This window comes from Agelaius phoeniceus, chromosome 10, assembly GCF_051311805.1.
Source record: "Agelaius phoeniceus isolate bAgePho1 chromosome 10, bAgePho1.hap1, whole genome shotgun sequence".
Classification (NCBI taxonomy): Eukaryota; Metazoa; Chordata; class Aves; order Passeriformes; family Icteridae; genus Agelaius; species Agelaius phoeniceus.
In genome coordinates this window covers 12428814-12554229 of record NC_135274.1, presented here as the reverse complement: position 1 = coordinate 12554229, position 125416 = coordinate 12428814, and the positions used below count along the sequence as shown (strand labels likewise).

General features: G+C 38.9%; 4 protein-coding genes across 9 annotated transcripts; all 4 read right to left on the bottom strand.

Annotated features, from left to right (window-relative positions):
* Positions 1 to 4484: 4484 nt before the first annotated feature.
* On the bottom strand, positions 4485 to 28968 carry ATP1B3 (ATPase Na+/K+ transporting subunit beta 3). Its single transcript, XM_054639175.2, has 7 exons — positions 28664 to 28968; positions 21109 to 21237; positions 17462 to 17569; positions 15767 to 15954; positions 14984 to 15034; positions 9946 to 10032; positions 4485 to 6791 (listed from the first exon to the last, which is right to left on the bottom strand). Exons 1-7 carry the CDS (start codon positions 28770 to 28772, stop codon positions 6621 to 6623), a joined length of 843 nt encoding a protein of 280 aa, XP_054495150.1. The 5' UTR covers positions 28773 to 28968; the 3' UTR covers positions 4485 to 6620.
* A 17544-nt stretch (positions 28969 to 46512) lies between these two features.
* GRK7 (G protein-coupled receptor kinase 7) lies at positions 46513 to 68360 on the bottom strand. Its single transcript, XM_054639090.2, has 4 exons — positions 65669 to 68360; positions 64494 to 64931; positions 52486 to 52757; positions 46513 to 48390 (listed from the first exon to the last, which is right to left on the bottom strand). Exons 1-4 carry the CDS (start codon positions 66416 to 66418, stop codon positions 48048 to 48050), a joined length of 1803 nt encoding a protein of 600 aa, XP_054495065.1. The 5' UTR covers positions 66419 to 68360; the 3' UTR covers positions 46513 to 48047.
* Positions 68361 to 69041: 681 nt separating this feature from the next.
* RNF7 (ring finger protein 7) lies at positions 69042 to 75609 on the bottom strand. 2 transcript variants are annotated; one of them, XM_054639093.2, is made up of 3 exons: positions 75388 to 75609; positions 72247 to 72294; positions 69042 to 70793 (listed from the first exon to the last, which is right to left on the bottom strand). In XM_054639093.2, exons 1-3 carry the CDS (start codon positions 75556 to 75558, stop codon positions 70737 to 70739), a joined length of 276 nt encoding a protein of 91 aa, XP_054495068.1. In that variant the 5' UTR covers positions 75559 to 75609; the 3' UTR covers positions 69042 to 70736. The 2 variants fall into 2 exon arrangements, with proteins under 2 accessions (XP_054495068.1, XP_054495066.1); XM_054639091.2 differs by having other exon boundaries at positions 75381 to 75604.
* A 1667-nt stretch (positions 75610 to 77276) lies between these two features.
* On the bottom strand, positions 77277 to 122566 carry RASA2 (RAS p21 protein activator 2). Of its 5 annotated transcripts, none has more exons than XM_054639563.2 (24): positions 122430 to 122566; positions 116206 to 116311; positions 110854 to 110957; positions 109857 to 109951; positions 105825 to 105901; positions 99131 to 99214; positions 97249 to 97321; positions 95928 to 96004; positions 94465 to 94563; positions 92540 to 92696; positions 91234 to 91382; positions 89843 to 89957; positions 89320 to 89394; positions 88527 to 88650; positions 86639 to 86745; positions 85347 to 85433; positions 85176 to 85253; positions 84642 to 84715; positions 83358 to 83464; positions 82989 to 83071; positions 81934 to 82142; positions 81181 to 81284; positions 80328 to 80517; positions 77277 to 79659 (listed from the first exon to the last, which is right to left on the bottom strand). In XM_054639563.2, exons 1-24 carry the CDS (start codon positions 122488 to 122490, stop codon positions 79629 to 79631), a joined length of 2466 nt encoding a protein of 821 aa, XP_054495538.1. In that variant the 5' UTR covers positions 122491 to 122566; the 3' UTR covers positions 77277 to 79628. The 5 variants fall into 5 exon arrangements, with proteins under 5 accessions (XP_054495538.1, XP_077040029.1, XP_077040028.1 ...); XM_077183914.1 differs by having other exon boundaries at positions 122464 to 122482; XM_077183913.1 differs by lacking the exon at positions 122430 to 122566 and adding an exon at positions 121035 to 122103.
* Positions 122567 to 125416: the final 2850 nt, after the last annotated feature.

Here is a 125416-nt window from a genome sequence, read left to right as displayed (position 1 = left end):
CCACGGTACCTGGGCCGCCCGCCTGCGCTGCCCGCCCGCGGTTCCCGCATCCCGCCCGCCGCTCGGTGCCCTGAGGGGCCGCGCTCGCGCCCTGCCCTCACGGTAACGGCCCGCGCGCGCTCCGGCCACGCCGCGCCCCGCGCTCCTCCGCGGGCCTGGCGCGCTGGGAGCCTGGGGAACGCCGCTGCTAAAGCCACCACCTGTTTATAAATATTCCTGATTTCTGGAGAGTTGGGGGTTAGCATCTTAACGCGAAGATAACACTTCCACATGACCATAAACAAGCCATTAAGTATAGTTAATACTAAATTAACCAAGTTGTAGAAAAAGCTGTTGTAACTGTTGCTAATAAGATATGCAGGTTAACACAGCTGCCGGCTCTTTGCAATCGGGATGGCCAGGCTGATGTAAGCCCCGTGAAAGCCCAGGTTTTTATTGTTATTACTTTCAAACCTTCTCACCTTTTGATATTTTCTCATCATCTCATTAGCATGACTAAAGCCGAGTTCTAGACATTCTATCTAGGCTGAAAAACTTCTTAATGTTCTGCCAAGCTTCTACCTTGCTTTTCTGTCATCAGGCAATGCATTAATTCTATTAAATTAAGATTGGATGTGATAGGGCTACTCTGTCTAGAGGCCGTTGCCAAATGACTGAGTCAACTGTATCAGAGCATTTATCAGACAACTATTTGTTGGCCCTTGAGCAGCAAAAGGAGCTTTGGGACTGGCAGAGACGAGCTGAGGTTTCTACATTAACTGCAGACCTTCCAGAACATCTAACTGTACAACTGTGTGTGTGCTCCTGAGATGGCTGGTATTGACCCTCTGTTTATCTGTAAGAAATGCGTGATTGGCATGATGACAAATGGGCACATACACCCAGAGATGCAACAATTCCAGGAAATAAAGCAGTCCTGGATGGTGAAGATTTTTCAGAAATAACTGCAAATTCATTCATTTCATGGAGGAGTGCCCATATTTCAAATCTTTGTAAAATGTATCACCAAGCAGTATATTTTCTGAGTAATGATCCATTCAGAGTTTAAAAATACACTGAACTAAAGGATAATTTTAAAATATAATAATAATTTTAAAAGATAATTGCAGACAAATATACCCCAGTCTGATTATTAATAGATATAATCCCCACAACTGGGAGTTCTCTTGTTTCTATTCAACTGGTTAAACTTGTATTAGAAAAGTTTATATGAAAACATCAGAAGCAAAAAAAAAAAACAAACCAATTCACAAAAAACCTTTTCCAGTGTTCAAATTAATAAAAGATAAAAAACCTGAAAGTAACATGTAGTGAAGTCCAAGGGCATGGAAGAGAGTGGGCCATCAGACATTCCTAACCAAGTGGGTCTGGTTTCATGGCACAGGATGCACATACAGCAGAACAAGCAGGCACCCTGGGGAGGGACTAAGGTACTTCCAGAATTATTTTTTCCTTCTCCATTGGCATGTTTTTGTAACTATATATAGTGGGTAAAATACTGCATGAATTGGGCACCCAGGAATGTGCTAAAGCTCTGAGACAGTGCTATGGAAGAGAGAAAATGCACATGCTGTACCCTGCTCAGTGCTCCTCAGGCTTGGTGGTGTTAAACTGAACAGAGAAACTGCAGAGCCTTGTGCACTTAGCCCCACACTCCTCTGGCCCTTCCTAATCACCAGCAATCCCTCAGTCAGTGAAGAGCTGCTCCAGATCCTTGCCTTTACAGGACTGGCAGTGTGCTGTGTGCTGTTTGCTCTCAAGGAGCTTGGCCAGCAGGGGAACACAGAATGTATTTTGTATGGTGCAGAAGGAGTTAAGGAGCCATGTGCCTGAGTTCCCTGCAGATAAGAACAACGTGAGCCCCCCTGACAAGCCAGGCAAGCAGCTCTGGCTCAGCAGATAGCAGGAACATGAACTGAAGGGGCAAAGACATCTCACAATTCCAACAGCCATTCATATCCTAGGGAGATTTCAGAGAGCTCTCTTGTCATGTTTTAAGCCATGGCTGCATTTCTCTTTGTCAGAGTGCATTTGCCAGTTGCACTGCTGACTTTTCATATGCAAGTCAGCCTACAGCAGTTTCCAGTAATGGCATCTTATGCAATTTCTGACCTACTTTAACACATTGGGGCATTTGGAAACATGAGATCCACTGCAGCAGCTTTCTGCTTGACAGTGGGACACTGCAGCAGGAAGCCAAGTCTTTAGACTAACACATGGATCCACTAAAACACAGGTGACAGACTATAATTTTCAAGGTATTTGTCAAGCCATTAGCAGCATCCAGACCAATCATCATCTGTATCATTTTTACCTAGAGATCGTGCACATTATTTCAAAAAGATCAAATGGCCAAGTCAGTAAGCTGTTCATAGGCACTGACCTGCATTGCTCTCTCTCTTGGCCCTTCTAGGCTGCACTTCCTGAAGAACACCTCAAATGAGAGCAGTGGGTGTGACTGATGACAAACCATGACCTGGCTAGCAGTACAGGGATCCTCTCTCTTGGCCCACCAGCCAGCTGTGTTCAGAAGAAAGGTGTCCTCTTCTACACATCCTCCAAAACTCCAGCAACCTCAGAGAACTGAAAGTTTTATCAACGGAGATCTTTGACACACTTTCATTAATTCCACTACCAAATGTAACCTAACTACTAACAGGGACCTAACACTACTAAAGCTTTTTCACATTCACAAGAACACTTAAAATGTTAAGAGAACTTGGTACTAAATAAAAGCCATTAAAATATTTATGGTGTTAAGTGCATCTGTCCCATTTGTAATTAGGAGTGAAGTGGCAGTTTCTGAGGTTAGAATCTGCAGCCCAGCAGGTTTAAGAGAGACCTTGTTAGGGACAATAAACCCTGGAGGAGTTATCACTGTAGGGGCTCTCTTGTGTCAGAAGAATAGAAATAGCATAATACGCTCACAAGTCACATAACATTTGGGTACTGAAGGACACATTTCTGTTCTGTACATGTGTAAAGCAAATTCAAAAGAAGATAATCCTCTCTAATACACAATATACATGGCTAAGTAAACTTTCTATACTTGAATATGAAGATTTTTTGTTCCAAATACATTGATGACCATGAGCTTTTTAGACAAGAAGGGAAGTCAAAGCTCTGATTGCAAAAATTTTTAAGATTAAAGCTTTGAGCATTCTGTGGTTTTTAAATCCACACTCAGAGCTGCCCACATACTCTTCTCATTTAGGATTTTTCCAGAAACCCTTAAATTATGCAGTTTTCTCCATCACAGGCGACCTACCTCATTTTTTAAGAAGACCAAAGTGTACCTTCTGATGCAAAGTTCTTGTTCCACTTCAAGCTCTATTTAACTCAATCTCTCCAAAAATAATGATGAATAAACTTCACAGAGAGGTAAACTTAAATAGGGCAAATCCAGGTTCAGCACCAGGCTCCTGAGAACACTGCATTTAAAGAACTGTATGAAATCATTCAGCAGGACTTGGTGCTGAGAAATATATTTTTCCTTTCCAAATCTCCTACTGAGAAAGAGGCAGGGTGCAGGGGATTAAAAACACAGAAAACAATACCCACCCTCCCCACTCTTGTTTTTGTTTCCATACTGATTCACAACTCCTTTAGTCTACAACTCTTCCTTCTACTCTTCATTTCCATCCAGATTTTCTCTCCAGTGCTGCAGAACTTCTACAGCAGACATTTCAGTACAAAAGGAAGGAGTTTTCTTTACTACTGTTCTACAAGCAGCATCATCCCCAGCTGAAAGTAATTAATTACTAGTCAGTGCTAAATGGCATCTGTCCCCAAGGGATCACCTTACCTACTGCAGGCTGGATAAAGAAAGTAATAAGTAATAAATAAAGTAATAATAAGTAAATAAAGCCTTACAGCTCATTTTGTCTTTGACAAGCTTCTCCTCAGCCTCCCCTGTAACCCTGTGTGTGCTCACCTGGGGGGAGGCAGGGGGAGTGGGGCATGGCAAGGAGAAGGAACCTCAGCTGATTTGGACACACACTGGCCATTTTAAGCTTTGAAATTAAACAGCCTTGTTCCAGATTTGAAGGCACTAAAAATTACCCAGTAAGAATTTACCAGTACAAAAGTTAAACATTTCAGATTTCTGGTAACATGGTAGCTAATTTAAATCTTTATTCATAATTTACAATGAAGGCTAAGAAACCTTTACTCTGAAGTTCATATGAAGGAAAACAGTAATTTTATCCTGTCCTAATAGCCTGTACACCTCTTTACAGATAATTGCTGTATCCTTTACCTACTCAAGACAAAGAAATAAAAATTAGAAATAGTTCAGTTTAATTAAATAGCTTAACAACAGACTTACTACCCACATACTATTTACATGCTTATTTTGATAGCTGAACCCTTCCAAAAGTTGTGGTTTTTTCTTCCTCCCCTCCTCCCCCCAAGTGATAATCTTTACATGTTTAAATTAAAAAAAAAAAAACAACTCAAAAAACAAAAAACACTTGTACAGAATCTAGGGAGAACAGGAGTTTATTGAGTTTTACCTGTCTGAAAAGTGCTGGTGAAAAGTTGCCATTTCATGCTTTGTCTATAGACAAGTCAAAAGAGAAATTGTTGCAAAAAACAAGCTCATTTGAAAACTGAGTGTTTCTCCAGAACTTCTTACCATTCCTAAGTGAACACAAGTGAGAAGTTTTTACATGAAGCTAGTCCTTTTCATTGTCAGATGCAACATCTACACTTAAGGTCCCTCACAACTATTAAAATACTTTCAGGCAGTATTAATACACGGAGAAGCAATTAGTCATATCTTCAAGAAGCCAGGTATCCCAGCTCTAAAAGTGCATCATTTAAAACATTAGTAATGGAATATTTTGAAAGAACATCTCATTCAGTATTAATGCATGCCATTATTACAAAAATATTCATTGCCTATTGTAGGAACAACAACTTTTTCTTTGTAGACAACAAAAAGCATGCTGAATGGTATCAGATCAATATAAATCTATTTTTAATGAGGTTTAAGACACTGTTCAAGTCCCATTAAGAGCAGCTTCCTCCAACTGTGCATCAGTGTAGGCTTGCACAGCTGTTAAGTTTTTCACTAATGTGGCTTAGACTGGCCCCAAACAAAGCAGGGCATTAAGACTGGATCTTGAATTTTAGAAATCCTTCATTTAATTTGTTTAAATAAAATATTAAAAACCACTGTAATAATTAGGTATAAAAGTTGTTAAGTAACAAATTTGGGCCTAACTAGTACAACATACAGGTATTTACACAAATGCAGATTTGCTGTGGTCTTTAATATTGGGAAGACATCAAAATGTGAACCATAAGCTCAAGCCCACCCCCCCAAGACAGAAAGACACAAAAACCTTGGGGAAGAGTAATATAAATTGCATGTCAGCTCAACTGCCCAAGTCAGCCCAACAGCATGGCTCAGCCTGGTTCAAAGTGAGCAGCAGTCACAAGTAAACCAGACTGGCTGGAGTCATTTTAGCAGCTGCACTTTAGGTTACATTGCAAGTAACAAGCCCCAAGTCAACAAGGTATTTCTACAAAGCAGTTGATAACACCAATTTTCTAAATGGATGATGATGAAACACATGGAAAGTTCAAGATGAAAGAGCAGATGAAGACGTGAGATGTTAAAATGATGCGACAAAACAGATATATAAATTAAACAAGAATGTTTAATCAAGACAATCCTTTCTTTTTCCTTTTTTTTTCCTTAAACAGAGGTTCTTCCAAAATTTTTTTCATTGGAAAATCAAAGCCTATTCCCACAATAGTGAGGCCACTTCTTTCAAGCAGCTCTGTTGTACAACTGTTACCAGGATCCTAAACTATTTAAATTGTTTTCTATTGATATTTCTGAACTAAAAAGTTTCAAAATATTGTAGATTTTATTTGTGCTCCACATATTACAAGCAATTAACAACACAAAGAAAGGTTCAATTCCTCAGCTAGAACACCAAACTCTATACCAAGTATTACATGTACACAATACTTGCACAGTGACAAGCACAAGAAAGTACTAGTTGAGCACTTACTTTCAGATATTCATACCAACTCTTAAAATCCACTTCAGTTCTCCCACGCCACCCAGTCTACAATTTAAGGCATCTCCACACAGCCATCCATCCACTGACCCACCCATTCCCATACACACGATTTATGGTGGAGGTGTTTACTCTTACAAAGAAATCACTATGTCAATCAGGTACCATTTATTATTTATCCCTCTAACTGTGTCAGCATTGAGATATGACAGTTAAACCAGTGTTAAATCAATACAATATTTACAGAGCACAGCACATTAAGCTTGAGACACTCACTTGGAGGATAAAACCACATTTTAGAGCAGGACAAAGGTCACCATTATTATGTGTTTGAAAACAGCTATTTACAGGTCCCTATGACATAACTATAGTCTGTACACTGTTCCAACAGGGCAGGCAAAAAGCAGGATAGGCATTTATTTTAAGGGAATTTAAACATACAATTTGGAAGCATATTATTATGCTACCCTGAACGCCATGAACCACCTTAACATTCTTCAAGGTGGTCTCATATCCTAGGATGGCATGTCCAGCTGATACAAACAGACAACACAACATTTACTTGGTGGAGAGGGCTTACTCCAGCTATTCAGACATCATGACTTTGAAGGCAATTCGTCCCAGGAACTTGTCACGGTCATCTTGATTTTTTAAATTAGGTGAGCCGTGGATCTTACACTCAATTGCTATTTCTTCTTTGGTACCATTGGGGGTAATGGCTAGCTGAACAGCCACTAGAGGCTGCAAATAGTGAGCCTAGGAAACAGAAAGAGGGGGAAAATATTTGAGAGACCAGAGTAAGTTGGCATTAAATTAACATTTAATCTATCAGAACAGTTAAGAAAAAGCTAATTAGGAACCCAACTTTTCAAAGTCCAATCTGATTCGGGTAAGAAACTTCATTTTCCCAGGTTAGAAATACATTCTTCATAGTATTTCTTAACTAATATATTCAACATAATTTGAGTCACAGACAGTATCTTCAAGATGCATATGAATTTCTCCTTTTTTAGTTCCAATTCTTCTAGAAACCTTCAATGACAGAACCTCAGAAATCAGTGTCTTCCACTCTTCTGCTTGTTTTGGCTTTGTTTGGCAGGGTGCATGTAATCTGCTACAGAACCCAACTTTTCTAGCAGGGTTTAAAGTGTGGGTTCTTTTCCAAAAGCCTGGCTCAACAAATACTAATAAACCAGCTTCCCTTCTGCCCTATCCCATTTTCCTTTTCAGCAACAAACCATTCTGAAAGGCGTTATCTGTTTAACAGCTTTATACAGAAACCTCTCCTTGAACATCCTGACAGTATCCTTCCTGGGCAGTTATATTTGGTGGAACAATTACAACTTGTGACTACTGTAAAAATTAAAATTTAAGAATGAGAGCAGAATCAATTCCATTCTTTTGTCAACCCAATATTGTACCTCGCATCCAATTCAATAAGAACTTTCATTCTCTTGTAAAGTGCCTATGAATTAAATAAGAGCTTATTATACAATGTTAAGGCAGCATTGTATCCAATGTTCATAAAGCATTTCCATAATTTATTAATATTTTTAGGTCAGTACTGCTGACTGATGATTATGCAAAATTCTTTTCCAGGTAAAAATTCATGTAAGTCAGTGGATTAAATACAACACTACGGTATTGTGTAAGTATAATCCTTGAACTTTAATTGAACAAAATTTTGTGTTAAGACTTTGTCTGTCCTCATTTAACTTAAGACTCTTTAACTCATTTCTGGTTTTAGGCTATCTTCTCTATCAAAAAGCACAGGAGAGAATGCTCAAAGTCTCATTTATAAAGGATGAGGTCATGAAAGTAGATGTGCTAAAATCTTTAATATGAAGTACTAGTAAGAAAAAGACTGAAGTAGCTGCTTTCATTGGATAACAGTTTTACTACATCAGAAATTTTTCTATGCTCCCATTAACTTCAGACTGGGAGGGAGGAAATGCAGCTAAGGAAGACTCCCTCAAAACTTCCCAGTTGTAAGGGTGATGCCACACTTTGAGTTTTCTAAAAATCAGAACTAAAATTCCGATGTTTCCTCAGGGAGAGAAGTCTTCTCACCATCAAGGTTTTTCCAAAGGAGCACACAAATTTCTATGATGTTTTGAAAAGAGATGATACCAGAATGGACTTTTACTCAGTATAAAATTTGGAGGATGAGGGAAGAGAGGCAGCATCCTCACTGACTACGTCAGATCATCTAAAAAAGGGAGTATTCCCCAAGGTCAGAGTTGGGCTCGTTGTACTAAGCAGCAAAAGACAAGAACCATCCTGGACCACAAAACTGTAGATATTAATATTAGTATTTTTCTGGTTCCTACATGAACAAGAGCAGCAAGTTCATTCAAATCTTAACTCCTTTACAGAACAAAGTAATTTAACAGTTCCACATTGATAAAATATAAAAATTCTGTTGCAGAGCCAAGGAATGAATCCAGACCCTTGAGACGCAGTCAAATACTCAAACTTCCCACAACTCTCCTTACTGCCTCTTCTTTGTCTCACTGTTCTAATGTTAGGAGAATTAGGCCTTACATAAGCAAGAATCCCTAAAACCATAGCCCCTATTCCATATGACAAAGAACATTAAAAATAATAACAAAAGTTTTTTCTAAATCACCTAATTCAAGCAAGGAATAGCACTGTGTTTTGCCTATCTTCATTAGTGTCTTTTCATAATCTTCCATTTTCCATCAGTATAGCAGCAAGATGGGAATTTTGTTAGTAAAGTTCTTCATCCCATCCTTGGTACAAACTGGGTCTTGACATGTCAAGATGCACAGATGCTGTATTTTGCATTTCTTAGGGAAGCACTACTCTCTTTCATTCCCTATTCTTTCATTCCAAGAACAGGATAGAGTCTGTACTGACTCCAGCTGCTAGAAGCACAGATCATCTCTCTTTAATTTGCATGCCTAAATGGTGTACCAATTCATAACATGGCAACAAAATGGAAAATCCAGAATTACCAGAAGTAACGTGAAAGGAAATGTTGAAGGAAAACAAGCTCCTTCCATATTACTAAAAGCTATGGGAGGTTAAAAAAGGTTATGGAACTGCTGCAAGTATAGAGTACACTGGAAAAATAACTGATAAAGGAGTAATTTAATACAAAAATCACTTTGGTGTAATTACAACCACCCACCATGGTACACTATGGATCTCATAGATTTATGTTTGAAAAAGTACCTTTATCTTCCATGGTGAACAGTGTTTATTAGACTAAATAACTTGGTCAGTAAGAGGCAATATAATTTTCTGTTTTGAAAAGTACAGATTTTCTGCATACAGTGATCACAAATTGATGCAAGAAAATAAAAAGATTAAATTCAAGTTTCAAAAGAAACTGGAGTTTTAATTCTGTGTATACTGTGTTCATAAAGTAGTGAGTTTAGGGTTTTTACAACAATAATTTTAGAAAACCCCAAACCTATCTGCTGCATTGAAGTCCTTCATAAAACAGGGCAAATAGAAAGCATGGCATGCAGAGCCACAAAGAAATATAATCAAAAACACTGTAAGGACTTATGAGCTTAACATCCTATATGGAAACACCAAGAATTAACTACTAGAAAGTGTACTGTAACATGAAGACAGTTTACTTCTCCTGCCTTTCCCTGCACTCAAAAAGACTCCAAAAGATTTCAATGAGCAAAAAAGAGCAGTGGCTCTCCAGACTGCTGGTGTACAGCCTCTCCTCCATGAGGACAATGCCCAGTTTGTTCATGGCTGCCAAAGCACGTCTCAGCCTCACTGAGTGCTGTGCAACGTCTGCATCTGCAATATTCCTTAGCAGCACCTCATTACAAAGTTCAAACTTCAGAATGAATCTGCTACTAGCAACTGGAAATGCACACAGAAACAAAACACAAAGTGAAGACCATCATTAAGGGACACTTACATGCAAGCTTTTCCCATAGTACGGGAAGTACATCAAGTCCATTGCGCCATTAGGAGGAAAATAATTTATGTTAACCACGCCTTCTTCCTGTAATTGCAGACAGCAAGGAAAGCAGAAATTAACATTTGCTTGCATAAAAGTGAACACAAAATTAAAATGATAACCCAGTGATGAACTGTAAGATACCTAAAAAAAGGCAACTGACTTACAAACTCAAAGTAATTCAAACCAGATTTCTTTTGGCAAACAGTCACATGCTGCACACATCTGCTGCAGTAAGGATGAGCAGTACTTAAATTAGCAGTCGAGTCAAAGGCAGCCTGCCTTCATACTTGTGAGTCAAAGAAATGGGGAAGGGGGCATGTTCATTGTAATGAGTAATTTAACAACACAACCCCCCAGATATTATTTAAATCCCAAGTATCTCCAAGCAAGCCTGTGTATTTTTGGTGAATCATGTGCTGTGTAAAGCCAGGTTTTTACACCTCTCAAGCTTGTAATGATACAAGGTTTCACAGAGAACCACAGACACCTCTCTGCAACATTGTCATTGGTAACATAGGTGCCCTCTATCCTTCAAACACAGGCCAGATATGAAGAAACCCAAATGGTTAAAATGGTGATGTCGCTGGAGTTGTATCACCACCTCAGAGGAACAAAATACACAGATGCAGGCCTTATTACTCCACTGGCCCCTGCAACCTCAAATCCTGGATTAAGAAAGAATAAATTAAGAAAGAATAAACCTACAAACCTGCTGCCTAATTTCTGACTAAGGAGTCACTCAACCCATAAAATATACAAAATATGTATGTATGATTGAGCTGTCCAGACACAGGTTATCAGTATAGCAATACATAAACCCCTCTCCCTATACCCAACATTCTTCACGACTGTATATCCTGGCAGAATAACAAGCTGCTCCAAGTTTATACCACTAGGAAATGCCCACATCTGCAACCTTCTGCAATAAATTAATTTATTAGCATAACCAAGAGAAATGTCATTAAAACAACCACCCCAAAATGCTAAATGCAAGTTCAGAACATCACTGTTTGTTCCATGTAATTCACAAGTTCAAAGTTAATTAACAAGTTTCATTGTTGTTTCTCTATTACCATAGACAACAGCTGTAATTTTGAACAGATCCCTACAAAATTCAGAAGACAACTGCAGTAAGATCAAAATATATTTAAGAACAAGCCACAGCTCAAGGTTACCTTCTTTTCACCTCCTCAAAAGAACATACAATAGTTTTTTAGGATATGGCCACATTCTCATTCCTTTGCAGTCTAAATTACTGCAATCATTGATATAAGTTTATTAAGTATTTCGGACCTTGAGCTTGCATATAACTATTAAGCAGGAATATGTTGATTTTCACCATTATTCTTTATTTTATTTAAAGCTCATGCAGCTGAAAATACTTACTTTTCAAATATATTGCTGAAATAATGGTTAAATAATCAGCATATGGAACAGCAAATAGGCAAAGTAAACAGGAGTAGTGCTTTCTGGAGCAGCTAAATACAAGGCATGCATGCAGTCATCACTATACACTAAATATATGCATTAGGCTCTCAGTGCAATAGCAGGGAGGTTCTGGGACATGCAGCTGCCTATCTAATGACACTGCTGGGGGGGGTCCAGATCTTCCTGAATAAGCAATCCTAATTAATATCCCTACACAATTAAATAAAAGCAAACTAAAAAACACCTAAACAAGCTGCATTTGCTGAAGAACTTCAAGAATCTGTCCATTAGTGAGTGTCACTTTTTCTGCTTATCATGTAGTTTCCACAAAGAGCTGCTGACAGTCAGCAAATCTAAAAATTGGAGAATGTAGCTGGACAGACAGGCTTCCACCTCTAACTGGGTCTTAATTAAGACTGCAGTTTAGAAAGAAGAATTTACCAGATGTTGAAATAATATGCTAAAGAAATAATATAAGAAAGACCCAAGGAAATAATTTAGGAAGGAATGATCTATAATCACTTGAGAAGAAGAAATGGAGAAGATAAAGAGCAATATTCCTTAGAAGAAACTGTAAAACAACAGATTTCTATGACAAAAAGCAAGTTAAGTCAGATCCTGAATAGGCTGACAAAAGCAAGGCACACAGAATGTCATTCATACAGCCATTCTTCATTCTTGTCAACTACAAAGTGATACCTAACACGAAGTCAAGATGGTCAATAAACAGCAGAAAAAGATGTATTTTGGAATTAAGGCTTTTCTTTTCTCTAGTTAAAAACGAAAAAAACTCATCAAATTTACCAGTTTTCAGTAGATGTTGTTTTAAATTGAAATAAATACTGCTGCAAGATGTTCTAGCACATGTGAAACTGCACAACTCTGGCCCCAAACTAAAGACCTAAAATGTTGATCTTCAAACTTCTTGGAGGCAGAATCTTTTTGTTGATTTGTATCTCCTTCTGGAGATTCTCAACACTGCAGCAGATTAGCTCCTGCAGGGTCTAGGAGGAAGAACCAGCTGCAATGAGTGTCTGACACTGCAAACACTCACATCCCTCATCTACAGAAGTTACAGTGATGACAGCTTCAACTACATGAGGGCACAGGGGGAAGCATCCCCAGCTATAAGTGTGCTGACTCTGAAATTTTTCCATTAAAAAAACCCCACCATATAAAAAGTGCAGGGAGAATAAAGAAGATTCACCTCACAGGAGAATACCTGAAGAACATAAATTCCACACTGAAAAACTTAAAATGATGTTTCAAGTGGCCAAAACTGGCAGGATGTTCAGACAGAAGCTATTGAACTAATTTTGTATTTGAGAGACTTGTAAAAGCAAAAATACCATTGAAAAGTCAGATGGTGTATTATGTCCAGGCAGACACTTCTCCAGGTGGCTCTCAGCATATGTGGGATTGAAGCATAGAAGTTCCATCTGAGCATGAGGAAGAACCTTTTTCCTGGGCAGTAACTGGGCACTGGAATAGACTGCCCAGAGAGTGTGTGGAGTCTCCCTCACTGGAGATATTCCAGAACTGTCTGGACACGACTCTGTGCCATGGGCTCTAGCATGTTCTTTGAGCAGGGAGGTGGGACCAGATGACCACTGTGGTCCCATCCAACCTTATCCACTCTGTGACTCTTAATTGTAAGAAATATTTAAAAACAGAGATGAAAGGGAAATAAAAAATCAATGAACAGTAAATCTACAGGATCAATTCTAACTGGTACCTAAGCTTTCCTAAGCAAGTAAATTATTATGAGCTAGGATGAGAATAGGCTAATAAAGATAAAATAGATGCATTCAAAGCAGCAAAACCTGACAAATACTTCCCTGGAAGTCACTAAAGAACTACTAAGATGACTCATTTTTAAAATCATAACCATCACACTTGTGTAGATCACAAAAATTTTAAGAGGATACGGTAGCAGAACTTCATACTTATAGAAAGGAGATGCAAGAAAACACACACAAATCACTTCTGTGTGTCCCAAAGGGTAAAAAAATAGCAAAAAATGCCACCATGATCAACCAAGTTGTTATCACGCTCACTGTTTTGCTAGTGAGACCAGTTAAGAAGGTAAGAAGGAGCATCATCTGCTTAGTATAGTTTTTACTACTGTCTCTTAGAGCATCCATAGACAAAAGTTAAAGAATTACATCATAAAATAGGACTGCCATCAATATTTTGTAAATCACTTAAACATTAGTTCTCAACACCTCACAAGGCATTTCTGGTGGAAATTAAGATGACTGCTCTGGATCCTATTCCATGTTTCAATATGGACTTGAGAGGCAAACCCAAGTTCATTCATTGATGGCACCAAGCTAAGTAGTGCAAAACACTTCAAAGAACTTGATCCTGTTAAAATGATCACAAAAAATGACAGAGGAGGGCCAAAAATAGCCCTATGTTTTTCAAAGCTGTGAACTTTGAGAAATCACATCTACAAATACAGACTGGGAAATAACCAGAAGAATGATTTAAATAGTCAAACAATTAAGATACAGACTAGTGTATTACAAACAGCAAATTCACCTTGCTTTCAACGTGATCACAAAGGGAGAAATGCAGTCATTAACAATACCTCAGCTAGAGGCAAACTTCTATCTAGTTTGGAATATCACATTGCAAAAATTATAAATTAGACAAGTCAAAGAAAAAAGAGTACTAGTAGAAGTAGAAGGAGCTTAATTGCTTTATTCTGTTCAAGAGAATGTGGGGTTTGTAAATGGAAGCAAATAAATCAGTCTCAAGGAAGAGGAACAATCACCTTTGCTTGCTATGGACTGTCATGGAGAGATCAAGACCTGACAAAAATCAAGTATTAAAATCTGTGCCTACCACAGCTATCTAGGATCAAGGCAGAAACCCTTACAAGTGTTTGTCTCATTAACTGCTAACACTTTTATCAGTCACCAGAAGCTAAAAGCCAGGACTCTGCCCCTTGCTCAAGCTACAAACTTACCAACTGTTTCACTGCTCCCCAAGCAGTCTAGGGAAAACACCCATAAGTCAAAGTAATTATTATAATTGCAATAAAACATTGTGTAAATCCATTGGTACATAACAAATATGCAAAGATTAGCTGTTATTTTAAGTAGTTTATACTTGATTTGAAGGCAACTTTTACTTGAGTGGTAACATTAGTTTTCACACACAGTTGTCTTACCCATCATTTATAATATTGTATAAGGTGCACTTGCAGCATGGAGAAAAAATAAAAATAGAGGTTATGAAATGGGAAAACAAAATATAACTCACAATAAATAAATAAACAAGACCACAAATACACATGTATGCATTTTCCTCAAATCTAAACCAAATCAGGTAGTTCAAACATCTAAGAATGAAGGAACAACCAAAAAAATGTTTCTATAGGTACACTGAAGAAATTAAAGACACTAAAACTAAATGAGACATACAGTAAGATGAAAAACACAAACAAAAGTACAAAATCTCTAATAAGAAGGGAAGAGTGAAATAAATCATACTTCATTATTCATTGTAATCACAAGGAAAATCAATAACACGCTTATTTCTTACATTCTGAACTGACCTTAGGGGTGCACTGTATATGTGGCTCTCCTTCAGGCTTTAATCCAATTATCTAAAGGAGACAAAGGTAAAATATTTACAGACTGAAATTGAACTTTTCCCTCACTAAATATGAGTTCATACAGGGACTAAGTGTATCTAGTGTAATTTTCATCTGAACACAATTTTAAACTAGGACTAAGATTTAAAGCATTGTTAAATCAAATAGTTTACTCAGGTTAACTCAAAATAATTACAGTAGTAACAGAAAGTACTGTTTTCTTATTTTACATTTAGCATGTAATTTTAATGGCTCAAACCAGTTAGCAATTCAAGTAACAGGTACATCATTCATCAATGAGTAACAGGACATCACTGAAAAGTCAAATACATTGTAGTTTTCCTCACCTTTCATAGTTTAAGAGTTACAGAATGCATTAGATTGGAGTTATTACACTGGAGTTCTGAACACAAACAAAGTAGAATACTTTACTTTGCAGAGTGGTCTAGAATCTGTTTCACAGAACAGTAAGTAAAAGCAAAGAACAATATACTTCTGAAAACAAGATTCAGATACTTTGGTTCAAGTCATCAAAGCCAATACTGGTATTAGAATGCTTAAAAAGGTCACCTCATACTACTCTCTAGAATTGCTCAATGTTTCAGTAAATTACACTCCTCAAGAAATGCAAATACCTTGGGTAAAAAACTCAACATATATTTCAGTCCTTTCCACAGTCATCTTTTCATACAGCAGTAGTTGTGAGCACTTGTACTAAGAGCTAAAAGATAAGTAGGCACTTACCCTATTCATTTTCACAAGCACGCAGGGAGTTCCTTTAGAATAGCCAAAATTTGCATCCTCCTTGCCAGAGCACTGGCCAAGGTCAGAGAGGTTGAACCGACAAGCCTTTTTGACAGCAGCCTCGCTCTGATCAAAGATCTTCCCCCGGGTACAGTCTATGTTTTGTGACTGCTTTGAATCATTGTATGCTATGGAACAAAACCAGCTTGTAAATCAATGCTATAAAGCACATAACCAGCCAAAACCTGCAGATGCCTATAGAAATAATTATCATGTTACTTCCCTAAGAGTTTTCTCAAGGAAGTATTTTCAGAGCACTGTATCTTACATCCATCTTAACAAACACTTTTTCAAAGCCTACAGACAAGTAACAGTGTACTTGAATGAAAGAGTATTACAGAAGAATGAATGCTTTCCTGCTTTTAAAATTGTAACAATAATCACAACTTCATGAATTTCTGTACATAATCTAACTATATATGCTAAGCCAATAATGTATTAAAATACAAACAATCAAGTTTTTATCTGGAAACTCAACCAGTTTTCCCTTTGCACATGTTTCTTTTACAAATACACAGGAAACTTGAAAGTATTCCAATAATTAATATTAAATTGCCTCTACATTTACATCAGATAGCATAATTTACATTATACTAATATCTCAAGTTGTTTCTCACTTTCTTGTGCTTCTGAAGTGCACAGAGCACACTGTCACAAGTGTTAAATAAATCCCATTCAAGACACTTTGTGGTTTCTTCTCCTCCCTTACTCTGCAGCTCCCAGCTAATAAGGTAGCATGGAGCAAGGGAAAGTTCATCCTGATGCAAGAGCACAGAAGTGCAGGAGAGGCAGGTAGTCCTGAAATGCAGCATTGCTCTCAGGAACCCTTGGCAGAGCTCTGAAAGAAAAGCCTACTCAGAGAAGCTTTTAGTAGGCACCAAAACTGTGAATATGGAGAGATTCAAACACAGCTGGAGCTAACAAAGCAACTCTTGCACACAGGTGAGATTTCACAGCACCCTCCTCATTCTGACTTAGAACTTCTGAGGGGTTAAACTTATTAATATTTTCATTTGATTTCCATGTTATCAGAATAAGTGTACATATAGGCACATACGTGAAATAATGTATGACAAACCAGTGATTTTTCCACCCTTCAGATTTGTCCTGTATTAGCTTTTCTCCATGTTCTAAATTCAGTGTTTTAATATTTCTGTGTGTAGATACTGTGTATCAGAGTGAAAAATCAATAAATTGCAATTAATTTAATCTTTGTGTGCCTCATTTTTCAAAGAGACACCTAAGTTCTTCAGACTGAAGTACTCTCACTCAGTTACCAAATCATTTAGATTAAGATTAATCAGATAACATAGGTCTTGTATTTGGACCTATGTTATTTTAAATTAAATTCTTTTGGCATATGTAATTTCTACATCTTACAGTATTTTTAAATAACCACATCACCCAAAACTCTCCATTATGTACTGGACTATTCCTCATGCTCAGGCTCACTGTCCAGTACAGGCATTTTACTCACCATTTTCTGTAAAATAGAGACTTTTATAACACATATATCTACAGTAACCCTGAACTTGCATTAGTCTGCATTGGCAATTAGTAACTACAAGCAAGAAATGAAATAATGTACTCAAGATTAAGACTCCTAAATTACTTGGGCAATTGTAAGTAACTTACATTCAAGGAAGTTTTGAAGTGTAGTAACATATTCTGAATATGACTGGCTGTCACTCCTATTAAAGTAAAATTCCAATGCAGTGTCTGGCTTTGGTGAAATCATAAGTCCTTAAAAAGAAAAAGTTTAAGTTAGGAACTAAGCAACTTATACTTCCTTCAGCACTCTAACCCCTACTCAAACATCCATAAACTGGAAAATGTCTATTATCTGTAAAGAAACATTAATGTTACCCCTATACTCTACAGTACTGGAAGGTACTTTGTGTTTGAAGCCAATAATCAAAATCAGCATTACATTAATTAACATTTAAATCCAACCCAATGCATAACTGCAATTCACAAACCAAACCAAGTGATTAGGAAAAGCAAAATCAGCAGTTTAATCACTTTCAATCAAAGATTTTTATTGATCCACTTTCCACACTCAGCAAGTTAAGCTTTAAAAATAATTGAAAAAATACCCAAAAGCACACCCAGAAAACCTTCACTTCAAGCAAGAGTTCAAAGCTTTAAGCAATACAGAGTGAAGCTAGGATTGTATTACTGTACCAGAAACCCAGGGGAAAAAAATTAAAATTTGATTATACATAAAGGTGGCTTGAAAGTTACCCCAGTCAAAACAGACAAGTCAAGTTAGTATTCAGTCTCCATCTCCTCAAGCCAAGCTGAGGTGCCACCTGTCCCATGGAGAACAGGGACACTTTAGAGAGCCCAGGGCACGGCTCAGCCAAGCTCCAGAGCTGCCCCACAGTGTCCTGGGGGAGCTCCAGCTCCTTCTGCTGCCCCTGGGGGCTCTGGGCAGGAACCAGAGCTGCAGGAGGTACCGGCCCTGGACCACCAAAGGCTGGACTCAGCCCCAGCTGGAGGATGGGCAAGGCACACATGGAATAAAGTGAGCATGGCCTCTCAAGAGCTGAAGTGCCCCTGCTTCCCAGAAAGCTGCAGAGTTCAATCTCAGGGATTTCTCTGGAGCAGGTGAAAGCAAAAGGGGCACTGATACACCCAGCCTGGGCCACCAGGGACTGGCACTCACACAGGTACCTGATGGCAACAACCCCCCAGACACACACACAAAAAAAATAAAAACAGGCCATCTTTATAAAAAATAAACATTTAAGAAAGTAAGATAAAGTTAGGCTACTGTAGTTAACCATCACAGTAAGGTTCAGAAAAGTATATCAAGAGTGTTTTTCAGCAGCCCAGGTCTATTAAGGATTTACCTACAGAAATGGCCAAGCTTCTCATCCAAAGGCAGAAACTATTTACAAATACTTGCAACTTGCAAATAATAAACATCTATACTAGAAACTCATCACCAACAAATATTCTTCAGCTTTAAAAAACCCAGATACAAGTTAATGTCTTTTATTCTAGGTCTTTTATAGGATTCCAAAAAAACCCTCTTTTTTGCAATAACAGCAATTAAATTATTTCCATGGAAGCCACCAAGTAAAGGCCTTAATGACTAACAGTCCATATTTTGACTGCAGACTACTTTGTACCATTACAGTAATTTTCTGGCCTTCACAGTGAACTGGGATTCAACAAAATAAAAGGCAATTAGTAGCAGGGCTGAAAAATCACTGGAGGGGTTTTACACATTAGGAGCTTTCAGGGGATAAGAGATTATTATCTACACAACTATAATGTAAATGAAGGACTTAAATTGTATTTTTCAAAGGGTATATGACAAAATAACTAAACTAGTCGTCAATGAAGGAAAAAAATAATTTGAAGAGATTTACTGCTTCAGGGGAATGTCAGAAACATCCCAGGAAGAGGGGACTGCTCCACTTCCAGTGGATTACATTCTGCCTAAAAACTATGGTATAAATTCTACAGAAGAAGCTATTTTAAGGACTGATGCATAGATTGTGAGAAATGCAGGATTTGAGCACTTCTAGAGGAACAGAATTAACAGCCTCAGCATAGGATCACATCTAGGATTGTAAAAGAGATTACATTATTTTACAATTCCAGGAGGGATTTAACAAAAAAGGTTTTAAAATCATCTGGATTTGATTTATACTATTATATCCCAGTGTACAAAGCAATTCAGTATCAATTGTAAAATAAATCAATCGTGAGATTTCCAAGTACATTTAATGTAAGAGGAGAGAGAACCTTTGACCTACGGCATCCAGGTTTTGTGTGTAGATTTTAGTTTTTTTAAAGAATTTAAGTTTACAGCCAGGAACATTACATGTCTCACTGCAAATGAAAAACAACAGAGTTAAGGAGAAACATTAAAACAGAAACAAGCAACTTGATTAACTTTAACGTATGAGTTACTAAAGACATGGTTAATAAAGATATTCAATTCAGAAATGTTACAGGAATTCTTCAATTAAAAACTTATTGCAGCATATATACTTTTAAAAACAAACATCCCTTATGACTTATTTCAAAGCCAAGGAAAATTAATACCCTGAACTACATGAGAGAAGAAATGTCATTCAAGCCCAGCATTAAGCCACAGCTATGCACAGCTTCATCCACAATGATGCTTCTGACTTCCACAACAGACACAATGGGAATGGGGAGAAATGGTCAACTAAGCCACCTTTTTCTTCCCTCATTTATTTTTCTTCTCTTTTTTTTTAATTATTATTCTTTAGAGCACCTAGCCCCTTCTTAGCTTGAAAAAACAGCAGAAATACTCAAAATCCCTTACAATATGACACTTGTTAGAGAAGCCAGAACACTACACCAAAACAAATTCTGTTCACACTGGCCCAACTGCAACTTGCTCCACAAAGATCACTGCACCATCTTAAGTGTGGATACAGCTGCAAGATGATGTTCCATTTTAAGAGTTTTACATTCAACAAAAGGAAAAAAGTATTTTAAAAAATAACATCATCTCACTTCCCCCCATATATTATTATATTGGTGAAGACAAGCACCTTATTTCTCATTCTTATTTGTACAGGGTTGGTTTTTTTAATTTACAATTAGTTCCTTGGAGCAGCCAACAGTGAGGCAGGAGGGCAGCACACAAAGGAAGCAAGACAGCACTTTCAGTGGCAGCTCCGTGTTACAGGGACTTAGCTTCATCCTAAACAGGGCCCTTACTCCAGTGGATCCCTATCCCTATAATCCCTGAAATCCAGACTTTCCATGTCAGTTGGGAACTATCTAATACTGTAATAAAAACTCTGCAAAGGCCTCTATCCCACAGTCCTTACATGCTCTTGAGCAGATCACACCCACTGTAGAGTCTTCCTGTACCTTCTGCAAAGTATCAAACACTAATCAAGGGGGCCTTCCACCTGATCCAAGAGAACTGGTTTAAAGTAGATTTACAGCAATTGGATTAAATTATAAATTATAACTTCTACATCAGCATGCTGCGTGGATCTGCAGGCACAATTGTGGTCTACATGACAAATTCAACTGACAGGAGCCTAAAGAAAAAAACAGCAAAATTTAGCAAAAAAACCCACACAGAAAGCTACTGCCTGAATTTATGCTATAAACATATATAACTTGCCTTACACCAAGTTTTACCTTTGCAACCTGCAAGTAACTGAATAATGACAATTTCCCATAAGAGGTTCATACTTCCAAAGAGCTCTCAAATGAAACTCAGTTGTTAAACCAGACAGAGGTTAATGAAGAAATAAATAAAATAAATACAGCGTTACCTGGACTAGAAATGCGGTCCCGGTACTTGGGTATATCACTGCTCAGGGTCTGAAGCATAACCCACATTGTGAATGTGAAGAGTGCTGCTAGGAAGCCATAGAATACCAGATAGAATAGCAAGATTAATCCTGTAAAGAAAAAGATAAAATTACAATTTTTGTTTCATATAATTCCATTACATATTTTGAAAATCAGAAATGGGAAATTAGCAATACAATGTTTGTAGTCATAAATATGCCTCTAGCATACATATGTAATGCACAGTGAACAATAATGCATACAAAGAGGTTTTCTTAATACTTTCTGATTCTTAAAGCTTATAGACCATTTTGGCATCTCTATTTTTAAGAGAGAAGCATTAAAAACCACTCTTTGGGCTATATAGGAAAGCTAGCAAAAATTACTAAGCAGTGCATTGCAAAAAAAACCAAAAAACTGTCACTTGTTTACTAGAATTTGAGCTTTGTATCTGGTTGTTGGGAAGATGAAAGAACTGAGGGAAAAGATAAAATTATTACACTGGATCCAGACCAGGGAGGAAGCAATTGTTGCTTTAATAACATAGTTGATATTTGAGGGAACTCCACACAAGAGTAGTCCTCCACACACATCCAGTTACAAGATACTTCTCAGGGTGAAAATGCTTTCTGCCACGTGTTTGAAAACAAACCAAGCCTTCTCTCCAGATTTATCCAGCCTAACACACACACACCTGCTTTACCAATCTACCCGGGGACCCAGCAACCCCACCAAATACACAGATTATTACCAGCTTCAACTTGTTTCATTAACTGAGCACTCGATAGCAACCTAAATAAATGTGTGGGATTCTGTTCTAAGACTGAGACTTAAGGACACATGCAGAGAATTTGTCAAAAAGAATGGGAGCTATTAAAAGTACTGAGGGGACTGGATGATTGGACTGAGAGCCATCTGTAAAACCATTCTAATTCAAAACCATAACCAAATGTTGACACAAATTCCATTTTTATTGGATATTCTAGCCATAAGGGCACTATCAGAAGCCAGACATGCAACTTGGGTATGAAGAAATGCACCTCAAAACCATTATGCAACATCCTACCACTGACGCTTGACAGAAGCAAGTGCAGAACTTTCTAACCTTTAACAGAAAAGGAAAGAGCAAAAGCAAACACAAGTGTACCCCAGTGCTATGTACTGCCACTGGAATAAGACAGAAGGAAGCCTAAGCCCTGGCTCCTGTCCCAAAAGCCATGCTTGCATTTTGCAAGGAAATAGTCTCTAGTGTAATACGGTACCCAGAAACCCATGACTGCTAAAAATCCAAGTACCCGTTTTACTTCTCCCAAAAGAATTCTGTGTACATCTATTAAAATAATGACATGGTTTCCAAATTCTTTACTCTAAAGTTTTCAACAGCAATCAGCTGAATGTCAGTGGATTCTCCATTTGGTTTTAGTTTTCTATCTGACACATTGATGAAATTACCTACCAATCTGCAATAACCTGAAAATGATCAGCCATTTAAAATACACTTGAAACCACCACGATGCAAGATTCTATGCAGCAATTAGAAGTAGCAAAGTATGCAAACACAAAAACAAGATTACTCTATAATGAACAAGACAGCTGGACATCTATTGTGAATGATTGCTAAGGTTATTTAGAAGCTATTGAGCTGCTAAAATGAGAACATAAAAACAAATAGTAGAAATTCTAGTCAACAAAGCCATTTACAAGAGTTGCATTTGTATTTGGCACAGCAGCAATGTGTTTTACCTACAAGCTTGTAATTGCTTTAACTGGATTTAAAGCAGAATGAGGATCTTCTGATTAATATCCACTGTGTTCTTGGTATTATAAAACCAACCAAACAAAAAAGCTCCCTTACAAAACCTCTGGTCAGCTCTCATTTTGATCCATACAAGTTAATCAACTACTGGAGACTTCCCCCAAACTCCCTAGACAGTACACTTTCCATCAAGTGACCGAGATGTTCATCAAACAGTCCCAATGGAACAGAAGAATTTGACATTTAAGACAAGACAAGCAGCTGCTGTGGCAAGTAGAGCAAAAGCAAGACAACCAGGGGAGTTATTTCAGAATACACTCATATTTAATTTCTAAAACAATATGCCAAACTTCAGTGGAACAAGAAAAAACTGATGAGCATAACGTGGGCAATCAGAGCACCATGGAGTGCAGCTCTAAGCAGACAAGGCCCTAGGAAGAGCCCTGCTTTGGGCCAGCACCACCACATCCCCTGCATTCCCGACCCTGAAGGGCAGTGCCACAGGGGCAGCTCTCCCCGTGGGGTCCCAGGTGTCCCACCCACCTGCACAGCGCTGGGACCCCTCTCAGCCTGGAGGGAGCACCAGGACAGGGCTAACAGGGTCCCCACTCCGTGATGGAGACTGCAGTGACAGCAGCACCTTCCCCAGCCCCGCTGCTCCCAGCAGCAGCTCAAGCACCAGGGATGGGCAGCAGAACACGGCTGGAAAGGCTGCTTCTACTCAAGGCCCTGAAGCTCCACTAGCCTCCCCCAGCCCAACAAAGTTTAATATTTATTTTAATACAGCTTGTAAATGCACTGCAGAACGCTGACCACTCAACTGACCCATTTACGTTTCTTTGCCACATTAAAAAGAGGGAAAAAACAAACAACAAAAATCCCCTCTGCAACTTCCAACAGCTCCAAACTGAGTAAGCTGCTCTTTGTGAGCCTATTAGTACTAATTATCCTTAGCTAATCACAGTGAGCAAGCCATAACCTGTCAAGAAACTCTGCCAAAATAACTTCACATAACACTGGATTTCTTGTCAGGAAACAAGATGTACCCAAGCAACAGTGAAAAGCTATCTTCCATATTTCCTCCAAACAAAGTCCAGCTTCCACATCTAACATGCAACCCAATTCAACTGTTGTACGACATCTCGTAGACCAAAACGATAACACAAGAAAAACTCAAAACCAAAATTCTGCATTACAGTTTACCTAGTTGTTTTGGTTTGCTATTCCTTTTTGCAGGGCATCACAGCACAAAACCACTTCTTCATATCCTAACCACATCAACAGGCAAGTCAAATCTGAAAGACTTCAATTTCTGAACCAACATGTTGATACTGTCATTAGCTGGAATTCAATTGCAGGAATCAAAACACTTCTCCACTGTGAAAATTAGAATTTCTGACTCTGGTGAATGCAAGATATCACATACCTGGCCATCATTTCCATGGAATACAAGCTTTCCAAACTTTACATGGCAAAAGCAATGAAAAGCACATTACTCAGGCATAAACCAGACTGACAAATCTACCTGTACATAATGCTTAGTTAGATATATACAGGTATCAATATAAACACTCCCACAAACAGGGTAGCAACTATTCAACATTACCTGCAACAACAAAAATTAAATTGTTTTTATAGTTTGTTGGATTCCATGCTGCACGGATCCTATCACCTGCATGACTGTCCTTCAGAATCCTTAACAAGTGGGATTTAAACACTCAAGTGATCTTCCTACTGACTAATACCAGGAATATCAAGAGTTTTAATCCACCTGCAGAAGACTTCCTTACTTTAATCTAACTATACACATTAAATAATTATTATTCATGTTTCAATCTTCTTTCTTAGACACTCAAGAATTACTGTTTTCCAAATTTGGGTGACAGCAGAGGGAGGAAGAAAAAGACTAGTTAGAAATACAACCTCAGTGCCATGTTATATTTTATGTCACAATAAGCCAGGGCACCACACAGAACATAGCTACACCTAAGGAGACAATAAAAACTGTCAAGTGCAACACTTGCAAAGAATCCCAAAAGCCAGGGTCTAATGCCAGGATTAAGATTTTAGAACACCCCACCACCACCACAAAATACACTTACTGTACTACTAGAGCACACTGAGATCTGTTACAAGACAAAGCAAGATGCCTTTTTTCAGAGTGCTCCGAGCCAAGGAAAATAAAATACTCTACTGCAATGGCAGACAGTGATGCCAGAATGTTTAATATTACACTACTCATGAAGAAAGCTAAATGACAGTAAATCTCTGCTCAAAACACCAATAAAGAAGACAGAGTAACCATGTCAGAAAAGCAGTTAAAAGTCTGACAGCACTTTTTTTGTCTTCACTGAATTCCAACCAGGAATTTAGTGAAGACAAAAAAAAGAAGCAAAGTGAGATCCTTTGTCATGGTGGCCAACAAGAGTGTATTTCCATTGACATGGTGGAAAGCTTTCCCAGAAATAAGGTGCTGGGTTTTGCTGGCAGGGGTCTTTGTTTGTTTGTAATTACAACCACATATCTCAGCACCAAAAATTACAACTAAGAATTCAAAAGAAAATTCAGTAGGTCTGAATTTCTGTGCACTTCAAGGCAATGCCACCTCTACCTTGAACACCCTGACACAACCAGCTTTACAGAAAGGCTTAAATACACTTGACATGACATCTAGTGCGACCAGAGATGAAGTACTGCTACAGCCTATACTGCCCTTCTTTTTTGGCACAAATTCTTTTTTATTAACCTTATGTGAATAGAATTAACTCTCTTGTAAGACAATGCACACACCTGAGCATGCAGTGAGCATCTCAACACAAGCTGTTTATCCTTGCTCACTCCAGGCAGACCCAGCACCTGGCCAGTACAGGCAGACTGATGCTGATCCTCCTTTTACTGGCAGAAGGCCCCACTCAGCAGCCTGCCGAATCCTCCTTGCTCTGCTCTACCTGATTAAACGCTGGCTGCAGCCCAGACCCACCCTTGTTCTCATCACCTCTTCGAGGACTATCAGCACCCCTCAGCCTTGCTGCTGAGAACAGCACAGCCTCAAGTCAGCAGTTTTTCCCAGTATTTTCTGTCTCTTTTAATACAACAAATGATTATGCCAAGTAATTAAAAATAGAAGAGTTTGGGGGAGAGTGTGTGTAGGTTTGGATATCAACTTGTGAAAGATTCAAACTGAAGTATCCCTCAAGTCTGAAAAAAAAAAGGTGAAAATCCAATTTTCTTCTGCAGGAGACATATTATCCAGTTTTCACCAAGGTGTAAAAAGCAACTCTTTACCAAACTCTAAAATGCAACCTCTGTTACATGACAAATGAGTACAGAATCACTTGTGTCTGATCTTTTCACTAACCCTGAACTGGAAACGGCAGATAGAGGAGTACTCCAATGCCACAGCATTGGCATTCACAGAGAATCACTGCCCTGCAGTTACCATTTACATAAGCCCCTCAGACTGTGTCAGACTAGGGAAAACATGCACATACTGTGAATAATTACTTAAAGGCTTCTCTACTGCTCCTGTCTTATTTCTGTGAGGAAGCTGTCTTGAGACAAGAGAAATAGGCACAGAAGAACCAGAGCCAGCTGAATTCTCATCGTGCTGTCCCTGGAGACAGGACAACCCAGCAGGCTGGCAACCAGAGCTCCCCTCCCCTGTGTCCTCGCCTTTCAGCCCAGAAACCAGCAACAGAAAAGCAACTGTAGTTGGTGAGAGAGCTCTAAGCTCACACCTCGACTGCAGGAGCAGGAGAACTAACCCTGCATATTCTTCCGTGCCAACAGAACCACCCACTTAGTGTCCTGCCATCAAAAAGTTAAACTAAACAGAAAGCCACACACCACGCTCCAAAATAGTCAAGATTATAATTAAATTAAATAAGCACAGTATATTAATCGTGGAATGCCAAAACAAACAAAACACTGAAAATATGGTGTTACTGAACATCCACTTCCTGATGCCCAGACTGAAAAAATGGTATACAGTAGTAACCACATGCCAATCACCTAAACTACTAAGTAAGTAGTTATTATAACTATTATTAGTTATAATTTTTCTTCTTAAGGAAGTAAAATTATTCAAACTGTCTGTAGATACTTTCTCAAGCAACTGTGGAAACTCAGTTACCAACTAAGTCATCTCAACCTCAAATGTTATCTATTGGCCTTGGTCTAACATGAACTAGTAACATCCTAGGTGACTTATTCCACTAGATAGGTTTAAACAGAGAAGATGGTTTCATCTTCCACTTAAAAAAAAAAAAAAAAAACCAACCAAAAAACTTGCAAGCTATTTCTAACATATCTACAGTCTGTGCTGCTCAGACTCATGACACAGCCAGACTTCTGCAATCCACACACCCAGCCCACGCACTTGAGGAAACCTGCCTGTACAGAAAGATCACTAGACAACAGCATAGTGGAAATTTCCTATCCTTTGCTATTCAACTGGCAGAGTAGCTGCAAGCTCTTATTTCCATCTGAATGGAGGGGAACTCCTGTCAGAGCTCGGGCCCTCTCCTGACAGACAGGAGATACTGGCACGGCAGAGAAAGCACACCCCAAGCACTGTCCGCTTAAAGCTCCTCCTCGCTATTTCAACATCAGCGTTCATTGAGATCGTGTCAAGGCCAAGGATGTATTGGCCTGTTCCTTAACACCACGCTGAGAGCCTTGTTGGTTTTGTAAGCACAACTATTAAGTATCCCAACTACATCCAAGTTTTGGGAGGAGACGCAGCATTTTCTGAAGTCAGTAAATATGTCCCATGAGGACTGAAGAAACATCCTAATATTAAGCATTTGTACAACTGTTTAATATGAGAAAACACACTCGGAAAATCAAAATATTTTTATTGGAAGAAACCAGATTACGATAACATGCTTTCCAGCTCAGAAGAAAGCAATAGGATGACTACCTGAAAATAGGAAAATAAACACTGCCTTCACAGGCTTTATTGGAGAGCCTTCATTTAAAGCTTCCTTTAAGAAAATAAAAGGCCCAGAAGCCCTTCGCTGGAACAAATTTAGCACGATGACGCACAACCACACACAACGATCACTTTCTGGAATTGGGGCTCATGAACTTTTGGGGAGGGGGGTTGGGGATTTTCCTTTCCTCTCCCGAAATGCGGCTCCAAGTACACAGGCAATCCGCGCTCATTCATTCTGGATTCCGTGCGCCGCGGGAGCGCGGGGGGGCCTCGGGCACGGCCGGAGCGGGGGAGCTGCCCCGGCACGCGCAGGCTGCGGGCGGCGCGGGCGATGCCGCGGGCGGGGCCGCCCCGCACCTCGCGGCGGAAACCCGTCACGGCCGCACCGCGGCGGCCCCCGGGGCGCCCCCGGCAGAGCGGGCGGGAGAGGAGCCCACGGGCCCGCACCGGTTGCGGGGCGGGCGCTGAGTCACCTCGGGACGCGCCCCGGGAACTCCCCCTTCCCCCCGACCCCCACCCCCGCTGTCACGGACGGAGCTATTTTTAGACCAGCGGTTGTAACGGGCACCGGGGCGCGTGCGCCGCCGCGACCGCGCGGGCCGCCTCACCTGGTGCGCGCCGCCCCCGCATCCCCGCGGGGACCCTGCCGCATCCCGTCCCCTCATGCCGGCGGGGGCCCTCCGGCCCATCCCCGCGGGGGGCCCTCCCGTATCCCGTCCCCGCATCCCCGCGGGGGCCCTCCCGCATCCCGCCCCCGCACCCCCCACCTCCCGCGCTCGGCCCCGCTCCCCGCCGCCCCTCGGCTTCGCCTCACCCCGCCCTTGTCCCCCGCGGCAGCCCTTACCCCAGCTCTTCGCCGTGCGCCCCAGGAACTCGCCGCTGTTGGGGTTGTAGATGAACTGCCGCCACTCGGCCATGCTCTGGCGGAAGGGCTTCTTCGTTTCCTTAGCCATGGCGAGGCGAGGAGCGGCTGCGTCGCGCACTACGGCGGCAAACCCTCCCCGGCAAAGAAAGCCACAGCCAGCGCCCGCTCCCAACCGCTAAGTAACTGCGGCCGCGGCGCCCGGCGGGAGAGCGGGCGGGGGCCGGGCACGCCGGGACCTTCCCCAATCCCGCCCTCCTTCCCTCTTCGCGCCCCCGCGCCGGGCGGGCCCCGCCGCGCTCCGCCCACACGCGCTCCCCGCTGCCGCGCGCGCGCGCCCCCTGCCGGCCAGCGCCGCCCTACTGCGGGCACGCGGCCCGGCCTGGCGGAGCGGCAGCGCCGAGCGCCGGCAGAGCGCGGGGCCCGCCAGGCCCGGCCCGGCCCCGCTCCCCGGCACCTCCGGGCGCCTCCCAGCCCGGCTCCGGGCACCCGCGACTCCGCATGTGCCCGGCCGTGCAGCGCCGGAGATGTTGCGCGGCGGGGCGGGCCCTGATGCACAACCATCTTAGAGAAGTGCCGGGGGACGGAAAGGCTCGCAAGTGTAACCCGCATCTCGGCACTCCCCGCGATCCTGCACCGCCCTGAACACGAATGTGCCGAGATGCTACAGAAGGGCTGATGGAAAGGGACTCCTGGAGCATAAGGGCTCCAGAGCTCCCTTACTGTGGCGCTCCTGGAGGTCCGTGTGAGACAGCACGCACCCCCTTTCCCATCCCCCGGCTGGCAGCGCAGCACCAGCCTCCATTTACTCTGGCACGGAGCAGGAGCCGGAATTCTCTTTCCCCAGGAGGAAGCGGAGCAGCGGCAGCCCCCGCGCACCCCAGCCCCAGTGTGCTCTCCCTCAGAGCTCTCAGCCAGCGGCGATAATGGCATTAACTGGGGACTTCGCAAAACTCACGTGTGACAGGAGAGCTCCTACATCAAAGCATTTCTTAAAAATAGCAAGAGACCAAACCCGAGTGAAAAAGCTACACCAGACTACATCTTAAACATGTAACACACAATTTAAGAGATGTCTTATGAGCAATTACATATTTATCAGCATGGTTAGTTCAAATCATTACAATGACTGCAATATTGCCAGAAAGCAGTAAACATAAAGTATAAAATAGAATAAACCTATTTGCCTCCTGAAGGTCTGATTCCAGTAGTCTCTACTGTTATAGTACATCAACTAAAGCATTCTATTGGCTGTAGAACAACAGAAAATAACGTATCACTCACTAATTACCCCTTGTCACACTGCTCAGCTAATAGATTCCATTTCAGGCCAGAAATAAGCCATCTCCATTTTTATTCTTCTTCTAAATGTCACCAAGCAAAAGACTGACTGTCATGCCATTTTAACATCTGCTTTGCTGAATTATTTTCCCAGTTTATTCAAATAGGTATCCTACACTATTAGGGAATAACATGCCAGCAAAATGTACCTATATCAGTCTTTTTGGACTGGGCACCATATGGATTCAATAACATTAAAGTTTACTAGATGGAAAGAACTGTGGAAATTAATATAGATTAAAAAAACCAGATTGTCTCTAGGGAATGACCAATCCCTACATTATGCAATGACATATCAACAGCTAAATATATTAATTTTTTTAAATTAAAGAAATTGTAAACTAAAGTATTAGAAGAAGCAGTATTATCCGGCATCACCAAAACTCTTCAGTCTGCACAACCTAAAACATTGGAATCTTTTTGTACTCTGCTCCAGTGAGTTTCAGAGGCTCAGTTTTACTCTACTAACTATTATGCTCATTTTTAACATCAGCCATCTCCTGCAGCGCAGCCTACTTGGATGAGACAGTGGATCCTCACCCCCAGTGAAAATCAAACTGTGAGATGGAGGAGGGTCAGTGTCCTGACCCATGGACATATAAACCCATGAGATACACACTGCTGCCAGGTAAAATAATGGAAGGGTCCCTCCAGCCTCCAGTGAACACCAAGTGCTGAACGAGGACAGCCTGATCTGCCACATGGCTCCTGTGAGAGTCCAGGTCCAGCCATCAGCCCCAGAGTGGGGGCTGGGTGCGTAGGGCCCTGGCCTGGCACAGGGACCAGCACAGCCCTGGCAGTGCCACATCACAGCAACTGGAAAAGAGCTAATGCAATCTAATGGGCATAAAAACTTGTCTTCTAGAAAGCAGACATCTGCACACATTTGTGAAGAAATGGTACAAAAACACCTGCAGCCACTTCTGATATTTACAATAGCAGGGAAATATTAGTGATAGTTCAAAGAGTACTGAAAAATTATCCAGGGAGCAGACAACAAGCTAACATAGAATATGAAGCTTCCACAGTTCAGCTTATTTAGTTTCTGAAAGAAAAAACACCTCACAAAAGACTGGATTACTTTGAAAAGGTACTTAAATACAGCAAAGAGATCTCGATAGTATGACCTTTTCAACCTGGCTGACAAAGGCAGTGCTGTCCACTTGCTGGAAACTGAAGCAAGACAAACCTAATGTTGACATTTCTCAACTGTGAGGGCAATTAAACATTTAAATAGTTTATATCAGCAGAGATAGTGGGTATACATTTGCTTGGGTTTTAAACATGAGATTAGATATACTTTTTAAAGACAGGTTTTAACTCAGGTTTGGAAGAAATCCAGTCGTGTGTGTCAGGTGGTTACTGAAACACTTGAGCTGGTTCCACAGAGAGGAATGAGGGAATGGTACTGGTGGTTCTGAATCTGGGTGTCTGAACATTGTCAAGTTAGGCGCCTCTCACAGACCATTCAGCACTGAGTGCTCCTCAACTTACAATTTCTTGTTTCTCTGGAGAGGCAGCTTTATCTGATCTTTGTAATGGTGTCATCAGTACTTGTTTCCCAGAGTACAACAGGAAGAAAACCACCTTGAAAATAAGGTATGATGATGATGATGATAAAACTGTAAATCATATAACACAAAAAATTCCAAACTTTAAAAATATTGCCTAAACATACCTGCTAAGTTCTTTTTAAAAATTGTCATGTAGAACTCTGGGGAAAAAAATAAAATATGACAGGAGGCAAGATTGTAATTGTTAACAGTACAGAAACTCCACAGAGGGCAGTTCTTCAGCACAAGGGTTTTTTTTTTTTGTGTGTGTGTGTGTGTGTTGCTAAAGGGAATTTCACTTTGGCCCATTGGAGAATTCCTGAAAAGTAGAAAGCTATCCCCTTGTTTTCTAGTTTGGGTCTAGGGTGGACCACAGCCTGACACAACTTTGGCATGACTTGGATAGCTCCCTGGGGCTGCTGGAACTTCCAGAGGAGCCTGCCCAGTCTCGTTTGAAAGCAGCTTTTGAATTGCAGGAGACGTACACATCAGGCTCAAATCTGCTTCTTTACCTTCAGCTCAGTTTAAACTGGAATTAGAAGATACACAATAAACTCAGGAAGGAACGACTTCAAAACTATTGTGACTGAAAAATATTTTCTACTTCACTGTACAAAATACCAAGACACACGTTTTCATGAGAAAAATACGTACAAAAGACTTCCCACTAAAAATGAAAAAGAAAATGTCTGTCATTGTGAGAGTAGAAAGACTACAGAAACAGTTCTTATGTTTGGGAGTTTGCCAATGAATCAGAAAGGGCTGGTAAAAATGCATTCATTGTGCAGAGCCCCCTCACTCTGGAAAAAACTCCTTTATTCACAGAGACAGGATTCTGCTCTCATATATAGCACCATAACTCCTGTGAAGTCAATGGGAGTTGACTTGCATTACGCAGAGATTTTTGCCCAGATATTCAGCATTTGTTTACAGTAGGAACAAGAGACTCTAACTATTGTTGAAAACTATTTCACTGCTTATTTTTAATACAAAGGGTTCAAAGTGAGGAAAGCTCAATTTGTAGGAATTTCATAACTATCAGGGGTTTTATCCATTTTATAATATGTTGTCAGAGTTCAGATTTTTTTCATGGACAAGTAAAAGAGCTTCTTAATGAAAGCTGGTTTGAGAAGAGTTTAATTGGTGAAGCATTTTCTATCCTCTTGAGCTAACACTTTGTAAACAGCAATTGAGTGAGGGACCACAGGTATTTACTGGCAAAGTCTGGCTACAAGACATCAGTGAAGTACAGGTCTGACACAGAAAAAAAGGGAGCTGGGCAAGACAGCTGGCATTAGTTCATGGATATCTCTGGGATTGGAGCAGAAAGGGCAGGGACAAATGGGAAGGAAGAGGGGCTAAAGGGGGAAAATGAAGCACAAGAGAGGCAGGGTGAGGAGTTTGGAGCCGGAAATTCAGTTTAATGATGAAACTCACGTTAATTATCAAGTGCTGCTGAAAGAGGTGGTCCCTCCTCTCCCTATTTCACTGTCTCCAACCCTGGCTGTGATTTTTAGCATTGGTGCTCGTTTTACCCCATAATGACCTGATTCAGAGAGCTGAACTGAAAGAAAAGGAACTATACATGTTTAGTTCCCTGACTCAGCTCACAAGGGAGACCAGGACAGACAGTAGGAGGAACAGGACGGACTACCCCTTTCAGTAGCAGCCCACAATTAGATTGGCAGAACCACATCCTGAGTTCAGCAGGGGACTCAGGCAGCAAGCCAAGGAGAAAGCCAGCACTGGCTAAGTCAGGAGACTGAGGCTGAAATGAAGAGTCTATGAAGACAAAACACTGTTGAAAAATTGATGTTGGAGGGAATGAAAGGCCTGGAGAAGTGAGGTCAGGTTTGGAAGGAGGAAGAGGATAGAAAGAAATTGCAGGAGTTTGTCCTTGCTGCAGCATTATGTTCTGCCCTTGAAAATACATTAGAAAATACTAAATTTCACTATTCCTTTACCACCAAATTTTCTGATGCAAATTATGAGCCAATGTGTATATGTCATTGCCTTCTGTTGTCATGGACAATGACAACTCCTTACTCTTATCAGTAACCAATGCGGGCAGCAGGGAAGTCATTTGCAGTCATCTAATCTTACTGATAAAAGCAGTGGTATTATACCAGCATGACAGTACTGACATGTCTCTAGGTCATTAAAAAACAGGAAAAAAAAGATTAAACAAAGCAAAATACGACAAATGAACTTTGAACACCTGTAAGGCTACAAAATACAGTTTTTAAAAGTTGACTCATACATGGCTAAAGACAAGCAAGAAAGACTCATTTCTCCTCTAAAATGGATACCTACAAATTCAAAAATCTTTGGCAGACAAAACTTGACTTAAACTTTTCTGGTTTTAATCTGGTATGTCTATTAAGATGTCTGTAACATTAAAGTGTTAATCTTTTTCATTCAGTTTTCCTTCTGTATCTGCATTTTCCTACTGATGTAAATTTAGTCTATACAATGCAGCAGTTTGTACAGATGACTCTGAAATACAATAGCTGCCCCTCTAATTTACTTAAATGGTACTGAGAAATTGTCCCACCATGGGAACTAGTATTTTCAGTTTTCCCAGTCCAGCTTTCTTACCCCAGTTGAGTCACTGAATCCCTTAGTGATCTTGAACAAATCATTTGATTTAATTGCACCCGAATCAAGCCAGCGGGATAAGGAAAGTAAAGGGCAGCTTTTCCCTGCAAACCAAACCCCTGCCTGCACTGGGCCTTCCCCAGTAACCAGACACGAGTGAAAGTAACACATTTCCCCTTGGGACTGCTGTGAGGGACTCAAGCATTCCAAATGTGTTTCAAAACCAAGAAGATGGGTTCAAATTTGGTCTTGAAAGATACTCTTGCTAATCCACTAATTAACATGATGGTTTTGCATAGAATAAAGAATCTTAAATATTTAGAAGCATATGATTATAGTGTTTTTAAAAGAGTCACTATTACTTAAAACATATTAATTTTCTTGTTCACTTCAAACAGACTAGATCTCAAATGTTACATTTTTTAAACTCTGGTGGCTTAATGAATGCTTGTGACTCATAAGGCCTATTATTAGTCCTTCTGAGCATACATTAGCAAAAAAAAAATTAGAGCAAGCCAGCTTTTATGTACTGTTTAGCAGAATGTTCACAGTATTATACAGACCATTGCAATGTAGTTCCCCTTTAACTACTAAAATGTGTTGTAATCTACTCCTTTGGGTATGGTTCCATTTTACTTCCTAATCCAAATAATGTGTGTTACAGATATACACCTTAGTGATGGTGGCATCAAACTCAAGTTATAAAAATATTCAACCAGCTGCTACACAGGAACAGCTCCTGACTGATATTTTTATCTGGGGTTATTTACTAAGTCTTTGTGAGTATGTCTGCCCCTCAGTGAGAGCTAGATTTGTTAAAAAGCCAACCACCTTCCGCTCTCATTAACCACAAATGATACTGCAGATGCTTAGCATTTTTTCCATGAAGTCCTACATCCATCTGTTCCTGATAAATTCACTTGTAGGGAGTATCCCTATAGTAAGTACAATTGTGGAATGCCCACACAAAGTCACAAGGCTTACAAATTGAGATAATATCCCCTTTTCATGCTAGGAAGTTAATCTGTTTATTTATATGATTTTTTGAAAAGGAAAATGAAAAAAGAGAACTTTGAAAATGAAAAATGAAAGTCAGCATTTTCTTTCTAGTCTGAATTCCACCATTAGTCTATTTTTGGTCTGACTTTTTTACAGCATTTTTGGTAAGACTGTACTATCCTTACAGCAATTGATTTTTGTTGATTTTTAACTATCTGTGGCTATGAAAAGGCAGTAGATGCACCACAATCTATAGCATAATTTTATTAGAAAGTATTATAGGAATAATAGAAAATAATCAGACTTCCATAGGATCTGTGTGCCCATTTCTTTTAGGTTCTGCGGGCTCCTGCATATTTAATTCCCAGTAAATGCTAGCAGATTTTCCCAACAGGGCCACCAATAAAGGTTGTTAATTATTTTTAAATGTATTTTCCAAATTCTCTCACATTTGAACAAGCACATACAACCAGCCTCCCTTTCCATTGCTTCCTAATCATAATACAATCTAAAAATGTTTCTTCTACCTCCAGTTGCCAGATGCAATCCTTTGAAAGGAAGGAAATTATCCTTAAACAGAACTTTTAACTTATCTCTATCTACTTTAAGGGCAGCAGTGGTTACTACAAGAGGATGGGAAAATAGAAATTTTTTAAAACATGGCAGCTTGGGAATGTTTTTTTTAGATTCATACTGCAGACAAAACCCATACTTGAGTGCTCACATAATCAGCAAAGCTGCTGTATATCCCCCCATGCTGGGAGAGATACTTGCCATACATGAGTGGAAGGAAGTGTTTGAGCAGGAGGAGCAGGATCTAGTTCACTGAAAAATCAAAAGAAAACCCTATCAAAATGTGGTCTGTTATAATCTCAGAGCCTATGAGGAAATAAAATCTTAAACTACAAACAAACCCTGAGTATTAAAAAAGACTGAAATGTTCTACATCCTTGTTATTGCAGATCTCTGCTGCTGTAATTGTAATGGGCACTTTGTTCTAATACCATCAATCTTCATTTTTTATTTATTTGCTAAATTGTTTGCTAACATGAGAAAAAGAAGATCATTTATAATAAAAGCCCATCTGCTTAGATTTGTGCAAATATAATTGCACATTCTAATGCTCAGACAAGGACGTATTGATTACACCTGAGATGTATTTGTTAACAAATCTGGGGCCATATAAATATATTTTTAAAAGTAATTCCACAACAGATAAAATAAAGTACTTACAGCCATGCTAAGGAGTAAACCTGGTTGTGATTTCTGGCAGAAATCATAGTGCAGCTTCCAGGTGTGGAAGATAATTTTTGAGACAGGTGAAGGAACTGTGTTTCATAAGAGCTGTGAAGAGCAGAGCTGTGTTCTCAGCATTCAAACACAAACGAAGCACAGCTGGCCACTGCACTGAGCACATCTGTAATGCTGAGGCTGCTGCACAGCTGCTGGCCTTGCACTTCATGTCAACATGGACTGCTCAAGTTTGGCACATAGAAAAGGTCATTAGCAAGCTTATTAGAGCTTATTAACCAATACTTGAGAGGCATTACTTCCGTGTATAACAGAAAAATACAAAGTTACTCACATTGAAAACACTGAAGTGGCTGCAGAGAAAATGGTTGTCGAGATCACAGGCAATTAATTCATACTCAAATCCATTATATATTGCCCCAAACAGTGTTCAAATAAATACTACACCAGGAAATACTAAACAGCTACCTTAAATTTGACCATGAAATACAATTATAGCTGTCTCCCCCTCTTTGGTAATTGCCAAGTGGTTGGGATGAGCTCACGAAGAGCAGATTTTTTTGTTAGATCCTCAACCATTGTCAGGACCCACAGTGGAGTCCAGGTAGAGCAGCTGTAATATGAGTCTTGTAGGTATGTGTTCTGTATTTTAAAATATTCTTAGGAGACCCAATTTCAAAACTTGGTTTTAAATTAGGTCTCTTTATTTAATAATTAAGGATTCATACCACCAAGATCCAAACCCAGTTCATCTTATCTTTGTATACATACCCTTGAGTAAACTGGGAGGCACGTGAACTACTAACTGGAAACTGTATTTAGGTTGGAGGAGGAATTGTTTATACAGCATAAAGAACTGTCAGCAATTCTTGCTAAATAATGTTCATGAACACAGACCTAAGAAATTTTGGATTTGGGGGAAGCCAGTGAGGATTTAGGTTTTGCCATGAGTGCCTTTTCCATAGCAGAAAGACACAAACTCTCATTTGCAATCCTCAGCCATTGACTTTGAAAAAGCTTGTAACTCTATGCAAAAAACCCATAATTTAATTTTAATTTCCTGCATTGCATTAAATTACAAAGGTGTAAGTATTTTACTTTTATCATTGTTGTCTTTCCATTTTAATAAATTTGGGACAGACTTCTTTACCTGTGATTGATGCAGAGGTGGAAAATAACAAGTTAATGATTGGACAAAGACTATATTTCTTTTAGTAGCTTTTGCTTTGCTTCTGGCTTATGCAGAGATTTTGTGTGAATTTACAGAGATTTCCAGGGCTGGTTCTGAGTTTCTACCCTGTGAGATACATAACTCTGCTGTTTCCTAGACATAAGATTTTTACTTATTTTGGGTCAAATAATAGATAATAAATCAGTTTGTAGAGACAATGATCTGATTAAGATTCCTATTAAATAAAAAATCCCTTCTTCCATGGTACTTTTCTAAGTTTGTGTTCAGCTTGAGTCAAGTAGTGCAGGGTTCAGTACACTACTTGTTTTGCTTTTCAACAACTAATTTCAGAATAAATCCTTCTGGCACCTTGGAATCTGAATTATTCTTTTATTAGAACTCATGTCTGTTGCTCAAGTCAGTAAAGAAGGACAATGTTTTTTCATAAGGGTGTGTCCTACCATATAGTTAAAAATATTTCTTTTTCTAAGACTTTTCCCTGTTCTAAAAAGGGTTAATATAAACCATAAAGTAAATAAAAATGCTGCTGTCTGAACTTGAAGCAGCAGAATAGCCCAACAAATCCTTAGGGTGTCACTTAGTATTACACAGATAAGCATCTGTGACCAAAGAGACTCTAATAAAAAACAAGTATTTTTAATTGAGTTCTTCTGGGCACATATATATACTGTGCTCTCAAGCCGTTTCCTTGGCTCTCCTTGTGTCTTCCTCCCCATTGCTTTGCTTCTCCAGTGAAATAAAAGCCCTTTATGTTGACAAAACCATTTGTGTTGTCACTAGAAACACAAAACTATACAAATGACTGTGCAGTAATCTATAAATTGTAAGTTGAGCAACTGAGAAATTGGTAGGTAAACCATCCCTCTAGAGATGGATACACAAAAGTTCATTGCAGTTACTTTCATATGTACAATTCCTTTAGATGCCCTGGCCTTTGCCTGCTGGTTGTAGGCTTCAGGAGAGTTTTCACTTACTGTAAAAAATAAATACATTTCTTCTAAACAGTCCAAATATTTTCATCTAGGTGACCCATAGATGTGTGGCAAAGTCTGAAACATTTCTTCATTCTTATTTATCAGTTCTGCTGGTAGAAGCATTAATTGCAGTCTGCTAGCTATATAAAGGAAAAACAAATTAATATAGAGTGTTGTTCACTTGATTTACTATAAATCAGAAAGTATTTCCAAGGAGAAAAGAAAGATTCAGGCAGCATTTGCTCTCTTGCCATTGTAAAAAAAAAAAAAAAAAAAAAAAGGCATTGTTCATTTAAAATAATAGCTTTTACAGAATGAGTCTATTTTTCTCCTTACCGGAAGATTGCAGGAACAGAACACAATTAATGCATTTACTGCCACTCCTGATTAAAGTGAAGATTTAAGCTCCTACATATCCTGTCTTAAACTGATTTCAAAATGACTTTTTTTCAGATAATACCAATATGATGGTCATTTCAGAACAATACTTTACAGTCTGGAACATTGACCATTACATGGATCTCAGAATAACAAATTATCCTTGTGTCCATCCAGACAGAAAATGGAATATGTTTGTTAATACAGCTCATGAATTACAGCTTTCTCCCCTCAAAATTAGTATTTTTCATTACTGTTTTAATTTACAGTTCTCCAATTAAAAACTTTCCCTCTGTTTTACTCTCAGCTAAAGACTAAACAGATACCTCGACATGATTAAGTCCTCAATTAATTAACCCTGCATAATATGATTGGGACAACACGCTGGAGGGTGTGCAAAATTTGTACTCTATTACTACACAGAAGATAATTTCATCACACATATCTGGTCTTAGGTCTATTAGCATAATAAAACTAAAAACCTTGTCATGTGGTACCCATGGCCAGCCTTTGACTTCAGACTTTACCAAACATCTTCATCATCTTGTTCTTCTCACTGAAAAAGGAATAGTGAAATATCTAAGAACTTGTGCTGCATATCTGCTTAGAGAGTGCACTGAAATCACAACTACAACCACTGAGGATATGGTGTAACTACAATAACTAACTCAGCAGTTTTAAAGGAGATTAAGTTTCAGAGCTGATGCATTCACTTCAGAGGAGTTCAGTTTCTTAAATTCAGTAAATCTCAACTTTTTTTTTTAAATACAGAAGATATGGACTCCTGAAAATCAATAGCAAAAGCAATAAAGTAATTCCCTTGCAATGAGAGATCAACGTTCACAAAGCCAGTAACTTTGATGCACTTGGAGAAAAAAGTAAAATTTGCTTACAGATCATCTGAGGTGATTCATTGCTTAGAATTGTGTTTTCAGGTTCATATCAAAATTGGAAAGTGAATCTGTCCCTACATAAACTAGGGCAGATTCTTAGTGTTGCCATTCTGCAGAGCCTGTTTCTTTCACAGCCCTTGGCTTTACAGATGAAAAGGAGCTGTTTAAGGTGAGGAAACTGTTGGCAGCAAAATAAACTAGCTTGGCAAAAGATCAGGAGGTTTCAGTCTCTTGGCAAGAAATCAAAGTTTCCTTCCTTTCTTTGTTTCAAACACTTAATCTGCCATTCTCTGAACAAAGCATATGGAAAATTCTGAAGAGATTGTCCATTTCTTTATTCCTTTCCCTGCCTGGAACTGAAGTAACCTAAGAGCCTTTAAAAAGACCAAATATAAGAATACATACTCAGTTTTGGTTCTCATGGGTAGTAGATCCTGGATCAGAGTTATGAATTCATGAATTATAGGACTTTTCATCCAGGATCTCTTACCACATTTTCATTCACACCAAAAAGAATGTAACAGCTTGATTAAGTATTGACACAGAAAGATGGGGAGAGGAGGGTGGTGGAATTTAGGAAAGCCAGTATTTGAACATTTATTCATTTCTTGATTTAACAGAGTAGAACTCTCATTATAGGATGTCTTAAACTAAAATGAAATCCTGAAAATTCTTAGGTTGTATTGTCTTGCTGTCAGACAATATCATTATCAGCTTATTTTAAGCAGCATACAAATTATCCTTACAATTTAGTAAGAGCACATTTTCTGATTTCTTCCTCTGTACTTGATGAAAAGATGCAGTTGAGCATTACATCTACAGAACACAACTTCCCACATTTCTTCAAAAAGTACTGAGAATGTTGCTTTCACTATTTATTAAATAAAATCAGATGTGAGTATCAATAGATGCATAACTGTAGAATCATTACACCTTCTCACGACCTCTCAGAGAATTCATTCTCTTTAATGCAATACCTTAAACTTGAAATTTTTAGCTGTCCTAATCAAATATCCAGAATTAAGTCTTTGCCTTCACTCTATGCAGCAAGATATTTAAATAGGTCTCTTCAAACCTTACTTAATATTAGGATGAATGCTTCTATGTGGATGCTGATTAAAAAAGCCTGCAACAGTGATACAGTTTATTTACAGAAATGGACAATAGCTGGACTAAGGAACTGATGGATATCTCCTTTTTGCTTAAGAAAATATTCCTTAAACTACAGCCTAATTTTCAATATATATTAATGTCCTATTTCTCATCTTTTTGGACACCAGATAATTACTGATGTATCATTATCTTCTCAAGGTAGCTCTGTTTTTACCAACTTTGTCAGTTTTGGGGTCAAAAATGGCCTCTCACATGTGTTTGCAAAATTGCATTAATGTATCATTTCCTAGTAGGGAATAGGATAGAAGTTAGCCTGGAGGAAGGGATGAAACCTTGTAAAGAACAGAAAGAAAAAATTCCTCTATTCTTCAGAAAAAAACTTTGCCTAATGATTGTTGTCAAACCAGATTCACAGTTCTTGCATTAGTAGGATAGAATACAACAGATTTACAGGCCAGATGCCATATTTGAGATTACTATTCTGTCAACTCCTCCTGTACAAGCTGACCAGTTTCCTCCTCTTGTTCATGACATCCTGTTGTCATGAACAAGACATTGTTCATGGTGTTTAAGGTATTATGTTTGTTGTTGTTTAAGGTTGTTTAAGGTATTAAGTTTTGGAAACAGAATCAGAATTCTTTGCCTTGTTTGTAAATCAGGACTCTTTCAAGTTGCTGCAGAGTAACAGGCTGAATTGGTAATTGGTGCTAGCAATTCTTCCTTATGATCCTGGTCTTATTATTACTAGTAATTAAAATAATTATCCATACTTCTTACTATGAATTTAATTCCTTCCTACAAGGAAATGCACTAACAGGAATGCTTTATAGCCTTCCTGTTTGGTCCTGTTGTAGACATTCTCTCATTGGTTCCACTCCAAGCATCCATTTTTATCAAGGAATAGCTCTACTGTCAGTCTGGAGAAGCCATTCCTAACGGGGGACTGCAGTGACTCCATGCATTGTGAAACCTGATTTCCTTCTGCCCACTTTCATACTCCCAAAGCCACCTCTGCCTTCCATGCTGGTGATGGCAGCAGCAGGCTCAAGCCCTCGTAGCACTACAGTGCTGTGCTCTGCTCTGTGTCCTCTGAGAACTCCCAAGAGATAGGAATCATTTCCCTCTTTGTAGTTCCATCGATGTATTTGCACAGACTGAGCACTGCAGAGCAGCACTGGAGTTAAAAGACAGCTTCCAACGTGCCCAAAAGGTGTGCAGAGGGAACAGAATGTATTGCTGCAGGAATGTTTGCAGGGAGGAGTGATTCACAAATCTGCTCTTACTTGCAGTAGCCCTTTTACCCCAGCCATTCAAAGTCACGAGACATGTCCAGCAGATCCCATGTCATGCTTGCTTGAAGCCTTGCAAAGCAAACGTAACTGAACATTCCTGTACAATAGCTGTTTTTTTAAACTGTTACTTCACTATTGTTAACTGAACTACAAGTTATGACAAGTGATATATCCATAGTCATCCCTTTGGCATTCTTTATAAAAACATGAATCACGGAAACATTCATCATGAGGAACTCCCATCATAAGGACATGTACACAGTGTGTCGTTCAGCCTGGCTGTATCTTTCCACTCTGTAAAATGTAACTGTCAGAACAACTTCAATGAATTGTACAGGCCAACATGTAAGTTTGGTAAAGAGCAACTGATAAAACACATGTCAGAATTCATTAGTTATGTTTAACTTCGAGTAATGCTTGTGTACAGAAGAAAAATGAAAATTTTCTTTCTTTGTAAGTCATTCTACCAAACACTGTAATAGCACCATATCAGTGTACATTAACCAGAAAACAAAACACTTGGAAGAACTGGCCAACTAACAAAGCTCAGACATTGTAAAACATGGATAAAGAGCATCAACAGGATAAAAGAACTACTAAACCAGATTGTGCTTGAGGTCAACAGGAAAGGGAGGAATTAACCACTGCAGCTGCCCCAAAATTGTCAAAAGGAAAGGAATAGACCTAACATATCCAGAAGCACTTTCAAAAATACTTACAGGGTTTTTTTCCCCATGTTTTTCCCCACAAAAGCCTCTCACCACTTTGGTTCAATGCTAAATGGTGCTGACAGCTGTTTATGGTACCTTTAGCCTGTCCAAGATACAGAAGTAACAGTAAGTTTCCCTGAAAACTGAAATGGCTTCATTCACAATTGTGCCAGTTTCTGCAGGTGACAGGAGAGGATACACAATGTGGTAAATATAAGGACCATCTTTTGTGCCATATAAAAGGAAAGGAACTCAGGAGAAGGGTGCTACCTCCAGACATCAGCAGGCATGTTTTCCCATGGATAAAGGTACTTGCATTCCAAGAGACACAGTGACACCCTCTGTGCTCTTACTCTTCTGCTTTTCTAGGCAAGAAGTGCCAAAAAGATTTCCACTCCCTAAGGAAGAGTGCTAACTGGTAAGAATTTCATACTAGCTCTGCTCAGGTTCACACAGTTATATAAGTGAAACTCAAGAGAAATACCAAGCAATGATTTCCTAAGAAACATTATTCTTTTGGTCTATTTTTTAAAAATTAAATACTAGATTGAGTGTTCCTTGCTGTAATGAGGCAGTGCTGAATCATAAAATGTCCTGTGCTGAATTGAGCTGGTTTGCAGTGTCTGCCCATGCACTCCTCACTGTGCCCATGCAGCTCCCCAAGGCTGCTGAGACACAAAGCTCCAAATGCACTCCCTGAGCTGCCCTGACCACAGGGGACCTTTACCCAAACATTACACATCAGGTCTCAAACTGGAAAGCACCAGTACCTTCTTCCACCTTCAGGTTTCAAAATGGATGTGTCTGACACAGGAAAAATGTACACTTTGTTTTTAGCAGAAGTCCCAGAACTGGAAGGATTTTCAGTGCTTCTATAGTGCTGTGAGACACAGTTGCTAAGATCTTATTTAAAATCCTATTATGGGGGGAAAAACATTGTATATAATAAAAATACTTCTATAATTCATTACAGCATAAAGAGATTAAATGTTTTGGTATTAAAAACTAATCATAACAAGATAAAAATTATTGTCATGACATTAAACAAGCAATTTATACTTTTTAAGGTAAATAACGTCATCATACTTACTTATCCTCATCATAGATGTGGATATTCAGATCAGAAAAATGTTACAGATATATCATTAAAAGCTGTAAAAGTGACAATATTTTAAATACAGTATTATAAGCATTCTGTTTCTAAAAAAAATACTGATATTAAAAGTATATAAAACCATGCATCACTTTATAACTACAACTGTACAATTTCAGTATCTGCTCTAAGTACAGATCTCATCTTACTTCTGTATTGGCATTAGTTTATAGGTGAGGAAATAACTCTCTTAAGTATTATATTTGTAATGATGCTCTTAGCTTTATGTAAAGCTGCCTTCCCTAATAAAGATGCCACTTTGAAGATGTGCCAGGAATTTGCACACAGGTTCCTATTACTAAATCTATTTCATACTGGAATATAAAAGTGAACTACTTGCTGCAGCACAAGGTGTTTTTGACTAAATGAGCCTATGTGATGAAACAACTGAAGGTACTCAGTGCCACTGAGAAATAATCTCTTTGAATGATGATTTCATTAGGTTAATATTAATAACAAACATCATTTTGTCTCTGTGCTCAGTGAAATGAGGGGAGTAATGGTAAGGAGAACAGAGGTAGCATCAAAGAAAATCTGGACTTGAGATACAAGGGAAAGGTCTTTATCTTATACCATTCAGAGGCAGCAGGAGTGTTGTTGAACTTTAAATGATGTTCCTGTAAGAACACATCAACCACTATGAATCTCACATTTTAGCTTGCTACAGTCAGAGTTACCAAACAGTCCCAGCAGCTGGGCTGAGTAAAACATGGCAGCAAAGACAACACTGTTTGTACAATGCCTGCAGAGTGGCCAGGGCACCCTGTAACTTGTCACAAATGGCATTTAATGCAATAGAGTTCACCATTTTTTAGTTTTTTAGATTATATTAGCACTCAAATGCATCTTGTCTGCTGGAAAATGAGGCAGCCAAGTGGGACACCACAACATTGGCAAAGCAGGAAAAAGGGAGACAGCTAGGAAAAAAAAAAATGCAGTTTCAAATTACATAATTTCCCTTTGCCACAACAACTCAAGTAATCCACAACCACATGGCTATTTTCCTCCCCCAGTCATCCCTCATTTTCTATCATAAACATCCAGTGACCAGGTCACTACTTTTGACTTGGGCCCTGCTCTTGCAACACTTGCATATTCATTTAAATTTACTCACACAAGTAGCATCTTTGGTTGCAGTAAGACAATTCATGGAACATGTAAATCTTTTGGGATTGCTGGATTTTTGTCAAGGTGAAGCAGGCTGTTAAAAGAACTTTACTACTGGAAGTTTAACAAGAAACTTTATAGTATCAGGAAGAAGAAAAGAACAAAGTATTTCACAGATTCTTTAAAAAAAAGTGAAAATAATTTTTAAAAGACTCACTGAAAGTGCTAATGGGAATACAGAAATAATTGCCCTGCCTCCTTTCCAAGGTGCAAAAAGAAGTTGTCCATGTTGTGAAAAATGAATTTAGAAAATTAAAATGAATATTTCAAACTAACACATTCTTCTCTGTCATACACTGTGCCAAACTGTGCATTATCAGACTTCTGATGTGTTACTCTGAATGATTCATGAAACACTTAACATTATGGATCTCACTGATGCACATCCTGCTGGGATTAGTAACACCACAACATTTCTAAAACTAAATAACCCAATGTTATGCCCACATGGTGTCCCGAATTCACAGATCTCAGTATTGCAACACATTTTGAAAAATGCAGCCTTGCAGCACCCACTATCACTGGGAATATGTGATTCTAACAAGACATTAAATTCTGGTTCTGTCTGTACATAACCTCTTTCCAAATGGCAACTTAAATCTCAGGTATGCACTGGAAAACCTGTGGCCATTTCACAGGATGGTTCTGCTTTATGGTTCTGCTTTATGGTTCTGGAGGATTTTTGAAACAGCTTTTCTATGGGTTTGAGGTATATCAATTCAGGACAAAGGTTTGATGCCACTAGCACTAACATGCCTCTCCTAACTGTAATCAGGTGGTGGTTGTGGGTTTTGTGTCACTTTGTGTTTTGTGGGCTTTTTAAAATGCATGTAATAACAAAGTTTTCTGTCTTGGCTTCTTAAATATACTCCTCTAGTATATTTACCACCACTGTAAGAGCTTTCTACAGGTGGGAGCAATGAGAAATAAAATCAGTGGATGTCAATAGTGGAAGCACTCTTGTAAATCCATGCCAGGACGACATCACTCTTCTCTCAACCTCCTCTGCTTTTCACCATCTTTCAGGATCATCCTTCTCAATTAAAAAACCAGAATTCAGCTTATATTGTTTTAAATTATTTGACAGAAAGTCTCCATTCAAAAGGCAGACAATTTTGTACTCATAATTCATGAACAGAATTACCCACTAATCCTAAGTAAAACTGTTCTTGATTTTTCACTTCAATATTAAGTATATAAAGCACCGGAAAAGCAAATTTAAAAGGAAAAAAGAGCAATTCTTTTTCTATTCAGAATAACACAAAGTATTACTTAGCTGTGACTAAAACAGTTACAGTATTTAAAACTTAAGAGTTTGGGATGTGCTGTTAGGTTATAAATAAACACCAATGCTCTGTGCTCCACATGACAGACCTGAGTACAGAAGACATTGTATATACAGGTTTTCCTCCTCTGAAACAGACATGTGAGTCAATGCCAGTGTGTAGCCAAAAGAAGTCCTTGAGTTCAGTAGGAAGCTTGCTGTATGAAAAACAGAAAATGGGGCATTTGCAGCCTCCAGGACTCCAAGGAATGAAGTAGCTTCCACTTCCACTTTAGTCAATGGAAATTATGGTTGGATAGATGACAGTGACCAGCATGTGCAGGGTCAGTTTTAAAGCTGTGCAAAGAACAACTGCCTATTTTCTTATCACAGAAAATCAGCAGGAGGCATCTCATGAGTAATACACTTCACCAGTAGCAAGTATTCATAGCAATATTCCCAAGTAATTCAATTTAGGTTGACATAAAATTGAAAAATAAAAACACTTCAAAATTTGCATGAGAATCAATAAACATTTGAAGATAGTTTCAACTTGCATACATCACTTTTTCACCATTACATCACTTAACAGTATAATGTATTTTGTAACTTGAATTAAAATCTACATTACACTGAAATAAATGTATTGTAAAAATAAATTACAAATTGCTTTGCTCTATATGTAGCTTAATTTATCACCAAAATACAGAAAAAAGAAATCAGGAAATTTGATAAAAGTTTAAAATTGCCAAAACAAGGTGTATTTACTTGTAAATATATTTTCTTTGCATATAGTATTATCACTTATAAGAATACACTTAATAATAATAAATAAATGCTTTATTCCATTAAATTGGTGCAATCTTATCTTCACTCCATTAAAATCACTTTTGCAAAGAGTTTGATCCTGTTGTTCTTATTTCCCAGTGATATGTAGAGCTTTCTTTATATCTTATGACAATTTGAACACATTACAATAAACCACCCAAAAACTGACAGAATTTAACAGACAGACTGGCTAGCCAGTAAGATTCCAAGTTTGACAGGGTATATGAGCTCCACTGGCTGAGAGTACCTGAAAATTAAAAAATCCTTCCTGAAAACTGTGGAATAAAGAGGAAATGTTAGTAGAAATAACAAGAAAAAAGAAAGAAAACCAATGAAACATTGTATTCAAAGCAGTAACAGTCATTTTCAAAAGCTTTTGCCTCTTCACTCTATCACTGCTTTCTGTATTTCCGAATTTCTATTCTAAGTTTCTTGGAGAAATATGGTTCTTCGTTTGATTCATATCCAATAACACATAAATATCTCCTTTCTTAGAGCAAAGGAAAATAATACAGTCTATTCAGCTGGTGGTCCTACAGAGCCTGTCAATGTCACATTACACTGGCTGGCTCTTCTCAAACAGGTGAACTGAGTTTCTGAAACAGAGTCAGAATATGGAAAGTTCTGAGGTGGCTTCTACTCTTTTTGGTAATGATATAATTACAACAACAAACAAACTCCTGACTTAGCTTCCCCTCCATTTGCATAACCTCCAGAAACGACTCTGTTGGGGTCGTTCAGTTCGTCAAACAGTCCCGTCTCGATGATTTCCTCCTGCCAGGGTATGGGGACAGCACCCGTCGCAAACTTTTTGAAGAACTTCTTGTCTTTGTCATCAAACTCAATTCCTCGTATTTCAGAGAAGTCAGCAATGTCTGCAACATCTTTGGCATAGACAACTGATGGATCTGGCACAAATGGAGGGTCAACAAGGTTCGCCTCTAACCTGTGGAAATTTATCGTTTTGAAGAAGCTGTGTTTTCTTGGGTCATCGTCTTCATTCCTGCAATAAAGCAAAAGTTTGTCCATCAGGGTGTTTTGCTCTCAGAGAGAACAGGGGTATCTGTGTTTTGTACATGACAGTGCTTTAGATATACATATATCTAACATAAGCCAAGCAGCTAAAAACATTCTGATGCCATTACTGCACCTCTCAGGGTAAATCAGCCCAGGCAGGAGTTGCAGGGCTGCATCTGGGACACCCCACCCAAAGCTACACTTCCACCAGAACTGAACCTACAGCAGGGAGGGGAGGGGGAGTATTGGATCTGCTATTCCACAAGGGAAGTTCAATGACTGGCTCTGTATCTATGGGATAAGAGTATCTGTACTAGAGGGTAAGAATATGTATTAAACTCTAGAATGGGGTATATTGGGTTAATACATCTATAGACTGACTCTGAGCAGCAATAGTCTGAATAGGAAGCTGGTGACAAATGACAATTCTCATTTTATCTTAATTCAAAGCATCTACACATTTATATCCTAAAACTCAGTTATGTCACTCAAATAAACAATCCCACTTACAGTGACAATGCATTCAAAGTAACTACTCTTATAAATTAAGAAAGATTTTTTTAGGCAAGAGATTCACAGATGATGACATTAACAAAAGTATGTGTGCCACTGTCACAAACATAATCCTTTATTAATATAGTTAAAACCCAATAATAAAAACAAGAAAGGACTAAATAATTGTAAATGCTTAAGTTAAATAAATCTTACAAAAAACAACTGCAGACCTCAGGGAGAACTTCAGCTATGAAAGAACTAGTGAATTGTTTCACTGCAGACCTGTAGAGAGACTTGTAGGATATTTTCTGGTGATAAAAATCATCTGAGCCTCAAACGTGTGCTTGTTGAAACATGACCAAAGACCACAGCTTCTGAACCGTGCCTATAGTGTCAAGGCATGCAAAGTCTGAATTTGGAATTCTAGAGAAAGGAGGAGCAGAGAGGAGCCCTGTCTTTTGCCACCTATGCATTCTTTGTTTAACATATTTATGGATGCACTGCTCTTGAAAACAGTAATATAGGAAAATCAAATCTGTCTGCGTTTTGGGCTCAGAAAATGATAGTTCCTAACACAGCTTTTTTCTTTTCCAACCTCCTTACAAAATCAAACTTAGTAAAGTGCAAGACCTCTTGTATTTCTAGACAATATTCTACGAATAAAATGTAATGTAAACCTTTTGCAAGTGTTTTTATCTTTACAAATGTGCAGAAGCACCATACAGAAGCAGTAGATTTGTGTGATTATGGAAAAATCTTTATATTTTAAAATCTTAATTCCCATGCATGCAGAACAGCTCATCCACCTTGGCACCACTACCTGCTCCTCATGCTGTCTGCTGTGCTTCTGGCCTGCCTTGGTGCTCCCTGGGCACAGCAGAGATGAAACCACCAGCTGCTCTTTTCAGCCCTTTGCTAGAAAATTGTTCCTTTGCACCTCTGCTGCTCAGTTCTTCTGAGCAAGCCACCACCAGCCACTACCCACTGTACACCACCATGAATAAGCAGGATGCCACAACCTGAAGAATGGTAGATGCTGCCATCCAGGCATGCTGGGAATGAGAAATATTATGTTTTCAACCCCAAAGCACCATATGAACAAAATTATGAATGTACAGATTAAGGATCTTGATTTCTGCATATCCATAGGCTTGCAAAATCATCTCCTACCATACCTAGCCAGTGATAACCAAGTACTTGAGAAGCCTGAAATTATTTATTTATATCCACTGTTAGCCTGACATGCATTTCAGCTGCTGTTCAAATGAACTGGTGGCCTGGGACACTGGTAAGCCAGGAGTGCTGACTGGGCAGAGGCACTCACAAAAATCTCCCTTTATTTTGCTTTTCCTCTCTGTAACATAAACCAAAAAGCACTAGAAACTGGTGGAGGCTGCAAAATGGATTGCTGCAATGTTCCTTGTCCTGAAACCATAAAAAGTTAAAAAATGTAAAGCTACATGAATGCCATCTACTGGAACTGAGACATCTTCCAACTAGCTGGAGAGGAACTTGAGCTCATCCTCTGTGAACTGCATTTTGACATAACTTTAATAGAAGAGCAAATGAACTTGGTCAATTTTGTATTCTTCCATTAAAAAAAATTTAAAATCACTTTACAGGTTCAGGATTTAAGATATTAATCTCAAAAAGTTTGAGTGGAGGAAAGGGGTTACATCTTTCCTGAGTTAGCTAGTGAAATCACATCTTCAGTAGAAGAGCAGAGTGTTTTAAAAGGTCAGGTGTACAAAATAAAGCTGTCTTTGAGCAGCTTTAACTTATGCAACAGGCAGTGCTGTGGATAACCCAAGCTCTTGTTGTCCTTAGGAGAATTACAGTGCTAATCTTTACATAACACACAGCTGTCCTGAATAGTATCACTCTGTTTAAGAGGTTCATGCATGCTTTTATTCTGTATCATGCCCAGGGTATACATCCTATTTACTTCACCTTCTCCAAGTATGGCACATCAGAGGAAGGGTATCTTAAACAGCAGAAAATTAAAGATACTATGTGCATTAACCCTTCTGTGTGCATTTCTCATTTTGCTGAGAAGTTATGGAACAAAAAGCAGACAGAAAGACTGTAAATTATTTCCCTGGAAAAGGCAATGTGGTTGCAGTAAGTCAATAGTCTGTAACTGGTTTTGTTTCAGACTTGTTGAATGAACTCAACCAAAGTCACTCACAATTTCTAAGTTTCATTTTCCCCTACTCTGAAATTTGTTTACTTCACAAAGTGCTGTAAGTCCAAATGTCTGCAAAGTATGCTGACTTTAAGTTAGAGTGATCTGAATGTTTTTGTGTTAAATATACTTTTAAAGTAAGCTTTTAAAACATACTAAAACAATATAGATTTTGTATTAAACATACTCCATATGCTGAAAATAACTTTTTTCTGCTGCCTTGCACAGTTGCTGGGAAAATTCATCAGGCACAAGAGTAGCTGTCCTCATTTAGCAACAGAATATTAAGAATATGTGTAGTAATGATCTATTATCTTCTATTAGATTTAATTCTTTTAGAGAAATGTTTGCCTAACATTTTGAAAAACTGTTTCACGTTGCTATGAAATATAAATTTAGAAGACTATCTCTGCTTTCTCAGTGAGATACTTTGTCTATTCCACCTTTAGACTGGAAAAGCACCTGATACATACATCTCTATTTACAGATTATTCAAATCATAGTATATTCTAAAGATAGATATTATTGGTTTCCTATTAATTTTTCACATTTTTATTATATTTCTTTAATTTGTGTATATTGCAAATGTAGATCTGCAATCTGTCTAAATAGAAATGCACTAAATTATTTATACACACACACAAGCACATATCAGAGGGATCAGAGCTATTACAAGTTAAATGTTACAAGGTTTAGCTTTGCAATTCTCTTCTTATTGAACAGTTCCTTCAAACTGCTAAGTCATAGACAAATCCACTAGTATTCATCAACCCAGAGCCACCTCAGAAGTGCCCAGAAATGTTTTGCTTTATAGGAATTTGTGCCAAATATTCTTTTTCTCCCTGGGATGAGTCAGGATGACCAGAACTTCTACAGCATTTTTAAAAGCACTTGAGCAAAACAGAGGGGTTAAGGTCTCTTCAGTTAGAAGCCAATGATGCAGCCTTGCAAATTAGATATCTGCAGGGAAGAGAATCCACATTGCAGATCTGGATTTCTGCCCACATCATTCCAGTAAGCACTACAGCCTAATATCTGCATTCAGTCTGCACTAGCAGGGAGGCAGGTGTCCACTGGAATATCCTTTTATCTTTAGGAAAGAATGCATAAGAAAAACTCTTTTGACCCTTTCTCCCAAAACTATATAGAGTCTAACACAGAAAATAACAAGAAGGCAACTCCTATGAGTCATTTGGAGTGAGGATAGATGATCACACTATTGCAACAATATTCCTTTTTCCATATTATCTTCAATACTTTCCACCTCTTTCTTCCTAGAACTGAAAGGGAAAATTCATTACTCTGTAGCAAGTGAAGTTCTAAGCTATTTTGTGCAATGAGTGAAATAACTAGATTGTTTGCAGCTTTCATTTCCCTTGCACTGAGATTGAGAAGGCATACCTGCTTCCCAAACGCTCCTCTTTCTTCTTCGCCAAAAACAGCTTGCAAATATCCTTCGCTTCCTCTGTAAAGCTGGCATGTTCAAATTTCACCTCATCTTCCAGAGTTCTTCTTCTAACCTCATCCTTATTGACCTTTTCTTTGAAATCCTTGAATGGTGTTCTCCCAGCAACCATCTCATAAATAGTGCAGCCCATAGCAAACCAGTCCACGGGATAGCTGTAGTCCTCTTCCTTCAGGATTTCAGGAGCCATGTAGCCATTCGTCCCAGCCTATGGCAAACACACAAACAGATTCACTTTACAATGTCAGGAGTGAAATGCACACAGTTAAACAGACTAGTCTATAATTCCTCCAAAATATTAGTAATTCTACTGATATATTTTGTATCTAGAAACCCTGACCTTTTTTTTTAATCTAGAATTGGTAAGGTATAACTTTTTTAGGACATGGACCATATCTCTCTTTAAACACCTTGGCACATAAGATAACTGTCTTAAAGATGCTTTTCAAAGTTGAAATGTCAGTGCAATTTCTACCTAAAAGTGGTTTAATTTTAAATTCATGGCTAGCTTGCTTTCTTCCTCCATTTTATTTTTTTTCATTGAAGATATTCTTAGTTTTGTTGTGTAAACACAAGTAGCAATCCACTTGATAAGATTTTAATAAATACAAAACCCAGGCAAAACAGTCACTGATTGCCACTCTGTGCAATGGTTATGTAATTGGTCCAACACAGGGCTCTGCTGCCAGTGAGAAGATTCTCATCAAGCCAGTAGCTGAGTTGCAATGAGGAAGTTCTCAGCTTCCTCCCTCTTGGTTTCTGGATAAATGTTCTACCACCAAGGGCCAAGGAAAATTCTTAAAAACCACTCTAAGAGTAAGCGTAGGAAAATTATAATTAATAAATTACACACATTTAAGTGAAGGAACAAGTTCATACTTCCCAACTAAAAAAAGATGCCTGAATAAAGACTATTCATAGCACAAACAGCCCCTTCTCTGAGAGAAGAAATGGCCACTCTTTGAGAGGGACATGTGCCTGCTTTCTTCCCAGCCAGCCCTGCCACCTTCCTTGGGGGACAGGCTGCAGGGTCTGAAATAGCTCCTGCTGCCTCTGGCCCCAGGGAGCTGATTCACCTGGCAGGGAAGTGGGGGGGATCAGCTCTCTCTGCTCTCTGCTGCACTGTTACATGGCTGAGGATGTGCCATTTCAATCACAACATCAATCACAGCATTTCCTCAGCTGAACTCACCTTTAATGCTGTGTCTCATGCTCTATATGATGTATTTACCAGATGCAGCTAACAGTGATAATCACGCCAGAATTTGCTTGAACCTCTCATATAGTTTTTAAATACTGGGATTGATGTATTACCAGTATAACAATTTAAAATAAATAACTGTGTCTATGCAAAATCCCATTAAAGCTTACTCAAGATGGTCATTATTACTGCTATCAGAATACAATCAGTGACAGAGATTCACTCCAAAGCAAAACAGTTAGAAAAAGGTAAAGCTAAGCTCATTTGGACAAATTGTATTTATAAAAAGTACAGCTCAACAGATGAATTTTATTTTATGGGGTTGGATAACCCCTCTGATTTTTGCAAATTTAGGCACAGTACTTCCAAGTCAGGTCTCCCCATAAACTTCAGCTTGTGTCACTACACATTATGACATATAATGTCTCTACTGTAAACAATGTGTGCAAGAGGGAACATCTTAGAATCAATTAAAACATAAGCCTAAGAGACAGAAAATTAAATCCACTTTATTTTCTCTCCTTGTAGTTTGGGGTTTTGTTTTGCTTTTAAGGATATAGAGCAAAATCCTCCATATGACTGAAAAATAGAAATGAGATGAGAAGAACAAAAGTATCAGTCAGGTTGAAAGCAAAAGGAAAGGTTAAAAGTGAACATTTGCCTCTCTCACTAAAGCCACAGAAGTACAGAGGAGCAGCACAGCTGCTGGCATCATCCCACAGGCAATTTGCACTGCTTACAATGGGTTTCTCTAACTAAAATATTGAGAGATACCCTGACAGTACTACATTTTTAGGTATGATTGCTGCTCTGTTCAGAGGAGGAGACAAATGCTCAAACACAGACCACAGACCCCAGATCCATCTGGCCTCAGAAAACCTAGAAGGGAGAGGAGAGGTTGAAAGTAGTAGAGAAATTTTGATCCAAACGCTTGCACACAGAGCTCACTGTGGATTAGTAAACACAGCTCTAAATAGGTTTCTGGAACTCTTTTTTCTTTGTTTTTTTTTTTCTCCTTCTGGGAAGCAATAAACATTCTTATTTTTACTGAGATGAAGCTGGGGCACTAATGCCTTGAAGAACTATTGAGTCATATTATTATCAAAATGTGCCCTGACAGCACAATATGGTCATTTTGATAAGAGATTACTTTGCTGCAACTTAGCATCATCACTCAGAACCTGGATACATCTGACATGGAAAAGTCAGAAATCTACTGTCACAGATGTGTCTCAAGGCAGCTCCTTTCAGACTGTCTCTTTCCTTCCACTTGCATTTTCTCTTCCACAGCTGTTTTTTTCAAAAGAAGTAATTGCCAAGTAAGTTCAGTCTGTTCCATGGGCATTTTCAACAGAGCCTCCAGCAGGACACCCCATCTGGAAGAACACCCTGCTTTGACATGGTGCTTGTGTTTCTCAAGAACAGAGGAAGCAAGGCCATCACCACAGACCACAAAGACAGCACAACCACAACTTAACAGAAAACAAAATGGACCAACAAGAGCCTCCCTTCAGGCTAAAGTGACAGGCTGTGGGTGAGCTTAAATGTAAACAAGAACTAAACTTCCACACTCTAAATTAGTAGCTCTGGAATCTTGAGCTGTTACTGGGCTGATCCAGCTCCATCTGAGGAAGTCTAGAAACATATCATTCCTCTGATATGCCAAACCATTTCAATTCAGAGTTTAATGAGCTGGTTTTTTCATAGAATATCATCCAAACTCGAATCTAAAACCAACACTCTCCCAACCCTGAAGCTGTCCTTCTATTCACAATGAAGGAATGGGCTAAGAAGCAGGAATCCAAACCGGATCTTATAAGATTTGAGATTTTTAAACCACACTAAAACGTGACAATTTTATAGCAGAAGCAAACACATTTCACAAGTGAACAGGGATTTTTAAGGGGGAAGAAAAACAATAAGGAATGAGAAATACATAAAACTCTACTCTTAACGAAACAGGAATTTGAAGACAGGAAGAAAAGAGCTTAATTTTTAGTCTTTTCCACCTATTTCTCTAGATATGTAGTTTTGGCAAAATGATTTGCGAAGAAAGATGCTAAAGCCTTTAGCATTTGCCGTATTAGAGAACACAAAAAAGGAATTATTCAGCACCTGGAAGAACATAGATCCTTCAAATGAAGATTTATTTCTATCTTTGGAGAGTAGGCAGCATTAGAGGGAAGGTAATACCTAACATCCTTACACTAATCATTATGGAGAACAAGATGTAAAAATCAGATCATCTTTCCAGGAACAGAGATCCCAGGGCAACAGGAAAGGCAGCCTCAGTAACCTCAGGAGAGGTTTATCTGAGGAGGTAAAACTGAAGTTTTGTGAAGGGAGTAATTAAACTGTACAACTCTCACTAGCAGTGAAATCTGAGCAACAAAAACAATATATTAGGTGGAAAACTTATCCACTGATTCCAGAAGCAAAAGTGAATGGAAGTGAATTACTCTTGGCAGGTGTGGAGTAAATAAGTATACTGTAAACTATATTCTACTGCAAAAATGAAAAAAAAAAAAAAAACAGAAAGCAAAGAAATTAAAAACTACCACAAAAGAGAAATGCATTATTTTTTGAAGGGGTCTATTTCCCACGGGCTGGTATTGAGTATTTAATTCAGTTAGAATTATCTGGCCATGCCTCAGAACGGATCTCTCCAAGTATGGGATACTGGTATGTCTATCATACAAAAAGTCAGTAGGTTTGTATAATTTTGCAGATGTTTTCATTCTGTACAATTGATAAGCGAATTCAGAAGCTGTATATTAAACAAAACCCACTTTTTCTTACTAGATCTTACTTTATGTGCACAAATTTCACTCTTTTAATGGAAACAGAGGAAATTAAAAACCCATACTCAAAGTTAATTCCTTTATTGTCAACTCTACACTATTAGGATATTCACTGGGTTTTGACTGAGACCAAGCACATTATTCTCTTCCTAGTAACACAAGGAACCATTTGAATATATGTGTTAACTAATCAAGTGATCTTACAGAGACACAAACACATGATATTACACCTTCACTGACCTGGAAACATCTAATAAAAATATCACAAAGACAAAGACTGTTATCCCAACTTTTTACTGAAGACAGAATTCTTATGCCATTGTAGAGACACAGAACTTTTAAAAGCCTAGTCAATACAACACTAGCTATTTTTTGCTTGCACTCCATCTAATATTGCCTTTTGTGATAAGCAGGACAGTTTACTTGCATATGCTGCCTGAATTATAAAAAGAGTCAATAAATTTAAGTCAATTAAATTTTAATTGATTTGCTTTTGAAAAAGGTTCACAGATCTACTTTCCCTTTATTTCACTACCTTGAGAACAACCCAGACAATTTTTCAGTAATCCTTTAAAATGTAATGAGCAAATGCTGCCCTTGGCTACATTAGCAAAGAAGTTCCGTTGAGTGGAATTATTGCTTTGAGAGTGATTTGACAGGGCATAGTAGAAATGACTCATCTGAAAGTATACAAATGTTTCTTTTGTGAAATGCGATCCTGCATAAATTTTTCAAAGGTCACATAATTATAATCTTTTAGTCATTCAAGATGTGATGCTGAGAAGCACTAAGTGCACTCAGACCCCAGTGCAGTGCAGGGGCGCCTGGCACAGCAGAGCTCGGAGCAGAACCAGGCCCGCAGTGCAGCAGCTCCCACGCCCCTCTGACAGGGGACAGCCCCTTGCACAGTGCCCTGTGCCAGCTTCCAGCAGGTGCAGGCAGCAAACACACAACTCTGGAGCTTTCAGCAGCACAGAAACAGGCAAATGGGGAGAAATGGGATTTAGGATTTAGATCTTGCTACCTTTTCCCACAGATCTCTGCAAAACAAACTCAATTGATATAACAAACCAAACAGTAAAGCAAATCAGAATGTCTATCTTTTGTTTGCCATGGCACAAGAACTGTTGAACAGAGGAAAAAAAACAAGCTGAGTTTAGCTCTATCAGCTGTTTCCTGGGGCTCGGTCCTTCCTTCCTCCAAGGGGTGCCACTGCCGGCTTTGTTCTCTTGTCCAGCTGTTCCTCCACTCCTTCAGCAATGGCCTTAATAGACCCTGCAGGAATGCAGGAACAGACCACAGAAATCTCTTCCCTGCACACAAGCTAACAGGCCCTAGATTCACACTGATCTGCCTCTGTCACTCACTTCACCACGTTAATTCTTCTCCCAAGTCACTGTGAGGAGGAACAGAGCGTAATTTAAATGAGTTACACAGAACTGCAGTTCCTCCAGTTTCTCACCACATGTTCACACAATAACAAGAAACTAGCTGACCCAATTAATAGGCAACTATTTTTTTAAAAAGAAGATAAAATTAAATCTAAATAGGGCAAAAGGCACTTGGGAAAGTGACACAGAATAAAGATCCTTATGCAGATTGTTAATGCTTAGTAGAAGGAGGGATCTTTTGGTGGGATGGCCCATCATGAATTGTTGGGCTACTGATTTAAGATAACACAAGGAGGACTCTTCAGAGTAGCAGGAGAAGACAATGAGAAAGACAGCATTGGAGCTTAGGAGCTCCAATCCCATGTTTGATCTTGAATCTTACATAAGCATATGAATCCCACATGCTTATGTAAGATTCAAGATGAAACTTTTTTTGATTTTCACATAAGAAGATAATTTTCATAGGGAAAGTTGTGTGCTTTAAAAAAAGTCCCCACAGGCAAAAACACAAAAGGTACAAACCAGATTTTTGCTATATTAGAAAAAAAAAGAAAAAATGGCCCTGGGTTCAAAGTCACTAACTGGAATAGTAAAAGATCCAGTATTGGTTCTTAATCTTTTAAGTTTGGTCATCAGTAATCACTGAAATGAAGGAAGGTGCACCACAAAAGAGAAAGCCATTCTGTGCAGGAGGGACTCCTCCCTGTGTGCTCCTCCTTGGGAAGAGAAATAGACACAGGTACAACATGGTTTCAGCTTAGATTCATACTGTATGGAAGTCAAAGGGCTTGACAAAGGACAATCCAGTAACTTTGGATTCTAGAGCAGCTCCCCACCTTCTTCTTGCACGGTCACACGTAAAGCTTTGCTTTAGATCCCGACTGGAGAGAGAACCTGCTGACACTCCCGCCTCAGTGATGTGTCATCAGAAGACATGAGAAGGCATTCACAGACAGGGAAGCAGTCAGACATTATAGGATGGAGCATTTAGGACAAACAAAACACTTGGCCAATCCCCACTTTGCTACAACCTCCCATCAGGGAGTTGTAAAAAACAGTGAGGTCCCCCTGAGCCTCCTCTCTGCAGTTCCCTCAGCTGCTCCTCACCAGATTCGTGCTCCAGACCCTTGCCAGCTCCACTGCCTGTCTCTGGACACACTCCAGCACCTCAGTGTCTTTCAGGTAGTGAGAAGCCCAAAAGTGAATACAGGATTCAAGGTGCAGCCTCACCAGTGCCGAGCACGGGAACAGTCACTGCCCGGTCCCGCTGGCCACAGGCCAGGATGTCACTGACCACTGCCCACCTGGGCATACACTGGCTCATGTTTAGCCAGCTGTTCACCAACACCCCTCTCTTCCCACCGGGCAGCTTTCCAGCCACTCTTCCCCAAGCCTGTAGTCTGCAGGGGGTTGCTGTGACCCAGGTGCAGGACCTGCTGCTTTGCCTCACTGAACCTTGTGGAAGTGCCATCAGCCCATCACCCCAGCCTGTCCAGATCCCCCTGCAGAGCCTTCCTGCCCTCCAGCAGATCCACATTCCCACCCAACTTGGTGCTGTCTGCAAACTCCTGACAGTGCACTTGCTCTCCTTGTCCAGATCATCAGTGAAGACATAAAGCAGGGCTGGTGCCAGGACTGAGCACTGGGGAGCCCCACCAGTGACCAGGTGCCAGCTGGATGTAATTCCATTCCCCACCTGTCTCTGGGTCCGGCCATCCAGCCCATTTTCACCCAGCAAAGAGAGCACCTGTGCAAGCCAGGAGCAGCCACGCTCTGCAGGAGATGCTGGAGCAAACAGTGACACAGGCTTTACTACTCCAGACAAACACATCCACAGCCACCTCCTCATCCACAGAGCAGGTCACCCTGTCATGGCAGGAGATGAGGCTGCTCAAGCAGGACCTGCCTTTCCTAAACCTACGCTGGCTGGGTGTGATCCCCTGGCTGTCCTGTATGTGCTGCATGCCCACACTCAGGATGATTTACTCCAGGATCTTCTCTGGTACAAGGCCAGTCTGACAGGCTGGTAGTTTCCTGGATGCTCCTTCAGCCCTTTGTGTGGACAGGCATCACATTTGCTAAATCCAGCCAACTGGGACCTCCTTGGCTCTCTGGGACTGCTGGGGAAGTCATGATGGGAAGTGACTGGTGAGCACTTCTGCCTGCTCCCTCAGGACCCTGCGTGGATCCCAACTGGACCCACAGACTCTGGGGGTAAGGCTGAGTTCTGTAAAGTACATTTCAGGGATTAAAAAAATCTGAAACACCTGGCATGACAACACACCTCATAACAACTGTGACTATCAACATTTTTAAGAACAGAGTTCTGCTATTAAAAACATCATCAATTTTACATGTCACACTTCAAAATGTATAAGAAAAACAGCTGCAAGTTCCTCTAATTCTGAGCAAATGAAGAGCTGTCATTTTTCAAAGAGCAAAGGAAGAAGAAATTTTTACAGAATCTTATCCAATAAGAATGCCATGTGATAGTGAACAAAGGTCAACTGTAGAATATCTTGCTGAGTTATTTTTTATTTCACAAGTCTAAACCCTCCTCCTGCTTTTCAGCTGCCTGGAAATTAAACTGTTAGTTTCAGGAACATCTAAATAGATTTCCTTGTGTTTTCCTAAGAAATAGAATCTTATAATAAACAAACATACAGGAGGGCAAAAGGACATTTTGAGTAAGATTTTAACCAAAACAAGTTTTTCCTATAAAAATATTATGATGTCCTTCAAATTTATAAAACATAGCACAGGAAAACTGCGAAGAAGCCCGAAACCTCTGAAGATATGAATGCACTTTTATAAATACTACAAAAATATGTTTATGTTATTTTTCACAGTTATTATGTCAATATTTAAGCTCTCTGGCTCGCACATGCATCTGCACAAAAGTTCTTCACAATTTACATGCAACAGTTGCTTTTCACAAAAGCCATACCCAGTAAGGGCAGAAAATTCCTCCCTAAATAAACAGCAAATACACACTGACTTCTGGAAAAATGGAATTAACTGGGGATGGAAGCTCCTCATTTCATATGCAAAAAACCCCTAGTGCTAGAATCAATCTAGAACATGACAGACAGAACACTTTGCCTGTGTAAAACCCATCTTTGCAGGCTCTCAGTTTCTCCTTGTTGTCTCTTTCAATTATGTAAGACAGAGAAAATAACAATATTTAAAAAGCCATAATTTTAAGATACAAACTAGTTCCTGCAGGATCTGATCAACACATCAGATCAGATGCAACAGGCACATTTATAGGAAGTCATAATGACATTTAAAATCCTGAATAGTTTTATTACCACTGGAGTTTGTTTCTGTTTCCAGCAATGTCAGTAAGAGCTCTGCCTGACTAAATGTGCACAGCCACATTTCCTGGTAGATTGCACAGGTGCATGTAGCTATCATGAGAGGATCCCTTACAATCCGTGTATGTTTAAGGAAGGAAAATTACATTGTAAGTAGTTTTAAAATGTTTTCTACTTTTATTTTCAAGACTGTTATTATTCAAACTTGTGTATTTTAATTTTTTCCTGTGATTTCTTCTTTCTAGTGGCAACTGACACTTCACAAGTCAAATCAGCAACTTAGTAAAATTAAATTATTACTGTATCAATTACTTACAACTACAGTATAAGTTTGAAGTACATTCACACAGAAAGCTGGATGTTTCTCCTTGCTGCTTTAGCAATTGAAAAGAGAGGGAGGAAACTAAGGCTAGGTATCCAGCTCTTTCAAGATCTTTGTAAGGAGCACTGTTTCTGAAAGCAAGGTATTTTTGTTTTTAATAGTTATGACCAATTGGCATGGAGCACACAGGTGCCTTCAAAAGGAGTGTATGTAACAGCAGTACTTAAAGGATATCAAGGCTACTTCTCCAATTACATAAGTATGAATCATCAGTTGCACAATGCTTTTCTGAAGCATAAACACACTTTATTTTTTATTAAGACCATGTTGAAGTTATCCATCTAAAATTCAAAAACCTTTCTACCCACAAAGAACACTTTTTTGGCTGATGAACAGTACATAAACATTATAATTTTTTAGAAACCCTCAATGAAAACTTGGAAAATGTCTAAAACAGGAACTCATTAACAAGCTTATTACTTGTGCCATGTGATAACATAATCACCTAATAAGATTTACAAAAGGGATTAATGGATCCTCCAGCTGATGTATGGGTGATGTGCATTTATTCATACATGACAAGACAGGATTTTTTTTCTGCTTTGAAAGCAGAACAAATTTAATCTTTAACGGTTTATACAGCTATGAGAGTGCAGAAAACTTTCAGAATTCATCAAAATAGTGTATTTTTTGCAATCTTTAATGAAATGAATGCACAGATAAATCCATATATTATATACTATAGATCAGTAGCAATATCCCTTAATTAGTGACTGAAAATTGTAAACTTTAAATTGTCAGTTCAAACCATCATCCAAAATCTAGAAACAGCTTTATGATATTAGGCACTTAGATATCAGTACAATACAGATTTGGCCTGGAAGGAATATATATTCTGCTTTAGCTTATAAAAATGCCCTTACAAAACTGTGTCCACAAAATGGTGCAAGTGATTAAATTTCATTGGGTAAACCTGTCTTGGAGCCATACATTCTTTGGGTGAAAAATGAAAATGTGATATGTATAGGTTTGGTTAAGTGATAACAATTTGGCAGTCATACTCAAACAGCATGTTATGATATAATTTTTCAGATAATTTTAAGTCAGAATGTAACTACAATTAGTAAACAAAAATTAATTTAACAGTACCATTTTTCTTTTATTACAGGAGTACATGGTGAAGCTTAATGTAAGTTTTGTAAATGTGTTCTTTGGCCTTCCTGTGTATGACATGAGTATAAATAATAATAATATCCATCTCTCATACAGCAAAATGCAAAAAAAAAAAGGGAATTATTAATTTAACTCATTTACAGTTATGATGCACACACACACAAAAAATCTTCTTCCTTCTCCTATTTCAATATAATGTATGAATAAAACTGCCTTTAACTGAAATTCCCTACAAAACATTACAATCATGTAGCACATTATTAATTGCAGGTTTTGCTCTAATAAAAGCAACCATATAAAAGCTTCTAAAAACAACAAAAGAAAAGGCACTACAATTTGATGGCTGTCATAGAAGGAGGAACCACCACCTTGTCCAATATTGCTTTGAGATTCTACCCTAATACCAACAGAAGTGGTTACATATTGCTAAATACACTCTTTAATTTTGAGGTTTTTTCCTTCTGCCAAACCCCAGGTATTTACAAGTATGAAAAATTGCTCTTTGACAAAACAATTTGTTCTGATCCCAGTAACTGCATGCCTCTTGCAAAGCCCAATCACGTTTATACCTTTGGGTTCACTGATGCAAATGCCATCTTTACAAACAAAACAACATTCTCATTTCACATAAACTCTACTGAAAAACCTGCCTTAGCTTCCACAGAAGCTGTATTTTTGTATCCAAAACACCATGCAGTTTAATTTTAAAATTATTTACTATTTATACATACAGCAATTTCTACATTTTCTTTTGACCAGAACTGAAACCACTCACAGTACAAACTTCTTCAATTGCCAGGGAAAGAAAAGATCCTTCAAAATTACTGAATTTAACAACATCAAAAGATGTGTGCTCAAACATGATGTAGAAGGCCATCAGTGGGTCCTCTCTTCTACTGAATTTCTATTGTGAACTTGGGGAGTTTAACATAGACCAGTTTATAACATGGCTTCCATTTCTTAATTTTCCTTGTGTATTTCAAACACATTCTCTCATTATACACATCTTTAAGCTCCAGATACCTTGAGAGAAATATGTCTTTTTCACAATTAAGCTATCTGAATACATATTTCTTGTGTAAATCTCCTGACATTATTACATATCCAGGTTAGTTTGGGATGACCAGAGACACAGCTGAAGTGCTGCACAATCTAATTCACACAAAATCTATTTGGTCATCCATGTTTTTCTTCCTACACATGTAGACATGCACGGACATTTACAAACTGTCAAGTCTGCTAACTGTTTCAGGAATTAATTTGGGGGGGGGGAAGGAAGGCTGGAAATAACTTGCACTGCCACACATACCTGCAATAAAATCAGTAGCATCACTTAAGAGTAATGTGTAAGAAACTATATTCTCCTAGAAGCAAAAGCAGAATACAGAGGAGCCAGATCTTTGACTGCTGCTCATTAAACAATTGATTAAAGCCCTGACTATGCAGTATTCCATAAGGCACAAAGCATCTGCCTCTCTAAAGTCATTGGTTCAAGAACTTAAAGAGAAAAAGGTCAAATAGATTCTACTGTTTCTGTGCAAAAGAAATTATTTTACCACATGCAGCAGCTAAAGAGTTAATAAACCAAATCTTCTTAGGACCTGTCTCTCAGAATGAAATTACTACATTTGGTCTTCAGCATAGAATCAGTTCCGGGGAATTAAGTCTTGGTCTCATAAGGCATTAGAAATAGAATGGCTGCACTTCACACTGCCAATGTTTTAAGAATCTGTACTCACCCTCTGGGTGATGCTCTTTCCCTCTTTGACTTGCACTGCCAATCCAAGATCAGACAGTCTGCAATTCCCATTATCATCCAGGAGGACATTCTCTGGTTTCATATCCCGGTACACAATTTTGATGGAATGGAGATGCAGAATCCCACAGGTGATCTGAGCTGAGTAAAAGATGATCCTTTTCATTTCCAAACCCCTTTCTCCCACATTGTAGATGTGATACTTCAGATCCCCTCCATTCATGAGGCTCATAACAAGACACAGATGGGTTTTGGTCTCATAGGCATAAGCTAGTGTGACTATGAAAGGGCTGTTGACCTTCTCCAGGATCTCTTTCTCCAGCAGTGCCATCTTCTCTCCACTTTTCTTTTTCAACCTTTTTTTATCCAGTTTCTTGCAGGCATACATCTTGCCAGTATTTTTGACCTGGATGGCACAAACCTAGAGAAGATGCACATGGAAAGGTAATGAAGGAATTTTACACAGAGAGTGGAATATTAAGGGTAGTGACAGGCAGGAACTGGGGAATCACTGATGCCCATCAGTAGCTGCTGATGCTAACTTCTATGAAGAATATATTAGCACAGAAAACAAGAAAAAACAAGTGCACAATCAGTTCTGTTCTGGACCAGTAGTTTATCGTGGCCCTGAGGCAAAGTTCTTGAGGATGCCACTAGTAGGCATGTATTAGCAAATAAAAGGAACAAGAACAAAAATCTGTAACCATGAGAATAAGCAGCATATACAGATTGCATCTGTACAGTTAAACTCTCTTGACTCTCAAAAAACTTCCATACTGTAGTTTGGGAACAGATCCTGATGTGTGCTTTTCCCTAAACTGCAGCTAGGAATTATCTGGGAGTGTGTGAGATAGCACAGGCTAAGATGATGTCAAGGAGCAGACTTAGTTCACTACATGAACATTCATGCAAGTTTTTGTAAAGAAGCCTGCTTTTTTAACTAGCATAGATACAGAATATAAAAATGTTAAAGTAGCTTTTTACTAACAAGTGCCTCTATCACAAATATAAATAACCCAGCCTGATTTCTGGAAAAGGGGCGATCTGAAGGGGCACATTTTACAAATCTTCATAGAGTGGCTTAATCCACTGCTCTTTGCAAACCCACCTGCTAGTCTTGAAAGGGGAGAGATGACTCACATCCTTAAAAACTCTTACCTCTCCAAAGCCACCTTTGCCCAGCACTCGGAACTCAGAGAAGTATTTATCAGTGACTGGTTGCTTCTCAAACACTTTCCATTGGATGAATTTGTCATAGAAGGGGCTGTTCTGGAAGTCCTGGAAAGGCTTGTCTTTAAAGAAGACTTTGGTTTCCTCCTTGGCCAGCTGCACGATGTTCTCATAGTCTTTTGCAGTAGCTGCTTTGCATTTGCTGACCAAGTCAGAGCTCATGAAAGACAGATAGTTTTTGGCGCCTTCCTTAAGAAAATTGGTGACAATATTCTCCATGCTACTGCTCTTGAGATTGTCCTCTGCCAACTCCCAGCTTGACACCTCATCCAGGAAGTCCCTAGCTACCAAATATTCTGGCACTGTCTCTAAGAAGTCTCTGAAGAATTTCTTGCCAATGGGCTGCTGCTCACAGATGCTGTCATAATCACCAGCAACGGACTCTCTATGCTCTTTGCAGTCCTCAATCTTGGGCAATGAGAGGCTCTTACGCCTCTTTTGCATTTCCTTGGTGTCTCCTTCTCCACTCTTCCTTGCCTGGAGGTAGGCAGTGTTGGCAATCAGGTTGTCGAGCCCCCCCATGTCACACATCTTGGCAAGCCCTTGGGGTGGCAGAGCCTGGTTCAGACAAAATGAGTAACTGGCCCAAGAGCTGTGCTGTAGCTGCACTGCACTTCTCCCTGCTAGTGGTGTGTGAGGGCTTCTGAAAAACACCAGGGAAACTAACTGCTTTTGCATTAAATACCTCTCAAGGATTTTCACTAAGTACCTTTAGGTACAGGCACCATTTGTGGAAAGTGACTGGTAAGAGGTTTCTCTGTAAGAAGCTTTGAGTTTGCTATGAATAGCTGAGGGATGACACCCCAGGCAAACCTTCCCACTGGCAGTACCAAACGCACGTGGTTCAGCTGGTGTTTTTCAGAATGGGCCCTGATAACCTTTCAATGTGCCAAGACTTCCTCTGCATGCCCCGTCCCTGGCTGCTGGGAACATGCAGAGATTCATGGCTGCAATACATGCACTCTCTCCAACTCAGGGGCACTTTGGCCACAGGCAGCAGGACAGGCCTGGATCTCTCCCGGTCAACATCAACCACCAGCAGACTAACAACTGGTTTTATGAAAAGCTTTTATCACAAATCTGCCATGCCTAAAAGACCTTGACCTAAATGAACCACACAATTCAGTGCTTTGAGCATTCACACCTCCAAAGCTCAAGTTGTATTCAACATCAGTGACTGAGCCCCACAGACAGTTCATGCAAGCCCTGCTGCCTCGCGTGGCTCTGTCTGAGCAGATTACATGCAGAGGCTAAGAACTGCCACGGGTCTAAAAATAATGATCCTTATATATGAAACAACATGGCTCTGACTTCATCTCCTACCCACAGAAAAAAGAAAAACACTTCAAATGAACAGCCAAATCTTGCCAAGACACTCCCATATGTTGTTTTGGCCTCAGTTTATTTTCCCTGCTGAGCTTTATGACAGAAAGTGGTTGGATAAGAAGGTGGCAACAACATATAGCTGAGGTGACATCAACAAAGGGACAAAGCTGATTATAATCAAGTGAAGGCAAATTCCACCTGCACTTGCTGGCTGCCTACCAGGAGGCATTTTTTTCCCTTCAAAAGAATAAAAATTATGTGTGGCACTTACTAGGCTAAGCTTCCTTCTGCTGTGGGGTCAGGTGGTTTGGGTGTTAAAACTTTCCTTAAATATAAGGAAAGTATTATGAGAACAAGAAAAGAAGTAACACTGGGGTCAAGCTGTGCTCTTGAGGTCAAGGTCAAGTGTCTTTTTCCTTTTTTCACAATCTTAAAGCAAGCTGAAGAGCTGAATCACAAAAACCAAACATCAAGAGTAATAACAGGCACCTTTCAGACTCCCTATAATAAGTGTTAAGCCCTTCTTGGCTGCTTTTTGCCACTCTACAACCATGCAGTGTTTTGTTTTTACATGCTTAATCCTGTCCACACTGAATCCATTTGACATAAAACTCCTGCTTGCACTCTACAGAATTCCTGTGGAGGTGTGTTTTTCTAGGAGTGATGGAGAGGGCCATCCACTGCAAGCTGCTGTGTGTGCATGAGAACAGGGGGAATTGCAAGGAGACACCTGAAAGCCTGGCCAGTTCTGCCCAGGGTGGGAGGTTATGTAAAGGGCTCAACAGAGCAGCCACAGCGTGGGCAACACTGCAAGGAGCCAATGGGAGAAATGGGGAATTCTGCTGCTGGCTGTCCTGAAAATGGGGCCTGCAGCAACACATTCCTGTAATACCCTGGGTAGAGAAAGGCATGAAAGGAGGTAACAAAGCTTTAATTTCAGCTTTTTTTTTTTAAATAAAGCTTTTAATTTCCTAAAATTCAGTAGAGTCTTTTTTATGTTTGGCCAGAATATCCACCACAGCTCAAAGAGCAGCAGGACAAATAGCTGGTAGCTGGGGCCCTAAGGCTGAACTCAAGCTCACTTCAGCTATTGGTATACTCATGCCTAAGCAAATCAAGAAAATTCCTAATGTTTATGGCACCTGCATAAGACAGATACATTTACAGCTCCAAAGACCATTCTATTCAATTAATTAGAATCTTTCCCAGTTTCTATGGAACATAAATTTTCCCTAAAATAACATAACTTCATTAAAAGTAAAATCAAACAATATGATCATTCAACATATACTCCTTACTCCAGTCACTTTTGAGATTTGCTTGCTGACTTATCCAAATCTGCTCAGCGTTTATTAAACACTGGAGAAAAGCAGATCAGCATTAATCTATTAGTTGACAACGGCTATTTAAGGTAGTGTTACCCGCTCATAAAACAGCATGTTTGGGTGAGAAGCAAAAATGATTTATTTTTCATTACAAGAGGTGAACAATTGCAGAACTGAACACGGGGATGTACTGGGACGTACTAACAACCATGCTAATCAGCCATACCAGGGTGTGCTTTGGAGAAGTTCTCTGGTGGAGAGCTCATAGAAAGACTGGGACTTAGGCTAATCACTAAATCACAGAGAAAATATGCAGGACTTAAAATTCATTGCCTTATGTTCTGGATGAACCTCAATTACTGGTCAACAAGATACTTATAATATGCAAATAGATACACAAAAATATCAGTTGCTTTGATTTCAACATTAACTTTCCTACTACCTCATTTGTGTCAACAGCCCTTTGAGCTGACACTTAGAAAAACTCTTCCACAACTGTAATTCGCAGCTACTCTTGCCATGCACGTGACATCAGCTAAAAGCAGGGTTTGGTACTTTCCACATTCACCTATAAAGCAAAGAAAAATGAATCAAGTCCTCTGATGGGACTAGATGGCATTACCAGAGGTCAGGTGGTAGGTAAGATACAGTTTCACTGTGACAGCTAAAATTTATTTTTATGTCCACTCTGATTTCTTTTTTCAGCAAGAATTTTGGGAATACTTTTACACAAACAGAAATACTCCACAACAATGTAAATGCTAGAGGCACTTCATTACTACTGTTAATATATTTGACATTTGTTTTGAGTTTTAAGACAGACATCATCTGGCATAGTAACAACTGATGTGATACAGTGTAACAGTGACTCAGGATTTTTTTATCTCAGTGTGTAATTAAACAAAAGCTACATTTAAAAAAATCACAACATCTTAAAAACCAAGATTACAATATTAAACAAAACCACAGTAAACTCTGCAATATGCTTGATAACACAGATATTGGAACTAGTTTATATAGTGAAGATAAACCTCTTTAAATGTACTTAGAATTAGATAGAAACACATCTACTGAGAAACATATTAAACATTAAAGATGATAATTTTGAAGTAAACAATGCATAATATATTGCTTCAATTTCACCCATATTGATTGACCATTTTATTAAGCCTGAATTTGTTACAGATTGAAAGCAATAATTCTACCTCTGAGACATATATTTTAAAAATCCCACAGCATATATTCAGATTCATAATAATTTGGGTATTTAGGGAAAAGACAAAGTTAGAGGCAAGCACTTTAACAGCTGAAAGAAAAAATTCAAAGATGATGATATATTCAGGATTTCCGCAAAAATGAAAAACGCTTCCAAAACACTATGACCAATAAAAAGATAATAAAGAAATTTCTATTAACCAAATTCTCATGAAATCACAATTTACCATTTTTCCCTAGATTTAATTAATGCCTCTTTTTCCTGGGTTATTTAAATTATCACTTTTGTTTGTTTCCTGTATTAATCAGCTAACCAGCATGATTGTCTACACCTCTAGTTAACTGATATCAAATACATGGCTTTGTACAAAAAATCTTTGGATTGAAAATACATGTCTCCATGATCACTAACAGAAATACAAAAAAAAAAATTAATTAACATGTTTAAATTTTAATGTTATGGTTGTAGAAATCATGTATAGAATATAACAGAGCAACACATGTAGAGATACAAGAAAACGAAAGTCATAAAGAAACTCTAAATTAGAAATGTTTAATAGAGTGTCATGGAAAAAGCACATAGCAAATGTTTTACACACTGTCAATTTTAGATTAAAACTCAGAATAGTTTCTTAAAAAACACACTGACTGTGTTTTTGCATACAATAGTATTTAGGAAACATTTGCTTTATCCTGGCAGTAAACTATGCAGTGTATCAGACCAGGTAAGGTGACCCTTTCAATTTAATTAATTTATCAATGGAAAAAGATTAAATGTTTAGGGTATAATCTGCACCACTAAGTTTCTATGCTCTGATCTGAGAGAACACTCTAACCATAGCAGATACATTTGTTGAAGTAGCATCTCCTGTTTGAATTGTGAACCCCTGCAGTGAGCCTGCCCATGGACTGCACCTTGAGCAGCCAGAGGCCTGCACCAAACCCACCCTGCTCTTGGAGCAAGCAAACCCAGTCATGTCCTGATGGACACCTTCTGTTCTGCATCAGCATAGGGCATAACACACACACCATTCCAATAAGTGCAACAGAAAGAAATCCTTCCAGATTTTATTTGCCTATTCTCTGGACTACCCAGTCCTGCTGGCAGAGGGGACAGCGATTATTCTGTTTCACCCACAAGGACATGCAGCAATTGTGGAAGGAATGATTGCACTCTCCCCAAACCACTGAAAGAGAAGAAAGAACATATTCCAGTCACACTCAGCTGTTCAAGCAACTCCTACAGCAAGATTCAAACCACCACTCTCAAATTTATAACCACTGGAAGCTTCAGACAAAACAGGTCATCACTGATTTATCCACTGAGATTGGATTATTATGATCATTCTGATGATAGTGAGTTCCACCATTAAGCCTTTTACTTCCTTTCAAATATTAAAAAAAGAAATGCATATATTCTCACCTTCTTGTATAAAGTGACCAGGTTTTGTGCTGTTTAAGCACATTTAGGGATGTGTTCTGCCCAGGAAATAAGTGCAACTATTCAAGTTTTTCCCTTTATCTTCCCCAGTATCAACATAAAGGCCAATGCACCACTGACTCACTATCACACAAGAGCATATCACCAGATTCTCATATGAAAGGCACTGTTTGAACTGAAATTTATGATAGCAGGGAGGCACGTGTCACACAGTATATAGTCTGAAAATGGGACTTTACAACATGAGTTATTCGCAGGCTACAGTTGTTCCAACACTACAAAAATTGGTTTTTGTTATCCATTTACTCCTGAATAATGTTTTAGAACTTTGCTTTTTTTCCTTATTAGCTCACGTTTTCCTCACAAGAGCACAAGGGTACCAATCAAAGGAGTGCTGTAAATTATACTTTTTCCTGTCTATCTTAAATACTTAGCAAGCCAATTAAGATATCTTGAACAGGAATACCCTATTCACATTAAAACAATCATCAAAAAACCCCAGTGGTTCTTTTTAAGAGAATACACTTCAAAATACAAAGCTCAACAGCATGGAAAGGTTTACCACTGCTTTAAAAGTTGTCTTAAAGGTTTAAAGCAAATTCTTTGAGATAATTTTCACTATTTCCAATTTAAACACTCAGAATTAAGACCTTCTTTTGCATACATTGGCACTGAAAGTATGATTATGCTTAAACTGAAGTGATTCCACTTTTGAAAATGAAAAGTGAACGACCAAGTCATTGCCTCCATTATCTCTGAATTATGAGTGGGAAAAATACCACTTTCTATCTCAGACACACATTTATTTCAGAACAGAGGATTTTTATTTGTACTACCATTGTGCTTTCTGGCATGCACCTCTGAAGAAAAAGGCAGCTTTTTCCTACCCACTTCAAAAATGTACATTATGATCTCAAATATGCTCACAATGAAAGAAACCTAAACCTCTTAGTTGTGTATGTGTTGACAGGAAATTGGAAGCTGTTTTGTTTTACAGCACAGCTGATATGAAAACTGATTTTTTGTAATGCTCAAAAATAAGCATAAAGTATTACTAATGTAGAAAGATGATACAATGTAGAACAAAACACCAGTTTACTTTTGAGCATTAATAAAATCAGTATTCCCTTCAAACCTTAAAATGCACCATACTGAGAGAAGCTTCAATTGAAAAACAAGCGAATGAAGTCACTACATACCAACACAATCTTCTTGTTTGTTTTCAGCTTGACATCTAAGACAGGCATCTAAAAGTAAACAAGAACAAACTCAATTTGATTCTCAGGATTCCATCTTAAGAATAGGTTTGTCAGAGGAAAATATAAACTCTAATACAAATTTACAGAAGTAAAAATCTCAAGTTTTGATGTCTAGTTCAGCTCTTTAACATTAAATAGCCCCCTTCAATTCTAAAACTGTGCAAATGACAATGAAATATATATCTGAAAGAGATCAGAAGGACTCTGAACTCTCCAGCATGTTTTGTTTATTTTCCATTGCTTTGGTATTTTCATAACTTTTGCTGAAAAAAAGCCTTCTCCATTTTGTAGATATAAAAGCCCGCAGATTTGTGCCAAGGCACTCAGGCATATTAAGACCAGAGCAAGCACAAAGCCAAACCCTAATTACAGGACTTTGTTTTTCAGATGTCAGCATTTCCTTTTAAGGAAGTCATTCACAATTTTGATTTTTTAGGCTGTGCATCTCTCATCACACCTCCCACCACCTACTACTTTTTATAGTAGCTTCCCTTAACAAGTACCTGCATCTAATTTTCACAGGAGTCACAAACACACGAATATAGTAGTACATTTGATAATATATGTTAATAAATACAGAACGATATCTCTTTAAAAATATTTATCATCTTTATGCATTCCAGTCTGTGGCTTTAGGATTGGATGGCAGCTCCAGGACTTAGTAAGACACAAGAGTGACAACTTCCAGGCTTCCCACTGTGCCACACAATACAGTGGAAAAACACCTTTGCTTCTCCTTTGCCCCAACATGGGCTGCCACAGACACAAGTGCACGAATCCCCACAACAGAAAGTGTTCAACTGTTATGTGAGCAAACACATCTTCATCTCCTCCAAAGAAAAGGAACTAGTTTAAATAAGAGTCCTGCAGGTTGGATCTGACTTACATGTCACTGTTTGGACCATATTCTCCCAGAAGACAAAACTATAATATACTACAGAAATTAAGAATTGAGTATTTTTGTAGTCTCTGACAGATAGGGCCAGTATTTCTATTTTAGATTGATCTGCCCAGACATCACTCCTTTTCTCAGGTAACAGAGAACAAAGAGGACAGAACTCTAAAACAGCTGCCCTTTCTTCACTGAGATAAAAGCAAAACTTTCCTGTTGTCTGTCCCTATAATTTATATTTCAACAGCAGTTAAGGGCCAAGGTGCTGGGAAGATTCAGCTGAAGTGCTTCAGCTTGTACCATGCTGTGTGGGAGCCCAGTGATCTGGGGTCACAGCAGAAAGTCACAATAAATCAGCTGCCCTATGGAGTCCTAGAGCTGCAGTTTTCAGCACAGAGAGCCAAGGCCAGAAATCACTGCCACCACACCAAAGTAACCTGTCCCCACTCCTACATCATAACCCCACGGGGGTCAGACTGAAATAAGGACAGCAAGGCCAGTCCAGCTGCAATCCTGCGCTTCCCAGCTAACACCTGCATTTTTCTCTCTTTCCCTTGTGCATCTAAAGCCACATTGGTTCAAGGAGTTAAAGCAGAAATGGAGCCAGCTAAACACCTCCCTCCCTGCAAAAGTCAAACCAACCTTCAACAAGTGCCAGTCTCAGCCTGGCACTGCCTCCCACCTGAGGTTACTGCAGACGCAGTGGCTCTACAGGAGCCAGACCCGCTCTGGCAGGGTCAGTGCGAAATTGCTAAACTGAAGTCAGAAATGATCAAGTTTCACATTCTAACAATGTGGTTTGTTCCCAAAAAACGGTTACTAGATTTTTTCAGGTTTTTTTTCTAGTTTCAGATTAAAAGTACTCCCTTGGTCTAGCTATGAAAAAATACGACTTTTTTTTTTCTTTAACTTTTATAATAGCTCTGGGTAAGATTTTGTTAATTTACGATTTTTTTTTTAATAGTGTCCTGTAACAGCCTAGCTTACAATGGGGATAAATACGTTTTTTTAAATTATGGTTTACACGGAAAATGAAGCCAATTTCATATTTCCAGAGTGGTCTCTGTTTACCATAAAAAAGCAAAAAATCTTCAAAACACGCTTATGTAAAAGATCAATTTCCTACCACTTCAGCCTGCGCTTCCCCTTTTTTCCTCTTGTACACCCTTTTGCCTCCTCTGTTCCACAGAAGCTTCCCAGCAAAAACATTTATGAGAAGTGACAGAATTGCTTATTTTGCCTCATTTCTGTCAAATCAAATGCTGACTTCATTTCAGTATCATGGTTCCTGGCCCTACAAAAGCAAGGTGCTCTGGAGGGGATCTTGGGTCCTTTTTGGTGCCGAAGCGTTGCATACCCAGGTGAGAGGACACTTACACTGAGGATGACTCAGCCCAAGAGTAAAAATGGGATATGTACACACAGGAAAGGAAGAATTTAAACAGTTTTTGAAGAACCAAGATAAATACCATACTTAACAAAGATGTCAGAAAACAGTAATATGAGTCAACAATGAAGGTGCTTTCGATCAGTCTCTGGATTTCAAAACCAAGTAAATTAACCCCTTACTCAAAAGATTTTTCAGTACATTTTATTAAACTGCACCAGTTATCACGCTTGTAAAGACTGTGTAAAACACCTGGTTTAACATATTTGAAAAATGAATTTATATGTACATCCTTAACTGGTTCGTAAAAAAAACCTTAATAAAAACCCCTTAACAAAACCCATCCCATGAACAGCAGCCCCACGCATGCAGCAGCACTGGGTTCAGCCCGGCTGTGAATAGGCGCTTGCGGGATTTGCCCTCAGACGAGCACCAGCCCTCACGACGAGGGCGGCCCTGCACTGACGGGCCCGTCACGGAGCAGCCCAGCGGGGCCCAGGCCCAGCGTGAGGCGCGCAGGGAGCGCGGCCCGGCCGGCCAAGGGGGCACTCGCCGTCCGACGGGGCCGCGTGTGGCCCCTGGAGCGCGGCGGCCCGGCCCCCGCGGGGCCCTCCTCCTTCTCCTCCTCCTCCGGGAAGGCGCGGAGGAGGAAGCGGAGGCGGGAGGGATCAGCCCCCCCGTCTGCCGGAAACCGCGTCTCTGCCCTGCGCCCGCCGTGCCCGGGCCGGCGGGCACGGCCCCAGGCCCGGCCCAGGCCCCCCGCCCCGCGGCCATGGCGGCCCGGCCGGCGCTTACCCATGACCTGCACCCTGCAAATGGCGCAGGTGTCGCACTCCACGTCCCAGCTCCACATGGCCACCGCGTTCCACTTCTTCAGCGAGAACATCTTGTCGGGGGCGCCCGCCTTGGAGCCCGCGGAGCCCGAGAGCGAGTGGGGGGCGCCGGGCTCGTCCCCGTCCTCCACATCGGCCATGGCGGAGGGGCGGGGACCCGGCGGCCGCGCGGGCGGCAGCGCCACCCTCCGGCGGCAGCGGCAGCAGCGCAGCCCCGCCCGCGGCGCGGGCAGCGGCACCGGCCCGGAGGCGGCGCGGGAAGGGCCCGCGGGGCGAGGAGCCCCTGCCAGGACCCCGAACGCCTTCACAGAGCCTTCAAACACTTCTTATGTTTCAGCAGCACACCTGGGAGGTGCTAAGCTGGCGTTGCTCATGAAGGATGTTCTCGTATGCAGCGTGCACGTGAACCAATCGCAACTTCACCAATGGCCTGGGCTGCCTCGAGAATGGGGAGACACCCCAATCCTCCAAATCAACACATTTCCTAAGCAAAACAGTTCAGCAGTGGCGTGCTGTTTGGCCACCTTGGTAATAAAGTAAAAAATAAAATTTTATTAACGATTCTATGTACATTCCTCAACTATCAATTCAGAAGCACCTTGAACACTATTAAACAGCATGTGAATAAGATCTTTTTAGCTTGGCTGATTCACATTTCTCTCAATCCACACTCTTCAATTCCCTTTGCCAGCTCCACTTCTTTAACTTATCATTCTTTTCCGTCCATTTAAAAAATCATCATGGCACTTCCAAATTACTGGGGCTAGATGTAACCTAGAAAGTTAAAATATTTTCTAAAAAAATTAGGTACATTTATTTTCTGCTACGTAAAATGTCTACTATCTCTAAATAAAGATTAAAAAAATTAAAAAAGAAAAAGAAAATTCTGTTGAAATTTTGGGGTTCTTAGATTTATACAATTTGTCTTGTATCCCTGACACAATTCTTCTTCAGTTCTAAGAGCAAACGATGACAGAGATTATAATTGTGTTTGAGTGCTGTCAAACCATCACATGTGCTGTACATGATGCAAAGTCAAATATAAACCACACTTACATTAGCAGTGAAAGTGGAGCAAATATGACACAGGCACCTTTGACTCTGTCCATACTGCCTTACAGAAATAAAGTGATAGCTTCCCACCTAAAAATTATTTTCTTGCCATTTTATCAGCTAAAGAGCTGTGTAAGAAAAATTCCAAGCCATTTTTGAGAAGTAGTTCTGGCAGTCTGTAATTCATCTGTCCTCTGCAGCCACACATGACATTAAGGAGGTGACACATGGGAGAGTGGCACAAACCCACGACAGCTCTTGCAGAGGGTTTCCCTATGTACCTTGTTACTGGTTTTAATTGTAAATAAAAACCACATTTTTCAGACTGGGTGTTTGCTCATCTCATTCACTGAAAACATTCCAAATTGAATATCTAAAAATGAGAACTCAAACCAAGTTCCTTTTGGCCCATCAAGGGACTGTTCAGCTAGAATGAAAGCCAATTGTGTGCTGCAGAATGGGGAAAAAAGAACACAAGCCCTGTGAGGAACCACTGAGGGAGCTGGGGGTGCTCAGCCTGGAGAAAAGGAGAGGCAGGGGTCTCCTTATCACTCTCTACACCTTCCTGAAAGGTGGCTGTAGGAGGTGGGGGTTGGTTAGGGCATGGGTTGGACTCTATGATCTTGAAGGAATCTTCCAACCCAGTGATTCTGAGATTCTTTGAAATCTGGGGTCAATTCTGGTGGCTTCTGCCCCCACCATCAATTAGGTTTCTCTCTTTATACCCAAGTCCTGTATGTAACCCCCATTCATTCAGTTAAATGCTACCATTTTAAACAGCCAGGCCTCACAGGAAAAACACAGCTTATCTCAGGTTTGTTGTCATTTATTTCTGAGTTATTCTCAAGCAATGTTACAAAACATTTTAATGTCTTGATAAGAAAATAAAATTTAAATAAAAATACATTCAACAATACATCATCATAATAACATTAAAACTTTTACAATCCTAACAGAACTAATTACTGAATAACATCACTTTTCTAGACTAATCAAAATGAATGCAACTTTTATTATTAATCATTCTACTTGTACCTAATTAAATTCTAGAACATCTACTGTACTTTAAAACATTATAAAATGAGAAATCAAATCTTAATGGTCACAAATATTCAATGGCCTTCTGGGTTTTTTTTTCTCAATATTCCAGTACCAAAGCAAAAAAAAAAAAAGTGCATATTATAAAACCCCAACATTGCAAGAGTATACTACTCAACTTTTCATAAATTTTAATTTGAAAACAAGAGAAAATGGCTCCAAGGAAGAGGGTTTGCCACAGGGTTAATTCATATACAACAAACCCTAATTCTGACCCTCAACCACATTCAACTTTGTTTAATGGCAGTTTTTGATCAATGGCAATTTATCTTTACCTTGGCAAAACACATGTATTTGCATTGCTGTATTCTCCCTCACTTTTAACTGTTGGCAAATAAAAGTCCCGTTGACCACATCAATGTGTGAAAAAAGGAAAACACAAAACCAGCTGAGGAGATGAAATGATTGTGATGTTGCTGGTCCTAGTACTGAATCCCAGATATTCTAAAATATCTTGGTATTAAAATGAAGTCATTTTAACAAGTTACATTCATTCCAAAGAAATTTCAATCCTGTCTTGCCACCTTGCTTCCATTACAGAAAGCTTTCTTACAACAGTATAATAAATGTGTGGTAATTCCAACACCTTACTGTTTCAAGCATTGTGGATTTCTAGTCTAAGTTACATTCCTAATTAATTTGGCCAAATCGTGACTGGAAAAACAAACAAAACCAAAACTAAAAAATACCCCACAAAACAACAAAAGACCCCACAGAAAATGCTTTAAAAATAAAAGTACCACATACAACTTTTATTAAAAATAATATTCCAAGGAGTACCATTGTATTTAATACTGATGAAGCAAAGTTGCCACCTAATACCTTTGCTTCTTCCTGGTTATATACATGTACTTTTTCTCAGCAGAAAACTAACTTCTCAGACAAAGTGAGCAAAAATTAATCTTACTGAAGTCAGGAATGCCAGTTTAAAATTGTGTTAAGTGGCAAATACGAATCTATGTAACTAAAGATACAAAAATATTCACTGAAGCATTGTTTAAAGACAAAAAAATGTTGATCATTCAACTGATCATAACAAGCAGATACTACAAAGTATCTAAAAATAATCTGGGATAGTCCAGATATCTAAAGTGCTTTGAGTGATTATAATAGAGATTATTTATTAGATTTGTAGTCAAAAGTTGAGCTGGATGTAGTTATTACTTTTTATAAAAAGAAGAAGTTAAATCATACATGGGATGATGTTAATTGATCAGTACTTAACCACAATCTGTTCACACTTAAATTCTTCTATCTGAAGGCAAACGTATTTAACAAGAATGTTACTACCCTGCATTTCTTTTCAGATTAAGTAAAAATATGTACCTTAAAAAATGCTAAAGAAAATAGATAGTGGTCTAATGTCACTCCATATATTACTCACTCCAAATGTAAACAAGAGGTACAACGTAAGTTCCCTGATTTCTTCTTTAGTACTTAATAACTCGACTAACACTGGTATTTGCTGTCCAGATTATTTGCAGCATACTGCATGGTTCTGTAGAACTTCAACTGGAGATAAATCAAGTCCTGATAACACCTAATACAAGGAAAAAAAAAGTCAAATGCATTGAGTGTGAAGCTTCAGATCTTTTCCACATCATAAGATCTTGGGATTTCTATTTCGAGATCCGTATCAGCAGGGCAGGCACTCATGGTAAACTCATGCAAGTTTGCAGTGTATGTACTGAGATGCAATCCAACCAACAAATGCAGTGTGGATTTTCTTCCATGAAAAAGCTTATTTGTTTAGAAAGTTCTTTCCAATAAGAAAACAATGGCAAAACAACCTTCAGATTTATTCACATCTGTTATTTCAAGAACCTGGAACTTCAAGTTCTTCAGCAAAATGAGAATAAACCTTAAAAACTGGATTTCCAAGAAGGTATTTTTCTTTTAAATATTAAATAGATTGTCAACACAACTAGTATTTATGTTCATTCTTAAATATTTTGCAAAAATGCATATAATGAATTTAAAAAAAGAAAACAAACAAAAAACCAAAACACTACAACATTTCCAGTTTCTTTTTTCATCCAAGTGGGCCAGTTTGTTTTGATTAGGAAACTTTTCCAACAATTGGATTTTCTCTGCAAAAAACCAAAATATTATATGTAAATACTTTTAAGATTAACATTTGCTTTCTAGTTCTCATCATGCAATTTTAATTTATCAAGCAGTAACATCCCAATTTCTACCATTAATTGCAAAATTTAGTGATTTGCAAAAACCTCATTTACTTTCACATGGGACTTCTAAATCACAGTCAATTTTTCTGAACAACTTGGGTCAAACACTAACCTAAGCAAACCAAATCAGGGTTTAAGCTTTTCTATTTTTCCTGGTCAATCAATCCTTAGTGATAAAAAGGAGAAATCTAAAAACTTGCTAGTGGTGTTCCAGAGGCATAAGCCAGGATTAAAGAGAACTAAAGAATGTGCTCTGGAACAACAATGTACTCCAAAGAACAGTTTTTTACCTTCACAAGAAATAGTATTTATCATCAAGTATGACAAGTAAAATACAAACAGTAAATATGCTACCTAAAAGATATGTTCCTGCCAAAAAGTAAAATTTTGAGAGTTTGCTATAACTTGGTACTTCTGCACTACTACAAATGATGTACCTTATTCTCTCCATGTCTGTGTTGTCTAACTCTACCTTCATTATCTCTACCCCAACAAGTCTGGCCTCACCCCATGATTTATTTTTTTCAAAATACACATTTATCAATGTCCAAGTTAAACAAGATACTTACTCACTACCATATTTGGCACTAGATGATCTCTTCTTCTGGTATTTTTCATGTGATTCATCCAGCTTTTCTACTATATCTATTATCTGCTGAAGTGTATGGAAAGTGGCTACAGAATCTTCTATGGTGAAGTTAGAATAATCATCTGGTTCTTTCCGAGGACCTTGATAGACTGCTATACTTCCACAAGCCTCTGCAAAAACCACCACAATCATCTCCTTTAGAATTACAACAATTAAAAACCAAATCTAACTCCCACGCAAATGGTAACTCCAACATTCTGAAATGTAAAGTTACTCTGGCTTATACATAAAATGGATTAAGATAAAAGCAGGAGGCAGTCTAAATTAAATGTATTTACAAGTCTATAGCTTATTTTCTGCTAGCTGTGCTCAGCATCTTGAGCATCTAGCTCTCTCCTGTTCACATTAAGAGAAGCTCAGTGCTTTCTTACAGCAAAACCATGTCTAATATAATTCATCACATAGTCAGGAAAGGAAAAACAAGCATAGAAAAGCACCACCTACAGTTGCAGTTTAAACTATTAAAAATATTACACATATGGAAATTCAATTAGAACAATGCCTGATATCTATTGTAAAGAAATGCCTGAAGAACAGACACCAGGGCACTTTGAATTTTTATCTTCTATCTCTTTCTCTACTTTCTATTATTTTCAGGTGAATATAATAGAAATGTTAATTCAATTGTTTGAATCAACATTCACTTGAATGTTAATTCAATTGTTAATTGAATTAACAATTAACAATTCAGTTAATTGTTCAAAATTATATTCTTAGCCCAGAGAACTAGAACTGAATATCAGTGTAATTCTTCTTAATTATCATTTGAGTACCTTCCAACTTCTGTAGTTTGGACCTGTTGATAGTGAAAAGGGAGTAAATTCTTTCTGTCTCTCTGTCTCCATCAATCTCAATTTGAGTATCAGCAGGAACATCTCTAAAAGGTGAACAAAGACAGGTAATCAATAATTCTTGAAAGCAAGTAAAAACAGATTCTTTTTCATTACACATAGCCTTTTAATATGTTTATCACTCACAGACAGTTTCACTAAACTTAGTATGTACTTTATATAACCTACATAGTTAAGGATAAATTTATTTTTAAAAGAAATCACAGCATTTCTTTGTTTTCAGAAATCAGCAGCTTCTAAAAAGACATTAAACCATTTTAAGATGTTATTAATTTTCCTAACATACCTACAAAACCCAAATGATTTGTCAGAATCTACATACAAGATTATTTAGCTAACTTTCTTAGGGCACTGCTTTAAAGTATGTGAAGCTGTTGTATAAAACAAGAAAAAGTCATTAAGGAGAGAAGACTTCCAGGCTGAACTTCCTGGTGTGTCATATTTCTTCATTCAACCTGGCATCTGAATTAAATCCATTATTCTGCATGAAGAGATCTCAGAAACAGGGTGGTATTGGTGCTTTTCATGCTGAGCAGGTTCCCTCCACAGGGTGGCACACCAAGTAGCAGAGAAGCCCAGCACTCAGTGCCCGATGCCCGTGCTCTGCAGAAGGAGAGGGGAAGCCTGGCTGCCCTGTGTGCAGGCTGCAGAGCGGCTCCAGCCCGCAGCACTTACGCGGTGCAGCGCGCGCAGCCCTCGGTGCTCTCGGCCGTGGCCTTGCAGCACAGCCAGCTCCCGTTCAGGAAAGCAGAGGGGTGGTAAAAGCTCAGCCTCCTCTGGTTGCACCTGGTTACCCGGCACAGAGCCTCGATCCACTCACTGGCTTCTACGCAGTTATTTGCTTGGATATAGAGTGGCTTTTCTCCGTGGAGTACTTGAAACATCTGTAGAAGAAGCATATTATTCTGCTGAGTAAAAAAAACCCAGTTACCGAGCAATTTCAAATATGCAAAAATAGATTTCAGTGCTCGGGCAATTCCAAAACCTCTAATTAAGAGAGAAAGTGAGACAAGGGAGAGAAGCAGACTTTTCACCTCTTTCAACTACACAGAGCAGAAAAGCTCCCTGTGTTCTCATCTAAGAAAGAACCCTTATAAATTAGAACAGGATGCATCTTCTGTCTTCTTCATCCACATATCTTTAAGTGTGACCCCAGATTTCAAGAAGCATGACCTTCATGCTTCAGCAACAGAAGATTCCCAGAAGTCTCTCCTTTAGCCATCACTGGCCTTAGTGACAGCTGTTCTTTTATCACTGCCTCAGATGTTTGGGCTGACATAAGAACAGAAATAACTGATGTGTTCCAGGGCTAGAATGAGGCTGTGAGCACAGACAACTGCCTCAGCTGATGAAGGGATTGCAGGAAGTTCTCACCAAAAGGAATAAATACAAGTTTGGTAACACTACATTTCTAGTAGCACATAACAGAATTTCAACTGCTTTGTAATAAGGTCATATAGTTTTAACCTTCATTCCAGAAATTAGGCAAGGGGGGCAAAGTCACAATCAGTCAGAAAACTTGGTGCAGGATAGCCACATTTCCAGGTTGATTTCATGTTCAGAATACTTGGAATAACTTATGGAATAACATACAGCTTGTTATTCCTGATCCATAAAAGACCTTTTGCTGAAGTGTTTATTAAGGGGGTTTTGTTAACTCTGTAAGCTAATTACAATCTTTTATTTAAAGAACATATCAAGAATTAGATATAAACTATCTTTTGACCCACATTTTTCTTGTTGAAGGAGTTCTCATCAAGTTTCTCCACTGCAAGGATGTTTTTGATTGGGATAGTGAAAATTGGTTCTTTATCTGTAAGAAATTGTAAACAGAGGAGTGAAGCAATCTTTAAGAACTGTTTTATAATCTCAGGGCACTGACATTGAAGTTCATGCTCTAAAAATATGCATTTTTATTATGGAAAAAATAGGCATGAATCAGACAGAAGCCTCTATTAATCAAGGCAAAAGTAACTAAAATAAATCATAGGTATTTTAGGAAAAGAAAAAAATTATGCCATTTTAAAAGCACAAAAAAAGCTACAAACACTTAGACAAGATTGAAAAATAAAAATAATTGTTAAATAAACATTATTTACCTTGCTGTTTGTGGTATGTGAATTCTCTACTTGTTAGACAGAACCATCGCTTCTTGAAATTCTTTTTACCAATCCGAGTCCTCCCCTGAGCTCTTTTGTACATTTCTCTGTAAAGACAGGATCAAATGAAATGCAACCATTAGTCTTCAAAACCATTTACTGAGATAAGACATTATCGTTCATCATGTAAAAATCTACTTCATTGTATATTAAAAAAAAATCTACTACTTGTTCACAACAGATCCTCACGATTCTCTCCCACTATGGTGATGGTGTGCAGGGTTCCAAAAGCAGGAAAGGAGTCTGAAGACCACACAGTCCAGACCAGTGCTTGTAGCACTACATTTGGAGGGGATATGGAAATTGTCCAGATGAAGAATTCCAAATTTTCACAAAAGGGAATAAGGTGTTTCTAACTACAAGATTCTTTCTTTCCTGCCACTTTCTCCATGTAATTGTATCAGTGAAATGACACTGGGTATGGCTCAACAGCAAGGACAGACAAACTGCATTTAGTACACTTCAAGTGTACTCACTCCTAACTCTTTTGTTTTGAACAACAGCCATCAATTTATTACTATAACCAAGTGCTGATCTACTACAATTTCCTCCTTCATTTCTATTCAATATCTTAGTAGTAAGAGACATGTTTCTTCCTTGTTTGAAATTTGGATGCCCATTTGATCTTTTCTTCTTATAAACCTGCTTTTCAAGTAAATTAAAATATTCTCAAGTAAATTAAACTATTTTTTCCTCATGAATGTTGTTCAAATCATCATTCTTGAGCAACATCAAGCAAAAGAGAGTTCATTTTTTAGGAAGAGTGACTTTCACCTCCATCTATATAAGAGTATTCTATCACTAAATGTTAAGTATTTAAATTACAGGGTAGTTTTCTATCTAACTTCAAAGGCAGAACATTTAGCTGGCCAGGCTTACACAGGAGGTAGAATAATTCTAAGTTAATCACATTTTAAAATACACTTTCACAATCCTCAAAAACCACCACAGAGCACACACTGAACTGTGACAGTAATGCAGACAGTCTTCAATAGGTTTTCAGTTGCTTTTAATTATTTTTTAAAGTATTTAGAAGATGAGTTATGAAAGCTTGCACCTGTTCTTTTAAAGTAATTCTACATACTAGGAATCATCTAAATTACAAATATAGTAATTTCTACAGTATATCAGACATTTTGATAAGCATTAATCTGAATCTGGCATTACTGAAAAAAGACTGAAGTCAATTTTCCTATGGACAAAATAAATTCAAGATGTATTCACCCTTCTTTTAGATGTACTGGCTCGCTCACACCACTGGGCTCTTTACTCTCAGTAGAGGAAACATCATCCAGGAACTTAAGGAAAAAAACCACAGGGAGTATAAATATACAATATTCAGAAACACAAAACCCCAAAAGCTATTTTGAAAATATAAATGTACAGTTTCTCCTTGAACAGAACAGTTATTTTATGCAATAGATGAAAATATATGGCAGGGCCTAGGAACAATGTAACAAGGGATGCCCAGAGGTCACACAAGCTTTCTTTAATGAGTTTCTTAACAGCAGACCCAATAACAATTTCTTTCAAAAAATGTACACTTTAGTTTTAAACTAATTTAGCTTAGTTCATTATGTGCAACTCTTGTGTATGGTTTTGCAATGTTTCTTGGTTTGGGGTTTTTTTAATGTCTGAAACAGACCACAACTTTTCTTCTTCTCTCTAGTAGAAAACTGAACACTGACACAACCGTTTAATAATGAAGACTGATCAGCTACACCAACAATAATAAAATAAAATACAGTTGAAAGTTACCTTTTTAACAGATTCAGTAAATTTTTCTTCTTGAAATGTTTTGAAAAACTCACACATAAATGTCTCCTTGAAACTCGACTGAAAGGAAAAGTATATTGACATAAATAAACTTTTATAGGAATTTTCAATAGACAGAATGTTTGAAATGAGAAAGAATTTTAATAGCCTTACAAGTTTGCTTTTGGTCAAACTTCCCCAGCTCCCCAAAGTCTGGATGGCTTTTGATATAAGAGTTAATGTTCTAGAAGTCTGTGCATCCTAAAACAATGAAACAAAATTCAGAAGTCATTTGTTTTCACAGTTTCAGGTAGAACTGATTAAAAAATTAAAAAGTCAAGAAAGATAGTATATTACACAATGTAGTAAGTCTGGTACATCTTCATTCCTTTTCTTTCCCCCAAAAGAAAAAAAATGTGCATGAAATATTATCTAGTTTATTAGCTACTGCACAGTGTTTATTGTTTTAGTCATTACCACTAGAATTTAATATTAGTTCTGGTGAAACATTTTTACATATAAAACACTAGAAACCCTCAAATCCTGCAATCATTACTACACATCTAACAAACTTCTGAATAATAAACATAATGAAATACTGCAGGACAAATGGTCCAAGTTTTCACAATAAAAAGTGAAATTTAAAACTTCATCTTTAATGCTTTTACTTGGTTTGTTTCCTACCTCACCAATTGCATTTTAATACAGAACTATAAACACTGCCTCCAAAAGTGGCCTCGCTGTTCCCTTTTAGATGTTTAACCCTCAAATGTTAAAATCATGTAATTTTTTTTACTCAAAAATCTGGATAATGTCAAAGCAATGAATTAGAATAAGTGTATCTTTTTCTTTTGAAGGCACAACACACCTAAGTAAATAAAATAAGGTAATAATGATAACCTCTGGAGAAGCAGATTTCATATATTTTCTGAATTTAATGTGAAAAATAATACAGGGTTTTAATATCGATATTCCTATTTTTGAAGTTGTTTTACACTGTGTATCTACTGGACAAACAAAACTAGAAAATCTGTCAAGCCATTGCAACTAGTGGAGTCCAGGACAAATATACCAACCAATTACTGGATAATGCTACAACCTCTGCTTAAGACCCACATGGCAATAAATGTCTGGATGTTTAATTTCCTTGGTGGAAAGAACCAAGGCAGTTTAGGCCTATACCTTAAAGGACCCTCAGGTCATGTTGTTATTTCACTCCAGAAGCACATTCCCAAAAAAAGCACAGCATCTTTAATATAGAAAGCTCTTCCACATCATTTGAGAACACCCCATAAAGACTGAAATATCTGATGCTTAAAGAATTGTAAATATCTTATATCCTTTGGGAACTGAGCCTAGAGACATTTAGTCATCTTATTTCCCAGTTACTGAAAGTAACTTATGCCTTCCCAAACCAACAGCCCTGACAGTATGAATAAAACAGAACAAAGCTTCACAAGACTTACTGGATGGTGAGGTCGTAAATGAAAAGTATGAGGTGAGACTACGGCTACAGCAAAGAAACGAAGAAACACAAAGCTGCTCACTGCAGAATACTGTACATGAGGGTCATCTGCAGAGAAAAACCATGAAATGTAACATGCACTGAACTTAGGAAACCATGAAGACAGTTAACATAAAAATCCTTAAGAAGATAACATCAGAGGAGACATTCATATTTTAAAATAGAATAGAAAAATCAATGAAGCGCATGAAATGAGAAAGATGGTCATGGTAAGATATTTTCTCCTTATAGTGGAGTGTTTACTGCTAATTTATCTGAAAAGAAGTTCTATTCCCATACAACTGGCTCATCAGCTCCACTGGGAGAAACAATGAGATGATTGCAAGCATTTACATACACAGTTGATTAGGTCTGGCTGGATGCTGCACCCAGAGACAAAACACTGCAGACACTGCCTCTAAACTCTGGGGCTATTGGATTCTTTCACCTGGAAAGCTACTCACTGATAATTCAAATACATTAATGCTGCATGACAAATACAGCCAACACATAGGAACAAATATAATTGCAATTCTGAGTTGCATCATAAACTCCTGCTTGTGACTGTGTTCACAAGGGTTCTTGGCTGAGGGAAGAGACGAGAATGTTGACTCCATGATCAGAAGTCTTGATTTATTATTTTATGATATATATATATATATATATATATATTACATTATAACTATACTAAAAAGGAAAGGAAAAGGTTTCCTCAGCAGGCTAGCTAAGCTAAGAATAGAAAAGAAAGGAATGATAACAAAGGCAGCTCTCTCAGACTCTGTCCGAGATAGCTCAGTCCTTGATTGGCATTAATTATAAACATCCAAGATGGGCCAGTCACACGTGCACCTGTTGCATTCCACAGATCAGCATTGTCTGCATTCTGTCTCTGAGGCCTCTTAGCTTCTCAGAAGGAAAAATCCTAAAGAAAGGACTTTTAGTGAAAAGATGTCTGCGACACTGCTGTTATATAATTTTGATGATGTAAAAGAGAATTTTGTCATTAAATATTTTGGGTATATCTGTTTTTATACTGGGAAGTACAGTAAGGTCACATTCTTACTCTAATGACCACTTCAATCTGATCTGTTAAGTCAGCTTTTCTGAAAGAACTGTCTGAACTAGAGTAATTTATGGCTCAGTTTCAGTGACAAACATGAATCAGTGAAATGTTCCACATTATGAGGAGCATTCTCTTCACCTGTAGCTTATTACAGGACATTCAGATTTTAATTGACTCAAGTGTGAGTACTTCAGACCCACTACATTACTCCTATATTAAAAGCATTCTGAAAGAATAAAGCTATTCTAATACTGGTCACATTTACAAACCTAATAATTTTTACTATTCACCCTCCTCAAAACTACCCATTACTGCTTTAGCTATAGCAGTACTAAAGCTAACTTCACAGAAGTTATGAATGTGCTGGCCATTGTAAACAGTGACAGTTCATGTAAAGATGCAAATGCTAAATTGATTTTCAAGTTCTCATCTTGTTTCTTTAGAAGCAATAAACAGAAGAGCTCTTAAAAATTTTAAGTCTTTCAAATAAATCACTTCCTGTACTACTTGTGCTTTTCTAATATTAATCTTGTACTCTTCTGATGACTTCTCATTTGCTGCTGTCTTGCAGTTTCTGATTTGCTATATTTTTGTGTCAGAATACAAAAAATGTCTCTTGACTAACCATAAAGTTTTACTATAACTTACAGCCTGACAGAAAAACAAATGCCTGTCAAAGTTCAGGGCACAGCCTCGGACAAGATAAGAATTTTAACAATCCCTGTAAGGTAACTGCAGAAGTTTTCAGTCTGAACACCACTTTCAGAAGTTCTTAGAGAACACTTACTTGGAAATCTTTTGGCAGCCAGATGCCTCAAAGAATAAAACACATCACACATTAGTGTAGGACAACTTATACTCGACCGCACTATTTCACGGAACACTTTGTCCACGTAATAGCGGAGATTTTCCTGCAATTATGAAAAAAGGTATTTTTTAAGACCATGAACATTCTTATTTCTCCTCTTCTTTTCCCTGGGCACAAACATAACACTGTCTGATTATTCAATACTGAATTCTAGTACAGTGCATATTTTAAAAGCCTCATAATGTTTATATGGCATTACTACTGTTAAAAGGTAGTTTAATGATATTTACTTAAAAGTATATAAGCAGTGTCTAGCAATATAAACTACCTATCAATAGCTGGTTTTGTCATTTGACAACAAGGAAGGAACATTTCCCATGCATATCAAGTGAACGTTAACTTTATTGCAGCAACTGTTGCCTTCAACATCAGCATACTCTGGGGTAAGAGGGAAGCAGCCAGCAAAACTTCAATGAAAAATGCTAGACCACTTCTAATTAGGTACATCAATCTAGATGCTGAGTATAGGACATCAGGAATCAAAACACTCAAAAAACTGATAAGAATGACTGTCATCTTTAACTTCTCCTCTCTGTCCCATCTTCCACTGGACTTTTCCATTGCTGTCTTCATAAAGAGGAGTAAGAAAATACAGCTTTTTGTTTACTCTGAAAACAGAGTTATATTGCTACTATGAGTTACTCATTTTCCATTACAAAGACTGCTTTTAAAAATGCTTCTTTCAGATTTTAAGACCAGTTGGTAAACTCACCATATTAATTTCTACGTTATCCCCCTCCCTTAATTTGATGGGATCTATTTCACAGGGTTTAGGCGACTCACATATCTGAAAGAAACAAACAAAACTATAGGAGTTCAATTTTTGAGACAAAGTATGGAAATGCACCCGTTAAAAACTAGATTCTTATATTTAGGAATAAAATTCTAACTAGGTCCTAACCAGCTTTACCAACATGCAATAACCATCCTCACTTTTGTTTGTGCCTTTTCAAATGGATTGATTACATAAAGCATCACATGGGCAAATTCTGCAACGTGTTGGGAGGCTGCAATGACTTTCATTGACTGTTTATTTTGAAGCATTTGGAACATAAATGACAAAACACAGCTCTTCCCACTTAACTTTAGCAATTATTGCTCAATTAATTTTTCCTCTAGGATGCCCCTACCTGAGTGATTCCTACCAGAGAGCTGAAACAGGAATGTCTATCTCACAGAGAAGGATACCACAGGGGGCTGAGCTTCCCCAAAGAAGTTTCAGCAGGATAACATACCTCATCAATAACAGGTTTCAAAGTAACCTTTAGGTAGTGCTTCCCCACTATTTTCATCATTTCATCCACACACCGAGTTGCTAGTGAGTTGCCTCTGAAGATTGTGTTTGCTTCTCTGCAAGAAAAGAAGTTATTTTATTTGAGCAGGGAAAAAACAAGTTCAGTAAAAAATTTCAATTTACACTCTATCGTGCTATTAAATATTTTAAAAGTATTTGTAATATATTTTAATCAGGAATCCCAGAACACATGCACCAAGCTTCCAATGGCACTCAGTAACAAAAAGAGTATAAACAAGAATATTATTACAGCAATTACCAAACCCAGGAACATAAATAAAACCATAAAAAGCCTAAGAAATTTTATACAATTAAAGTTATAGTGTAGTGTGGAACATGAGAAAGAACAACTGGAGAAAATTCCAAAATAATGAAAATTGTACCTCAGCAATATACAATTCCTCCTGCAGCAGTCAGGGTAAAAAAAATCTGGAGCTATAGCACACTAATACACTACACCACACCAATAAACCCAGACACTTAAACCAAAAGATAATTTAATCCAAGGTTATGTTTTTATTCATTATAGTTGTTGAAGAAAACTGACAGCCAGCTGTTCAAAGTGTATCTTTCTAATCTGAGAGATTTAGTTTAAGCTGCCTTTGTTACAGTTCAATTACAATGGAATGTGTGTACTAAAATGCAGTTTAGATAATTATTTTCTATGAGTCACCTCTTTCTACACAGTTAAGCTGTCTCTTGCATTATTTAAATCAAGACTAAGTGCTTTGAAATCAACTGTCCTGTGGTGACAAAAGCCCTGCCACACCTCCACTGGATATGACCTGGCAGTGCACTGGTTGCTACTCACATCTGCCTTATTTCTCTCCTAACCACAGAGCTGCAAATTCACAGACCATATGCTGCTACTTGGAAAACTCCTGTGCTTCCTACCTGCAAGGCATGCAGGCCACATTCTTAATTACATGGCATTTTTGCAGAAAAAGAGTAGCCTTCATTTAAGCCACATGTAAAAGACAACAGGATAAGATTTTCACCAATTTAAAGATGTTCCATCTAAGTTTATAAGTTTCAATACAATGCGCAGTAAAATTTGAAGAGTGGCCAAATAAAGACATTTAAAATAAAAACTATGTACTCTAAGACAAAGTTTGACCAAACTGTCCAGCACCCTTAACTCTGACTCCCAGATCCAAAATTATTTTAATGAATGTTTTTAAAAATTAGCATGAAAAGATGAATATATTTAGTCAGTTTTACTTGAGAAAAAGAAACCAAAGGGCTTACTTATCAGTGTTGTATCATGAAGCCCCACTGAAACTCTAAGGTTAATTTTAGAAAGCACGACATCAATAAACATGAAATACATACTGGGTGTCCCTCAGATCTAGTTCTGCCACTGCTGCAACGAAGGGAACCAGCTTATGGTGGTGCAGCAGCAGCCGGACCAGGGGCAGCACAGCATCGCACTTGTCTCGACACACCTCACTCAGAATGTAGGCAGCAGATGCAGAAATGGGCTGGGAGAAAGCAGAATACAACATCTGAGTAAAGTAGTTAAATGTTCCTTCTGTATTTGAAGAAGTACAGATCAAATCTAATGACAGAGTTTGTTAACAGAAAGTTTCAGTATTTGCTGTGTAACATGGCAATTAAAAGCTTTCATTTCAGAGATAGTTAACTGAAAATTAATATTATCCACTCTATAAATACACTTAAGAATGGAATTCAGCAGCTACTCATCCTACTCATTCCCCCTAAAGGGTTACACTATGGCTTTGTCACAAACCCAAGTTAGAGACAGAAAGCAGTTGTTTTACTAAAATGTCATGTATCTTCATAGGACTTTTAAAACTACAGTCAGGGGACATTAAAATAAAGTTCTCACCCTTCTAAAGTGTTTGCTACCGCTGTACATTAGGGAATTGCAATACAAAAGCTAAATTATTTCAGTAGAAAAGACCACCGCTGACTGCTGCTACCTATATACTCAGCTATTCCTGAATTCCAGTGAAGCAGTATTTGAATATGGGCCTGCAAAAACTTGAGTCACAGCTGCTTCCTCTATCTTTCTTCTCCTCTGTCACTATTTCACTAACACTGAATCGATAAAAAGCTGTACAAGACCTCGGAATATAAAGTCTGGTTGCTAGAGTTTGATTCCTGTCCCAGTGTTATGCAAACACTCTACCACACTTCCCTCTTTGTCACCATGTCCTGGTGAGAAATCCAGTCATGCTGATTAACATCCTGGGGAAGGCAGAAGCAATTCAGAAGTAGAATTTGAAATAAACTCTGAAGTAGATCCTTTTTGTTAATTATCTGCCCTTCAGTGCCAATAATGAATCAGTGTCCCTGGAAAATCTCTAAATCCAAGAAGCCAATAGATGCCAATGGAAAAATACAATGTTGAAAAGAACAACCAAAAAGAAAAAAGTATTTTATCTCCTCCAGGCACATAGCACAGATTATATTCCTGTCTCCACTGGTTCTTCTAAAATAAGAAGAAAATCCTGGAGCAGAAGTAAGAGCTCTAGAAGCTGTTTGTCTGGGTGTGACAGAAGTAATTTATACAAAGAAACAAAACCCATCATCTAGATATGAGTAATTCATATTGTCTCACAACTGCATAATCCATTTTTAGTTTTCACTTCAATGAAGTTTTCAACAAAAGTACCTGAACATCTGAAGATTTTAGCAGCAAGTTCCTTAGAGAAGTGTAGTACTCAGATGGAAGTACACAGTCTTCCGTGTAACAGATATTTAATCTAAGTGATCCCAAATCATCAGTTTTTGAAGACTTATTTCCATTTTCTCTTGGCTGAAGTAAGTACCTGTAAGCAATAGGACAATTATAAAATATTAGATACCTATTTCATTCATTTGACTAATTCCATAATAAAGCAAAGTATCACATTTAACTATTTCATTATACATGCATCGTATCTGAAAACTGGTAAAAAATTCACAAAAAACCCCCCTTGAGACACAAAAGTAAAAACATGAGCAGCATTTAATTCATTTTTAACACATATCAGAACTTAAATTTATTTTCTCACATCTTTGCAAACAGTAGAATAGGATATACTTTTTGTAGGTTAACAGGGAATAGCAGGAATTGTTTGAGACTACACTGGGACATCTCATTTTACATCTAGGTTATATTTAGGGTGTTGGACACTGCAAGTGAAACAAGTAATGTGAAGAGTTAAAATGGTCTTGTCTGAGACCAGAAAAAACACATAATATTAACAGGCTCCACTCTTGAGAAACAAGATATAGGGAAAATGCAGATTTTTTTTTCTACTCTTAATACAAAATCCATTGAACAATTCACTGGCTGCAGTTTCACTGCATTCCAACAGGAGGTGTAGCCCTACAAAAATGTTCACAGCTTTTAAGTGGTGTCACAGTAGTTTTAACAATCACCCCAACAAACTGAAACCCCATCTCCAAATATTCTTTTACAATCATGTGTATTTGGACCTCTAGAACCAGGAGATCAGACTGGTCAATTCAAACAGCTACACACACACAGCTCACAGGCAATGAGCCCATGCTGATACAATCTTTCTCTCTGCAGGTTGTTGACAGAGGCCTGTTTTTATGTTAATATGGTCATACAGCTGTTGATGAGAGACTGGCAGAACAAGCCTGTGAGTGCAATACACCGTGCAAAACCAGAAACTCCAACACAAACACCTACAGGATCACATTCAAACACCAAGAGTCTGAGTTCAGCATCCAAGACATTTGGAGCCTGAGGTGGGTACATGGAGCAGAGCCATAATGGTTCCTGGCCAAGACCTGTGTTCATTTAGTTCCTATTTGCACATGTTCTTCCCATCTGTTTTCTGTGTGGATATGAAAGCGCTTCCTCCATGCTTTTTCCTGTACTAAAAGGTTCACTAAAAGCAGAATATTTTACACACTTGGAGGCACTCAAATCCCTTGCACTCATCCCTTCCTGCTGCCAAGCATTTGGGACAGCAAAGGAGCTAGAGATGGGCTCCTGCTTCCAAAAACATCAGAAAGGAGGGTGCTGAGATGTCCCACACAGAAGTGTTTCTTGCCTGAACTCCCTTCACACCTCACCCTTCCAGCTCCTGTGCCTGCTCCCCTGATATGATGCTGGGTTGGTTCTAGAGGATACTTTCAGAGTCTCCCCAAGGAAGAAAAAAAAAATCCATACTTAATGATCAAATAAATTCCTCATTGGTCATTCTGGAAGTCTGACTTAGGAATTGAATTATGAGTGATGCAATTCTGAGAAGCTCCAGGTTTGCTGGGTAGGCTGAAAGGCACACAGAGATCACTGAAATCCAGCAACCTGACCAAAAGACAGCTACAGTCCATCTTCCCTTCACTCTCCACACATCCCCTTCAAACACCAACTATTCTGTGACTAGGTGCAGACATGGGGAAGAGCAGAGCTAAATGTACCTGCTGACAAGGGTAGTTTACTAAGCAGGGAAACTCTAGAAACATGTTTCACCTAGATTAGAACAGGAAGACAGTTTAATGAATAGGTAAAATAAAACATATCCTTTGCAAAAAAATGTGCAAGACAAGCAAATTCACTTCTGAATCACCATTTCTCACCATGCTTGAAAGGAATCATTTCTTAACACCTTCACAGGAACTTTAATTTCTCCTAGAAAGATGTCTTGTACCAGATTCCCATTATTCCATAGGTCAACCCTGAAAACAAGAACATGGCTTAATTTTCTTTTCTCCCAGAGAGAAATAAGCAAGTTTACAATAACTGCCTTACAGCACTAATCCACATGCATGCAGGCAGCAAATGTTAGAAATCTCACTCCATTCTAAATAAACCAGGAAGACTCAAACAAGTGACTTATTAATCCATAAAGAACAGATAAAGAAACAAACAGTGAAAGTTAAGACTTGCAGACCTTGCATCAGTAAACAAAAGTGACTGGCACAACGTACGGCTTCTGCGCAGTCTCCACCCCCAAAACTGTGCACATTTCTTCTCAGGTAATTCAAGTGAACTTTTTAACCACCAATAGATTCAAATATCCACCTAAGTGCTAGAGTCTGGGCCACTGCAATGCCACACCAAGACATGCGCTTGTTTCTCCAAGCAGCAGCTCGTACGCTTACAACCTCCAACGGAATCCGGCTCCACACATGCACCCTGGCTTGTTCTATTACTTCTTACCTCTCTGACATTTCTGACAGACAGCAGTTGTTAAGAACAAGAAAAAAAAAACAAAAACAAAAAAAAAGACAACTAGATTTGTTGGGGCATGACTATTTTTCTAAATATATTTGCATCTACAATGAAATATACAGTTCTAATTAATGAAGCTAATAGTTAAAAACACGCATACTAAGTTAGTTCTATAATGGCTATGTGGATTAACTGCTAAATTATTCTTCTGATGCCTGTTAGGAAACATATGCTGGCCTTGAACACTTTCTGTCATTCAGCAAATTTGGTGCATGTATGTGCAGGAGCACAAGAAAGACAAGAAACTGAGTCCAGGGCTCTCTGCAGTTCTAATTACATTGCATAAATACACAAAGACCTGCTCTGAGGGGAAAGCAGCAGAAAAGGGGAACATACTTTGAGTATTTGCATTTGCAAGGAAAAGATGAAAGACAAATATTCCTCTAAAAAGCAAAGTGAAATTGTAAGAATCTCATGAAAGAGGCTTTCTCCTCTTTTTTTATTAAACCAACCAACTATATTTGAAACTATAGACTAGGATCAGGTAAGCTGGTATCCTTCAGTGCAAGTTCTATTACCAATCTTCTGCCCAAATAAATATTATTTGATATAAGGTATTCATACCTCTTTACTCACGGGCACAGGAATGCTACACTCAACCACTATTTACTTCAAAATAAAAAAACTCATCTTCAGTAAGAAATACAAGTAAAAGAAAAAGAAATTTTCTTTGTCATCTTTTCTACAAGTCTGATCAGTAATTCTATGAAACTACACTAAGATAAAACAGGTATTTATTGTCTTGATGATAAAATATTATGATTTATTAATGATTCTATGAAATCACTTTCTAATCCACATAACTTACCTGACTTCTAGTTTCTCAATATCTTCTTCTTCCACCTGAAACTGGGACTTTTTGGTGTAACTGCTGGACCTGGTTACCTGCAAGTAAATTCCTCTTATTAACACATTTTTTATATTATGGATATCAAAAATCAAAGAAAACCCTCCCTGCCTCTAGCATAGGTAAATAGCTACTGTTCCTTATACAAAGGAAAAAGGTCAGTTGGCCAAACAAACTGCTTTTTCCAGAAAGCAGGAGAAAAATGGGTCAAGTAGAGTTCATGGTGGAGCCTACTGAAGGCTGATAAATGAGGGAATTACAGTATAGATCTATTAGAAAAAACAACAAGTAGTATGACAGGAAACGGGCAAATTTTTTTTTCTTTTAGCATGAGTCCTATGAAAGCATTGAAGTAAGTCAGTTCTGAAATGTTTAAAGAAACAACAAATAGGAAACCCACTCTTCTTGCCCTAGTTACAACACAATTGTAACCTCTCATCTACAGTTTCCTCATTTCTTGACTGACTGCATTCTCAATTTAACTCCAATAAATCATAAGTCAAAAAGTTACCAGAGTGGTTTGGATCACATTTTTATCCTAATATCTAACTTCTTAAGAAATCACACTCAGTATTCTTGAGCAGGTCAACTGAGACACACACATGCACTGAAACTGTGCATAGGTATGAAACTATTTCTCACTCAAGTCCCACACCAGGATTTATAAAAACACAATAAATTATAATACATTTGAGGCACATGAAATAGGTGTACTCCTTCCAACTCTCAGTACTGCATGCTTTAAATGCAAATCTGATTTTTATTACTGACACAAATCAGAGGAAAATTTAAACTCATGGTTTCTTTGTCAGATAACTCATGTAGAATTGAAATCAACTCCTAAATAACAACAAAGTTAACTTTTAAAAATAAAATAAACTTTTTGGGTATAATCACTGTATTACTTTATTAAATAAATAAGTTGTTTGGGTTTTTTAGGTCAAGCTTGAAAATATTTAAACAGAAGTCCATGGGATAGGTTAAAGTTATCTCAGAACTCCAGATGGCAACAGATGGTATATAAAGTGATTCAAGATAGGGATTACCTTCATATATGTGCTTGTGAGAAAGTAACTTCTCACACAGCAGTTGGAGGAGAATGCTATTGTCTGGCAGACAGAAATTTAACTATGTCATCCACTTACATTTGAGAGGCCAATTAAAGCTCTTCAGTTTGCCTGAAGAGAGCTTTCTGCATTAGGTATTGCTATGCAGCTTGCTTAAAAATATCTGAAGGGTTGCACAGAACAGATAAACAGGAAGAACACACACAAAAAGTTACCTCAAAATAAAATGTCTCATTAAACTGCGGATTGCTTGTTTTCTTCTTAACTTTGGTCTTCTTTTGGTCATTCCTGTTCCAATGTGGTAAAATTTTTACCATAGACAACTTAAACACACAATTATAAAGACATTCTATTGTCAAGAAGGACCCATGCATTTAAGTTAAAACATTTTTTGTTATTCTACAATTCACTTTGATCAATGAAGAAAATCTTAAAATGAAATTAATTCATCTTCACAATACAGTTTAAAGAGCTAAAATTTTAAATGTTTTATCTAGCTAGCCATGCATCTATCCAACTCAAAGGTTGTATTTAATTTCACAAACAGGTAAAACTTACATATATTAATTAAAATACATGAACAATTTCTAATGCATTTAAAATTTAAATTTCTTTACCACTGCCTGAAGGTAATGAGCACACTTCCTTGTCTTGCTCAACTGCAGTTTCTGTTTTTCCCACCCTCTTTTGCTGGTGAAATATCCACTACTTCTTTACAGACAGGGGCTTATACCCAAGACACTGAAGGTTTTCTTTGAAAACAACTGCTGCTCATGTAAGATATGAAGCAGCACAGGGTCAAACAAAACAACTGCCCCCATTTCCTTGTGTGTTGATTTTGGTTTGTTTTTTTTTTTAATTTTACAAGTTTTATAAAGGAATACAGTTTTATTTATTTAGCAAAGGGCTGTGGTAGTATAAAATGGCTTTCCAAAATAAAGAAATATAAAATACATGAGAAAAACAGACAAGGGAGAAGAAAAACTGCCCTAAGTATCAACTACCTCTTTTCAGGCACTGGACATATAAATATTCCAGTCATGGTACATGAGTCACACATGCATAAGATTGGAAAATCTCAACCAGGAATTCCTGTCAGATTTGCATATTTATTCCCATACTAACAGGGTAAATCTTTTGTGGGACCAACATTCTCCCACTTCCATCCACACACAGGACTCAAACAGAAAACCTCTGTCAGTTTACCTTCTTTGCCATTTATCCCCATGATTCTCAAGTATAATGGGTGAGCTTCCCTAGTCCTCTTAGGAAAAACCCACACAAACAAAGCAAACAAAAAACCCCCCAAGCCAAACCTAAAAAATGTGATTGTTTATTACCAAGGAGAAAAAAAATGCTCCATGCAGAGCTTACTCAGGGACAATCCTTCCACAGTCTTTAAGCCAAGCAAGCCTGGTAGAACACATCCTGGCACTGTGCTCACAAAGGCAATTCCTCAGCACAGGAGAAAGGAAAGGGTCTGATGTGGCAAAAATGAAGCAACTGAAACTTATCCTCCTTATTGGGCAGGGACTTGCACATAGTGAATGTGTGGGATGGGGGATTTTTCTTAAATGAAAAAACCCAGGAGTTATTGAGGATTACTGGTCCCAAAAAAGGGGATATTTGAACTGTGTGGACATTGAACACAGCATCCTGAAGGTGTTCCAGAACCTCTCCTCCCTCATCTCCTCCCAGTTACTACACATCTGCTGTGAAGAAACCCACACATCAGGGAAAACAGAGAAGAGAGGAAGGTGAGGGAGCAACTGACTGCATGGCAACATACAGGAATTTCACATTAATTAACAGGAAGTACAGTGCAGAAATCTAATACAAAACAGAAAAAAAAAAGAAAGAACTGAGTCATAAGTGGCTCTTGACTAGTGCAAACAATTCAGACAGACCAAACACCATCCCAGTCTGGAGCATATGGCAGGGAAGGGAGAGAACAGTATCCATGGAGATGCGATGTACGCATGAGAGCACTGGAAGATTTTTCTGCGTTTTAAAGATTTTGCTTAAAACCTAGGACTTTCTTTTGCAATTCAACATCACAGCATTTTTAGATTTATTCATTTTATATTAAAATGTTACCTGGAAGGCCCCACGAGAGAGACTGTTGCATAAGGATCACAATTCTGTCCGTTTATAAGAGGTAACCCATGGCACTCCTTTATGCTACAAGGAAAAGGCAAACAACAGATCAGTGAAGCAATTATTTGGCTTAAAAAAAATAAAATCCAAACAATGCTTGCTTTTTGAAAACTTTTTGTCCTGCTGCATAACACACAGATCTAGCAATACAATGATCCAACATGCTGCATGTACTGAAGAAGATCTCTAGATGGTAACACAAAATAATACTCAAGTATATAGTCATATTGGGAGGCTCTCTGAGAACAAAACTCCTGGAATTGCTTTGATAAAGACACTCCAGTATCACACATGAATGACAAAATCCTAAGTAAAATGAACTGCTATATGTTAGGAAAAATTGCAGATTTCATTAACTCAAATTTCAAAAGCTATCTGGCCTCAACCAATGGCAGCAACTATATCTGGAAGGCATTGAAATAGATTGAAATATGTAATTTTGAATAAATTACATTCTGAGTTATGCTAAGAAATCCAAAGTCAAATCCTGAAATGATATTTAAAATTAAACATCTGAAACTATTATAGTATATAGTTCTAGCTCTATCTTTGAAATACTGCCCAAGGTTTATTTTCAATCTTTTTTCACAATAGTCCGTGTTCAGGGTTAAATTACCATCAAGGTTTAATGACCCTTTTAAAAATTCTGTTTTCTTCTGTAATTCATACAGTAAGTGGTAAACTGGTGTTTAACAGGTACCCAGGCACACTGTTCATCAGCCCTGATGCAAAAGGGAGAGGATGGTTGTCAATTAATGCTCATGGAGACAGAGAAACCTTTTCTGGACCTTTTCCAAAGTCTTGCAATCTTTGAATCACCACAGCAGCAACACAGAGCTGGGTCAGCAAGCTGCCTAACCTTCAGATGCTGCTCACATAAGAGCATTAACTAAAAAAAAGCTGTAACAACAGAAGTGAAGCAGAAGAGTTTGTAAATTCATAGCAGAAACTAGACTTTTTAGCAAAATGATGCTCTAATGTAATACATACAAACTACATGTTGCATGGTTACATTAGAGCAAAATGATGCTCTAATGTAACCATACAACATGTAGTTTAAGTCCAAAAACATTCTGCAGATTACAAAATTTCCTAAGATCTGAATGTTATATTCATGTTCTCTTTAAAATAACGTATTTTTAGCTGTATTGCAAGAATTTAACTAAATTAAAGCAAGAAAATTTCAATTGTCATAATTTGCTAGTTTGACTAAAATCCAAAATCTAGGCAACTTGAGGAGAAAACTTTAAATTCACATGAACAATTAAGTAAATGTTCTAATATCATACTGTGTAATAATAAGTTGTGTAGATCCAGTGGAAGTTATGTAGCTGCCCACATTTTAAAATAACTGCTTTATGTACTGTAGAAAAATGTTGTTAAAAAGAATAAGAGGAGCTGCAAATTCAAATACAAGAGTGGAAACAGCAGACACTAACACTCCTGTGCTGCCTCCAAACTCCACCCTCTTTGGAGTATGCACAATTATAAACCAGATGGTATTTCCCCCCCGCAAAAGTCCCTTTGTCTTAGCCAGTTCAGGGAACATTTAGTGCTGAACCACTGCACAATCATTTGTTATTTTTCTTCCAGTTATCAAGCACGTGGCCTTCAGCATTTCAATAATTTTTGAATCACAATGAACGCTACAGTGATTTCAAACCCACCATTTAAATGGGTTCTTGAAACATCCAGTTGTTCCATAAGCATTCATTGATTCCTCCTCCAACACATAAGTGGCCCAGAAGAGTGGCAACAAAATTAAACTGTCTAGACTTTTCAGTCATTTGGGGTATCTGATCTGAGGCAGGACTCTATTCTTTCAGACTGAGGGGCATCCTGTAGCATACAACACCCTCTGCAGCTCCTCAGGCTTTGTAGTTTCAGGTGTGAGTGCTGAGTGTACCTATAAATCAGCTGCAGTTTGAACCTGATAGGAAATTCATAGCAGATGGATCAGCCAACCTTATCTGAAGAGAATTCAGCTGTTTTAACAAGAATTTCTCTTCTTACATGATCACCAAGCTCCTGGATTTCTCTAGCAAACAGACATGAGTCTGTAGGACTTTCAGTTACAGCCTGTTCTGTTCTCTTGACCACAACATACACAAACTAAAGAAACGCTTGTTTGTGATTTCCTGCAAATTGAAAAACATTTTACTGACAACTTCACAGCCTTGCAGCAGAACTGAAATCTCTGATTCATCATATGGATCTGTCACTTCAAGCTGATTTCATGCTCCAGCTGGTGTCCCTGTGGAGGCAGCTCTAGCACTCCATTCCCACCTCCTGTCCAAACCCCAGCTCTGCTGCCAGCAAGTACAGCCTGCCCAGTTTATCAGACAGCCTGTCCTGGTCCAACACCGCCCCTGACCATCAACTCCTAATATCCCCAAATCTCTCTCTTCTTCCAAATTTACCTGACCTCCTCCCCTTCCATCTCTCACTCCAGTCAGATCCACCCCTTCAGTCTGCAGGTACAGCCTGGAGTCTGCTTCAGACACATATGTGACAGCACAGCCAAGTCAGCTGAACTGCTGCTTCTGTTTACCACCCTCACAGGAAGCTTTCAACCTAAAAGCCAGTTGTCAGTTTGGCAAACTGAATCACTCTGTTCATGCAGGAGCCCTCCCAGGCTCCAAAGGCAAGCAGCCATTAGGGATAGGAAGCCATTAAATCAACTCAGCACTACCGAGCTGGATTGTTCCTCCCCAGGGACTGAGCACACTGCACTGAATCATTACTGATACTTTTAAGCTACTAAACAAACAGCCTCCACTAAACATGTTTAAAAATCCTGAAGATGTTTGAAGTGGCTAAATTGGAGTAGACTTAACAGAAATGGAAAAGTTGGAATGAAAATGAATGGAATGAAAAAAACCTCACTCAGTTTGCTAGTCAGCAAATTTCACAGGAATGCTGCCTTTCCTCAAAGAATCAGGCAAAGTGCTGCAACTGCAGTCTCCTTTAAAAGGAAAACAACAACCAAGAAATCCCAGCAACACCACCAACAAAATGCCAGACATTTTGACCAATCAAAAACCAAAATAACATTAAATATACACTCCTATTCCGACAACCATAATAAATACATTTTTAACACACAGTAAAAATATTTCAGATTTGAAAAGTCATTTCATCTACCTAGCTAGGCAGCTGTTATTCAAAAGGCATAAATGCATGGAGTTTGAAGTAGCAGACAGGAACTTAGAAGCCTTTTATTTTATATTTTAGACTTCTATATCCTTATGTGCCGTCTAAGCAACAGGTAACAGAACTTTGGTTCTTTTCTCCAACTGCTGCCCTGTTCCAGTAGAGTGTAAGATATGATTCAGTTTTCATTAATTCTCATCTCAGAAGTTTGTTGTGCAAGAGGAGTTTCATACAGGAAATGAGAGCCTTTCAGATATAACTGGCATATATTCAGCTTAAAAGATGAAAGTAAGTTCTTAAAAAGACCCAGCCCACAATAAACCCCCTCAATGGCTGACTCTACCTCCACCATTCAAATCAACTGAAGTTCTTCACAGGCAGACACTCCCCAACTGCAGCCATTAATATCTGTAGGTAAACTTCATTTATGACTGCTGTGTTTGCTAGAACAACTTCATGCGAGCAGACAAAGTATAAACAGGACAGGAACAAACTGACAGGTCAATCTGAGAGAGCATGGTATGTAATTCATTTAGAGAGGTATGTGCAGCAAAGTCAAAATCTGGCTGTAATAAACCATTTCTGGGCTTTGAAGTATTCACCCTGTAAATACACAAAACCTTCTTTCAGAGCTGAAGGGCTGTTGATCTCAGAGAAGGCAGGTGCCACCACTCAACTGCCTAATTTGCCAAGAAACTGTTCAAGCATCATCTATTTCAGCAGCAGCAAATATGCAAACAATGGCCATGCAAACCTCTTCTTAGGGACTCCCAGCAAGAGCTGCAAGCATGTATTTGTGAAATGTGCTACTATACACACCATTGTGGTTTCAAAAGAAAACCAACCCCTGCGTCAGCAGGTAATCTCTTGCACTTTTCCTCCCCCTCATTCACACATTAGAAAAGGAAGCAATTCATATCAGAGACAAAACAAAGCTTTAATTCACAATCTGTGAGTGTATCTGCATGAAACTTAACAGCAAGTTTGCAATTAATACAAAAATCATGTGTAAAATCGGGGCTTAGCCTGCTCTACATGAGCTCTAAGACAGTCCTGCACCAAAGGAAGAGTAGCTATGCTTTATGACAAAAAAAACAACTAGAGTTGAGTTTTTAAATCAATCCTAATCATAAAACTCATCTAGAAGACCAGCAGAAAAAGCTTCTACAGCCATGTTTACAGGCCCAAGTCAACAGGAATCCATTGCCTAGCCAGTCATGGTTTTGGTTTAGCCACAAGGTGACAGGGGACTCCAGGTAATGCTCAGAATCACAGTCTTTTAATTACTTGCTATTGTGTGTGCACTTAATAGCACCTTTAATCTTGTGTAATGAAAGCTGGAGCTACTATTTGTCATCTTTGTAGAATTTCTGGACTCTCAGGGAATATACAGTGGAAATCCATTAGCAATTTAACTATGCACAGAAGCCAGCACAAGTATCTAGCATTCTCCTATCCTAGAAAAAAAAAATTAACTGGTGAAGGTGTAAAAGCATCTCATTTTCATTGCATTGAGACACCATTAATTTGAACATGAAGTAAAATATTCCTCCTGAAAGGCAAGTATCATAGCCTGCATATCAAGAATTATTTTTTCAGTGATTTTTTTTTTCCTTTGGCCATTATTTTCCAGTTTAGAACATATAAAGAAGTGTCAGAAACAGACACATAAATACATTTGTGCCCACTCCTTGTCTCTCTTTACTCTATCATGGTTCTGCTCCTTTCTTTCAGCTTTGTTAAAGGACCTACTAGTTCAATGTCTTCTCAGGGCCTGGTGACTAGCAAAAAACATAGCAGGAAGTGCATCACTTACTAATTACCATGGGAAATTTACAGGACAAGCAGGGTTTTAAAGAGTTTAATTTTCTCTTTAATACTCCCACATCTATTTTCTGTAAGTTCCTCATGCTTTAACGTCAAATCCATCTCAACAGCATCCTCACATCCATTTCTATAATACCACATTCAGTGAGAGATTTCTTATTTCACATACCCTGACAAGTACATGCAAAATAGATTAATGTACTATGTATTAGTAGTACAGTACATTATTTCAAGGGCAACAGCACGTGTGGTACAATTCTACTGAACATTTTGAGTTTAAGGAACTCCAGTGCATTTCCTAACCTCAGCCAAGTGCACTGATGTAACACAGCAGGGCCTAACGCACAATGCTCTCCCACATGGCAGTGAGTGGGCAAGTGCTGCAACCAAAAGAGAACCCTGGCTTCCTTTTGATCAATTATCTCCGTCACAAAGAGATCCTAAGAGAGGGCACAGTGAGTAAACCACTTCCTACTCAAAACTGCAACTTGCAACAGTAACTTTCTAATGCAACTTTTCTTCATCATATGAAAAATCCAGGCAGGTTTTTAAAATAAAAAACCCACAACACTAACATGAACATATAAAAATATAAAATTTTCTGAAAATTAATAAAGTTGGGAATAAAACACAAAGTCATAAAGCTCCAGCCAGCTTTTGGTGGTGAACAGTCAGTCCATGGGGAAAAGCTGTTCTAATTCTGCTTTGTGCTGCAAGTGGGATACAAAAAAGAAGAGCAGCAGGACTCCCAATGAACCATGCTGCTACCCCACTATAAAAGCAGATACATTCCAAATTATCTTTAAGTAATAAAGATACCTTGATGTTCAGCAAGTTCCCTCTTACCTGAATGATGAGCCTAAGCCATTAAAGCATCACCAGTTTCACCAGCTTAGCTCTACCACAGAATAGAGCTAAAGAACAGCAAACAGACCACTCTGCTGGGTCCTGCTCCAACTCAACTACTCATCTGGGTCTAGACAGCTGGCTAAGACAAGAACATCTTCTTAACTTCATAATGAAAATTACATTAGCTAATAACCAAAAATTTACTGTTTCTATGATGCTCTTTGGTATGCTGTAGCATTTTTACACTTCAGAGCTAAAATTAAGTTTGGTAGTGAAATCGCCTCAAGTTGATGCTAAGAAGTTTTACTGAAATGTGGCAAATATGCTGTTCCAGAACCACAACTCCTGTACTTTGTTTTTCTGTAAGAATTTCTTATCATGGTTAACTGGAAGAAAATAATTCTGAAGCAAAACTAGCAATAAATTTTACCATACCAACCTCCAAAAAATACCACCAGCAGCAGTAATTCAGTCAGTAACAGCCATACTGCAAGTTCTGGTGTCAGCTGCACTGCTCATTCCTACCCTTCTCACCACACCAAATTCAACTGGAATTCCAAGACACTAATCCTAGTAGTCCCAATAAAAGTGAGGGCTTTGGTAGCAGAGATGAGCAGCTGTGAAAAACTTCTGCTGGAGTTCCCTAGACATACACTCATCTCCTCATAAGGCAGATTCCAAGGAAAGTCCCATAAAAATAAAAATGCTATGGTACTAAGATGTGCAGGCATCCAGTATCAGCAATGACAAATCCCATATATTGTAACAAACAACCAAATATTAAAGGATTGATATATTTCCTTACTGTACTACTAGTTGCTGGCACACAGATCCATTGTCTGTTATCAGTTCATTCAGTTTTAATTCAAGGTGAACTTTTCCCTGAAAAAAAAAAAACAGGAGAGAAACACAAGTAGTTTTAAAAGCATTTATTTTAAAAGTAGGAATTAGAACAATAATATAGTTTACAGTTAGAAGTTATTTGAAGGAATTCCAATATTACCACTTGAAGAAAATACCTCATCTATAGCACATATCCTGCAAGTAGAGCATGATGGATGCACCTGAACTTTGAGACAATGCTATAGAGAAGCACTGTCTCATCTGCAGACAGCACAAGAACCAGTCAAGCCTCTACAGATTTAACATACACAAGTATTTCTCCCACCTTTACCAAGCAATTACCAAGAGTAAGAGTCTCAGCTATTTTGTCCCAAGCATGGGATGAAGCCTTGCACAGACATGAATTTCTGAACACTCCAGGAGAAAGTTCTAAAATGACCTTGGACTCTGAAGGCAGGTAGGTATGCCTAGAGAATTAGAATAGCATGGAATAGCCATAACCAGCGGCATTTAATATCCACAGTGAAATCCTGTCCATCCCACCAGACTGAAGATAATTTAGAAATGTACTGTGCACCCCAGGGCAGTTTTCAACTATCTCAGGAAAACTGCTGATGTACTGAAGGAACAGTAAACACAACCAGAAGAGAGGAAAAGATGGCAATAATTGCTAAACCCAGCTTCCTCCTTTTCTTTTCCTGATATGGCAGGATGTATTCAAAAAAAAGAATCCATAAATTATGGAACAGCATGGATTAACTTCAGAAACCAGCAAGGGCCAACCTACTGTACCTCTCAATAAAAGGCTCCATAACTTTAAACCATGATATGCAACTTTTTGGGGATGATCAAAATTTACTACTTAAATCTTGCTCCAAACAGCTACTGCCTGAACAATACCTGCTACTCCTTTGGGTGCCTGGCTGATCATGCTGGCTCTTACATCTAAGATAGGCACACATTGCCAGAGTCCCTCCTCTAACAATGTTCTCCTTGGTATCCTCAGACTTTGTCTATTTGCTAAATGGAACATCAGATGATACTGGTCTGTTCACAATCAAAATTCCTAGGGAGGGTTTCTGGAAGGTGATTTGCAAGAGCGGCAAAGGAAGCAAGTCATAATCGGAACTACAGCTTTGCCTTTCTGCTAAAATGGAAGTAAAACCCTTAGCTGACCTTGCACACATTTCTATAGCAGTTATGTTTTGACATAGAACTGCAATGTTGTTATTGTAAATCCCCTGGGGCAAAGGCTGCGTTTCCCTCTCTGTTCGTCACATGGGAGGAGAAATGAAGCTTCTTTTACAAGGCAGTTCCCAACCTAACTGCTTTGGGATGCCTGCCAGGTGTTTTGCAAACTGGGACTACAGGGACAGGAACACAGGTACATTAACAAAGTATTTGTCAAGCAGAGAAACTCCATTACAAAAACAGATTTACAGGATAAAAACAGGATACCAAGAAGCATGCCAACAGCCTTACAAGGCAAAGTTTTTGAATGACAAATGAAAAGACAACCATTATTAACATTTATTTAAATAACTGACTTCACTTGTTTTAGAAAACACATGCTGGGAATGGCCTAAACATCTTCCTTTTGCTTTTAAAACCAAAACCCACAAATTGTGTTTTACACTTAACAGTAGGAGTAAAACAGCACTGCTCCTGAGAACTACCTGTGGATGCAGTTTGCTCCCAGCTCAGTGCCATGATGACTACAGTAACATGGCTCTAAGTAAATATTTCCCCAACATGCATGGAGAGTTTTAGAACATTTTTGTCATTTTGTTTGTTGAGAGCAGTGTGATGGTTTCCTCAAGTTGCTGATCTGCAGATCTTTATCAGAACTTCTGACATAATATGCAACTGGGCTTTAAATGTGGCTGTACAGAAGGCTGGTTTATTTACTTAGTATTCTCACATTTGCATTTATCTTTCAGGAACTAGTGGAGAAAGGACAAAGTTTCAAGAAAACAAGATTAATATGAACTCATAATACTGTGAACAGCAGCAAAACAAAAACCAGCTAATATCAAAACACAGAGCAGAGCAGCTGCTTTCTAAAAGTCTCACCACTAACATTCCTGGTGTACAGGCTGCTAATTATACCAAAGTTAACCTGTGAAGAATAGATGTATATAAAAAGTACACTTTTCTCGAAAAAAATGCAGATGTATAGAAAACCCCCAAAATAATCCCAACTAAGCAACTGCAAAGTGGAGTCCTGTGCATATCCATGGAACACAAAATACTTTTCTGCTATTCTATTGCATTGCACACATCATAAATTTTTGAGGGAACCAGAGGAAAAAAAATCAACTACACGTATAGTGCCACGAGGAAAAGAAAACAACTTTTTTTTCCCTCCAAACTGATTTACCTTTATCAATATTTCACGCACTTTTTCTGCACATGTACAATATAAAAGTCCACTACTTTCAGCCGTGTCCAGCCAACAACCTCAGACATCTCAGAATATATTTCAGTACTGTAAAGCACATCCAAACCAACAAGATTCAGCCAGATGTGGCAGATGGGAACTGGTCTCAGCTACGCCCTGAAGACTTTTATGGAAAAAAAACAGGACTGGAGAAACCTACCCAAATGCCTTGACTCAAGTAAAGATAAATATGAGGAGCATATACCTAAGCAGAAAAGGTCATCTCTTAATGGAAGTGCAATGCAGGACAGTGCTTTGCATGGCACAGTCATAAAAAATAAGAGTTTACATTCTGCTGTGAGTCACAAAGCCAAGGAAAATTATGAACTTTTTATTTCCAATATGTAAGAAATCACTAAATTCTATTAATGGAATATTCTAATTGAATTTTCACTTACTCATGTAGTGTTATGACAAAAATTAACACCTTCTCAATACATTTTTATGACAGAAAAACCAGCAAGCATGACGATGTTTAAGTCAAAGTGGAAACTACCTTTCAGTTTGTATCTGGAAAGGGCTTTCTAGAATTTTCAGAGTTATTAAAGAATTCAAAGAAGACACTGTGTAGCTGGACTAGATGATCTCTAGGTCCCTTCCAAATGAACCTTTCTATTCCATTTGATCACAACTGAAAGAGGACTGATTTTCAACAGAGAAGAGGAAGTGGTATTCAGATGTTTTGAAAATCTCTCTTCATGTAAAGCAACCACATGCCCTCCTATACCCAAGAGCTGCAGGCTAAACTTATGACACATAAATGAATCATCAGTGGAAATAACAAGAGAATTCTGTGCACATTCAGATCTCGTAAAAGTAGCCAGGATTCTCCCTACCCAAAGGGACTTTCAGGTTACTAAAAAAATACAAACACTGTCAAGTCTAAGACTTTTGCCCTCAGGCAAATCTGGAAAAAACCCCTATTAAAATCTACTAGTTTTTCACAGCAAAAGGCTAAGAGATTCTCAAGAATTCTGTTTTGTTCTTGAAACCAAAAAGAGAATTGCTGCAACTTCTAGAGCCATCTGACTTTTAACTATTCCTAGAACAATCCTGTTTGAAGAACTGGAACCACAGGCTGAAATAAAACTGAAGTGTAAGTTGTTTGATACTGAATGCAGAAAGTGTTTCAGGTTAAGATACATGAACACAGCACAAGTACATCCAAGTTTTAGTACATTAGTTTTGAAGACTAACCATTTTAATGTCATTATTTCAGTTAACACCAAAAATTACCAAAAAAAAGGTATTCAAGAGTTTTAGGATCCATTCATGTGCCTCAAGCACATGACCCCTCTCACAAGCATTCCAGACATCAAAATACTGCTAAGACATTTCCCAAACAGTTGCTTCATGTTTTCTCCCAGTTTGAAGTACCATGAGGAATAATACCAGCTTAGGTGTAGAGTGCATTATTCTCTAACCAAACTGAAGACACAACTGCCTCACAAGAAATACAGATGCTAAACCTCATCTCCTACAGCTCAATGGAACCTTCTACCATGATGTCCTTATCTGTACTTAACTTTCAAAATGTAAATGTGCAATAGTTACCTGAACCTCTGAATTAGAATCAACAGGTTGAAGCATAAACCAGTTCTCTTTTCCTGTGTAGTTGCATAAATCTTCTTTTTTGATTGACACCTTTCCTGAGAGAGGGTGGCAGGGGGGAGAGAAGCATAAATATTACCTTCATCTGAATAGAACAATTATTTAATTATGTTTGAAATTTGTTTTTTTTTTCTAAACTCTTTTAAGTTTTTCTTTAAATTTATGATGCTATATGAAGAACATAAAACAAGGAATGTTATGGGTAAGTAAAGCAGAAAATAGTTTGTATAAAGCCTGATGACATTAATTATTATTTGTTATCCTGGATATTACCAAAAGGAAGGTAAAATAAAGAACACACTTGAGGCTGGAAATAACATAATAGATCTGGGAGAACAAAACGGTGTTCAAGAATGCCTAAACAGGAAACTGAAGTAGATGCCTTTTACTCTTCTGATTGCTATTTGGAAAGCTGTTATTATATCAAATTATCTGACATCCTGGTGCAAATTATTTCCTTCCTCAATTCAAGTAAAGCAAAGGCTGGTTCCACAGCAGACTATTAGAGTTTTGTAGCAACTGTATCCAAAAAGCAGCTGCAACAAAATCATTATGCAGTGGTGAAAGAAACAGAAATCTGCCTCCTGTGATTTTTCACTTAAGCTACACAAGTTCCTGCCAAATGCTTTGTAAGTCACTAAGTTACAGGTTGCACTGACAAGGAAAAAAATTATCTATAAATGATTTTAAGAATTATTCCACAATTGTAATTATTGTGGAAAACAATAATTACAAAACAAAAACAAAACATATTTTAGTATAATAGAATGAAGCAAGGAAACAAAATCCTAATTTTTGAACTTTAAAGGAACACTTAAGTGCACTATACACAGTTTTGAAAGATGCTTCACCAATAATTGTATCCTTAATCCCACAGATAATGCTACTGAAAATAACCAAGTGCTCTGCAAGATGCAGACAGCACCTCACAGACACTTACCTATACGCAGGTCCTTCTGTAAAACACTTTTATCATAAATGTAGAAGGACAACCACTGGAATGTTCTTGGAATCTCAAAGTAAAACTCCTCTCCAAAATAAGGACTGAAAAGAAAGATTTGAAGTTAAAATAGAGAAACTCTTTATGCGATTTATATAGAACATGAACATCAAAAAAAAAGCATTTTACTGCTGTCCCAGCCCATGGCCCTCAGCACTAGACTGAGCTGTCATCAAAGGTGCCCAAAACCATTTCAATACAAGAGCACACAATAACATGGCAATGTCTTCTGTTTGTTTAATCAAAGGTAAGAATCAGAGCACACAGAGAATGGTGTCTCCTCTGCAATTTCAATTCTATTTTTCCGTCTTGAAATTTTTCTAGCTGGTTCTCTAGACTTCCTGAGACATGCACAAGTTTTGTTTCATTTTGATATTCAGTACATAATTAAACTACATTTAATCTTAATATATTTTAAACTTATTGATTACTTAAGTAACTGACATTTGTTTAGCTCTGACTTCCATGTCAAAACTGCTGCTCTAAGATTCAGACCTGTAAGAAGTTATCACTAGAAACTGTAAGATAGAACAGTGAAAAAGAGAAGCATTAATCTCAAAAACACAAGATCTCCTCACACCAAAACGATCCCCACATTTCTCCATCTAAAGCAGTCCGATATCATCTTTGCAGTTCACTCTATTTAACTGCCATATGCACAGCCCTCTACAGAAAAAGACTCTGGGTTCCTCTATGCTATATATATATATATATATATATATATAAAATACCTATTTTGTACAATGTGTTGGTATCTTCACTCCCAGAACTGGTACCCTCATTAAAGTTAAGGAGTACTTATTGATGTAATCAGAGCCAGCAGTCAGAAAATTTTATTTCAAGACTGAACAAAACCACAATGTTGTTTGTGTTACTGCAAGTGATGAATTCCGAAAGTCAAGCAGATCCACAGAAAAACCCTGCTATTCTAGAACTGGGCTTTTAAAATAGTTCCAGTTACAATGTATTAATATCACCAGGGAAAGATGTTAATGAAACTACTTTTATGCAGAAAAGTACTGTGATATCAGTCATACCAAGTGTTAGGGTTTTTTTGTTTCCCAGCAAAGTATCATTCTGACCCTATTGCTATAGTACTTTCTTAAACTAATAAAAATATGACAAATATCCTTATGATTGGAACAAGCAGTTCATGTTATTACCTACCCAAAGGATACCAGGAAGAACAGGCCACCATCCCTACTCTTTTCCCTCCAAAATAATCATGGAAAAAGACCACCCCATGCTTAAGGACAATGGCTTATTAAATAAATTAAAAAGAGCTGATAACTAACCTGAAAAGTGGGAAAGAACACAGATAAAAGAATTGAGTATTTCTAATGTCTCGAATAGATTTTTAGAAACAAGAACTTTAAGGGCAGGAATTCCTTATAAGGAATTCCACAAGTAAAAATGTTCATTTTGTTAAAACACAGACCTTTTACCACTGGCTTCAAAGCAGACAAATCAGTATTAGCCTTTGGACTACACTGAGAAATAATTTAAGAATTCTCAGTTGAAAAATTCAGCTGCGGTTTTCCAGCTCCCCTCTTTTTTTTAGAATTTCAAAGCCAACAAACTCTGCTTTGATTCCAAGGGCTGGGTTCTTCTTGTCAGCACCATGACTGAAGGTTTAAACTCACGAGCATTACCTTTAGCAGCAGTGCAGCCCTAAAGAGCCTCAGCTTCCTTATTACCATCACTGCTCATTTTAATTGTATTGACACAATAAGTCAGACCAAAACCAAGGATGAAACAAAGGCTTATTTTAAACTTAGGTCAAGTCCATGGTCTGCTTCCTCCTCGCAGCTATACAAATAAAGTTGCAGCAGTACAAAGAGACTGCAGCACAAAGAGTGAACAGTGGGGGAATGAGCTGGCACTAGTGTCAGGGGAAACTGCTCCAGCTCAGCATCAGACAGATATCCTGAGGGAACAGCAGACTCCAGTGCACACCAACAAGTGCCAAGGGTTTAATACCTACTCTGGAAGGACCTATGGTACTCTATGCTTCCAATTATAATTAGGCTGGGATGGAGACTATAAGCAGAGACCTCCAAAAATCTATTTAGCACCTTTATCTTGCACCTAAGAGAGCAAACTTTGCAGCTGCCCATATCCCCCAGCCCCCAAAGGATGAACAGCCATTAACTCTATTATTATCATTATTATTATTATTATTATTACTTTGACCTCAACACTACATTATGTCTCAGATTCAGCAAGAAAGAACAAGCCAAAAATAGGAGCACAAATAGAAGGTAATACATTCTTTTACTCATGTTCATACATTTTTCATTATCTAAATTAACAGAGGTTATCAGTTGTTGATTCATAAGCAAAGTACGAGGCAGAGAAAATTTAAGGTAAAGAATACAATGTATTGGTAAAGAAATTCTTATGCAGGTACAGAATAGGTTGGCAGGGTACAACAGTTTACACCAATGAAGAATAATTAAAATGGAGAACTCACTCATCCTGTTCCTCAGGGATTCAGTCAGTTTAGTACTTTCATTTGTGACTTTGATGCAAGAACTTTAAAGACTGTGATGGATACAAAATTAGAAGATAGCACTAATTCAAAGGATGACCAGACTGCCATACAGGAAGAACTGGATTACAGCAGTGCAGAAGATTAAATTTCACTGGGTAACACACTCCTCTGCTCTTCCCTTCCTTGCTGCAGTAACCTGGCAGTTCTGTGAGGACACTGATCAATGCCCCAGCCTGCCAGTTAATAAAAGCAATGGTTACATAAACTAGGAAATTCATTTCTGCCATAACCTTGCATTACCACAAAGTTAAGTTGGGAAAAAAAGAAACTGAACTTAGTTTAAATTAAAAAAAAAAAAAAAAAAAAGACACACACGTACCACAATACCCCTTCCTCATATTTGACCACAGACATCTGAGGAGGCTCACAGATATTCTTTCAACTTTCCAAGGGAAAAAAAAAAATTCTTTCTTCAGAGCCCACAGAAATCCCACACCATGTCAGGAAATATTTCTTAAGTCATTAGCCAAAATATCCCTCTTTCACTTCAGTATTATTTCATGTTTTTTTAACTTTGGAAAGTTTGTTTTACATCTGCACTCCAACAACTCTCCCAGTGCTGGTGAAAGGCCAAACCTATTTGCACATTTAAAAGATACACTTCTTAATAGCTTTCAATCACAGTAGTCAAAACTAATTTTAATTCTAGTGATAATTACTTCCACAGACATTTAATTAGTTGATATTCACAGGACTAAAATTTAGATTAAAAATTGTATAAAATTGCAACCCATAATACAGTGACAAAAACAGACTGTGAATTATGTGTGTAAGAAAAAGCAAGCAAATAATATGAAATTCAAAGTTGCATCTATGACTAAAATGATACTGTACTACACCTCACTGAAAAGCAATTTCTAAAGTTTTCAGGTTAATAAGAGATTGAAGCTTTCATCTCCTGTCCCAGTCCCTCTAGGTTAGTAGGGTTTCTAGTTTAACACAGCAATAAGAAACAAATGTTGTCATTAAGTTTCTGGAATGAGAGTCAACCTTCCTAACTGCATACACAGCAACAATCAAGTACAGGCACCCAACTCTGGCTGCTGGTAATAGAGGATGAGTTATTTTATTACATTTCACTGGTTTGTAGGAAACCCTCCCCTAATTCAGAGGATGAAGGAGTCACCTATGAAGTCAGTGGAGACAGAAAGGAAAAGAGCAATTCTAAACACCAGGTTCTAACTTCTAATACAAAGCTGTCATCACCTGAAAAGTTCTGTATTTGAGGCAGGGTATTTGAGACTCCTCTCTCCCCAGCTGTTTTGTTAGAGTGAGATTTTTTACTTCATTTCCTCTCTCAAGTATTAATGACATTGCAATCAAATTTCAGTTAGAACTTCAATACTATTAAAATATTTTGATGGATCTATGGTGTTTTACTTTATCAAATATTTTATTATGCAACTAAAACTTCTTTCTTTGGTGATGAAAGTACATAACTTTAATAATTTTTAAATAGAACATAATAAAAATGTCTGTGTATATTTCAAATGTAACAGATCTTGTTTCTAAGCATAGGAGTAACTTCTAGGATTTCCATTATTAACACCAAAATCAGAAAGCAAAGTCTTCCAGAGATGGGTTGGGGTCTTTTGCTCATGAAACTGTTGTCTATTTGAAGGGGAAATGTTAAGTTTCTCCTTTGTCAATACAGTCTCTTCAACATTTTTCTCTGAAGGATTACTCAGTTGATTTTGTTTTGGTAATCAATTGCAGCCTATTAAATTTGGAAAATTTTATGGATCTAACTACAGCAGCTACAGATTACGAATATAAGCAAAATATTTGTTCCTGACTGTACATATGTGACATTTGCTTTTCATGCAGAAGCATAAGGAGGCTCTGAAATGATGTCCTGAAAAAATTAAATTCCCTATTCAAGTTTGTCATCTGAGCTGTTCCTCACCTGTAAACATTTGGAGAGAGAGCTCAAAGAATGAACACTAAAAACAAAACCACTGGAAAAAGGAATTAAGAAAACTTTCAGGAGTTTGAACAGACTGTCTGGGTTTTAAAAGGAAGGCTTAATGTCACCTCCACATAACTGAAACTGTCACTCAGATATTCTCAACAATGAAGCTGCAATGATGCTTTTTTGGGCCCTCTGTGAACTTCAGAGCTGTGAGACATGAAAGCCCTTACACTGCTGCAGCTGCGCCATCCTGACTTTTTGTTTGATTCTTTTAAGGCTCTAAATCAGTAGCAGAATCTACAGCCCAGGGAAGCAAAGCAAGGGATTCTGTGTGGATCCTGTTACAGTTCCCAGAACAAGAATTGCAGGAGAGAACAAGGCCTGTTCAGGGGACACCCCACAGCACAGAAAACTCATACACGGCAAAGTTCCAGTTCCTTCCTTCTAGAAACAGGTTTTACCAGATACACAGTAAGAGCAGAATTCCACCAATACACCTCAACTGCTTGTCAGAAGAAGGAAATAACATGGGGAGCATGTATCAAGTAGATTTCTTTCCCTAGAAAACAACCTAGCAAGAAAAAGAATGTTATGCTGCCCACTGGAACAGAATAGAGTAATTGTGAAATATATTCTCGCATATTTCATTTAAAAGCTCACAAGACTCAATTTTGACTTCTTGCAACACTCTCATGATTTACACATTGCTGTAACATCTGAGTAGCTGCCACAAGTCAGTTCTCATTTTAAAGCAGTACAAGCAAAAGCCATACACACTGGTACTGGGCAGTCTTGCTTATCATTTCCATTTAAAAATTGAGCTTACCTTAAAGACTTTTCAACTACCTGTGTACGAAAAACTTCTTCTTGGTCCAAGTTTATGGTACAGAAAAAGTCTCTCATTTTGTTGGGCACTAAGTGTTTGGCGTCATCTGTAAATAAAAAAAATTACTGTAAATATTGCAGGGGAAAAAATTACAAAATATTAGGTACAAGAATGTAACAGCTTTAGTGTGTTCAAAAAATTTACTTTTCCATTCAGCATGCATTTTGATATTCATTTTCAATTCATGAGCTTCAGGAGGGCAGAGAAGTTGCTACATCCAGCTTCCCATGGAATGGGAGTCGACAGGAAGAGACACACTCTGACTCATGAACAGCACTTCTAGCAGCACCTGCACTTTCCCTTGAAAGGTCTCATCTCTGGCTTGACCCTGCACAACTTGTTAAATCCGAGACACTCACAGCCTGAGGTCATATGGCATTAGGTCATTACACCAAGGCATGATCTGCCTGAGCTATTGTTCACTTGCTATTTTCTCTGCAAATACTTTGGCTAAAGGAAGCTGATTAATAAGAACTTGCTCATCAAATCTTTATTTCATTTTCCATGATGAACAGCAGATTGTGAATTGGCTGAGCCTTTGAAAATATATCCCTCATGAGTACTGTTCACTTTTTCCTAACTAGTAGAAGGGGGAAATAATCACCTCCTAATTCAACGTAACATGGAAAAGAATAAAAGGAAGTTTCTAATAAGAAGGAAAGATTGGCAGCACAAGAATACAAAGATTTGCTGGGTATTGAATCTAGGTCAGTGCAATTACATGCTGGACATAAGACAGATCTGTTAGGAAATGGTTCCCTCTAAACACTCCCAGCTAAAACCCGTTGAAGTTGCTCTTCCAAAATCCAAATGCTACAGACATCTGTGTTAATTTATAGCAACACCATTCTCTAGATTAAACAGAGACTTTCTGCCCAGATGTCTCCTCCCCCTTTGAATGTCTGAAGACAACAAACAGACACTTTCCACCTTTTATTTTGCTAAAAGAAATTACAAGCTTTTCTGGCACTCTCTCCCATGAGAGACTGCTAAACAGAGCAGGTGATCTGCCCCTTTTCCACTTGGGTGTCCAAATCACAGGCAACCAGAATTGCATTAGCACCTCTCACATCCTTGCCTGCTGCTGGAAATACCTCTCCTGATGACACGTGGAATCAACTTTATCTAAACATTATCTATTTATATAAGATATTAAAAATAAGATGAAAAGTACATCTAAGGATTGAGTTTTATGTCTGAATAGCATAAGACCTTTCAGAAAGCACAGTTTGAAACTAGATTTGAAATGTCATGCATGTTTATTTTTTAAAAATGCAGATATGAAGCACAGTGAGTAAGCTTTATTCTTTATGCTGGTAAGATGTGAAATCAAAGTTCTGCTTTCTCTCTCCTCCACACTCTTTTTGTGTTAGATGGTCAATTTAGGTTAACCTATTACAGTCTTGGAGGTTAAGTCAGTAATGCCCAGCACTAGAAGGGCTGCTCTGTCTCTGAGCAGAGAATGTGACAGTTTAACAGGAACACAGACTGAACTTCAATCATGGCATTTTCCAGGTCAGGGATATGTACACTGATGGAAAGCATGAACAGACACTTAAGAAACTTCCACAGTTGAAACCTGTGCTCTTAGAAGCATCAACAAGCTTTTCATCAGCTTGGGTGCAGGAGAGGAGGAAGTATACACATTATTTTTAAACACCACACTTCATGTTGAAATATTGAGAGACGTGAACAAAACCTGGTTTTAATGGCTTTAGACTCCAAAAAATGGCTAAACACCAAGTTACCCTTAAGTGAGATATTGCAGGAGAATCAAGGAAAGCATCAGATTACCACTACCTTAACTTTTTTTAAGGAGCTAATTTAATAAAACATATGACACATAAAAATCAATTCATCAGTCTGGATGTAATCCCTGGAGAGCTCCTGTACCAGAAGTTTGTAATTAAGAAACATGAATTGGATGTGTCAGCTGTTCCTGAGAACAGCTTTATTTTTTAGTTAATACTTGGCACGGTCCTATTTTCCCATAAAATATTTAAAATACAACATTATTTAATCATCACTGTAAAGGCACAGTACAGTAGACTTTGAAAGGAAGTTACAGTTATTACACTTTCATATTTTCTTAAAATGAGTAGAAATTAAATATTTATGAATAATTCACTATTTGTCTGTATACTATAGTGTAGTTTTTCAGTTTTGAAAGAAACTTCCCACCCAGAGGAATACACAAAACACAAGTTTTGATTTCAGTTGGTTGGAGCATGGTGCTAATGACACCAAGGCTGTGGGTTCAATCCCCATAGGAGCCATTCACTTAAGAGCAGAAATTGAGGATTTGTAGGTAGGGTATCTTTCAACTCAGAATACTCTGTGATCTGATTTTCTAATCAGTTAAAAACCTTTATTTTGTAGCCCAAGTGTCTGGCTTTAAAGAACAGACAAACTTTTGGGAGGAAGAGGATCCTCAATCTTGAGTTAAAAATAACCTCAGAACACTTGTTAGGTAAAATACAGAGCATGAGATTTCACATTGTTTATAGCACCTTTTAATATCTGTGACTGTGGGAGACATGTCACCCATACAGTGACCCAACTCTTCCAAGAAGCTTATTTCCTTAAAAAAAAAAAAAAAAAGGCTCAAGTCTTCGATTACACTGCATCTTCCTTTTTCTGAGAAACCTAAGGCTATAATGGTTGCATAAAAATCAAGTATTAACAACATCAGATATCTGCTTGAATGTTTACATTTTCTGTACATATATGTAATATCCTCTGTCAAGTAAAAGTGTTAAATTAGTGTCCATCTTCTAAATTTCTTTGTTCTGGGTCCCTGCCAAAGAACATTTATGCACACAAACTCTGGAGTATTTGCTTCACAGGATTAAACATATTATATAGCAACAATAAATTCCACTCTAGAAGTGCAGCATAATCCAAGATAACCACACACTGTTAAAAACACGGTGCAAGTTTGAAAAGAGTGCATCCTGAATTTTGTCAAATGAGCTCTAGGAGACAACAGGGACATTTTTCCAAGTGCTTCACTAATGCAGGTTTCAGCAAGCACTCCAAAAATCAAGGCAACTAAAATCACTTACTGTACTTCCGTATGGCATAAAATGAAAACAGAAGCCACAGCCTGAAACACTACACTACAAGATATGCCTAAAGCTACTTGACACCATATACCTTTGTAAGGCATTTTTGTCATTACTATGGCACATAAAATAGAGCCATCAATACAAAAGCACTGCCAAAAGGAAGAGACAATATTTACTGGATTTTTGGTGAAAACCTGCTTAAGAGTAATACTGCACTTTCCAAAATTATTACAGGGTCTTAAACAGGCAAGACCAGTTCACCTCACTTGAAAACTGGAGGCAGAAGACTGGTTGCAAACACTGACAGCCCACAGAAACAGGGTACCAGGGACTGCAAACATGTCCTTACTCAGATTCTTCACTGCTAGGTATGCAATGGCTGCTTAAGCCACCTTTAAGAACATGTCTCAATTCTAAATCTGGTGTAATGATTTGTATAACATGGCTAAATTTAGATTTTGCCACCAATTTGTGCGTCACAAAACACAGTATAAATAACAACTTTCTGCAGATGGTGTTTTCTATACATGCAGAATTGCACAGAACTGACATTACCTCATTAAAACTAACATGCTCTCTCATGCAACACACATAAAATTAGCAAGTGTCAAATTTTAATTGCCAGCAAAGCTTGGGCACCAGAAATGTTTCTCCTTGTAAGAAACATGCTATAAGGAATTCCTTCAGACTACGAACATCAGCTTTCCAAAGTGAGGTCTGCTATTGTTAATCCCTCCAGATCAAGGAGGATTACATTATTACATTTGTTTATTATTCTTCATTCAGAGGGTTTTCTCCTACAAAACACAGTATTAAAATACTAGCAAGAAGTGAAAATAACACAGTATTTGTGATGTGAAAAAGCCAAAAGAGCATCCAGGCATCAGAGGGTTCCCAAACTTCCACAGCATATTTAACTCATTGAGTTTTTAAACAGTTTTTGTTTTCTTAGAAGAAGTAAGTAGGTTTACAAAGTGATTTTCACACTGTTCCAAGACATGTCTTTTATTGCACCTGTTACTTCCACTCATTTTTCAAAGGGGTTCTTATAGGTCCATCTTCAGCAATGAACTTTTCATATATTCCCCAGGAAGAAGGTCACAGTCCTCTGTTTACTGACACTTTTGTCAGTTAACTGAACATTCAAAGTTACGATACAACCACAGGCTCAATCCATAACACATAAATGGGACAATAAAGTCTGGTTTCAACATAAGTCTCAAGACATTTTGCCTTGTTTTTTAATGTCTAGTGGAAAACTTTCATCAATATCCCAAAATGTAAAACTCACTGAATGTTGTGTAGTCCAGTGTTAACAAAACCTTACGATAAAGACAGGAAGTAGAATAATATCAAAAAATAAGCCAGCTTCAATAATCTTTAGCAACCAAGTTCTTATGTACTCCTAGGAAGCAGGTCAGAGTCCTTCTTCCCAGGGAGTACTATGACCTGCTTCCTAGGGAATACATAAAACCTTGGTTGCTAGAGATTACTGAAGACAGATTAAGAAAGGTGGGGCTGCTCAGCCTGGAGAAGGTTGTGTGAAGACCTCACAGCAGCCTTGCAATATCTCATGGGGGAAGCCAGAGAGAGACTCTTCATCAGGAACTGCAGTGACAGAATGAGGAGTTCCCGTTGTTCCCATTGGAACAAAGTGAAAAAAAGGAAACTTAGGCTAAATATATGGAAGAAATTCTTTACTCTGAGGGTGGTGAGGCAGTAGCACAGGTTGCTCAGGCAAGCTGTGGATGCCTCATCCCTGGAAGGGTTCAAGGCCAGTCTGGATGGAGCTCTGAGATGGAGTAGCAGAAGGTGCCCCTGCCCATGGCCACAGCACTGGAATGAGACCATATTTAAGATTCTTTCCAAACCAAACCATTTAATAACCCTATGATTCTATGAATTCATGCGTTAACCCCAAAACTAACAGTATGCTTTTTTAAAGGCTAGCTGGCCTGTATTATTTCTGTGCTAATTGCTAACAGCAGCAGATCTCAGTGTGTGTTCAGCCTTGCCTACCTCACCACGTCCCATTGCTCACACCTCAGACTGAGAGCACCTCAGCTCCACTCCAGTCCATCTCCTGTTTTCATGACCCAGTCTTCTATTTACTGAAGACACAGCAAATACATCTAGGCTGCATGACGATATTTAAGTAAACACGACTCCACTCCTCCACCAAACCTAATCCTTCAACATGTTTTCACAACCGGTTCTCAGCCTCAGCGCCGTGCCCGAGTCAACTTGTTTCGCTTCATTCTCAAAAAAGTCCATCGGCTGCGTGAGAAAGGAAACAAGCGGGCCGCGTCCGAGCGCAATGAATGTACTCGGTACCCTCAGGAAGCCGCCGCACATCCTGTTTCTCCCGCTCGCTTTGAAGTGCTCCCCAGCCGTCCGCACTATCTGTGCGCCTCCCCGAGCCCTCCTCCCGGCCCGGCTGACGGCTTCCCACGTTACCGAGGCTATCGGCATCGGCAGTCAGCACTTCCCAGCCACCAAAATAAGGCCACCGGCCCCTCTCTCCGCCTCCTCCCGCTCGCACACACGCTGCACAGAGGCACGGGAGGGCTGGTGACCGCTTCCAGAACAGCCCTTCACCACCAACTTCCTGCACATCGCTAATTTCGCAATTTCAGCCTGACAAACAGATTCTGATGCCCGAGGTCCCGGCGGGAGGGGGCATTTCTGTTCGCCCGCTGACTCCAGGGATCCCTCGGAGCCACGGATGCTTCCCTGGCACTCCGGGCCTCCCCCGGCCCCGCCGCGTCCATGTATCCATCCGTCCATCCATCCGCTCACCCCCCATCCCGCCCCGGGGCGCGCAGACCCCGGCCCGGCCCGCACGTGCCGCCGCTGCCGCCACAAAGCCCCTCCGCGGGGCCGCCGCAGCGCGGCCCGACCCGCACCCGGCCCGCGGCGGCCGCGGCCCCTCCGCGCCCTCCCGCTCCCGCCCCCGCCCCGCCGCCTCCAGGGCCGCCGCGCCAGTGCCCGCCCGTCTGGCCGCGGGGAGGGAGCGGCAGCAGCGGGGCCGGGTCGGGAGCGACACCTGAGCGCAGCGGCCCCGGGCGCTCGGCCCCACCGCAGCGCCGCACTTACAGATCTTCCCCCGCAGGTTCTGCAGCACCCGCACCTCGTCGCTGCCGTCTCCCGCCGCCATCGCGCCAGCGCCGCCGCCGCCGCCTGCGCAGTGCAGCGCCGCGGGGGAAGCGAGGGAAGGAGGGAGGGAGGGAAGGAGCGGCCCGGCCCCGCCCCCGCTGCCCGCGGGCATCACCGGCCCGGGCGGGCGGGGGCGCGGCGCCTGCGCTAGGGCGGCTTTTCCCGCTGCGCTGTGAGGGGGCTGCGCCCGGGGTCCGCCACCCTGACCGCCCCGCCGGCCTGGGGCTGCGCTGCGCTGGGCGGCTCGGCCAGGTCCGGGGCTGGCCCTGACCGTGTCTTCCCCTGCTCTACAGTCAGGAAGACAGGACATAGCCTTAAGCTGCACCAGGGGAGCTTTATGTTAGACATTAGGATGAAATTCTTCACAGAAAGGGTGATTAGACAGTGGAATGGGCTGCTGAGGGAGGTGATGTAGTTACCGTCCCTGGAGGTATTTTAAAAAAGACTGGATGTGGCACTCAGGGCCAGGGTCTGGTTGACGAGGTGGTGTTGGGTCATAGGTTGGACTCGATGATCTCAGAGGTCTTTTCCAGCCTAATCGGTTCTGTGGTTCTGTGCCTCCCACCAGGGCAGAGGGCTCGCCAGCCCGGCACGTTGAACGCTGTGTTCTCTATGCCGAGATTGGTCACATTAAATGGCAGGTGGTCACATCAAATGGAACGAGTGTCAGGTCCGGCCATTTTGGCCTGTGGTGTGCCAAACGCCTGTCCCTATGCAAAGCACGGCACGGGCTCCATTGGACCTCCTCTGCTGTCACTGTTCACGTTCAGCTGTCGGCCGTGTGAGGAATGCCATGAAACAAGTAGGAAATGGCTCGGCTGCCAGCACTGCCCCAGGGGCAGATGTCTGTGGTATGCCGCAGGCAAAGCTTCCCTCAGGAGTCACACAGCGCCCAGAGGTGTTTGCAGGCAGCAGCAGCTCTCCTTCCTCAAGAACTAAAGGGCCTTTGGATCATATTTTCTACCATGGATTCTTGAAGACGCCAATCCTAATGTGAAACTCTGGGATCTGGCTTACACCCAGACTTTACCCCAGTCCTGCACTGGTGCTGGGTGTCTACCTTGGGCCCTCACAATCCACCCAGCCATCGGCCGCAGGTGACATGTCCGCTTCGGTGTCACTCTGGGTCAAACTGAGGGTACATCTGAGTGTAAACAGAGTCTGGTGAAAGCCTTTTGTGACTGACATGTCCTAAAACACAGGTAGTTCAGTTGGCTAAAGCTGTTTCAGGAAGCAGTATAGGACATGGGTTCTTCACTCTACACAGAAAGGCCTTCTTCAGTCTGTCCTGCTGTTAAAGGCCAGCATCTGTCATTGTCTCTACTGAAGTCCCCTGCTGTGGTGCTCTGGCCATTTTTTATTTTTCCTCACAAATCTTGCTGTTATCACTATGATGTGGTACGGAGCCATATAATGTCATTTCTTGATGGCTTTTCCTGCATCCAACTTCTCCCCAACTGCTTCTTCAGCTGTGGTGACATTCCTTCCTCATCCCTACACTCTACATTGTGGCTGGGGAAGGACAGATGTGTATTTCAAGGCAAGCATTTCAAGGGTAGTGGTGGGAAATGAACTGCTTCATCACACCAGTAACAGGTGGATTTGTGTGAATGCAAAACCTAAACCTGACAAAGACATGAGTTTGCATAAGCTGAATTTTAACCTTTTGGAAATGAGAGGTTCCTCTACAGTAGAAATTGAGGATTTGATTATCTACAGTTGGCTGTCTAGGCTGGCTGCCCTGTCTGGCTGGTGGCTGGTGAACTGAGGCTCACCTGGGCAGAGTCAGAGCTTTGATCTGGAAAAGCAGCAGGGCAGCACCCTGTGAATGGAGATGTGTGCTTGAACTGTGCACTGCCACACTTTGGGAGGTAGAGTGACTCTACTGCCTCCATATTCTCTCAAATGTTATGACTACAGTTGGGGTTTACTGTTTTAACTTAGCACCAGCTTCCTTTAGAGCACTGACCTGCATTATCAATTCAAGTTTTGCCACTGTCTGATTCCTGACACAGTTTTATTTTAATAAAAGTTTTGCTTTAGTCTATAATATATTATAATACATAATAATATTCAGAATACTGTTTCAACTGCATAATATTAATTTTTGGCCTCCTTTAAAGTTACATTTTAGGAGTATCTGTATGACAGGTAGGTCTGCCTAGCTAAGGACATGGTTAAAATAAACATTGCTGTGCTGAGTTGCAAACTTACAGGAAAGATTTCTTCATTTAACAATGGGGATGTACCATGGGGGATCTTTGCTTCTTGTGAGAGAACCTCACAGCCAAGGTGCTGAACTGTCAGCGATAGCTGCAGTGTTAAGAAAGTTTAGAATGAATAATAGTAATGACAGTGCACAGTGGCTAACTTCAAAATGCTTCTTCTTGCATGCAATCTCATTCCACAGAAGACAGCAATATCATTTACTACATTTGTTCTAACTTTGGGTGTATCATAAATGAGGACTGACAAACATTTTGTTTAGATGAACAAATTTCATGATGTTCCACTTGTCTTTTTAATTAGCATTTCAAATAGAGAGAGAAAAAGAGCTTATTACAATTAGCAAACTTCTAACTTTTTTTTTTAGTTATATATCTCTCCTGACAACCATCCCAAAATGACCTGCATAATTTAGCTTAAGTTTGCTTTTTAATGCAGGTTACAGACGAGTGACACCTAGCTGAAGGGGGAAGTACTTTGAATATGCATGGTCTTCTATTTTGTATGTATCTCCATATTTTCTTATGCAATTAGTTATTTGCATTTTGAGCTATATTTCTTGACAGAAGCCCAAAAAAAGTAGAGTGTGTAAAATACACAATCTATACTACAAGGTTACTAGCAGAATTGAAAGAATTTTTCAAGTTTCAGGTCCTCACAAACACGTTTAAGATGTTGCAAAGTATTAAACAAAGTCCACC

Coding starts and splice junctions, on each gene's coding strand:
- ATP1B3 (XM_054639175.2), bottom strand. CDS start 28,772: ATGGCTAAGGAAACGAAGAAGCCCTTCCGCCAGAGCATGGCCGAGTGG. Junction 21,238..28,663: donor GCGCACGGCGAAGAGCTGGG/GTAAGGGCTGCC, acceptor TTTTCTTTACAG/GATTAATCTTGCTATTCTAT. Junction 17,570..21,108: donor GGACCGCATTTCTAGTCCAG/GTAACGCTGTAT, acceptor TTTCTTTTTAAG/GACTTATGATTTCACCAAAG.
- GRK7 (XM_054639090.2), bottom strand. CDS start 66,418: ATGCAAAAGCAGTTAGTTTCCCTGGTGTTTTTCAGAAGCCCTCACACA. Junction 52,758..64,493: donor GAAAGAGCATCACCCAGAGG/GTGAGTACAGAT, acceptor TGTTTGCCATAG/GCTGGGACGAATGGCTACAT. Junction 48,391..52,485: donor GAGGAGCGTTTGGGAAGCAG/GTATGCCTTCTC, acceptor GCTTTATTGCAG/GAATGAAGACGATGACCCAA.
- RNF7 (XM_054639091.2), bottom strand. CDS start 75,558: ATGGCCGATGTGGAGGACGGGGACGAGCCCGGCGCCCCCCACTCGCTC. Junction 72,295..75,380: donor TTGCAGGGTGCAGGTCATGG/GTAAGCGCCGGC, acceptor GTTTACTTTTAG/ATGCCTGTCTTAGATGTCAA. Junction 70,794..72,246: donor CAAACAAGAAGATTGTGTTG/GTATGTAGTGAC, acceptor CTTCTCTTTCAG/TGGTTTGGGGAGAGTGCAAT.
- RASA2 (XM_054639563.2), bottom strand. CDS start 122,490: ATGGCGGCGGGAGACGGCAGCGACGAGGTGCGGGTGCTGCAGAACCTG. Junction 116,312..122,429: donor GAACCTGCGGGGGAAGATCT/GTAAGTGCGGCG, acceptor TTTTATTTACAG/ATGACGCCAAACACTTAGTG. Junction 97,322..99,130: donor TCTCTCGTGGGGCCTTCCAG/GTAACATTTTAA, acceptor ACATTGGAACAG/GAATGACCAAAAGAAGACCA.